This window comes from Herpailurus yagouaroundi, unplaced genomic scaffold (assembly GCF_014898765.1).
Source record: "Herpailurus yagouaroundi ecotype Mexico unplaced genomic scaffold, PumYag 206, whole genome shotgun sequence".
Classification (NCBI taxonomy): Eukaryota; Metazoa; Chordata; class Mammalia; order Carnivora; family Felidae; genus Herpailurus; species Herpailurus yagouaroundi.
This window is the reverse complement of record NW_024412437.1, coordinates 7,472,132-7,610,189: the sequence shown is the minus strand read 5'-3', so window position 1 is coordinate 7,610,189 and position 138,058 is coordinate 7,472,132. Positions and strand designations below refer to the sequence as shown.

The window sequence follows — 138,058 nt, the reverse complement described above, 5'->3', positions numbered from 1 at the left end:
TCTGTCTCTCAAAAATAAATAAACATGAAAAGAATTTTTTTTTTAAATTGCAATTTACACCAAAGAATAGAGAGCCACTAAAGACAAGGAACTTTATTAGATGTTTATTTTCAGAAAGGTAACTTGATAATTTGGAAGACGGAGGTGTTAGAGGAAAGTAGAACACTGGCAAGGATTTTCTGAGAATTCAAGTGAGAGATAATGAAACGGTCATGGAATTGCAGAAGAGGAAATTGATGTGATAGAGACTTCAGAATTTTCATGATCAACCTGAAAAACTGTTGACCTCTAATATGGGGACAGTTTTCAAGTCATTTCTCAATTTTGTTTTTGAGTCTGCTATCATTTTCTGGTTTTTTGTCCCAGGTTCCCTGAAGGCTATAGTATCCAATACTGGATAATGGGTGGCCCAAAAGCCTCTTTTGGGTGGCTAATGCTTTCACAGGCCTTTTTCTAAAAGATACAGCTGTATATACTGGCAGTAAGGGACAATAATGCGCACACTGGGTAAGTGCCAGCTCTGGGAAGACTCTCTTCCAGATGTCCTGGGGAGCCCAGTGGTCTCTAATCCCAGCATGCAGGGAATATACTCCCACAAACAGATGCCTTCAGCCACAGGATGGGGACTCCTGTAATTGGTTACATTTGGCATGCAAGGTCTCACCACAAGTTGGCAGAGGCTGGTCACACACAGAGAAAGACGTGTCTGTGGGCATGACCTTCTCCAAAGCCATGGTTTCAAAGCGGGCGGTGGCGACTCAGGGTGGAGGAACTGTTCGAGAGCTCCGAAGGCACCGGAGGGAGCCTTGGAAAGGGGCTGAGGTTTGGCTTGTATTAACACCCCTGGCTTTGGCTACTCTGGCTACTTTGCTAAACCTCAGAAAAGTGAATTATAAGGCTGGAAATGTCATAAGAAAAGACCTCCTGGGGACACAGCTTCCTGTTCACCCAGACGCATGGACCCTGATCTTTATGTTTGGAATATCCTTTCCACAGTCACAATTTCTGGTCTACATTGTGCTAGAAGAAGAAGGAAAACATAAAAATAAAGCTATTCTTTGTTGATGCATGGAGAACCGGCTAAATTTCTTACAATTTCTTAATAAAGTTAAAGAGAAAAAAAATTATAAAAGCAAGGTCAGTGATTGGTGTTGTGTGTTTTGGTTTTTTTTTTATCTTAACAACCTCATTCCCCTCCAGCTGTCATCCTTCGCAGGGAGAGTGGGCAGCTCTTACAAGAAACGCAGATACAGATGAATGAGTCTGTGTGACGTCTCTACAGGGACATGTTGGCTGTGTACACGGGTTTATGTCAGCATATAACCCCCACCCCAGGGATGATCCAGGGCTGAGCTGAAAGCAGGAATATGCCGCTTGCACGGCGTAATCCCCCTCACTTAGAATTCGCTTTTCCACTGCTTGCTTGATCCTCTGCAGTCAGACACGCTAAGACTCCACCTACTTACCTTTTCCTTTTTTCCTGCTTACTACTTCTACTTTTTACCCTCCTGTCTCTTGCTTTCTGTGACTTTCTTTTTTTCCCCCTTATCTCAGACTGACTGGAGACACTGAAAGAGTAAGGATTAATTGACAAATTAATTTGATTGCCCATGTTTACCAGTGTATGAATTTTAAAGAGAATATGTAAGTAAAAGAGAACAGTGAGAGAGAGAGAGAGAGAGAGAGAGAACAAGAGATAAACAGAACATAAGAGTGTGAATACATGTGAGAGTGACTTTAGGTGACAAATTACAGTGTAAGAAGTAAAACAAAACACAAAGGGACCTGACTGTTGACAGTTCTGCCGTCCAGGGAGCTCATATAATTCATACTGGGAGATGGCATTTCATATTACTCTTCTTTACTTGCAAAGACTGGAGGTGGGAGCTTGGTATGCCTAAGAATTTGATCCTGAGATAGGGGTGCCTGGGTGGCTCAGTCGATTAAGTGTCTGACTTCAGCTCAAGTCATGATCTCACCTCTTGAGTTTGAGCCCCATGTCGGGCTCTGTGCTGACAGCTCAGAGCCTGGAGGCTGCTTCAGATGCTGTGTTTCCCTTTCATTCTGCCCCTTCCCTGCTCTCTCTCTCTCTTTTTCTCTCTCTCTCTCTCTCAAAAATAAATAAACATTAAAAAAAAGAGAGAGAGAGAATTTGATCCTGAGACAAAGTAAAGCCATTTTTGTCTCTAGAACAACCTGAGTTTCGAGACAGGCAACAGTGGTCCGGAAACCTTTGAGGTAGTGGGTGGAGGGAGGGTTGCATTATTTTGAAGAAACACTTAACCAACTGAGCCACCCAGGCGCCCTTGTTTTGAAGAAGAAACAAATCAGCATGGGGAGGAGGGAATTGGAAGCTGGCCATGGGAGAAAGAAGGAAATGTACAATAGGGCAGTGGCCTGAGACATAAGGCAAAGAGACAGCCAGTGAGAAATTTCGTGATATGGGATCTGCCAATGGAATTTTCACAGGAAGACCTGCTCAGTTGGTTATTGTGAGATCTTGCAATGGAACTACTTTGTTTCATTGTTTAACTTCAAACTTCCTTATGTGTTCATTATACAGAACTGGCTTAGGGTGGTGATTTTGGGGGAAGGTCAGGGCAAGGGGGATGTGTTTTCAGGGCTTATATTGTGTGTGGGGGGGGGAAGGGAGCAGTCACATGAAACATAGATAAAGGAAAGTTCAGTAAGAACAGGAACTTGGAGAAAGTAGTGACTATGATAAGTCTAAGTTCTCTAGAAAAGTCACCCATTTAGGCAGAGAGGTCCTTGTCTTCCTCATAAGAGAGAGGATAAAGGCAACTTATGTAGATATCATTGAAAAGGTGTCCTTATAACACTCAAGGACTTGGGAGATTTTGATGTGTAAGGCATAAGTTACACACACACACACACACACACACACACACACACACACACACATACACACACACACATATTCACATACACTCACCAGCCTATCTATCTGATATTGCTGTGGAGTCTTGTGAACTGTTGTCAAATAAATTAATTCCTTCCTGGTCCTCACCTGGAAATGCTGATCTACACCAAGCTGCTGATTTGAGAGGCAGGTGACAGAGGTGACACTGACTGCACCAAATGTCGTCTCTGTCCCTAGCATCTTAGTAAGACATATCTCTTCCATCTGGATTCCCAAGGCAGTCCTCCCTGCTTTGGTGTCCATGAACTTGATGAGTGCCTCAGTGCCCTCCAACTTTATTTAATCAGAATATCCCTCAAATACTCTCCAAATGGTAAAATTCATCTAACGACTTTTGGTGCTTGACAAACAGGAGAACAGAGGTCAAACTGTGTGCCTAGTTTTCCTATATAACTTTCCCCTCAAATAGAAAAAAAGAGAAGTAAATGAGAATTTCGTAAAGATAAGCCAGCATCAAGTCCCCCTGCCCCCTCCCAGGTTCCCAACCGCTCACGTCTCTGGATCTAACAGGTAGTTGACATTCGTGTTTGTGGTACTGACCTGAACTGGGGAGTAACTGCATTTATCTGTCTTCACTCTGTCCTGCTGTCGAACACACTGTTCTCTGGTCTCTTCCTAGAAAGTGCTCATATTTCTACATCCTTTGAAATGCAAAAATGGAGAGCAAATCACAACATTTTCCTGTTTATCATGACCCATTGGGCAATGGGGTGAGCTGAGCTTTTCACAAGGTCCTGAAGGGATGAAAAGGACCCAGAACATATGGAAAATATGGAGAATAGGGTATAAGTCATAAAAATAAAAATAAAATAAATAAAATAAATTGGGAATGCCAGTTTCTGGTAATGATTTGTTTTCACAGTAACTGAGAACTCCCTTAAACCTGCGATTAATCACACATTTATGGTGAGGCTAAGCGGGGAGAATTAGGGGCTTGGATTATTAGTGCAGCTGCTTTTCATTGATGAGATCTGAGTTCAAATCTTAACCAATGTTACAAATGAAAATGTCATTTTGAAAGTTAATTAGCTCCATGCAATAAATGCTGGCTGCTTGATTGATGTACCTAAAAAATCACTACCTAGGAGAAAAAATTATATATATGGCCCGTTAGGGGAGTCAAGCCAGTCAAAAAGTCAGACATTATTTAAACAATTTGCTTTTTTTTTAGTAGTCCAACCACCTGCAAGTAAATAGAATTTATTAAAAGAAGGTGGGGTTTCTAGTAGTCAGAACACGTGTAAGAATGTCTGAATGTATTAAGAACTGCAGAATTTTAGAAGTAGAAAAAAAACTCTTTATAAGCCATCTAATCTAATCCTTGCTTTTTTTCAATAGAAGAGGGAATAGAAACTCAGGAGGATAAGGGACTTGATTAAGTCACACAGTTAACTAGTGGGGGAGACAGGGCTGGGTTCCAGATGTTGTCTGGATTACTCCTGTGGATCCCTAGCTCGGCTCTCCCCTCACTACTCTGAGACTTACTTTCTTCCACAGGGCCTTGTCTTTGGTGTGTTCTGTGCCTCAGAAGGTTCTGTCTTCTTCTACCGAAAGGTCTCAAAACTTATGCTCTCCATACTTATCAGTGAAGCTACCCAGCTCACACAGGTAGAGGAGAATCAGCATGTGATCCCTTCGCCTTAGATGTCCTAAAAATGGAATTCAGAGTGAATTTGACCCAAATGAGAGAAGTGTGAGGTACTATATTTAGCAAGAGAGCAGACCACTATTCTGCCTAAATCAGTATTTTGTTAAGAGCCCTGTCTGGGCTAGTGAGACACAAAGAAGTCAGGGAAAAGTTCCAGGTGCCTTTACACATTTACAATTTAAGCTGCTCCTGATATTGAAACAATGCCTTTGATGTGGCATTTCATTTGGTAGCAAGGTGACTTTACTAGGACCATTAAAGGTGATTCTGCTTGGGGCTCAGGAGCAAAGAGGAGCCCTATGGGGGAAGCCGCTATTGTGCCAGAGAATACATACATCATCATGACCCAATGCTGGTAGAAATGTGATTGCTAAGGGACATTCTGGTGAGGTCTGCAATGGAAACGAGGAACATGTTATTGAAAACTGGAAGAGAGGAGATCCTCGTTACAAAGAGGCAAAGACCTTGGCAGACTTGTGTTCCAGTGTTCTGTGGAAGGTAGAACTTGCAGGCCATGATGTTGGGTGTTTAGCTGAAGACATTTCTAAGAAAGATATTGAAGGTATGGCTTGGTTTCTCCAGTGAGAGGAGAAATGTGAGAGGAGAGAAAAAAATGAAGGGCATTGTTAGGCAAATAGGAATCAGAATTTGAGGATTTGAAGAATGTTCACATTGCAAAAATTGAGAAAGCACGTTTTGAAGTGAACACTACGTCTCCCCTCTGGAGACGTTAGGGTAGATTTTGTTTCCATGCTCATTCTGGTTGTTGGGAGAATATAGTTCCTTGAGGTTGTAAGACTGAGGTCCCCATCTTCTTACTGGTTGTTGTCTTCTGGAGGCCACCCTCATTCAACTTTCCGCTGCCCTCCCCATCTTCAGCTCCTGCAATGGTGGATAGAGTCTCTCTCAGGCTTGGAATCTCTCTTGACTTTTCTTCTAACGTTTCATCTCTGTGACTTTTCTACTTCCTTCTCCCACTTTTAAGTAATGTAACAGAGGTCTCAGATATGAGAGTGAGAACACTTCTGGGTGCTACTATTCCACCTACCACAAAGATGAATATCCATTACAATTTTACTTTTTATGCTTACTAATTATTTCTAAAATATTTAATACTGTATGTAGCTCTGCTCACTTATATACTAGTGATAAATACAAACATAACTCACTCCAGAACAAGATGTATGGTCAGAGGAAATAAAATAAGTTTTAAAATTTCAAATTAAATTTTGTTGTAGATAAAAAATGATCAAATCAGAACATGATTAATGAAGTTGTAGATGTATAAAATATATTACATTAGGATAAAGATAGATGAAAGAAGGGGAATAAAAATATAAATTCAAAGAGAAATAAAACTAAGTATAGTTTCCAAATCTTAAAGAAGAGTCTATTTAAAAAAAAAAAAATGACAGTGGATGTCAAACAATTCTTAGATTTAGATTGCATTGAGAAAATGTAAAAGAGTGATACAGTTTTAGTTTTGGACAGCAATATTTACAATATTGCAAATCTTTAAAGTTTAGAATAAATATTAATTTAAAATATGGAAGTGTTTTTTATTTTTGAGAACTATTTTATTGGTAAATGAGCAAAGAATGCCTAATTACTGCCTTAGAATACATATTTATTTTTATCTTCACTAAAACTTAATGAACTTCCCTTAAAACTTCCAAATGTTAAGATATTTTGCTGGTCTAATGGGCAAATAATATGTAATGTTGATTTAATTTATATTTCTTCTTTGGTTAATTATCTGATCATATACTCTACATACTTTGGTTTGCCTCTTCCTTGTTTATTATAGATGCTCTTTATGTATTTCTTCCCATGTTTGGCCTTTAGCTTTAACAGTTAAAAAAATTCAATGCATTCAAATACATCTATATTTTCTTCTATGGCTTTTGCTTTTGTTTTTGGTTTACAAAGAATTTTCATATCTTAAGGTAATATTTTAACACTTCCTTTTTTAGGTTAAAGCACTTAATCCATTTATACTTATAAGTTCAGATTATAAGAAAGATTTGACTTTATTTTCGATCTCTAACGACTAACCAGTTGCCACAACCATTTATTCAATAATCAATCTTTTTCCCACTGTTTAAAATGTTTCAGATACTGCGTGCGTGTACATGTTGATTCTCAAATGCACACCTGGTTCAAGTTTCTTTCCAGAAGTCCAGGCCTTTATAGCCAAATATCTCTTAAATATCTCCTCCTGGATGTTTCTAGACACTTTGGAATAAATGTGTCTAGACACCACAATGGATCATCAAGCTGAAGCTAAAGAACACCTACTATGTGTTGGTCATGTTAGCAAACACTCTGCTAAACATTAAAGGGGTAATTGTAGATAATCCTCTCAAGGTGGATTCTATTACTACCATCTCTATTTTATAAATGAAATAAATAATTACAATTACGAAAGTTAAATGATTTATCCAAAGGGGTCAAGATGGGTTTGAACCTGGGCAGTCAGAGCCAAGGTGCATTCTCCCATCAACAGTGCTTTCCTCCAGGGTCCACCCACCCCCGTGTTCATTATCTCAGACAATGGCACCACTACCCAATCACCCTGAACAATTGCTAGCCTTGCTAGCAAATATCTCTCAATCTCTTCATTTCTCTCAATCTCTTCTATTTGGAACCCTGGGTTGCTTCTCATTGTCCTCTTGATACAATTCTAATCCCTACAGGACTTTATTCTGCTCTGTGGATCTAGCCTTTTTCTTTCCCTTTTAGGCCACATTCTTGCTCACTTTCTTTCTTTCTTTTTTAATGTTGTATTATTTATTTTTGAGAGGGAGAGAGACAGAGTGCGAACAGGGGAGGGGCAGAGAGAGAGGGAGACACAGAATTTGAGGCAGGCTCCAGGCTCTGAGCTGTCAGTACAGAGCTGGACGCAGGGCTTAACCTCACCGACTGCAAGATCATGACCTGAGCAGAAGTCAGATGCTTAACTGACTGAGCCACCCAGGCACCCCTCACTTTCTAAACTCTAACCCTTTTTCTTTCATCTGCAATGGTCTTACCCCTTTAAGGATTTAAATAATCACTATGTATCCTTTGGATTAATTGACCCTAACCTACCAGATTAGTTTTGTCCTCTCTCACATGTGGCCATACCACCCTGTACTTCTGCTATGATGGCAGGGACTTGCCATGGTTTCTCCAGTGCTGATCATGGTACCTCAACAATAGTTACACCCAGCAGTGTTTGATATAAATTAATGACTACATTAAATAAATGAATGCCTTTCAAAATCAACAGAATATGTCTTTGGCATGTTGACTCAGAAAAGAGAAAATGAGGTGAATGGAATAGATTGCCAATGATATTACTTTTCTCCCTCAATTATTTTTGTCAAATTACATAGAACAATTGTTAACTCTCTATATTTACTTAAAACTCTATTTCCACCCATTTTTTATTGTTTCAATTTTTAATTGTGAGTCACTTTTATATAGATAGTGAGGCCATCTACAAATAATAATGCTTTTGTTTCCTTCTTTTAAGTGTTGGTATCTTTTATTTGGTTTTCTAGAATTTCCAGGAGGATGTTAAATTATAGTGGCACAATATTCGATCCCTAACTTTCACGGACAATTCCTTTAGCCATTCTGGGTAGTGTTAGTTATTGGTTTGGGATAGATCTCATTCTTCAGGTTAAGTAATTCTCCATCCATTTCTAAATTACAAGAAAGAAAGAAAGAAAGAAAGAAAGAAAGAAAGAAAGAAAGGGAAAAGAAGGAAGGAAATAAAGAGAGAAAGAAGGAAAGAAAGAAAGGGAAAAAGAAAGAGAAAGAAAGAAAGAGAAGAGAGAAAGAAAGAAAGAAAAGAAGGAAGGAAGGAAAAAGAGAAAGAAGGATGGAAAGAAAGGGAAAAAGAAAGACAAAGAAAGAAAAGGAAAGGAAAGGAAAGGAAAGGAAAGGAAAGGAGGAAGGAAAGAAAGGAAGGAGGGAAAGAAAGAAAGAAAGAAAGGGAAAAAGAAAGAGAGAAAGGAAGGAAGGAATGAAGGAAGGAAGGAAGGAAGGGGAAGGAAGGGAGAAAGAAAATATACTCTTGAATTTTATCAAATGTCTTTCAGGTATTTTTCAAAACTATTTTAGCTGTTTTTTTGTGTGTTTTTTCTGTGGATTTGAACACATTAGCAACCTAATCTTAAACCAGCTTTATGTTTTTAGGATAAACCCTTACTGCTACATACACATTTTACAACAGTGTCACTCTTGGGGCACCTGGGTGGCTCCGTCGGTTGAGCATCAGACTCTTGATTTCGGCTCAGGTCATGATCCCAGGGTCCTAGAATTGAGCCCTGCATCAGGCTCTGTGCTGAGCAGTGGAGCCTGCTTAGAATTCTCTTTCTTTTGGGGTGCCTGGGTGGCTCAGTCGGTTGAGTGTCCGACCTCGCCTTGGGTCATGATCTCACAGTTGACATATTAGAGCCCTGTGTCGGGCTCTGTGCTGACAGCTCAGAGCCTGGAGCCCACTTCTGATTCTGTGTCTCCCTCTCTCTCTGCCTCTCTCTGTCACTCTCTGTCTCAAAAATAAAGATAAAAATTAAAAAAAAAATTTTTTTAAGAATTCTCTTTCTTTCTCCCTCTCTCTCTTCCCCTCTCCTGCTCACACATTTGCGTGCTTTCTCTCTAAAATAAAAAGAAGAAGAAGAAGAAGAAGAAGAAGAAAATTTGCTCTCAGCTGTACATAGTTTTAAAGGCTAAATTTTCATTTAGGTAGTAATTCTACGCCCCTGTTGAAAGTCTTGGAAGGAAAGCGTGAACTTTCCATAAGGCCAAACCTTTACTATTGTCTCTTTTAAATTCAGTCCCCATTTACAAAAACACATTCTCATCCCACCTCTTTCACCCCAATTTATTTCTCTATAAGCCATATTCTATTTTATATAAATTTCTCAAATATTGCATTTGAATTCAAGTCAGTTCTTTCAATGATAATTCTTAAAATTCTCTTCTTAAAAAGTGGCTTCAGATCCCACAAAGACTTACTGAGAACTAATTACTTTCCAGGTTGTGTACTAAACAGTGTCATGTACAATATCTGATCCAATTTATTGGACTTTAAACTCCTGTGTAAAGTGTTTGCTTTAACTCGGAAGATGTTTTCCCTTTCAAAGGAAAAGAAAAAAAAAATTGCCTGCCCCAGTTTCTGCATGCTGAAAACTAGACCTGACAGTGAGATGTGTTTTTATAGCTTGAGGTGCTGGTAACTACAGTACTCTGAAAAAACGCACAAAGCAACCTCAAGTGCAGTTATGATAATCAGACGATTTCTGAAGTTTGTACCTTGCAAGAAATAAGGCTGTGCTTAAAAGAAATGAGGCTGATGATTCAAGTGGAAATTCAAAGTAAATGCATAGCACTTGAAACTGTATATTTCTACACTATAAATGCTCTCTAATATCAGGCAAATTGCCGAGATCACTTGTCTCCCTTATTCAAATTCCTGATCAAGACACATTTCCTGAGTAATTTCTTTCTACTCAGTTTACTCCCATAGCGTTAAGTATCATTAGGTCCACTAGCTTAGAAATTAATCTGTCCAATCTTAAGTACATCTCAAATCTATCCGGCGCTCTCCATCCCCAGTGCCACTGCATTAGTTCAGGCCTGCATCATTTTTCCCTTGGATTATTGTAATTGCCTCTATTCTGCCTTAACTGCCTCAAGTCTTGTCCCTTTCCCTGTACCCCTTACAATTTATTTTCTGCATTACCTCAGTAATCTTTCTTAAATGCATGCCTGAGCATGTCATTCCCTGCTTAAAATCCTTCAATTACACTCAATTGCATTCATCATACAATCCAAGCTCTATGACAACAGCCACTTTAAATCCTCTCTGGAATACGGTGGGGGTGTAAATACAAACAGGGGTGCATGCTCACATGAATTCCTTAGCAGGGCACATAAGAACGACCTGACGACGTATCCTGGTGTCTGCCTCTCTGGCCTTTATCCTTCCACCTCTCACTCATTATACACCCTGGATGCCCCTATCCGCCTCAATGCCTGCGAATGCACTATACGGCCACTCCCTTTGCATAGAATTTACCCTCCTCAAGATCTGCATAAGCCCTCATCTTTTAAGCCTCACTCACATGTAAGGAGGTGGGCAGTGAGGAGCCCTCCTTCGAAGTGGGTTTGGGGCCCTCTTCTAGGTTCACCCAGCATTTAAGCACTTCTCCCACATTGTTCTTGTTGGTTTACTTGTTGATCGATTGCCAGACTATGAATTTATTGAGAGTAGGAACTAGGATAGCATTTGGCACTTGGTAGGTACACTATAATGATTAGTAAGAGCTGCGTATCTGGTCATTCAGATGACCAAAATGTATTTCTCTGGTATTTTTGGTCTTCATCCACAGTTGCTAAAAATGTTTCAGAACCATAAAGGTGAAATGGGTGTATTATTATTAATGAAGGTGACTTCTGGATCCCATGCAAGGGCAGGGGACTTCCAGGAGGACCAACCATGCGATTAGAGGGTTGGGACTTTCAGTCTCACATTCTTGACCTGCAGGAAGGGGAAAGGGACTGGAGGTTGAATCAGCCAATGGCCAATGACTCAGTCAATAATGAAGCCTCCATAAAAGGACAAGAGGAGAGTTTTTTGGTCCTTTTTCGGAGAGGTTCTGTGCTTGGGGAATCAGAATGCTTCCACATGTCACCAAGCTGGGCCCCAAGCTCCATGAAGACAGGAGCTCCTTTGGGACCTCTCCCTATGTATCTTTCTCTCTGGCTGTTGATTCGCATACTCTATCATATCTTTTAATAAACCAGTGAACCTGAGTGTTTCCCCGAGTTCTGTGAGCCACTCTAGAAAATGAACTGAACCTAAGGAGGTCATTGGAACCTCCAATCTGTAGCCAGTTGGTTAGAAGCACAGGTAACAGCCTGGGGCTTGTGACTGGAGTCTGCAGTGGGAGTTGGGGGACAGTTTTGTAGGACTGAACCTTTAACCTGTGGAGTCTGATGCTATCTCCAGATAGATAGAGTCAGAATTGAGTTGAGTTCGTGGACACTGGTTCCAAGAATTGCTCAGTGTTGTGTGTGGGGGGGACCCCAACCCCCAGGTTGGGAGCCCTGAGAGATTAGGCATTCCAAGTCAGATGTACAGTTTTAGTTTGCTTTGAAATGCCTTATTGTTTTCTACTCTGACTCTCTTCTTCTACAATAAAACATACGTTATACGTGAAACCAGGGAGACCCAACTGGCCCAACCCAGACTTCCAATATAAGAACACTTTCTCTAACACATGAGCTGATGGTCATCCAGCACCTGCCTGACACCATGGTGTAAAGCTACTGCACTTTACCATTCCCAAAGGACCACAATTTTTTTTTTCATTGATTTTGCTCAGTCATTTCTTGAGAGTAGTTTGGAGAAGGGTCATCTTGGGCTTTTGTTCCTCCAAGAATACTAACCATGGACCTGTCCCTTGTCAGATAATTTATAAAATTGTGACATAGGTAAAATAGGTCTTGGGCAATTGCTTATTTTCCCTTTTAGTTTTCTTGATGTGCTTCTCTTCTCAAGATCCTCAGTACCCTGATCTGCCCCAACTTCCTTCCTCCCACCTGGCTCCACTCCATTTGGTTGGTGCCCAAGGTTCATATTTTCACCTTCTCATGTACAAATCTTGAGGACTTCTGTCCCCTAGGAAACATTTAGAATAGGAAAATTCATAGTGGTTGATGACTAATAATAATTTAATTATCTGCCCACATGTTCTTTACATGTTAGTTGATGTTTCTACTTTAACCCAAAGAAGTAAACTTGTGGTGATGAAATTTCAGACATCACGAGTGGACTTGTGGGGATTTTATAGATGTTGGGGTTATGGTTATTCTGAGCATCCTTACTAAACATACTGTCTGGGTTTCCACCTATTCTATGTAAGCATTGATTTGTTACATGGCATTAATTTGTTATGCAGTAGAAACAATTCAAACTAGAGCAAGAGCTTCGAAGAGAACAAGCTCAGGCCTGATTCAGACTTTGTGGTCACATGCATGGGATCGAACAGAAAAGAGTTTATGGAGTAAGGACACTCACGCAGTTGCTTCCTGGTGGATGGTAGATGCTTTCTGGTTGTCAGAGGATCCTCCCAGAATCCACCTCTAGAACGTACCTGTGGTAGTCACTTACGGAGGGGAAAGGAACCACATAAAATCAAGAGGCTAGTAAAGATCTCTGAGGAGTTTCTGAGTTTTATACGTTTGTTGATTCAGTCAGTAAAACTCATCCTCAGGGCACGTTTAAAATTTTGCTTTTATCAGATGTTTTACAGTCTGCTCCTTCCATTCTGGAGTTTTTCTTCAGTGTAGCTAGTCGTGATGTGATTTTCCACACTGATATGAGCTCTGGCAAAGCTTCCTCTCCACTTCTTTGGCTGCCAAGCCCCTGAGGGCTCAGCTACATCCTATTGTCTTTCTTCCCTGGAATGACTGAGGGAGAGGCTTCATAGAATCCTCTGGCTAGGTTGGGACAGCAAGACTCATTCCTGGGCCTTTGTTTCAGCTTGAAATACACCACAAATTAATTGGGCTGATGCAGGTAATTAAGATAGTCACTTGGATTGTGTGCCTTTCCTCTGAAAAATTTCTGTAAGTTGCCAGATCTAAGCTTGGTCTATTGAAATGTTAATGATCCATGGCCTTAAAAAAAAATGTTTCTTTTGAATGGAAATTCATAGCTAAAGAAAGTGTTTCTAGTGATGAACATTCATGCTGTAGTCTAATATACTGCTCTCAATAATAAATAGCTCATCATTTAGCATACTCACAAGTAATTCAATGCCAAACTTTCAGTAGACTCCTACTGTTGTAGTAACAATGATTTTTGATCTCTACTCTAAAATGGCCTTGTAGCAAAGAAAGAAATATTCTGGGATATTTTCTGGATCTGCAATCAGGGAACACCAAACTTTGAGTAGAAACCAATAGTTTGAGCAAACAGGATAACTTGCAATCAGAGGCTGTTAGAAAGGGAGATACCAGTAAATACAGTAGTATAACCAGGGTCGCTTGGCATTTTCTGCTGGTGGTTACGATTCTTTAGCATTACCATGTTTGTGCTTATAAGTCTAATAAATCATGATATTGTATGTTCTGCTAAGAGGAACCATTGGTATTTCTTACCTTGGCCCTTCATCAGGCATAGATCTCCTGTATTTCCTACATTAATTCCTTTTTGAGGCACATGCTTCATTTCTGATCCTAATTTTGATACTTCTGATCATGACCTGGTTGCCTGATCCTTATTCCACACTGATCCCTCAGATTTAGAAGTCAATTTGGGAGTATATCCTACTTGACTTTGCTAATTCCCACCAGCTCAGGAGAGGACCCTAGTCTTCTTCCTCCGACAGGTTAAGTGTCCTTTAATTGTGCCCCAAAGCTTTTTCTGTGTTTCTCTTAGAATTCAAATTATTCATGGTTGGAGAAGGGTATTAATGTACATATTTAAAATAACCATCCTTGAGTTTTATATAAATTCAATAAAGTACACCTATGTTTTTCCACTAAAGTTTTAAGTTTGTTTTTAAGTGGATCAGTAGGTGGAAATGTTTGCAATTAGAAATTTAAAAAATAAGTTGAGCTAAGCAGAGCAACTCAGTGTTCCCTGAAGGTAACACTAATGTTTGATGAATTTTGGTAAATTCCCATATTCATGTAAACATCACCCAAATCAATGCATATATAGAACTCTGTCCAATCTTTCTCCAAGTAAGTATCGATCTGATTTCTATACTATAGATTAATTTTGCTTATTCTAGAATTTTCTGTACATAGACTCATATAGTATATATTCTTTTGTGTCCTATTTCTTTCACTTAGCATAAAGATTTTGAGACCCATCCTTGCTGTTGTTTGTGACAGTAGTTTGTTCATTTTAAATTGCTTAGTTTATTTCATTTATGAATATGTAACTATTTACCCACTGATGTACGTTTGTGTTGTTTCCATTTCGGTGCTCTTATGAAGAAAGCTGCTATAAACATTCATGCATGACTCTTTGTGGACTTCTGTTTTCACTTTTCTTGGATACATATCTAGAAGTGCAATTCTTGGATCACAGATTAGGTATATGTTTAAACTTATAAGATGCTCTCTGTTTTGCAAAGTGACTGTACATTCCCACCGGCCATGTGTGACTGTTTGAGTTGCTCCAAATCTTTGCAATACCTCTTATTGTCAGTCTTTAAATTTTGGTCATTTTTAGTGGGTATGTGATGATGGATAACTGTAAAATACTCCTTTATGGCTTCAATTTGCATTTTCATGATTTCTAATGAGCACTTTTATATACACTTATCAGCCATTCATGCTTCTTTTGTGAAGTGGCTCCTCAAATAATTTGCCCATTTTCAATTGTTTTGTGTGTCTTATTATTGAGTTATAAGTGCTTTTTATATATTTTGGATAAAACTCTTTTCTCAGGTATATGTACTGCAATTATTTTTCTCCAGAGAGCTTCCGGTAAGTTGTCTTATCTCTGTTCATTGTTCCTTGGTTGGCCTTGTGGAGTCCAAAGACATGAGCAGACCCTTATGGAGACTTCTGGGACTCTTTGTGTGTCGATCGGATCTCTCCTTTCTGGTACTCTACAGCACAAACTCCAGCCACCTCAGCCTCTCCCAACTCTGATCTTTGCCTTTTCAGCTCAAGGAGACCCCTGTGTTCTGCTTTTCCCCTCTTCTTACAGGATGATTCAAAAATTGCCTCCAGGCAGAAGGCCAGGGTGATCACAAGGCTCACCTACTTGTTTCCCTTCCTGTGGGGATTACAGTCATATAATACCTATTGCCCAGGGTCTAAAGGCTGTTGTTTCACATATTTTGTCTAGTTTCTTACTTGTTTACTGTAGGAGGGACAGTCTGGTACCAGAATCCTCTTCTGGATTCTGTATTTTCGTAGCCGGAGGCAGAAACTTTAAGAAGTTACTTAGAAACACAAGAAAATAAAGTAGGAAAGTGACAGATAAAGGGATTTCAGAAATATGATTGAATGCAGCATTAGTACACTAAAGATACTTGACCAAGAAATTATAAGGAATGTATTCAGCCTACTCTACTGAAAGAGTTACTAGTTTTTCATTGTACTACAACATATTTTTGGTTTCATAGCTGCTTACAAAGTTAAAAAAAAATCCAAAAATCAAACAAATGTAAGCCCTACAACTGAGCTAATAAAATTATCGTCACTTCCTCTGGAATGCCCTTATTCCCTGGTTGAGCCTAGGGCATCCTATCCCTTCATGTACCTTTCTATCTTTCCTACTTTCCTGAAGACCTACCTGTACTATATTCAGAAGTTGGAGAATCAATAAGGACCAGATGTTCAATCATGAAAAATAACTTTTTCTACAATGATGATAAGACTATAACTATGCTAAGTGATTTATCTCATTGAATACTTATAACAACTCGGAGACAGAAAGATGATTTTGTGACCTTAAGCAACTTATTTAATCCATCTCACACCTGAGCTTTCTTATTGGTAAAGTGAAATAGTAAAGAGATAGGCAAGAGGGGAGCCCATTTAACCAAATTTCAGTGTGGGCAGCTTGCTTCCAGTTTAGGAAGAATGCTCTTGAACTTCTGGTTAAATATTATGTGAACGTGCATTTGAATACGTGTAATATAACACGCATGTGTCTCTTTTAAAGCCCTGTTCACATGGCAGTAAAATAATTTCAAAGGAAGTTCAAGGAAAAAAAAAAAAGGTAAGAAAGGCAAACACAATGAACTATAAATTTCTTCAAAAGTTAGGCAGTAGAAAGTAGATAACTGGTTTGGTAAATGATATAACAGGGAATCGTGAGCTGAAAACCATATGCCTGTAAATGAAGATATTAATAAAAATGAGCTGATTTGTGCTACAAAAGCACAGTAAATTTCAGGTGCTTGGAACGAAGCAAGGTATTCAGCAAGGCAGGAGTGAAGGATAAGTTGTAAAAAACTAAAATCTGGCTCCCAACCTCCTATTACCACATTCCTACCCCTATCCCAACAGGAGGCAGGGGGCTTACTCTCTGGAGAGTACCAAAGAGAACTGGGAGTCAAGAGTAATGGTTAAGCTGTATATGAAAAACATGGCCCAAGGGAAGTTTCTGGACCTCTGTTGTAGTGACAAGTTCTATGCAAATACATCCTGGCAGCAGATTCATTCTCAGAAAGCTGCTTGATCATCCAAAGAGATGTTGAGGAGATGAAATGATCAGAGAGCTAATACAAGAAAATGTTCTAGGACACAGTCATTTGGAACAGCTGGGTCCTTTCAGGTCATGCTTTTGAGTTTTGTTAGGCAAGAACAAAGCAGCTCATACTTCCAGTAGTGATCCTTCCCTACTTACTCTACCTGAGGACTTGTGAACGGTGAGGTTTTCCTTCTGGCTGGTGGGAACAGGAATTATTCCTGGCCCCAGGTGAGCTCTATGAAATTGTTCCTTTTAACCCTTGTAGGTGTTTCTTTTCTCAGCCTCAGGTACTTTTCTCCAACGTATACACTGATCACTGAAAGACTTTTAATCCCTGGAGCTCTCTGCTCTGTACATCACTATCCTCTTAAGGGCCCTACCCTGCAAGCTCCAGCTGCCTTGACCTTTCTAGACCTTGACCTTCCTAGACAACCATTTCTGACTCCTTAACTCAAGGAGAATGCTAAGTTCCACCTGGGTACCCCTCCCTGTACCGCCTCTGCTCAGTAAGAGGAGTAAATCACAGAACTCACCTTGTCACTTCCCTTCTCTTGGGGTTCACTGTCCTTCATTGACTGGTGTCCGATATCTTCAAAACCACTGTCTCAGGCATTTCCGTCCCACTTTTAAGATGTTGTTTCAGGTGGGAGGGTAAATATGGACCCTCTTACTCCATCTTGGCCCAAAGTGGAACTCACACAGGTAAAACTCTAGTAAAATTAAAATTACATTAAAAATCATTGTCTCAGTCATTGGTAACAAATCCCAGCCTTCCCAACCAGGTGATGCTATGATGACAAAGCCTCCATGGTTTTCATGGAAGAACAACAACTTGGGCCTCTCCCAATAATTTTAGCCAGAGAATGGTCTCCTCTTTCTTTGTCACACGTTGCTATTTTTAAAGGAATGACCATTCTCCTCTAAGTTCATCATATGGTGTTGAGGAGAAAGGAGACAGGGTTCCTCAATGGAACCTTTCAAGCATCTACCTGGATGATTTTCAGGTAAGGCAACTAACCTCCCTGATCCTTGGTTTCTTCCCCTGTTGAGTGAAGTGGATCCTATCTACTTTGCAGTCATTACGAGGATTAACTAAGATATTTGTAAGAAAACTAGCACAGAGCCTGGTTCATAATAATTTTCACAAAATATTCGCTAATTTATTCTTAAGAATGTCAATAAAGGCCTTTTGGCACTAGGTCTCTTCTTCTGTGCGTGGTCTTATTGTCAAAACCTCCCCGCTGTGTATGCGGTTGACATGTCTTCAAGTTTTCCTTGTGGATATAGCTGGTTCCTGAAGCATATTATGTTTCAGTAATCCATTTGTCACTAGCAACCAAGGCACATAACTTGGCACACAAAGAGGGCAGACCAGCAACGAACAGATTAGTCTGCCCCAGTGATGCCTGCGGTGATTTGCCTGACAGTCTCAGAGCCAAACTGGGGGCAAGGAAGTGCATTGCTTCCTGTGTCTCACAAGCCGAGGGCCAGCAGTTGGAGACACCCATTCATGGCAGAAGATTAGCTGCTTTAGCAGCTAATTAATGAGAGAGGCTATGCATGACGTTTGGAAAGTTCCTGAGTGAGCACCGCTGTAGTGAGAAGCTGAATAACATCCTTATGCTATCTGTCACATCGTTCATGTTCACTTCTCTTGGCCTGGCCTTAGCACACTGCATAAATCTACAGCTGCAGAAACCGAAATCTCATATAAAATTGAAGGATTTATTTTGAGGTATTGAAAGGTTTATAGCTAAAAAAGTTAAAATTTGCCGAATCGGCATTTGGAGGACTCTCCTGTATGCCTCACCCCTTTTGGCTCTCCCATTGTGTTCTCTGAATTCCTGTCTCCACAGGGAGACAAGAGAGCCAGAGGAAAACAGTGACGTGGATGGAATTGTCCAGACTTTACCCATTCTTGGCCTTCGTGGCTTCATATTTCAACCTAAGTAGCCCTTGAAAGCTGTCATTATGATGCTAAGACCCATACACAAGAAATATAAAACAATAATTCCATTCTGCTCTGGTGCCTGATTGCATTTTGGACTCCAGAAACTTCCGTCAGTTTTCACGACGTTATTTTAGAGCGTAGTGTTCAGTTTTCAATGCTCACTTTCCTGCATCTTTACTATTTGGTAGGAACCAGTCGGAGGCTGGCCTAGGTCTTTAGTTCTTTCATAGAATAAAAATCTGAATTATTACTCTTGTATTTAATCCAGGATTCAGCATTTTCTCCTCTGGATTCTGTAGGTCCTCCCTAATGACCTCCTAGATCTCTGGCTTATGGTCTGGTTCATTTCTTGAGCCAAGAGAGATAGGTCTTCAAATCTTAAAATGCATGCAAATGGACTGGGCATCTAAATATTAAAATAATAATAACTATACGTATATGCAAAATGCCACAGAGAAGGTCAGAAGGAGTATGACACATTGGTGAGACTTATCTGGTACTGGTCCACCCACTTTTCCTACTAAGATGGGGGGAAAATTACTTGCCTTAATCATTTCATCTGTAATGGGCGAAATATCCAATCTGTAAATTAATAATGACACGTAGGGGCGCCTGGGTGGCGCAGTCGGTTAAGCGTCCGACTTTAGCCAGGTCACGATCTTTAGCCAGGTCACGATCTCGCGGTTCGTGAGTTTGAGTCCCGCGTCGGGCTCTGGGCTGATGGCTCAGAGCCTGGAGCCTGTTTCCGATTCTGTGTCTCCCTCTCTCTCTGCCCCTCCCCCGTTCATGCTCTATCTCTCTCTGTCCCAAAAATAAATAAACGTTGAAAAAAAAAAATTTAAAAAAAAAAGTTATAAAAAAAAATAATAATGACACGTGCCCCCCCCTGTTTTTAGCGATTTTGTAGAAAATCAGTGAAGTAACACATACAGTCTTGAAAGGTGTAAGGACTTTAAAAATCTCAGATGTGGAGCGCCTGGGTGGCTCCGCTGGTTGAGCGCCTGACCCTTGATTTCAGCTCAGGTCATGACCTCATGCAGTGAGCATGGAGCCTGCTTAAGATTCTCTCTCTGTCCTTCTCCCCAACTCATGCGTGCTTTCTCTCTCAAAAAACAAACAAACAAACAAAAACAAAGGAAAACAAAAACCAGACATAATGGCTAACCGGCACGTCATTTCAATTGCTTGGCTCTTCACTGTTCTCACCTTCTACCTGCCTCCCCCGCAAATCAAAGAGGGAAGGAACCCTCTTCCTTTTCTCCAGACTTCTCCAATCCATGACATGAGAAAGCATCGTTACATAAAGGCTATTGGAGTTCCATTAGTGAGGACTATCTGTCTTATATGTTTCTGTTGCCATTACAGCACTTCTCAGGGTCCCATGTTCACAGAAATAATTCCAGAGGTGTGTTTGTGTTGGATCAGTGCTGACCCCAGAGTGCAATAGTAGCAGGACGTGACAAGTGGAAAAGGCCTTTAATCTGCAAATGAAAAGTCTAAAACTGGCCCCTGGCTGCCCCCTACTCTGGTGGTCTCTTCTGGGAATGGGCTCACTTTTTAGTTGAACTACGGCTATTTGGGCTTCTCTACAGAGTAAGCAGCAATTGAGCTGTGCAGTTGCTAAGAAGTTGAGGACTCAGACTGTTTTGCAGACACGCGCATCTGAACTCTGCAAGGGCTCAGTGTTTTCTGAAGTCTCCCTTATTCTGTAAGAAGAGAAATCTTTTTTACCTCGCTGTACCCAATGCCAGTTCCAACAGCTGTAACTATTTCATTTTTAATTTGCTCCTTGCAGCCTTGTCTCTGCTTAATCCATTAAGACAACTTTGAATGTTCCCGGCTCATATATTTATAAAGGGGGAAAAAAATGAAGGGAAAAGACTTTGAAAAATGGTATCTAAATTGTAGCCAAATGTACTCAGAACTCTCCTAGGTTAAATTGCAAATAATTTTCTTTCAAACATCACAAACACTCTCTCTAACTTAACTCAACAAATTGGACCGAGGGGTTTCATTGCTCTCGGAAACATGATTCATTCTCTCTTTCTGTCTGTTTCTCCTTTCTCTCTCTCTCTCTCCTCCCTCTCACTTTGCTTCTACAAATGTTCTTCTGGTTGTGTTTGAACCACATTGTATTATCTCTAAGGTTTCCTTCCTGGAGCTTCCATGAATAATTTGCCTGTCTGTTGAGAGAGCCATTTTGGAGACCGGCCCCCTAGTCAACTGTGCTGGGAGAGGGGAGGGGTGGGGAAGAAGGGCCGGCTGCTTTAAATCAATCAGTTGACACTAATCTAATGTCTAATTAGCTCTGGGTGGGCGTGTGCTTTGATTATAGGAAGTGCCTCAGGCAGTGGCTGGCGTTTGAAGGGCTGCTCCACACATATCAATCATCCTTTGACAAGGAGAACTGGAAGGAGAAAAAAAAAATCAACAACAACAACAACAACAACAACAAAACGGAGGGGGGGCATGTTTCTCTCTGTCATCTGTTGATTATCTGTTTCCAATGGTCCAAACCAATGCTTTGAAACTCATCCATTTGCTCCTTAGTGATGAGCGCCTGACCACAGAGAGAGGCAGACTTTCTAAAATCAGCAAATATTGCCAGTCGTGTCAAATAATTACTTCCTGTGTCACAAAATGCCTAATCATGTCTAGTAACAGTTATGTGTGCTTTTTTTTAATCCTTTAAGTAAATGCAGAAGCCCTACATTTCAATATTCAGCTGGATCCTAAAAATGGAACAATTCCTGTTTGTAGTTTACATGGAACGATTCGCGATTGAAAAGGGACAAGATCTTTCATTAAAATTAAAAAAAAAATCGCTTTTATTGAAAATGGCATGCCTGTAATTATTTTCTGATTGTTCTATTTTCTTTATTTCTGTACTTAAATTCATTCTTTTTGAAGGATAGGCAGTTTAGAAACGTTCCTAGAAGTGGCTATGGCATATTGAAATGCTGCTGCTTCTGCTATTATTTCTAGTAGAAAAGGAGGAGGCCAGTCTCTTTCCCGTTTGTTCTTCCACATGATCCGGCATTACAGAACGACAGTGCAGTCGAATTAGTAAGGCAGTTAGGGTGCCTTTCAGTTTTTAAATAAAGAAAAACAAATCTAACTGAGGAGTTAATTTTACTCTCATCCTTATTGATGAGACTGAAAGAGGTATTTTAAAATAGTTTTTATTTCAGATCTATTTGATTTGCTTTTCTGTGTGCCTTTATTTTTCTAATGATTCCAAGCTGTTGAACTTGTTGGGCACAAGAAAGTGGAGTGACATAAAAGTGATACTTCAAGAGATTCATGTGCAAAGCCTGGTATAGAATATGGTCTGAGGCTCTATAGATGAACTGTCAGATTTAAATCCTGGCCATGCTACTTACCAGCTGTGTGACCTTGGGCAAGATACTTAACCTTGGTGAACCTCACCTGCAAAATGGAAATCATGATAGTGTCTACTTCACAGGGTGATTATGAAAATCAAATAATATGATGCATGTGGAGTGTTTAGCACATGGTAAGCACTCAATAAAATGTTAACTGTTACTGTCGGTGTACAGAAGTGAGTATTTTCCCAACAACACGGGCTGAGTTTAGAAATCCACAAAAAGTATGTGTGTCTTTGGAGGCAGGGACTTGAAAAGGAAGGTCTCCTAAAATTTTATGTGAGGTATAAGCGTGATATTTATACCACTGCCTCGTATACAGGCATTGTGGGCTTACAGGAGCACTGCATTCTTGGATGTAAAGTAAAAGACTTGTTAAGATTATTGACCCACTTTGTGTTAAGGTATGCATTTCTTAAGAATTTTCGTAAGGTTAAACTTTCTTATGATATGTGAAGAAATTCTGGTGTGACGACTTTATTAGAAAATTCGTATTGGAATATTCATTGGAATACTTCTTGCTAACTTTAAGAAAATGTCCTCTCTCCCTTTCTCTCTCTTTCTCTTTCTTTAACACAAGACAGAGTAAGGGAAAGACAATGATATATGCCTTATAAAAGGCACCAGCTCACTCTTTTGCACTCTACAATTTAATGCTTCCAAATTTTCTCAAAAATTTGAAATAAATACGAAACATAAATGACTATATTGTATTTTTTTCTTTTGTAATATTTCACTTGATCAATAGGATACATTTTCAAAATTTTTCTGTTAATATGAAAACTAATATATTTTAGTATAATTTTTGCAAACTTTGTTTTTTCAAAAATAAGAAAATAAAATATCATGAAGATAATCAGTTTTGATTTCTTTCCTCAAAGTATTTTGTCGGTAACCCATATACTCAACAGATGATTAAAAGTCAAATAAGGAAGTTGTCAGAAGCATAAACTCAGGTTATATATTTCCAGGTTTCTTACTGAAAGATGGTTGAGGCTTCATTATTCTGAACTTTGAAACGAGCAATTAAAAGTAACAAAAAAAACCCAACTTCAATTTGTGTAAAAGTGTAGAGACAGCATATGCTATTTCATGACCTTCCATTACTTACAGTAATTTAAATTAAAAGTATGATAAGATATTACCAATAAAGTTCCTGTCCAAGCACATCTATTTTAAGAGAAAAATAAGTAATAATGATGCATAACTAGCATATCATATAGTGAATATTTAATATGTTAAGGTTTTAGATTCCAGATTCTACACACATAATTGACTTAGTAAATCCATAACTTTTCAATATAATGAAAATGTAATATGAAATGGAGATTGAAGTGTATTTACGTCACATGTATCAAAATCTTAACTGTTTCAGTAAGGAGAATGCTATTTTATGTTTATAACTAATCAAAATCCAAAACAGAGCAAAAAAAAAATAAAAATAAAAAAGGAACAGAACAAGCCTTGGCTTCCAAAAGCCCATTATCATATCATGTCTTGTTTTGGTAAACTTTGATATGAAAACCCTATCAAGACTAACGCAGAGGAAGCACTACTAACCTGCCCTCTTCTCCTGAGGTGAACACGACACACATAGCTCTCTGCGACTGTGGGAAGATGTTTTCATACCGTGGAGGGAGAGATTTCGTCTAGACTGGAGAAAACACTCTCTACATGAGGGTTATGTGTCATGGGAAAGCACATTACAACAGGGGCTATAGAACTTCCTGCTCTGGGAATTTTATAATAAGAGCCAGGCTGGTGTCATTTCACACAAGACCTGCCCGGAGGTAGGGGAATGGATAAAATGACCTTTCCTGCCTCCTCCAAGGGCTATGACTGGTCCTTAATGAAAACCTGGTACCAAGGAATAGTTCAGTATGGAACAATGCTTTTAAGGCCAAAGTTTAATTTCATAACAGCAATCGGATACTGTAGATAGCTGGATTGCACTCTTTGGAGATGGATAAAATGACATGGTCTTTGGAGCTCATCCCAAGGGGCACTTTAAGGAACATTCTCTGCGAACTGCATCCTGTGCTGGCAAAGGCATTACTAGATGATTTAATGGGTCTTTTCCATTTCCAGGTCTTATGATGTATTATTACCACCATTGAGCAGTTACAGTCTCCACGTAGTAACAGACACCAACTAGGCAGTTCGGCCATCCAGCTTCAAAATTTCGTCTTGTTTCATCGCGGCACAGTTGTTCAAGATGGTAGCTGCTAAGCTCCTTTCCCCTCTCCTTTGAATCTGAGTGTGTTCTACACTGTTGTCATGAAGATCTGTCTATAGAGTTACTTGATTTTAATCTGCATTCCAAGGAGGTTGCTGCGAAAGTTTATTGGTATTGCAGCCTATTCTCTTGGAAGTTAAAAGTCCTTGGGGCCTTGAATCTCAAATCTATTTAACTAGCACAGAAGTAATAGATATGGTCTACTTGGGAGATACCAAATATGGATGGTTTTGAATTAGGGGTGTGTGTGTGTGTGTGTGTGTGTGTGTGTGTGTGTGTGAAGCTAATTCATACCAGTAATGCTCAATGGACCATCAAAATAAAAGCTTATGTTGTTGTCTTTTACTGGTTCTTACATGCTGTAGCTCTCCAAAGAGATAGGATTGCTACACTTACTATTGAAATAGGCCACTGGGCAGGCTCTGGGAGGGAAAGAGGTACAAGGAAGCTTTCTGGCCTCCTTTTTGTATGTGTTCATGTTGAGTGCCGGCTACTCTGACTTCTTTTCTGCTGCTACTGAAACAGAATAAGGTGGCACACAATGGGCACAGCAGGGAGGGAGGGGCAATGGGCAGCTCCCTGCAACAGGTGCAAGCGGCATGGCCACCACTTTCCCACACGTATCAGTGGGTCTCAAGTGGCCTTGTGTGCTCTGAAAATGAAATAAATGGCTGTGTGGATCAAGTGTCTGCCAATTAGAAGTTGGAAGCAAAAGAGCAACAAGGAGGTGGATGCAGAGGGTGAGGAGGGGAGGAGTGCAGTGAGGGGGGTTGTTCGTGTCCTTGCATCTTTGTTATTCCCATTTCCAAAGCCTGGATGTGAAATCCTATCTGTGTTATTTTGCTCCCAACAATCATGCTCCACTGAGGCTCTGAGATGGTATCTGGGTGATGAACACAGAGAAGTTCCATTGTTCCCCCCCCCCCCCCCCCGCTTTCATCTGCGCTGAGGAAGTGCCGATAAGAGTCTTCAGGTGGAACTGGAAGGTTCCTAGGGAGGCAGACGCTGTACAAAACCTGGAGTGGGGCTCCCACCGGCAGTCTTTCCTTCTGTGCCAACACCTCCGCCCTCTACCTCATATATCATTCATATTTAATGGACTGATAGTGCCTGTCATATCCTTAAACCTGACCTGAAATTGTGATACTCACTTGGAACAATTTGAGATCAGACAAGTAGAAGACATGTTTGTGGTTAAGGAATTATTTTCAGGGGCCTGTCAAAGTGTTTCCATATGAGGCTAATGCCATTTTCCTAAGGAACAAATGCAAGAGACACAATAAATATTATTTCGTTTCCTTTTGGTCCATTAAAAAAAAAGAAGGAAAGAAGGCATTCACAGGGAGATTTTTCCAAGAGCAAGTAAAAAGTACTATCATCTAAGCAATTATTTGGGGGGAGGGGTACTTTGCTTTGATCATGTTTTTTAGATGAGGCTCGTGTGTGCACCTCTAAATTATCTATGTTTTAATTCATTTTTATTTTCTGCAGAATGTGGTGGGGGGTATATTCTCATAATTCCCTCTCCAAACTTGTTTGATCCCTACAATACATCTCTTGCTTCAATCACGTCTAACTACATTCTCATTACATATCAAGAGCTTTCATAACCCCGTGGTACCTGCTACTTTGTATGTGGAGTTCTTTTTTTCCTTTTTCTCTATTTGGTGGCTTCTTCTCATTTTCCAAGACTGGGACCCCATGTCCCTTCCGGTGTCAAGCCTTCTCCAACCCCTCAGGCATAATGTAAGTATCCTCTTTGTTGGCCTGCTGCTTTCCAAGAGCAAATGCAATGCATTAATGCACGGTAATTATTTGTGAATATGGCTGTCTCCTCCCTGGGTGATGAGTCTGTCTGGAGCAGGGGACATTTCTCCTTCTTTAATTCCATCACTGTCTGATGTGGTGCTCCATAAATGCTGATTGATGAGTCCAGGGATGAATGGGGCTTTCAGAGGTTAGGATGAGCCTGAAAAATGGGATTCTCAATCCTCTTTAATGATTTGCCACGGATGAGCATTAGAGCCCAGAGTTATGAAGGCAGTTCACCATATTAGGAATTCTTCAATTAGGAATTCTGCAAGAATTCCTTTCTTAGTAATAAGCATCTTATGTGATATGTAAGGTTGATGTCAGATTTATAATTGGACTTTTTTTGTATTTGGTTGCGTATAACTGATGATGGTGTTGATGATGATGGTGATATGATATAATAACAATGTCAATAGCTGACATTTATTATTTAATGTGTGCTGGGCACTATGGCAAGCAGCTTTATACATATATCTTACTTCCTGCTAACAACACTATGAGTTACAAAATATTATCCTCACATTATTTGTGAGCAAATGGAGCCAGTTTAAGTGACTGGATCCCACAATTAGTGAATAGTATAGTCTAGATGTGATCCTAGGGAGCCTGCTTCCAGAACATTACACAGGTATATTAGCATAAAACAAGCACCATGAGAAACAATCAAGAATCCTGTAACTGTCTTGGGCAGTTGTAGGGATTCAGCCTGTGATTTCTTGCTCTACTAAAATTGGAAAGGCATTGAGGGTTTTCTATTTCCATATTACCTGTAAATGTCCTCCAATCCTCTAAGAGTTCAGAAAGATGTTGATTGCATATCCTGGACCAGTCTGGATCTCAAGACTGAGTGAATCCATTCAGCTGGGATTCTGGTTGTGTATCTAGACTTAGAAGAAATTTTTAGGATTAAGTGGCTTTCTGGAAAATGTTGGCCAAAAACCACATTCACCCCAAATTGCGGTATGAATGAAACACATGGGTTTTCTTTGTGTTTTTTGAATAATTCCAGTGGTGGCTTCAAGCTTCTGTTTCCCTGTATTTGTGTGGAGTCCACCAAAATAGCTTTGTACAAACAACAAAAAGTATGAAAAAGCATATGCACCTTGCCACTGCTTTGCCAATTGGAAAAACTCTTAGGATACATGTACAACAAAAAACAGTGGTTTTGGTATTGACCAGCATTTAAAATGCTAAAGACATTGCTTATTCCAGAGTTCTTCTGTCTTATACTTACTTATTTTTAGTTTTGCATTTGCTCATTAGCTAGTATTTCAAGCATTGCATTTTTTCCCTCAAATAGAAAGTAATTAAATTATATTCTTTAAAGATATTTTAAATTGATGGTCAAATCTGCCACATTCTAATAAGGAGGGGAATAATGTTGGCTTTAAATTGGTAATACGGTATTTTTGTGGTTAACTATTAGAAAATTTCTAATGTATTTATTCACCTTGTATTTTTAAATTATTTCAAGTTTGTGAAAGGCTTAAGGAAATGTTGAACGTGAAGGTAAATCTCTTTTCTATAAGCATCACCAGAACACATTCAAAAATGGTAATCAATGGTCAATAGAATCAATGTCAATTCTATTTTTCTGGGGCATATGAGCTATACCAAACATTTTATCTTTTTTTTTTTCCAATTACTAGCCTTTTTTCAGATGACACCGAAAATGAGACAAGATTTACTATGTTGCAGTACCATGTTTGATCTCAAATATTTTTCTCCTTTTAGTCATAGTAATCTACTTGGATTTAGACAGACTATTGATAAAAAGGAAAGATTTGAACATGACTAGTGGAGAGTAACGGCAGAATTATTAGAAAACATTTGTACGGAAAGGCATTCTCAGTCTTTTCACAAGTACATTGTAAAAAAGTATTGATAACAATTTTAAGGAATGAATCTAATCTTTATCTGATGTAGCTAAAGATCTATCCCTGACTAAACTCTGTCAGAGCCACTTGCTGACGTCAATCTATGCTGAATAACTTGGGCATTTTTACTTATTTAGACATTAAGAATACTTAAAAGATTTAAAAGCATGTATATTCTAAGACTTCAATAAGTTACAGGGGTCTAACGTGACTCAGGAATGTTGGCATACTGAGTCCACTTAAAATGACCAATCCATAGAAGTTAACATCAGAAGACACTTTAGATAAGTAAACTTTTATTTTGTTTTTTGTAGGAAAGCAAATTGAGACTCAAAAGGTTAAATGATCTACAAAGCATAGTAGCAAGTAGTAGATATCATATCAAAATTTCCATGTCTCCAGAACTCAATTGTAACTCTAATATTTTAGAATCCAGGCTATGTAAGGATCATATCTATCTTTTTCTGTGTAATAGCTATATTAGGACCAAGTTTCGAATAAGACTGATATAATTTTAACTGATGAAGGCTTCCATACCATTAATCCAAGAGTAAATAGATAGTAAATGCTACAATAATCAAGTTGGGGTTAATTAGTCCCCAAATATGGTTTGGACAAATCTGATACTGAATGAGGGTAAGTAGAGTGGCTTACATAGGGGAAAAAAACTTAGTGGAAGACATTGCCTATAGGAAATTACAGAGGGGTACCTGGGTGGCTCAGTAGGTTAAGCATCTGACTTCAGCTCAGGTCATGATCTCGTGGTTCATGGGTTCGAGCCCTGCATTGGGCTCTGTGTAGACAGCTTGGAGCCTACAGCCTGCTTCAGATTTGTGTCTCCCTCTGCCCCTCCCCTGCTCATTCTCTCTCTCTCTCTCAAAGATAAATAAACATTAAAAAATTCATTTAAAAAAAGGAAATTACAGAACACTACAAAATAAGTAGAGAAACACACTTGTTACCACTAGAAAATACAAATCATACCTTTAGCCATAGCAGTGTCTAAGTATAGTGTGGCAGATTGTAAAAATGTTCTAATTCTCCATACCTCCCCATATCCACACAGTTTACAATGTGACTTTACAATTTCTTTCATCAAGAGAGGGTCTCCTTTTCCCCATCCCTCGAATCTGGACTCATCTTGCAACTTGTTTTCACCAGTAGGATGTGGCCAAATTGACAATGTGCCATTCTGAACACAGGCTTCAGTGGGCCTTCTCTGTGTCTCTTCTCTCTTAGGACCCTTTCCATCTGCCATGAGAATGAGTTTGTGCTATTCTCTCAAATGATGAGAGACTTTTGGCTGAGCGTCACTTGGCCACCAGATAATGCTTCATAAGACATGTTAAGTGAAACCATCCTAGACCAGCCATCTCCCATTTGGCCCACAAGCGGACTGCAGATGCATAAGCAATCCTGTTGAGAGCAGTCAAACCTGGCCCAGATCAGAACTTCCGAGCTGGTCTGTAGACCTTTAAGCAATAATAGATGCTTACTATTTTAAGTCACTGAGTTTTGGAGTGATTAGACAGTGCGTGGTAATAGATAACTGATATGAAGAGTTAAACATTAAAGGCAAGACAAAAGTCTGAGAAAGACTCAGAAATTCTACACACCACGTATAATATTCAACTTGACTCAGATATGGACAAGGCGATTCTTATTTTCAGTTGTTACTTGGTTTGCTCTATTGACTTGGGATAAACAGGTAATTATCCTTTTCTAAAATTCTTATAAAATATCAGTTAAAATGGGGCTTAGAAGTCACTTAGTCCAACTATTAACTTTATAGGAAAGAAATAAAGGCCGGTTGGGTTTAAAGGAGGAGTCTGCATTTGCTTCTCCTGTTACCGATAGAGCTGGAGCTTAACATTTTTGCTTCTTACATTGGATGCCTTGATTCTGCTCTGAATGAGACATTCATAAAGAAGACAGATATCATGTAAATACTATATTTTATGGAGCTCACAGCTATAGTTCATGGCTGCTTTATCTTTCTGAGAAAGAATTCGATGTCTGATAATCACATTCACCTATTACTGACAGCCAAGTGTCTTCAGTCTTTGTGTGAGGACATCTACTGCATTATGTCTACCTGTATACATTTCTCAAGCTGAGTGTAGGATCGAACAGTGGTTATTGGATAGATGTAGCTTAATAATTTTGGTAGAGAAGGAAAACCTCTTCCATTTAGATCAAGGCCTTATTCACCTTGCCCCCTACATGTTTTACCTTGCGACATCCTCTCTCAGTAAGCAATTTCTTGCAGCATTCAGTGACTGCACATGTGTCTTGAAGTCTCCACACCATGCCTGTGAAACATGGCTCTGAGCAGTTTCCTACTGGGAGTAAACTGTCATTTTTCACCACATTAAATTTTATGTTTCAAGCGAATGGAAAATGGATTTTATTATTTTCTCTCTCTCTTTCTCTCTCTCTCTCTCTCTCTCTCTCTCTCTCTCTTTTGCCACGAATGTTTTATGGCTGCAAAAACAGAATTTGTGGTTTCAACTGTTCAAGTTTGATGCAGAAAGCTATGGAACCTCTTATGTAACCTGATGGCCTGAATAATTAACAAAATATTTTGCTTTCCACCCTTTCTAAGCTTTAGCAGCAGCAAAAAAAATAGTGTATGCAACCTTTTGACCACAAAATAATAATAATGAGAAAGCCCCTTTTTACAAGGCCTGCTCCTACACCTACACTAAAGATGCTATAATTGGGGGAGGCTAGTACTCATGCAGGTGTGCTTGTGCCCCAGCTCTAATCAGGGACTACCTTTTGCAAGGAAGGAAACAGAGTCTATGAGAAGAAAAGCCAGGGCTAAGAGAAAAGAAAAAAACAAATGTGATGGAGACCACTTAGTAGAGATCCAGAGCCATATGGCCTCTTATCCTTTCTGAATCCAGAATTCGTGTCCTGTGGATCCGAAAAAAATATGGAGTACAAAAAGTGTGTGGGTGTGTGTTTCTTTTGGCTTACCCAAAACATTATTTCTCAGTATCTACTGAGAACTGAATGTCCTCCTAGCTTATTCAACATAGTGTCACCCAGATGTATTTTAAATACAGGTGAGCCTCACTTTATGAAATCTGGGCTCTAGAACATTATACTAGTAAATTGAATTCTTACAATGAATTCTGTAATTGTGTACATATGTTCATGTGTATAATACATATAAATTACAGTATGTGTAAGTACAAATGTATGATTATATTTTTTTAACTTCAGAATTTGTTTAAACTCTGTTTGTTTAAAATTGGTTTTATTTTTATTTGTTTAAAGTTTATTTATTTATTTTGAGAGAGAGAGAGGAGTGTGTGTGTGTGTGTGTGTGTGTGTGTGTGTCTGTGTGAGCACACGGTTGTGCACAAGCGGGGGAGGGGCAGAGAGAGAGGGATACAGACAGAATCCCTAGTAGGCTCCCTACCATCAGCGCAGAACCTGATGTGGGGGCTCAAACTCACGAACTATGAGATGACCAGAGCTGAGACCAAGAGTCGGACACCCAACCAACTGCACCATCCAGGCACCCCTAAAACTGGTTTGAATGAGTAGTACTTGTCAATCTGTATTTTTGATGTTTCTTTGCAGTAACTTTTCTTCATGAAGTTAAAGATCCACGTACACCAACATATATATGAACTCTAAAGGGTCCTGCTGTAATGTAAATATCGCTCTCCCATTTTACACTTTCCAAAAGGAAAGAAAAACACTTTTTTTTCATTTCAATTTGGATGATTTTCCCCTTGGTTACATTCATAAATGCCTTTATTAGCACTGTATACTCTTTAGGGGAAGAAAAGCTTATTTTACTTCTAACCAGAAAACACTACTCATTTGCCATTAATTTCCCCACCGTGTTACATAATGTTTCGGGTGTGTGCTAAGTGTAAAATCCATTTGCAAATGTGTTTGCCACATTTATCAGTAGAGCATGAAGTCTATGAGAGCAGGGACACTGTCCTATTCTGAGACTTCAGTCAGTGTTGCTACCATGCTACTGTGCTGAGATGCTGTAGAAATTCAAGAACTGCTGAATGACTGAATTAACCTACCAAGCTCTACTTCTAATAAATGTCATGCAATTAGCAGACACAAGTTCACTTTTCTGACTCAGAGACTGAAGGGCAATAGTGAAGCACTTGCCTTTAAACCTGTCAGATATTGGGGGATACTCAGTTTCAGTAGTAGTAATAACACCAAATTTTAATCCCGAAGATCTCATTACAAGTTATTCAAACTCTCAAAGTCTGTTTCCTGATGAAGTAGGTACTTCGTGGGGTGACGGTCTGTAAAGATGCTATAAGGGAAACAGCTATATAGGATTTGGAATACAACATATACAATGTTATTATAGGAATCATATAAAGCCACTAAATTTGACCTAAACACATTCCTAAAGAGGATTAACGGAAGAACATAAATGATACTACAATTGATAATCACTACCAATGATTTTATTATCATCCAAGACTGTACAAAAGCGGCTCTTTGCAAAGTCTCTGTAGGGTTTTAGTGGCTGTGCTAAGGCTTTTGAGTCTGACAGACATGGTGTGGAATAGCAGCTTCATTAATTCATGAGACACTTAAAACTGAACGAGTTAATACCCCATACCTCCATTTTCCCACCTACAAAGGGATGGGAGTACTCTTTTTTGGAATTCACTAACATATGGAGTGACAGTGTTCATTTTAAACTGTAGTTTTTAGGGGCACCTGGGTGGCTCAGTCGGTTAAGCGTCCGACTTCGGCTCAGGTCATGATCTCGCGGTCTGTGGGTTCGAGCCCCGCATCAGGCTCTGTGCTGACAGCTCAGAGCCTGGAGCCTGTTTCCGATTCTGTGTCTCCCTCTTTCTCTGACCCTCCCTGTTCATGCTCTCTCTCTGTCTCAAAAATAAATAAATGTTAAAAAAAATTAAAAAAAAAAATAAATTGTAGTTTTTAAATTGTGTGATTTTAAATTGTAGGCTCTGGAATCGGATCACCTGGGCTCATACTCTGGCTCTATTATTTACCAGTCAGGTAAACATGAGCAAGTTACCCAACTTGTCAGTGCCTCAGTTTACTTAGGGCAGTTTTGAGGGGACTGCATTAATACAAAAATATTTAGCATTTCCTCAGACATAGTACAGACTAAATAAATTTGAGTCACTCGATATTATTATTGCTATAATTATCACTGATTAAATGGAACTTTTTTATAATACTTTTACTAAGCCATTCAGAGGGGGCAATCCACTTGGAGAAGATGAATACTGGTTATTTGTTTTTAAAGAGATGCTTTGTCATATGTAGAAAAGTATTCGAATGAGGGGAATGGCTTATTTTCATGGCAGTTTCCAGAGGAGAAGACTCTTTCAGTGCTGGGTCGTGCTGTAGCAGACAGGGGAGCTCCAAGAAGGTGGTAGTACTATGCAAGAAGACTCCATTTCTTCTTATTGGATTAGCTCCATGTCCATCAAATGTAAATTCTACTGACTAGCCATCCATGCTGCTTAGTTAATAACAGTCCTTCCATTCAGCATGTATTGGGTTTGGAGGCTGATGGAGTTTCCTTTTCAAATCAACTCTTTTGGAAATCCTTCCTAATGGAACTTTGTTCATATGGCCAGAGAACAATGCAACCAAATAAGCCACCAGCTGGAGTGAAAGAGACGGCAAAGCTAAAAGGCATATCTCATTCTGGGGAAAATTAACCTCCCAATTTTGCTCAGTAATTGATTCCATCTGACTGAGGAGTTTCAGTCTCGATTGTGACTGTCATTTGGATAGCTGGGAAGCAAAAGCCTGTAATTACAGTCAAGCAACCCTGTTATCAGAACCCAGGGAGGGCTTTGTCTCTTCCTACCCTGGGTGATCACAGGTGAGGCTGGCCAGGGGAGGGAGGAAGCAGAGAGGGGAAAGTAGGCCGGTGGATCTTTCTCCATGAGAAAGAGCCCCCCAAGGCAACCTCAGCCATGGAGAAAAGGTCAGAGGTCTTTGAGAGCTCTCAAGTTTTCATGATATGAACATGAAGAAGCGAGAGCTTCCTGCTTGCTGCAAATTCTTCTCTCTGGGGAGATGCTTTGCTTGGAGATAGCTAATAAAGCTCTAGGACTGTTATGATTAACAGGTAGTTGGAGAATCATAACAGTGCTGCCTATAATATGCCATTAGCAGCTGTGTAAATAACTATTATGTCCAGATAGGGTCTGTGAACTGACAATGTAAACGCTGAACTTTTACAGAACACATTAAATAAGAAAAATTAAAAACTGGATTTGTCTTTACCTTCCATATACATGTTAAGTGGATGTTGTTGAAACTTCTAAGCATTGTTGGACTATCATGATTAGACTAAGTGTGATATTTACTGCTTTTTGTCAGTATAGGTATAAGCGCTTATCTTATTAAAGACAGAGATGAGGCTAGGAAAAGCAGAATTAACTGAAAACTGTGTCTAATGGGATGAAGAGGTATGGCTTTGGGTATTTTGTACTAGATCCAGTATCCTTTTAGTAATGGAACTAGGGTCTTGGACTGATAGTTTCAATGTCAAGATTCAAGTACCAGAAAAAAACTGACACACTTTCTTATTTATTCACTTCTTTGGAGTATACTCCAAAGATGTTAGAAAGATTATTGGCACTATTTTTTATACACCTACAAGTAATTCTAGAGAAATTAAAATGATGGCTTCCATAACTTCATACAACTATCATGCCATAAGAAAGAGGTGTCATTGAAGCTACATTTACTACTGTGAAGAGATGGGCTGTGTTGGCAGATGAAATCCTAGCGGCTGGATGATATGTCATTTCCATTTTTAATAATGCTTATACCTAATATTTGTATGCTATTATGGAGTTCACAGAACACATATGTCACTGGCATCATTTAAAGATACTGGATTGAAATTGAAGGATATGGTCAGGTTGATTCCATTAAAATTAACTTATTAATTACCTACCACATGACAAGTATGTCTTTGGTGATCCAAAATATTCACAAATAGCAAAACTTTGCAAGAATATATAAGATTATAGTTTGAGTGTACTCAGAACACTATGATGAAGATAAATGTTTATGGTCATGGAGAGAAGAGAACTTGAGTCCTATCTTGAGGCAATCCCAATTCTGGTCTTCTGAATGTAAATTATATAAGCTATTATCTTTCACTTAAATACAGTTCCAAAATTTTTTTTTAACTTATGATCATTAGTGTACGATGAATAAACTTATGGGAAGGATATAGTGAAATATTTTAATTAATTTTTCCCAGGTAGAAACTTAGGAAAAAATAAGATACTTAGATTCCTTCATACCACCTCTTTAGGAAAATACAAAACTCATGTCAAGGTTTAAAAAAATGAAATAATATTGGGGCACCTGCCTGGCTCTCAGTCAGTTAAGCATCTGATTTCAACTCGAATCATGATCTCATGGTTTGTGAGTTTGAGCCCCGTGTTAGGCTCTGTGCTGAGAGCTCAGAGCCTGGAGCCTGCTTCAGATTCAGTGTGTGTGTCTCTCTCTCAAAAATAAATAAACATTAAAAAAAGTTTTTATAAATGAAATAATAAAATACAGGCCTTTACATTCTTTCTTAGAGAAACAAGAAAATTGCTATTAATCTTAAATTTGGAAGAGTAAACACAATATATGTCTTGTATCAAAACTGAATGTAAAGGTAATGTGCGTGTTAGCTACTATGAACCAACACAAATACCTCTGGTACTAACCTGATTTCTTTTCAGGCTTAATATACTCATATGTTTGGGGGGTGGTAAGAAAGAGCAAGATAATGGCATTTACAACTTGCAGCATTGCTGTACATGTTAAATGAGAATACATACAGTTTGACCTAAAGACCTATGAAATCCAATCATTTCCTTATTTCTTTTTTAGCCACATTGCTACATGTTACAAGAATAGACTATATATTTAACCAATCCAGGACTGCTATTAGGTTGAAACCAACTTTTGCTATTACAAACCATGTTGAATATATTAACCTTCCCCCCTTTCCTGTACTTCCTCATGAGTGCTGTTTTATCTTCTGAAGATAAATGCTGTTGGCCATTGAAGAGGGCCCAGGTAAACAGCCTATATGGCTATTTTCCATTTTACTAAAGGGACTTGGAAGGGAAAGTAAGGCAGAAAGCCCACAGAGTGGACACTAGGGCAATCTAATTACTGAGGTCAGGCAGCACACTGTTGGGACCCCTGGAAGGCTGAGTGGCTGCAGTATGGAAAAATCCCAATTAGATGATTAATTTAGGTTCTGGGTGTGCTTTTTGCCTATGGCCATGGAGTCAGGAAAAGAAACAATTACCTCTCAAATTGCCATGCTGGACCGATTAATTTTTAATTGAGTCTTGTTAAAGGCATGGAAAATTGTGACATATATAACCTGCAGAAATAATCCTGAGCCAGTGGGAGCCACTCTTCTCCCCGCAGGAATCCACAGATTTAACCAGAAAGGAAAGTGATTCAGATAGAGCCTGGAGGCAGGGGTTGGCAGTGATGTGGAGAGGCTTTGGCTACCTTGGAGAGAAATCTGCTCTTCAAAGTAGTGTCAAAGGGACAACTGGTTTTCCTGTTTTCCTCTACCTCCAGGTCACCCCATTGGGCCTTGCCATGCATTGAACCCTTTTTCCTATTACTCGTTGTCTAAAATGATGACGATTCCTTAAATCTCATCATTGTGGGGGATATTTAGATTAGACCGAACCCTGATCCTTCATTTTTCTTTAGCTCTGCATTGTATGAGGAGAAAGAGAGAGAGTGTCTTATCCTCAACAAATACTCAAGTTGGAAATTTTGGTTTAGGTTGAGAAACAAATTGGAGTATTGGAGGAATAGAGTGGGAGCATGAGGTGACTTTAAGAGAATACAGATTTATACCAGGACGAAGAACCTTCACGTGGCATCCTGGAGTATGTGACTTTTGAGACATTGTGGAGGTCGAACTGTTAGTTAACAGGATCTCATCTTCAATCAACATCAATATGCTAAAGATATTTCACTATACCTTTTATAGATGTCAAGCATTCCCGATTCCTTGGGAATCTCAGGAGCTATTCACAGTGTCTGTGAACAGACTCAATAACAAGCCCAAATAAGCTCGAATTATTTACATTGATCTACCGTATACAATTTCATCTAAACCAGTTAGGATTATTTCCTTATTAGGCAATTCCCTCTTAAATCTGATTGGTCTCTTTAACTTGGTATCAAGGAGATACTAGTAAGTGACAAGAGGTATTTTTTTTCTTACTTATATTTCACCCTTCTGAGCCAGAATCGAGCCAATCGTCCAGCAGAAGTTACAGAAGCATTTCAAACAGCCAGAGTTTCAAAGATTAGCCCGTACAGAATGACTGAAATGTTAACAGTGATAAAGCGCTGGTTGTGGTAAATTCGATTACTGTTTGACAGTACTCCCTTCTCTCACTTCCATGGGGGTAATGCACTTTCAAGGAAATTAATTGGAGACGTGGCCATTAGACTTTTCAGCTTCATGATAGGGAGACAGTGTACCTCCCCATCCTTCCATCGGAGCGTACAGTCATTGTCCTGTACGCGTTAATAGAAATCCATGCTACGTAAGGATTAATAGAAATGACAGGGTTCACTTACGTGGTTGGGGTTTGTTCTCTTGTCCCTCATGTTGTTGCCATGAGATGATCATGCCCTGGCTAGACACCTGGTCCACGTAGACACAGGGAGAGGATCCAGAGTTAAGCTTCATCTTGGGCTGTTGAGTTGAGCTTAGCCTTGAGCCCGGCCGGGATATTCAACTCCCAACCTACCTGCAGATGCATTATCAAGTATAAATATTTACCAACATACACCATTAAGCTTTTGTGGTAGTTTGCAGGAATAGACAACCGATACACTAATGAAAATAGTGTGGGTTGTATGACCATTGAGCAACCCACGTTAGCATTCATCGCAGGTTTTATAGGCAAATAATACAAGTTTTAGTCATTTAAAGAGAATATCCGCATTTGTGTTTTCTTCGAGATGGTCTGCTTGAAGCCAGGGCTTGCCTTGTGTCCTTGGACAAGTCACTTGGGCCTTTTTATGTCTGTTTCTCCATTGGAGGAAAAAAGATATTACTTGCCACCTACCTTTCCCCAGGGGTCATAAATTAACAGTTGAAAAACTCTTTGAGATCTCCCATGAAAGGTGCAATTTGAGCAGAAGCATGCCTATTATTTATTTTTATTATCCATTTTAAAATTGAATACTTAGAGCAAATAGATTTTCCAGCCACCAAAAAGGAAGTCTCTTCTATGCCACAACATATTATGTATTGGGCACTCTCCAACTATAGACTATATTTCCCATTTATAGCACTAATTTAGATGTTTATGGGTCTGTAAATGTATTCCATTTCTCCTGGGGCTTCTGAATACCTATAAGAGTCTAATATTTTGGAACACTAAATGATTCTTTGGGCAAAGTATAAAATAGGGGAACAAGAAAGGCAGGGAAAGGATTACATAAAAAGGGAGACACTTTTTACAAAATAAAATAATTTTAAACTCCCAGAATTACTCTGCAGCATAGTCCAATTTGTGATTACTGTCTCTCCCTCATGTTACAAATTATCACTTTTATATTGAGCTTCTACTGAGTGTTCAACACAAAACTATTTGCAGAAGAGAATATAACCGTGTTAATAGCGCACATCTGTACCAGACTTCACTCTGGGCCAGGCGCTGTGCTGGGTGCCTTTTAATAAGTATCCCATGTATTACTCCCCACAATGTAAGGAAAGATGCACTGTTATAATCCTCACTGTAGACAGTACAAGTGGTACAAGTGAATCACTTGCCCAAGATCACACAGAGGTGGAATCATGGACTGAATCTAGGCTCTCCTTTTATGAAGTGAGTCCAAGCTCTTCACCATCATGTGGTTCTTATTCACAACTTTTAGGGGTAATGAGACCAATGTAAAAAGAGCTTAAGATATTTTAGCATCCATAATGGAAATCTCTGTGATGCCCTCAATGTGACTGCAGTGAAAGAGCTGGTATGTAAGGATATGGAAACCAAAGCCTGGTGTGACATTTCCAGTTTGTCTGCAGCTCGTGTTTATTTTTGCAATCCCTGTTCCAAAACTGATGTAGATAATCAAGTTTTCAGTCAAAACACTAATTAAAATAGCCCTTTCCTGATGGGCTATATGGAACTTTCTATGCAATAGAATGGTTACTTAACTATTGTTCTCACTCATAAAGACTTGACTTTTGTAATTTCAAAGATAGCATTATGAAGACTAGTAGGATGAACAAACATACATGAAGGCAAAGTTTGGAATCAGAGGAGAAACCACGGATGAGGGACTCTTTCTAACTTGGGATTCCTGTATGGGGCCCCGGTCTATGTCAAGCTGTAGAAGCCAGTCTCTTTTTAGGAACCGGAAAATTCAAATGGCATTTCCAAAAACACCTCCATGTTGCTGAAACCCCCACGTGGAGGAGTAATGTTTTCGTCACTCTCATCTACCTTATAAAATTTTAGACTTGTCAGGGAGAAGAGGTTGCTTCTAGTCACTGAGGTTCCAACATAGTCATGAATAATTCTGAACTTGGCTCCCTTAACAATATGCCCTGGGGGCTCATGCCATTGTTAACTACTCTTCTAGTTTTCAGGGACTGGGCTGAAGCCAAGAGGCTCCGGCTTCCTAGTGGGGTGTGAAATTCCAGCTTTGTCAGTAGTTAGATTGGTATGTACCACGTCACCTTGAAAAAGGGAAAATCATTTTGAGGAGACATTTTAAACTCTCCAATCAATCAGCCATGTATTAGTTACCGTCTCTACACAACGATATGGAAAGAAATAGGGGCCTCTACCTCTCCCTCAGGTTGATCTTAACATTCAAGGCAGTCAAAGCAGGATAAGCTGTGCCCGGACTTGGGTTTGCAGAGCAGTCTGAGAGGGGGATGGGAGCTGGTACTGACTCTGTTCTTGATCTTAATCCTGTTTCGGCCACTCTCTGGCTATGTGATTTTGGGCAAGTTATTCAACTTCTCAGAGATTCAGTTTCCTCAGCTATATAACCTGAGAATAATACCTAAGTCTGCTTTTTGTGGTGGATATAATAAAGTCATTGACCACACAGGAAGTAGACAATATATACTACCTACCTACCTACCTACCTATCTATCTACCTACCTACCTACCTATTTACCTACCTATCTACCTACCTACCTACCTACCTACCTACCTACCTACCTACTTACTTACCTACTTAGCCATCCATCCATCTGCATGCTGTGCTCATCAACCTTGTATCAAAAGAAGTGCTTGAAGAGGGTTGTAGTTAAACTGGGAGAGAGAAATATACTACTTGATGAAGTTGCTCAACCCATCACAGAGAACCTCCATGTTTATCAATTCTTTCAAACATTAAGGAAAACATGATTTTAACATAACTCTGTATAAGGCAGAATATCTTTTGAGAGTCTAGAGGGGTGTGTGTGTGTGTGTGTGTGTGTGTGTGTGTGTGTGTGTTTAATGGCTTTGATTCTCTCAACTCCTTTTGCTAGCTGAATCTTAACCGGAGAAAGAAAATTTTAAATCATTCAATGACCCATTCAGTGCAAGAATTCTCCCTGCATTGCCCCTGGCAGGTTGTGATCCAGCCTTCACTGAACCCAATGGGGAATTTAATATCTATCATGCATGAGAACCTTATGGCCAGCTTCAAGCATTATAAATTCTTCCCTGTGCTAAGCCCACATCTCCTATAGTCTCTGCCTTTTAGCTGTCTCCATTTTGTGCTCTATGGCCACAAAGAACCAGTTACTTCCCTAAAGAAAATCCAACATCTTGTAACTAAGGGCTAATGTGGCTCTTAAGAAAGAGGACTTATTTATGTTTCTGTAGAAAATAATAATGGTACTTATCCAGATTTCTTTACCAGACACCTTAGTAAATTGTGCCTTCCAAGGGCAGACAGCTAAATCTTTTGGTGGGTGCCAGGTTGCGCTGGTGCCACATTGAAAACCACATGCTTCACTAAAGGGGTGATCTAATGAGTTTATTTCTCTGCCCGGGTTCCAGCGACAGGGCTATTTGAGTGACTTCATTGCAATCAGTATTGCTGACTAATGCCTGTATCAACACCTACCGCCGCCACCGCGGGCACTTCAGTGATTTTACGTTTAGTTTGATTTCTCCAGACAGAACTTTTCCACATCATTGGAACTAATTGAGGTAATGGAGAAATTATTCTGGTGCCAGAACACTCTTACTTTCTTTCGCCCACTTCCCCCCTTGGTATTGAAAGACAACAATGTGCACAGTCTCTCAGTGTTTCTTTACAGCAAGAGGGGGAAGCTTGATCATGTCACCGTTACGCTGAGCCCACGCTTGGACAATTAAGGCTGGAAAACATATTCTAACCTCCGTCTTTCTCTGCTTCCCAAGGCTGTGGCTGCACGGTCCAGCACTGTCTTCGTGCCATGCTCCTGAGCTGCTTCTCAGTGAGGATTCAGGAATCCTTGCTGTTGTTCTCCAGACTGACCACAAGACATCTTCTAATAGTCACTAAAACAATTAGCAGACAGAAACAAACATTTATGAGAATGTATTCCACCTTAATTACATGCATTGTCTGCCAGTGTTTATAGCGTCTCAGAGGGAGTTTGGAGGGAAGACGGAGCTGGCTGAATATGGTTTTGATTACAGGGATTTGTATCGAAGGTGGAATGGTGCCTTTTACTGACTCCCCCCCCCCCCGCCCCTCCCCAAGTGGCTTTGCATCCCTCACTCAAGAAGGTTGAATGAATCATTCCCTAGACAGCATGGCATACTGCAGAGTCCCTGGTATTGCCTTGTGTCAATAGTTAGGGGCTTAGTAAGCATTGGAGGTTGAATTTTGGTAGACTACAGCGAGCTTCTCCACTGCCTGGTTTGGGTTTAAGGGGCCATGCCACAGTGTGAGAGGGTAGGATAGCCTCTCAACAGATCAGAGGCCTCTGCTTGGCACAAGAAATGTTGGTTCATCAGCAGGGAGGAAGCGCAATTAAAGATGAGTGGGAACACTTACAAGTCTATTTGAGGTTGGAGGGAAGAATCTAATACATTCTCAATAATAATTACTTTAATAATAATAGTTAGTTTGCATATTATACCACGTTCCGTTTCTGCGTTTTCCTTCTCTCTCCGGTTGCTAATCTTGCAACCTCTCCTTTATTGATCTGTTCACCCAGACTGGGTAGCAGAAATGATGAGATTTGAGCAACTGGTTGCAAATTTATCTGTGTTACTACCAGTTAGCAACTCTGGTCAGCATTTGGTTAGAAGTGGCTACTTGAGCTCAGAGCTGAAATGGGTGTTTTACATTACTTGCGGATTTTATTTCTCCACATCACCTCTGACCCCTTTTGCAAAGTTAATTGAGGGTTGGCCTTTTTCAAATTGACTGCAGGAAATTGACCTTTGTGTTCACGCTATGTTAGGAAAGGCCTGGATGAAGAGCAAATCAAGAGGGAAACTGGCAGTGATCTGGCCCTTACAGTCATGCTCCGGCACTCTGTGAAATAATCACAAATTCCTTGGTGCAATCACGTAGGCCATGGTACCTACAAGATTGTTTCCCTGCAGAATCAAACCATAAATCAGAAATTCCCATTTTAATTTACAGCATACTCTGATGGCTCAAAAATTTAACAGTCTAAAAGTCTCTTTTAAATTAATGTCTACTATGTTTATTCTTCTTTAGCTGAAGCCTGTTTGCTCATTTTTTAATTATATTTTTTATTTTTTAAATTTTACATCCAAATTAGTTAGCATATAGTGCAACAATGATTTCAGGAGTAGATTCCTTAATGCCCCTTACTAATGTAGCCCATCCCCCTCCCACAACCCCTCCAGTAACCCACAGTTTGTTCTCCGTATTTATGAGTCTCCCTGTTTTGTCCTCCTCCCTGTTTTTATATTATTTTTGTTTCCCTTCCCTTATGTTCATCTGTTCTGTGTCTTAAAGTCCTCATATGAGTGAAGTCATGATATTTGTCTTTCTCTAATTTCACTTAGCACAATACCCTACAGTTCCATCCACGTAGTTGTAAATGGCAAGATTTCATTCTTTTTGATTGCCGAGTAGTACTCCATTTCATATATATATATATATATATATATATATATATCACATCTTCTTTATCCATTCATCCCTCGATGGACATTTGGGCTCTTTCCATACTTTGGCTATTGTTGATAGTGGTGCTATAAACATTGGGGTGCATATGTCCCTTCGAAACAGCACACCTGTATCCCTTGGATAAATACCTAGTAGTGCAATTGCTGGGTTGTAGGGTAGTTCTATTTTTAATTTTTTGAGGAACCTCCATACTGTTCTCCAGAGTGGCTGTACCAGCTTGCATTGCCATTCTCATGTTTAATCACTGGTAGAGATAGCTGCTTGAGGCCACTTATATAGAAACCTAACTCTAGGGACTATCAGTCAGGCAAGTGTATCTGTTCCTTGGGGAAGAAGGAAGGGCGATGAGGAAAAAAAAATGCATGCATTTTGACCTTGACAATCCTAGGTTCAAAATGTGACTCTGCCACTCATTCTCTGACTTATTTTAAGAAAAGGATGTAAACCCCTGAATCTTAATGCTTCATCTGTAAAATGATGAAATTTGCAAGAAATAAGAGTATGTGAGGATTAAATGAGTATTTTCAGAACTCAGCACCTAGATGCTTAGTACCTGCACTCATTTTTTTCCATGTTGTGTGCCTCTTCTGTGCACTGGGGATCAAGTAACAAAGGGAATAGACAATGGCCTACCCTCATGAAGATTATGCTCTTTGAGGGATGATTATTTCCTTACACTTCTGGGGACAATGAAGAATCCCGGTTAAATCAGCAATGTGTGAAATCCAATAGGAAATGGATTGTTATTTTTAACTAGAAAACCAGCATGTTAGGGGAACCTGGGTAGCTCAGTCGGTTAAGTGTCCAACTTCAGCTCAGGTCATGATCTTACAGATCATGGGTTTGAGCCCCACATTGGGCTCTGAGCTGTCAGCTCAGAGCCTGGAGCCTGCTTCGGATTCTGTGTCTCCCTCTCTCTCTGACCCTCCCCTGCTTATGCTCTGTCTCTCTGTCTCTCAAAAAATAAATAAACGTTAAAAAGTTTAAAAAAAAAAAAGCCAGCATGTTAAATGGCCTCCTAAATCTCACAGCTGGATTAAATAATCCTGGGTCAGATTCTAGATTTCATGGTCTGGTGGTAAGGTCAGGCTGAGCTTGCAGACAGGGTGTCTGATTCGTTGCTTGATCCCAGACAAGTACTCTATATCTATGTCTTGATTTGTGTTTGTTTTATTTGTTTTACATGTAAAATTGGTGTAACGATCCTTTTTTTAACCTCATAATAATACAAATGTAAAACCAGATAAAATATGTGAAGGTCGCATACATAAAATATATTCTTAAGTTCATTCTGATTTTATTAGCCAACCAAGGTGTAGAGGCTCTCCATTCCAGCAACTTGATTATATTGACAAATTATTCAAAACAAAACAAAACAAACAAAACACACAAGGCAGTCCTGGAGGAGTCTACAAATTTAAATACAGCGACCCCAAAATAGATCCTGGACAGAGATAGCATGAGTGGTTTCACATTAAAAGCACCTGTGGAGGGGAGGCAGGGGAAGAGAATTAGGCATAAAGCCTCGGAGAGATCACTAACTCCATAATGGACACAGGGGATGCCTCAGAGACACAAGGGGAAACCTAGACCTGGGTTCAAATCTCAGCTCTTTCACTTTCTGTTGTATCAGTGGTGTGTAACAAAATGCCCCAACCTAAGTGTCTTAAAGCAACAACCATTACATACGGGTCAGCTGGGCAGTTCTGCTGATTTGGGCCAGTTCACCCGATCTTGGCTGGGTTTACTCAGGAGTCTTGTTGTCAGCTTACAGGTTAGCCAGGGTCATGCTTGTCTAGGATGGCCTTGTTCCCATGTCTGATGTTTAACAGCTGGTTGTCTGTTGGCTGGGGTGATGGGTGTGGCTGGCACACTGTTTCTCATCATCTAGCATTCTAGTCTGGCCTTATTGGCAAGGTAGAGGTAGAGAGAGGAGAGGTGTCCAACAGATCTCAAAGCCCAAGCTCTGAACTGGGACCACATCACATCTTCCGTCTTCTCTCAGCTGAAAAAGTCAGAAGGCTAGCTGAAATTCAAGAGGCAGGGGAACAGACTCAACTTCTTAGTGAGAGGAGCTTAAAAGTCACATTGCAAAGGCTGTGGGTATAGGGAAGTGTAGAGAATTGGGTTTTGTAATCTAACACACTAGTCTGTGCACTTAGACTGGTTCCTTCCTTTTTCTGAGGATAGCAAGTACCTCACAGGACTGCCATGAGGATTAGAAACACATGTAAAACCCTAGATATTATGTAAAATCTACGGGTAGATACCACAAATGGTAGCCATGATTATTTTCCTCTTTACTTTTAGTTACACAAAAGTATAATTTTTGTATCATCGTTTTTGGTAATATACATTTTTGGTAATATATATCATCACAGAACAATTTAAAACATATATGAAATAATGTTTATATGGTTTATAATATAAAGCAAAATACATATAAAAATAAAAAATAATTTTAAAATCACTGAAATCTCATTATCCAGCTCTAAGCACTATAAACATGTAGGAAACGTGGAAATTTCTCATAATCTACCATTATCCACATTGGCTTGACTGGATTGGTCTCACTTCATTTGACATTGGTAGGTTAGGCGGTCTTTCCCTATAACTTGCAGGTAACTACAACGTCTAAAACTAGACTCTTGATCTGCCTGTCTACCCCTTTCCTAAGCCATGTCTACTACCCACTCATCTACTACAAGCTTCCTCTATCCATTATTTGGCATGTTGCCTGTTAATGGACCCACCTTTACCTGTAATTCAGGTCTATCTGACCCCCCAGGTTCCAGTCGCTTTCCCTCGGATCCACTCTGTGGGCTGGTGCCAGAGTACACTTCAGTCCTGCTGTTCAAATCTTTCAGGTACTTCCAGTCACCTCTGGGGAGAGAGATCCAGATTCCGTAGCGTGAGCAGTAAGGCTCCTTGTTGTTTTCTCCACCTATTCCTTTCCAGTCTTACTTTTATCTTCTGACTCTAAGCTTTACATTCTTTTCATCCCAAAGTGTGCAGAGCTTCTGAAACACTGTGATCTTTGCACATCCTGTGTTTTCTGCTTGCCTTCAGCCTCATCTTCATAGCCAAACCCCTTCTCGTTTAGCTGGATCGTCATGTTATCTGTTATGCATAAGCCTCAATGTGTGAGCCACACAGCCTTCTCTGATATGCACCAAATCTCTGATAGCATTTCTCACATGGAATTATTGGTTTATATGTATATTTCTACTACCAGACCCTGCATTTACTAAGTGGGGGGAAAGTCACGATGATTCAGTCACTAGGCAAACATTTGCCAAGCACATGGGCATAGCATTTGAGTTTGGAAATAAAATGAATGAGTGAGTGGTTGAACAACCTGCAGATCCTCCCATTCAGGCTCTCAGGGCTTCTACTAGTGGAACAGAGGACAAGGGTTAAAATGGCTGTTTGAGGCCACAGAACAGAAGGAAGTTCGTTGTCCCACATGGACATAATGATCCCTTTTCCTCATGATACTTTTCTGCCCACGGGTTTTTAGAGAACATAAATTGGGAGCTCAGCTAATTCATTCCTTGTCTCAGCAAGGAATCACCAAATACAAAATCAGATCTGAGGAATGGAAAATATTCCCAGGGAGCCATGTACTCAGTCAGTGTCACATAGAATCCACTGTGATTAAGTCTGATGACTTACCCTAGATGCACATTGTGAATGAAAATAGGGAAAAATTCTGGTAAAGAAACGCTGATTAAAATATTCACCTCCTTTGAAAATAAACAGATTTGAAAGAATAGGTAACATTCAATGCTGGCAAGGCCGCTGTCAGGACTATTATTTTATAAACTATTTGGAAGTGTAAACAGTGCACTTTGGCAATATGTATTAGTATTTTTAAGTGTTTTATAATTCAACAATCAATATCTGAGATCCTTTAATAAAGAATCTGTCTACAAAGATGTGGACAGCAATGTATGCTCAAATTGCTCACCTATGTGAAATTATACAATGGATTTTAGTTGTCATCAAAATAGGAAAAGATTCATGACGTTTTAAGTAAAACTAGTACACAAAAATATATATGCATATGTATGATGTATGTATATCTGTATATCTAGACCTATGTAGATATCTATATTGCTATCTATTGAGAGAAAAAATGAAACAGAAAGAAAAATTAATTTCTTAGCAGTACTTATACGACTTGAGTAATCATATATATCTTTTGTATTTTCTAAATGTCTTGCATAGAGAATGTATTATTTGAATGTTAGAAAATAGCCAGTAATTCGTGTAAAAGGCAATTGAAGAAAACCCCATCATTATGTGCAAACTAATACGTTCTGTTTTCCCCCTGAGACGTAGGGACTATAGGACTACACTTATACATTTATTAACGTGGCTACATTTATGCACAAGAAGTTGCTAAATGGCCTTTTGGATACTTTTTATTTAGGAAAAACAACATTGCTACTGCCGCCTTGCACGGAGAAACTCCAGACAAGAATTAAAAAAAAAAAAAAAAAAGCAAGTATTAGAAACAAACAATATAGTTTTCTTTTAGAAACAAAACCTGTGTTTAGAATCCAAAAGTAATGTAATCGCTCTGGAAACTATTATCGTAAGTAATTCCATGTCGATTAGTTCATGCTCCCATGTCTCCAAGACATGTAAAGTCTAGAAGAAACAAAGGTTTGGACAGGAGTGAAATTAATCTTAGATTCTCAGCCCCATCCATGTCTCTGGGTAAGTCATGAGTGAGCAGTGACAGAAAATTTCTGATAGCCTCAAACTTTTCTTAAATGTAGACTTTTTTCACGACTTCTGGGTTCTCCCACCCTTATTTTGACTTCCCAATTGTTCCTATTTTGGAACATACTACATTTGGAGGAGTTGCCTCTTGGTCAGAATCCACTCTGTTTTCCATTTTCTTAATAATGTGCCTTCCTCCTAAGGCTCATTTGAAACCCTCAGGCTCCATTGTGTCTCAGGAAGGAACTGGGTGCCTGTGAGGTGAATCAAGGGAGAGAAAGCAAAGTTCAAGTTGTCTGCATGCCAGCTCCTCCCTGTGGGGCCTCCCGGCCTTGGTGGCCATCCAGATGGAGCGTCCCTTGGGCACTCTTTCATTTCTCTGAGCAGAGATACAGAACAATGGGATACGTGACCAGTATACTACTGCAGCCTCTTGCTCTCCTGGTGGGGTGTTCCTTCATGGCCCTACAACATATACAAAATAATGATAGTTGGGGTTCCTGGGTGGTTTAGGTCATGATCTCGCAGTTCATGGATTCGAGCCCCACATCAGGCTCTGTGCTGACAGCTCAGAGCCTGGAGCCTGCTTTGGATTCTGTGTCTCCCTCGCTCTCTGCCCCTCCCCCGCGCTTGCTCTCTCTCTCTCTCTCTCTCTCTCTCTCTCAAAAATAAACGTTAAAAAATAATAAAAAAATAAATGATAGCCTTCATTGTATTGCCTGGGACATATGTTGTTCCCAAGTCTGGTTCTTACACAATTAGTTGTCACTTTTTACTTTGGTTGAGCTGGAACCAACGTGACCGCTGAAGACAATATGGAGTTTGGATCCAAGCAGACCTGGGTGGGAGATGTTAACCCTGCCTCTTCATAGCCAGGGGATTCTGGGCATTCTATAAAGTAGGAATAAAAATACCCGTCTGCTGTGGTGTTCCTGGTTATTCAAGCTAAGGTAGTTTATCTACGCACAAAGTTCCAGGAGCAGGACTCCAGTGAGGCTGAAATGCTGGAAGGTACACTGAGTTTCCATAAACCTTTCTCTCCTAAGTGGACGGAGACCTCAGGATACATGTCACTTTTTGATCTCCTCTTGGTTTCTTATCAAAAACTTGGTGGCAGTTTTTGGAGACTTTACAGGCATCATCTTAGTGGGGTAGAACAGTAGGGGGCTTGTCAGAAAGTTGGTGAGAACACTCTTTTACATGGTACGTCACAGAGCTACTAAAATATAAGCGAGTTTCCCTAACTTGTGCTTCAGGCAACATGTCCTTCTTCTATTCTTTTTATATGGGGCAGATAGGTGGCTCATGATGAATGTCCGAGGTTTGAATTCTTTCTCCTTTTGCTATAGACGTTTGGATTTCTGTTTCCATAAGGATGTCTGGACACACCTGCTGCTCTGATGGGGCTCCTGCCTCCTGTCATCCCTTGAAGAGGAACCCTCCACCCAGTCGCCAGCTCCCTTTCCTCATCTGCCAACCCAATCTGACCTGGCAAAATGATGGGGATGGAGTAGAATGAATTCACTCATCAACTTTACATATATTTTATTTAAAAGTTTTTTTTTTATTGTTTATTTATTTTTGAGAGAGAGAGAGAGAGAGAGAGAGAGAGAGAGAGAGAGAGAGAGAGAATGAGTGGGGGAGGGGCAGAGAGAGAGGGACACACAGAATCTGAAGCAGGCTCTAGGCTCTGAGCCGTCCGTCAGCATAGAGCCCGACGCAGGGGCTCAAACCTGCAAACCCTGAGATCATGACCTGAGCCAAAGTCGGACGCTTAACTGACTGAGCCACCCAGGCGCTCCAACTTTAACAATATTTTAAAGGTTCCATGAGAAAAAATACATAAAGAACTTATGTAACAAAAATACATAAAGGGATATGATATGAGCCTACTCAGTGCTCTTTCTCTTTAACTTTCATACCCTGTATCCTTAGTTCAGGTGGCAAAGAATCACACTTAGGAGGGGAACACACAATAATAAAACAATGACTAACATTAAAAAACTTTTCCTCGAGTCCCCTAAGTTTTCACAGTAACTTTTGCTGGTATGTAGAAGGCATCAGAAGTAGGTCTGACCTGTGGGAAGACTGCTGTCTTTGGCCTCCCCCCCACCCATTGTAACTTCCTAGTCACATGCTTTTATCAGCCAGGAGGAGGATACAAGAAGACATGGCTCTTGGCAAATATATTTGCCTATTTGGAGAAATTCTTCAAAGTGGTATCGAGAGCGGATCAGCAGTGTCTTCTTTTACTTGAGGGTCTTTTTCTCTTGTGATCAGGGCTGGAGAACAGACGAATCTATTAGCAGCTTCTGTTTCTAATCCTGTGTGTGTGTTTCTTTTCCTCTAATTAATTCTGTGGCCTCAGGCAAGTTGTCATGTCTCTGATTCTATTTGATGACATTCTCCACCCTGTGACCAGAGTTTACATTTTAACACAGATCTCATCTGATCAGGCCTTCCTCCTGCTCGAAACCCTCTTGGGTCTCTCCTCTGGTCCAGATCTCTTGTTATTGAAGACCCTTCATACTTTGCCTCACTCTTCCTCTAATTTTAGGTCACATGTATTTCACTCCAGAAAGGTGGAACTGTGTGAGGTTACCTCAGATCACTGGGCTATTATCACTGCTGAAGATACCAAGGTCAGTTTTTACTTATTCTCCACACATACTTCAAACATCTTCTGCTGGGACCTACTTCAGATCTTACTCTCTATTCCCAAATCCCTGTACTCCCTCCTGAGTAGGATATTCTACTTGTTTATATCCCTAATTTGAATACATTTCATATTATTCTAGGGCCTATCAATCATGAGCTCTTCCCCCAAGGTCTTCGATTCCTTGGTCAAGATGCAAATTCTGAAAGTCTCAGGCCAGTTAAAAATTCGTCATTCATATTACATTCTCCATATTCCCTATTTGTTATGGTATCAGATATCATCCAAACTTTTCAAGATTGCTCCATCTTGAGGCAAGTGTCCCTAATCACCTGGATGATCTCAAGTCCACTGGCCGATGCACAAGGACCTCACTTGGGGATGGAGGTGGGAAGAGGCACAGCAGCACCTGAGATCTCGTAGGTATGATTTTAGGAAGCAAAAGGTGCTAAATGAAGGTTCACTGTCCTTTATTCTTTCACTTCAGGTAGAAATCAGAGGCCCATGCTGACATCTAATCACAATATTTTTCCACCTTATTCAGGTCACCAATTGGCAAGTTATGATTTCTTGTATTTTTTCCCCCTCTAGAACAGCAATTGATGAACTATGGCCTGCAGGCCAAACGTGTCTATTGCCTGGATTGGTACATTTGTGAGTCAGTTTTTAATGTTGAAATAGTGGGGGGGAGAAATGAAAAGAAGAGTGGTATTTTTGACATGTAAAAGCACACTGGATTGTCACTAGATATGGACTTTTTTTTTCTTACATGTAGTAGCTTTAAGTTTAAGTTCTGATCTCCATGAGCATGGCATTGGAAAGAAAGAGTCATAAAAATATGCTTCCACCTCTCTGATCATGTATCTTTTTCCTAGTTGCTATTTGTTTGTTTTTTGTGTTTTTTTTTTTTTTTGATGCCAGTATGTTTACTCTTTGTTTGATAAGCAAAGTAAATAAGCCAAGATAAATCAGTTTTAATCTACTAGCAAATGAGAGAAGCTAAGTTATTCAAGATGGTAGGGAATGGGGTGGGAGGGAGGAATAGAAGGATGGAGTAGCGGATATTTTTAGGATCTGTCACTGTTTTAATAGCTCTGCTGTTATCACTTCAGAACAGCCCACATTTGGGACCATTTACGGCTAATGGACATGTGTTGAGAGGTGTATGTAGGATGATACGTCATGCAAAAGTGAAAGCTAAATGTTTGATTTTGCCTGACCAGAATGTGGATGAGAGGGAGGATCTGTGGCAGTTATTTTAAGTGCCTCCACTCATAGCTAACAGGTGTCCTGAGCTCGTTTGGGGTGTTTCTATATATACTGAAATTTTTCCTTTGAAAAGAAGTTTTGCCAAGAATATGAGGTCAAGATAATGCTTTAAATCATGCAGTTTCTACAGGGACCCGGGCTTGGCCTCAAAGAAAGCCACCAACCTTTCAGCTTTGACAATTAGACGGTCTTCCTCCAAATCCCCAGTCTCATGATTTGAATTCATCTAACTCTCACAAATAAATTCTCGTGTCTCTACCAAGTGTTGGAAATCTTAAGAATTCTTCATTCTAGTTTCTGCTTTCCAGTGAAATTATTTATCTGGACATGTTTGTGATTTGACTATGTTTTTAAAAACATTAATTTTTTTTCTTTATTTTAGAGAGACAGAGCATAAGTGGGGGAGAGGGGCAGAGGGAGAGGGAAGGGGGTGGGGAGAGAGAGAGAGAGAGAGAGAGTGAGAGAATCCCAAGCAGGGATCCTTGACAAAAGTAGCCCACTGACTACTTTTGATGGAAAAAAAATTCTTACATCCTTAGCTCAGACCACCACCTAGAGAGTTATACGAATTTCTCCAACTTCCTTCCTCTCATACACCGCATTGATAATAAATAATGTTGGCTTACCATTTTTGTGCATATTTTGGGCACCATTCTAAGACCTTTTCATGTACTAACCCATTTACTTCTCTGAATAATTCATTACATAGGTGCAGAAACTGAAGCAGAGGTAACTTGTCTAATTGTTCTTCTGACAGCCATTTTTTTTTTAAAGTTTATTTCTTTATTTTGAGAGAGAGAGAGAAAGAGTGAGAGACAGCAAAAGCACATTGTGCCCACAGGGGAGAGGCAGAAAGAGAGGGAGAGGGAGAATCCCAAGCAGGCCAACTCTGTCAGGTGCAGAGCCTGACATGGGACTCAATCTCATGAACCATGAGATCATGACCTGAGCTGAAATCACAAGTTGGATGCTTAACTGACTGAGCCACCCAGGCAGTCCTCCTCTAACAGCCTTTCTTATTGCACACCTGTGTTCCACCAGGTACTGTTCTAGGCACTTGGATGTCTTCATAAACTAAATATGTACAACCCCTTGACCTCAGGGAATGTATATTCTCCTATCTAATGCCATGGAGCAGAGACCGGTTTAAGACCACTACAAGGTGGTGCCACTCAAAGTAAATTTACATCTTCTCTGTATGACACCATGCCTGACTCCAGCACAGCTCCGTGTTTCGGCTCCCTCCCAAGTGCTATGAGGTCCTGGTTCAATGTCAACTAATTGATTATGACTCTTGTAAGCCTCAGTTGCAAAAACTGTTTTTCTATCAATGGATCTATCTCCTTTCTGTCTTCACAACCAGCATGTCCTTTCTTGGCTAATTACCATCAGTCATCAGAGGCAGAGAATGAAAGCAAACTACTAAAAATGAATGCAGGTAAGGATAGGGCTGGAGAGGGAAACCACAGGCGTGAACTCATCCTCCAACTCCTTGATGTTGGTCTCACCCTTATGCATCTACACCAGTCCGAGGCACATGTGGGACACATGTGGCCTATACAATGATGGCCCAGGTCCTGTCCTGCTACCCCATATGGCTCCCTGCAATTCTCCAGTGTGGGAGTCTGCCCTTATTGTCAAGGAGCTAATATTGTCAAGGACCTAAGTAATACCGCAAAAACTGTGGATTCAGAATTGGAGTGACAGAGTGATAAAAGTCCCAACTTGCCTGTTTTACTGTGGTTCCAGCATAATTATAAATAACATCCTTCCTCCCCCACCCCCCGCACAAGTATCCCATTTTGATAAGATCAAATGATATCATAACCCTAGGTAGTACCATCAAGATCCTCAGAATAATACAGCCCACACCCTGATCCAGGAAGCTGCAACTCGTCTGGAAAGGCATCTGGAAGAATGCCCCTTGATCATTCTGGTTCACCATTTTCCACCCAAATAAATAGTAGAACTAAAGCACATTTTCTCTTCCTTTCCTTCATACCTATGCTGATATAATGAAGCTTGTGGATTTACAAGAGCTTTTCATTTGTATTCTTCCTCTATTTCTTTGCTGAAAATGCCACCATTTGTTGGCATCTCTGTTAAAAGTCAAAGAATGAGAGCAAGGGAACATAAACTCTATGCACAGTCACTTAGAAGTTTTTGTAAAAGTTTGAAGGTAAAAGCTGTTGGAATTGTTATGTAAAATGAGTCTTTTGTTGGGATGCTTGGGTGGCTCAGTTGGTTAAGCATCTGATTTTGGCTCAGGTCATGATCTCATGGTTCCTGGGTTCAAGCCCCCGCGTCAGGCTCTGTGCTGAGAGCTCAGAGCCTGGAGCCTGCTTTGGATTCTGTGTCTCCCTCTCTCTCTGACCCCCCCTTCCCCCATTCATGCTCTCTCTCTCTCTCTCTCTCTCTCAAAAATAAACATTGAAAAACATTAAAAACAAATGCATCTTTTGTTTTAGCTGGAGATTTCATTTGTGTATGTGAAACCAACTATTGATAGGTGCTCATAATTTTCAGGGAAAGGACTTGAAGATCATTAAATACAAAGAAAAAGTGAATACAGGGGTGCCTGCGTGGCTCAGTTCATGATCTTGCAGTTCGTGGGTTCAAGGCCCGCATTGAGCTCTGTGCTGACACCTCAGAGCCTGAAGCCTGCCTCAGATTCTGTCTGTCTGTCTGTCTCTCTCTCCCCCTTCCCCTCTTGTACTCTGGCTCTCTCTCTCTCTCAAAAAATAAACATTTAAAAAACTCTTTAAAAAAAAGTGAATGCAAATTTATATTCCAACAAGAAATTACTTTTAGGGATTTGTTGGGTCTTATCTGCATCCAAGGAGATGCCTTTCAGACCCTCCTTAGGGTAGCCTGGCCTGTCTCTGCTTAGCCTCTAAGTAGCAGTGCAGCTATAAACAAGACACTTAAAAAATTCTCTGAGCTTGAATCCTCACACATTATCTGGTCATTCAGCACACACTGAGACACAACAATGAGAGATCTGTAACATACTCTAAAATATTTCAGCAGAGGTTTTGATATTGTGTACCATGATCATTTTTTTTTTATGTGAGAGAGAGTGAGTGCACAAGCAGGCAGGGGAGGGGCAGAGGGGGAGAGAGAGGGAGAATCTTAAGCAGGCTCCATGCTCAGCGTGGAGTCTGATGCAGGGCTTGATCCCACAACCCTGGGATCATGACCTGAGCTGAAATCAAGAGTTGGATGCTCAACCAACTGAGCCACCCAGGCGCCCCCATACCACCATCATTTTAATCAGAGATCCACACTTCAGGTGTGGTTGCTTGAAATACATCAGAAAAACAAACTCCAGATGTGGATATTATAAGCATGTTTGTCACAAAACCTCTGCTTAATGCCAGACTTCAGCTAATTATCAGTCTGTGTGTAAATTGGTAGCTTATTAACCAGCATAAGGGACATTGATTTACAGCATTTGAGGGATGTGACTTGGCTTAAATATTTTAAAGACCTCTGTGCCTTTGTGGTTAGAGGGCATAAAAGTCCAGCAAAGGCAGCAGATTTAACATCGGGGTCGACAACCAAAGATTCATAGCTAAAAGGTCTTATGTCTAGCCATTGGCTTTGAGCAAGGGTTCCCAACCTCAGCACTACTCATATTTTGGGCCATGTGATTCTTGGTTGTGACAGCTGTCCTGTGCGTTGTAAGATGTCTAGTGACATTCTTGGGTTTCTTCTCACTAGATGCCAATAGAGACCCTTCCTCCCCTTCTGTTTTGTCAACCTTAAAATGTTTCTAGACATTGACAAAGGTCCCTGGGGGTGGGGGGTAAAACCACCTCAGTTGATAAAGACTAGTTTAAGAGGACATAAGGACATGGGTCTAACCTTAAGGATAACTGAGTTCTAACAGTGAACCATTGTCCACTTGAGTAAACCTTTTCTTAGAAGGTGGATCCAGACTGTCCTAAAGGATAGAGCACTGAGGTGTCCTTGGACTCAAAGAATGGATCCTCTGAGCTTTTTTGTGCTGCTTGCTAACAATTGTGTACTTTAATATCTGTATGTGTATGTGGGGGGACAGATTTGCTTTGATAGCTGGTTTGATTATAACTGGTTAGTGAGTTTATGGGGAAAATAAGCCTCTTCCACCTTGAACTTCTTGGTGCCTACCTATCTACCTACCTATCTATCTATCTATCTATCTATCTACCTATCTATCACAAAGAATCTACGCACCATGACCAAATTGCCTTTGGTCAGTTCCCAGCAGGGGTGGACAGTGTCAAATAACTGATTTGGTTGTTATGCAGAGCTGGTCAAACTCTTCAACATAAAGTTCTAGGCTCCTAGTTGTAAGGAATCAGGACAAGGGTGGGCACAAGTGGAAGCCTCCCTCTCTCACCCTCTTACCCCCCAACACACCCCTAACTTGGCTGCAATTTCATCATTTCGTTTCCTAGAGATGCTCTGAACCACCTTGGTGATAGTTCTTTCTGTATAAGCCACTTGGTGACTGTCTGAGATTCTGAGAGGTAATAGTAGTATATAAACACAATTTTTTTTTTTTTTTGAGTTAAAAAGTGATGATCTCACTGCTGGTCTCCAGAAGACATAGGGCTGAGACTCTGCTGACCACCCCCTCCCTGCCCAGGTCTCTTTGGTGGGAGATCTGGAATTCATTCACAGCTTCCTATCTAATGGAACCAAACGCATGCTCATCATAAAAATAAAATGTCCATCTCTGGTTTTGAAGCACCTCAGGGAACTTATGCAGGCCCCTAAACTAAATTCGAATCGCTCAGTACTTCCTTAGCTCCCCTCCCTGGAAACCTCCGTGGGAGCTGCTTTTGTAGTCAAATAATGCGGCAGGGCAGTAGGGTCCTGACTTTCAGAGCAGAGAGGCCCCCAGCACCGAACCTCTCTGCAAGCCGTTCTCCTGCCCATCAGCTCCACCAGGTGGCTCTGTGCCCAGAGGAGCACCACTGTCCCCCAGTCCCTGGGGGCTCTGCTGCTCTCCCGAAGGGAAAGTTAATGATTTAATTGTGTCTGTGTGGGATACATAATAAATGAGCCTGAATAATTCAAGACAGGATGTCAGTGTAGAGGACACAGCCAACACCTGGGCTGGACAAAGATTTCTTTGGCTGCTTGAGAGGGTGGGGGGGGGAGGGGATATGCAGTCTTCATTTTACCATATTATGTATGCTCCCAGCTGCAAAAAGTCTAAACTACAGGGACAGGCTCTTTCCCTTTTGAGAAGACAACTATGGCTGTCTGGATGTATGCATGTGTAAGTGTACGTGTGCTTGTATGTGTGTGCGTGTGTGTGTGCTTGTGTGTGTGCGTGTGTGTGTGTGTTTCCTTGCCAAGACAAATTCTGATGATAAATCTGGCACCTTTAGAAAGATACTGGTCTTGTATCCCTTTACTCAACTTCAGATGTGGGCCTGAGAAAAATATCAAGCAAGCCACATTCTTCTCTAAAGTTTTATAATAATGATAATAAAATGGACCCCTACCAAGTTCAAAGGGGCTTTCAACTGGATACTTTTAGACCAGGATCTTGGTTGAGGGCGCATGGGGATGCTCTGGAATTTTGCTGCTTTGGGAGAAGATGGGAATAGTAAAGTCAAACTCCTGGCTCACCTGAAATAACCCCGTAACTGAAATTGTTTAGTGACAGTGCCCGGGCTTTTTTTTTTTTTTTTTTTTCTTTTTTCTTTTTTTCCCAACCTGGGTATTACATTTTATTTAAGGGGCTGTAAATTTTATAGGTTCTGGGGGTTTATTATTGTTTTTCTTTTGTTAAATCTTAGAAAGTAATAAGATGAAGAACTGACATCAGTTCTGCAGAATACTTGCAGGAATTTTATAGGATTATCTCACATGATAGGAGGAATGTCACAGTATTTACTTTAATAGCCCAAAGAGATAATCATTCAGATGGACCTGGGGTCTCTCTACCATCACTATCAATCCCACTCCCTCAAATATCAATCTCCAGATGGTTTACCTTAAGACAATGATTGTTATCATCTTTGTTAGTCGAACAAAGTCCTGGGCACACTCACTCGCCAGTAACACGCACACCCAGACATATTTGAAGGCAGATGACAGACTCTTTGAAGAACCACCCACCAGTCCTCCAGTCCTCCAGACCCCTTGATGACTACGGTCTCAATAAAAATGAAATCTGTCCGGGGGATGGTTGGGGTGGGGGGGGGGGAATGTCGCCATATTTCAAATGCTCATCAACTCACATAATTTGACAAGCACATGAGCAGGAGGAAGTGGGAGCAATAGGTTGTTGAGTCCAGTAATAAATCCAGACCGCGAGACCACTTTGAAAAAATTATTTGAGGGGCACCTGGGTGGCCCTGTCGGTTAAGTGTCCGACTTCGGCCCAGGTCATGATCTTGCGGTTCGTGGGTTCAAGCCCCTCGTCAGGCTCTGTGCTGCAAGCTCGGAGCCTGGCACCTGCTTCGGATTCTGTGTCTCCCTCTCTCTCTGCCCCTCCCCCGCTTGCACTCTGTCTGTCTCTCTCAAAAATAAATAAAACGTTAAAGAAAATTTTTTTTAAAGAAAAAATTATTTGACTTTGGGAAATGCTTAAAAGGCACTTTCAGATTTCTCCGGTGACCCTACAAATGCCGGATAAGGGGAACAATGAGACAGAATAGAAAATGGAGGCTGTATGCTCTGGAAAGTAAAGAACATTCTCCTGAAGCGATGGTGTTCTCATTTCTGTTTATCAGCTGCCAGACTCTCACGTGAGTCAGATTCAGTGCATGCTTTCTTTTGCGGTCCACTTCACTTGGAAATATGGTGCAGAATGATCGAGAGCATTGATTTAAAAGCTCCAGGTAGAATATGGCCATCTTGTTCTCCTAGAGAATTAACACATTGCAAATCTCCTGGCACATGAGAGCTTATGTCCCTTGTCAGTGAAGAAGATATGACAACTGTCATTAAGTGCCTCGCTCAAGAGGGACCTTAGACAACATTGAGTTCCTCTCCCCTAGATGAGTGTATTGAGACAGTCAGGAGAGGACAGCGCCTTGCCTAGGCCACTTCTGAGTTGGTGGCAAAGCCAAACGATATCCATCGTCAGACTCAATCGGCACTTCCTCGTGTGTGTCTCCATTTTGACCATTACCCTGTCAACTTCAATGAGTCAAATGCTCCAGCTTTAAATAGGTTCCCGTGATTTAAAAAGAAAAGAAAAGAAAAAAAAATACAAAATCAGGCTAACTTTCCATGACTCACTTTTCCAAAATGTTTTGTATCAATGCATCATGTATAGGGCAAACGTATGAGTTGCAGCAGGACCACAGCCAAGATTCTCCAAGGCGGAGAGTGCGTTAGGGAAACCCTGATACAGGAGAATTGGTTGCAGGGTCTCTTAGTAAATCATTGTTTATAAGTTCCACGTTCAAGAGAAAGAAAAACTAAGGCTTCACACAAACCACAGAACAAAAGTGGAGATTTCCAGCGAGGCGAGAACGCAGGGAGTGGGGGAGGTGGGAGGAAGGAAGGGGATTCTTAATGGTATATTGTTTTCTGAGCTCTACCAATTAGCAAACATCTCTTATAAAAGGAAGAAAGAAAAAGGGAAGGAATTTCATGCACTGAAATAGCCCCAGTCAGCTGCAAACGCTCCAGGCTTCTGCTACAAGGCTTTCAACCCCCCTCCCCGAACCCTGGCCATTACATCAGTCCAAGTGCATCCTGGGGGCTATTGTCATGCTGATGAGACTGGATTCTCCCACTGCCCGGGGAGACATTCCCACCACAAACTGGCTCTGGGGCGCATTCACGCTGTGCTGAATTGCCCTGGAGAATAAAAGATGCAGCCTTAATTAACTACTGCGCTCAGCTCCCAGTCACAGCTTGATTGTTGTGCGGGCTGCACTCTGCGCGAAAGAGGAAATGCCAGGGCTCCTTAAGCAGACCCAGTGCTGGGAATTAGGGCTCTCCTTAGGGAGCTGCCCTTGGGTTCTGTCTTGTTCTGAAAATAAAATATCATAGGGTCTCATATCTCTGGATCGCTCGTGTCCCGTTTTCCGCAAAGAAACAAACTTCGGTGTCTGTTGTTACTTCTCTGCTCCTGCTCGAATATCCCAGTGAGGGTCTTTCCATGCATTTTATAACTCTGGCAGAGAACTCAACTTTATTCTTAGCACTGTCTTTGTTTCATTTGAATAGTTTCTGGTGCTGTTGATACTCGGAACCATGAAAGATCCTGAGTTTTTTTGTTTCTGTTTTTGTTTGTTTGTTTTGTTTTCTGTTTTTTAGCCCATTAGATTTGGAAGTAGATCTGTTTCACCAAGAGGTTGGGTGGGAAGTCAATAGTAGTCACACCTTTTCATCCTGAGGCATCTCACCTTTAATCCTTCCTAAAATCATAGTCTTTGGAGATTGGCTTGATTTTTTTTATCATTTTTTTTCTTTAATACTGTAGGGAAAAAAAGGGTGTTCTTAATGGTGTATCAGACAAAATTGAGCTCAGAAGTTTCAAAAATGCTGCAGTTGGTGGACTTGATAATCTCTAAATTCTGTGGCAGGTTGTGATTGAAGAAGCAACAGGGCCAGGAGAGGGATTCCCATTTTCTCTGGGGCCCATGAAGTGTGTTGGATTAGGCAGGACAGTGACTGTGGGAATGATGTAGAAAATGCTGGGATTCAGAGCCAATGGCCAAGAAAGAATTCTTGAGACCTCTTTGATGCAAAAAGGCCGTTTCATTAAAGCATGGGGACAGGACTTGTGGGCAGAAAGAGCGGCACTGGGGTTGTGAGGGGTGACTGATTATGTACTTTCAGGTTGGGAGGGGGTTAGGGACAGCATAAGTGTCTAAGGAATTTTGAAGCAAGGTTTCCAGGACCTTGAGGGGGCTAGCTGTTGTTAGGAAGAGATAATTTATTACTGTTAAGTAAAAACTCAGTCCTGAGACCCTTCAGATGTATATCGGTGGAGTTTGGAGGATGACTGCCAACATATATTGTGGGGGAGGTAGAGATAAAGGAAGTTTCCAAAGGCATTTTTGTATGTTAAAGTAGACTTACAGGAAGGATCCTGGGGGTTTGGGCTAAGACTGCCTTTTGCCCTTAGCAAAGTGTCATCATGGAGGCAGCTGAGCTCCTAGAGCAATGTTGCCCTGCCTGTCTCAAGGACTTGTCTGTCAATGGGCTGTAAGTTGTAAGGAAATTTAATTTTTTTTCCTTCTGCCTTTGTTTCCCACACCAGGAAGAGTCAGCAGGGTTTTAAGGGCCTGATTTGGGTCTCTTACTTCCGTTCCTTCCTGGTAGCCTCCCAAATGCAGTCTCTTCAAACCTTCCCTCCATTATTTCTCACTCTTAAGTAAAATCACAGAGAGCCTTGGAAGTCTGGGAATGGATCATTTTCTTGGGAATGTTTTCTTTATAACAAATTTCAGTGATCAGGTGAATTTTTTAGGAGATCAAAGATCATAATGTATTTTTGCTACTTACTATCCTTCTAGAGCAATTGACTTGCCAGGTCTGTGTCAAGGGGCCACTTGTTCCCTTTTAGAGTATTGAGGCCACTACAGGACATGGTTCTTATCCAGCATGTGTCCCACCTTGTCATTTAGCCGGCAAGACTTTCCATGGTTATGGTTGAATAAGAGAAATCCTACGTTCCTAGCTCAGGGCTTTTTTTTTTTTTTTAATTGTTTTATTTATTTATTTTTGAGAGAGAGTGGGGGAGGAGGGGAAGAGAGAGAGGGAGACAGAGGGGACAGCTCTGGAGTCCAATGTGGGGCTCGAATTCATGAACTGTGAGATCATGACCTCAGTTGAAGTCAGATGCTTAACTGACTGAACCACCCAGGCACCCCATTCAGGGTTTATTTTTTAATTTTTTAATGTTTATTTATTTTGAGAGAGAGAGAGAGAGAGAGTGTGCGTGCGCGCGCTCAAGTGGGGGAGGGGCACAGAGAGAGGGAGACACGGAATCCGAGGCAGGCTCCAGGCTCTGAGCTGTCAGCACAGAACCTGACACGGAGCTCGAACTCAGGAAAGGCGAGATCATGACCTGAGCTGAAGGTGGACGCTTAGCTTACTTAACTGACTGAGCCACTCAGGTGCCTCAGGCCTTATTTAAAAAAAATTTTTTTAAATGTGTATTTATTTTTGAGACAACGCGAGAAACAGAGAGCAAGCAGCAGAGGTGTAGACAGAGGGAGACACAGAATCTGAAGCGGGCTCCAGGCTCTGAGCTGTTAGCCCAGAGCCCGACACTAGGCTTGAACTCATGAACCCTGAGATCATGACCTGAACCGAAGTCGGATGCTCAACCGACTGAGCCACTTAGGCGTCCCTCAGGCCTTAAATTTTTTAAAGAAAATAACAAAATATTTAACAAACTACCCAGCATTAAATACTTGCCAGTATAATGGACCACTGAGTATTTAAAAATAGTATATGATTAGACCAACACTTTAAGAAGTCCTGGGTATAATGGAGCTCAGGCTGCCACCCCAGTTTACCTTAACATTTTCTTTCTTAAATTAGTTTTGTTTCTATGCAGTTGAGTATTCCTCTGCAGCCATTAAACATAAAGAACCAGACAGAAAATGTATTAGAGTGAAAAAAGTCAAGTCCAGCAGAGATAAAGTTAGACCCAGACACACCAACGTAAATAGAATTTAACATACTTAAAATAGCACCCCAAAGTGATGTCAACACCAGAAAGAATGGAGTGAAAGGGTAGCTCTATTGCAGGAAGCAGGTAAGTTGACATGGACGAACACGTGGCTAGGTCCATGGTTTTGAATTTGTGTTTTTTGGTCAGCAGAATTTTAAAAAGTGAAATGTTAGGTAGAACCCCAGTGTTAGGAAGCCGATACTTTTCTAACAGGAGCAGAGGTCAACAAAGACTCAATTTCTCTACTGTCTCATCATGCTGTGCTCATTTCCCAACTCCAATGACATGCCTCCAAAAGAATATTCAACTTGATGTAAAAGAGTTGGAAAGACATTGCAATGACATGAAACTATGAGCCAGAAAATGAACGGGGGGGGGGGGGGCTGCTCCCCTCCCTGCCCACTAGGACGTCTGTGAGCATCTTGAAGTAAGGCTGTGATCAATATAGCCTTATTAAGAATGAATCATTCAGAGACTAAGCCCCTTATGCAATTAATGATACTTAATGTTGATAGATGAGGTGGGTAGGGTAAATCAAAAATTCAGTAAAACATCAGCAACATGTCCTTAAAAGATGTCGAAACTGGGGCACCTGGGTGGCTCAGTCAGTTAAGGGTCTGACTTCTGATTTCAGTTCAGGTCATGATCTCATGGTTCATGAGACTGAGCTCCCTATCTGGCTCTAAACTGACAACTGGGAGCCTGCTTGGGATTCTCTCTCTCCCTTTTTCTGCCCCGCCCCCACATGTGCACATGCTCTTATAAAAATAAATGTTTTTTTATTTATATAAAAAAAGATGTTGAAACAGATGTGCAAAGGTATTTCTTAGATGGATTTACAATGTCCAACTGCTCAATGGGATCACACTTTCTGTTGGTTGTCAGATAGACCACAGGAAGCAAGGAATCAGTCATATTTTAACATACTACTTAAACCCACCAAAGTGAGACCACAGTAGGAAAGGAAAGAGAGGCATTCTCCCAAGTTAGGGGAAGATAGTTTAAGTCAACAAATAAATTCTATGTAATCGGTGAGTGACTCCCGCTATAACATGGTTTCCTTGAGAGCTGACTTCACATGGTAGTTATCTGGGTATGCCTAGGGCCTCGCTCAGTTTAAGCTTAAACATTTAGCATCTAGCTAGATCTATCATCCAGTTCCATCTCAGCTGTTGTGGATATAATCCTGTTGTTTGCAGCGGACACACTTCCCTCCAGAGGGGAGCAAAATGTGTGCCTGATGGTGGCTGGGTGACTGTTCACTCTGCCTTAAGTTCAATTCCAACTTTTGACCTTTTCACTTTTTAAACTTAATTAAATTATTTTTAAAAATTAATGTATTATTTATTTGCCTTCATTCTTTTTGATCCTTCAAGATTAGTTCAATTGGTTCCTCCACTTCTGTGAATGCCCAGCTTGGATCAAATACGTCTTCTCCCTTCTCCCTCTCTCTACACACACTTCATCTTTGTGTTTACCGTGTCATATTTTTGTGTGTTTTGATCCCTGCATGCAAGTGTTTAGTTCGAGAGGCAATGACTGCCCCATCCATGCACCATTAGCGCAATGCCTAGAATGCAGTGGGCATTCAAAAATGTCTTTTTGGAATTGTTCAATTTATTGGGAAGGGCCCAATTCATGCATTAGGCAAGTTTTCTGATATCTTCTTTTTTAGATATTTCTTTGCCTGCCAGTGCATGAACACAGGATGATTTGGCTAGCAGGTTAAATGCAAGACAGTGATTTCTTACAACCATAAAACAAACTCATTTAGAGCAATAGACCCTTCTCCTATGGAAAATTGGTTGCTCTCTCATTGACTTCCCACGATATTTTGACTGTGGCTCTCTTAATGCTAGGATGACTACATAATGTACTATCCAAATGGGTATATTGGCATTATTAGTAATTACACCACAACGGCAGATATGTCTAGAATATCTGGTCACATACTTAATGCACTGAGCTTGTACTACATGAGTGGTATTAAGATGCCTATTTCTACCCAAGCTATGTTTTCCTCGGGAGCCAGAGTGGCACTTTATTCACACTCATAGCATGCCTTTCCTTTCCTAGAATTTTGTTTCATGTGTGTTAAAGGAATGAACTTCCTAAAGCTAATACCATAAGGTCATTTTCTTCACTCAAGTACACACGGAGGGTGCCTGGCTCTGCATTCTCCACCATTCGGCTATGAGGTTAACAGATGGAAATGACAGAACCTGAGGGACAAGAACAGTTGTTTATGAGTACTTGTCAACCCTCCCCTTCTCCAGAGATTCTCAAAAGTAAAAGAGAAACTTAAAAAAGGAAACTCTCAAGTCTATAGGACAGAGCATCAGGATCATAGCTGTGATGGTGACTCCTGCTGAACCCAGGGGTAAATGTGGTTACGCTGAGTTCCTTCTCCGATGTGTTTGTTCAATCTCCTATCGAGACAGTAGAGCGTGGAGGTTATGATTGTGTGCCCTGAAGCCTAACTCAAGCATTAGAATTTGGGCCCTGCTAATTGTAAACGTTGTGTGCTTGGGTATGCTCCTTTACCTCCCCATGCCTCGGTTTTGTCAATGGGGATAACACTGTAAAATGGGGATAACACTACCTCCCTTCTTCTCCTGCTTCCTTTGCCCCCCTCTTTATCATAATTATGATCATAGAATATTTAGATTGTCCTCAAGGGCCTAGGTCTTGTTCATCTTTGTATCGTGAACATGTGGAGTAGCGAATAAATTTACTAGGCACTCAATGAATACTTGATGAATACGTGGATAAATGAATTAGTGTTATCCTCCATGCACCAAGTACTGGTTTTATTGTGTTCTGTTCTGATTAGATATGCTGTAAGTAGAGCCTTGGTTGTTCAGTCTTTTTAGGTGTCTTTTAGGGGCATACGGAGGGGGCCATTAAGGAAGGAATGAGGAGCAGGGGTGAGGATTCTCAGGGTGACAAGTGGAGGATGATATTGCCTTTGTAATGTCCTCCATTGATTGTCCAGAATTGAATGAAGTCCTTCAAAATTTTCAGAGAACAAAACAGTTTCCAACATCTCACCAAATCAATCAATGCAGTTTTAATGCTCTTTTAAAAACAATGATTCTAGGGGCGCCTGGGTGGCGCAGTCGGTTAAGCGTCCAACTTCAGCCAGGTCACGATCTCACGGTCCGTGAGTTCTAGCCCGCGTCGGGCTCTGGGCTGATGGCTCAGAGCCTGGAGCCTGTTTCCGATTCTGTGTCTCCCTCTCTCTCTGCCCCTCGCCCGTTCATGCTCTGTCTCTCTCTGTCCCAAAAATAAATAAAAAACATTGAAAAAAAAAATTAAAAACAATGATTCTAGCAGTGTTGGGTTTATAGTGACTCATTTTTTAACCCGTGAAATAAAAGAAGCAAATAAATCCACTAGGGGAGATAGTTTAGTGGTCTAAATGTCAGGTAGGAAACGGGAGCTCCCTAGAATTGCAAAGTTCAAATGACAGCCACATTGACTTACCCCTTCATCTTGTTTGCAATAAATTGCGCTTGGTATATAGTGACAAAGACTTTTGGATAAGTCTCTAAACACCCAAGGTTTGTTTGCTTTGTTTGGGACATTATAGAACTCCTGAGGCTGGTTTCTTTCTTTCTTTCTTTCTTTCTTTCTTTCTTTCTTTCTTCCTTTCTTCCTTTCTTCCTTTCTTTTCTTCCTTTCTTTTTTTCTATTAGAAAAAGATTTGCTGTAATTTGGCCCCAAATTCTGGTACTTGGCTGAAATGTTGGGAAAACAGAGAACTGGCTTTCTCCTATAGTCTATTAGACACTTAATAAAATACGTACGATTAAGAGACCTCTTTCTGCTTCCCAGAGGAGTACTTGAGACTGGGTAAGAAATAGAAGTAAAGGAATGGGGTGACAAATTTCAAGATGATGTTGTAAAAGTGGGCCTTAGTAGTATGGCTAGCAAAATAGCTCTTAGGACTTTTAAACTGACATTGAGAAGCATACAAATATTATGTTCAGTATATTTTCAGATAAAAATGTAATAACACCAGCACTTTTGCATATGGGCAAAATGAGTATAGAAGTGATTATTGGATTATTGGAGATGTAAAAAGAACTATTTCCTGCTTTAAAAAGGAGATCCAAATCTATACATAATGACTCTTGCATTTCCAAATAAGGTTAATCCAAAAAACACATTAAAAAGAGCAGGGCTTACACATCAATATACACTGATGAAATGTTTGCATTTCAAGGATTTAAAAAAAAATTCTGTACATATTCAAGCAGAAAACTTAGGTTATGTACAAAGGAACCAAAGTAAGCTCTTTCTCCTTAGTAATACTTGACTTAAGAGATAATTATGGAATTCCTACGGAGTTTGGAGTGATAAAAGGCAAGATTCAAAGATTCCAATAATATGCCATGTTGTCATTCATGAGCAAAAGCAACACAAAGATTTTCTCAGATGTGAAAATAAAGAAAATATGAACTATTTGTGAACACTTTGGATAAAATTACTTAGATTTACTCTAGAGATATTAGAAGTAAATGAGGGGCACCTGGGTGGCTCAGTCGGTTAAGCGTCCGACTTCAGCTCAGGTCACGATCTCACGGTCCGTGAGTTCGAGCCCCGCGTCGGGCTCTGGGCTGATAGCTCAGAGCCTAGAGCCTGCTTCCGGTTCTGTGTCTCCCTCTCTCTCTGCCCCTCCCCCGTTCATGCTCTGTCTCTCTCTGTCTCAAAAATAAATAAACGTTAAAAAAGAAGTAAATGAAACCGGTGGAAAAAACACATAGATAGGGGCAACTGGGTGGCTCAGCTGGTTAAGCATCTGACTTCCGCTGAGGTCATGATCTCACAGTTCATGGTTTCGAGCTCCGGGTCAGGCTCTGTGGCGACAGCTCAGTGCCTAGAGCCTGCTTCAGATTCTATGTGTCCCTCTCTCTCTCTCTGCCCTACCCCCACTTGTGCATGCATGCTCTCTATTTCAAAAATAAAATAAAAATAAACATTAACTTTTTTAGTGTTTTTAAAAACACATAAAGATGAGAATAGGAATTCAGTGAATCTTATTGAATGAATTTTATGTATATACGTATGTGTGTGTATGAGTGTGTGTGTGTCTCTTTCTCTATATATATTGACACACACACACACACACACACGCTGATACAAAAGCCAAATTGAGTACTTCTCAAATGTTGAGTAAATAAATTTTGTCAAACAAAATTGGGGAAGTGTCACATGCCTATGTACACGCCTTTGGGATCTATCATAGCATTCACGGGAAGCTCAGCCAATGACTGAGCACAGCAGGGGGCTATATTTGGGTCATTTCTGCCCAATTCTCTTGGCCCTGTGATGCTCCATGGGCTGGCGGAGAAGTTTCAGACCTGTATTGTAGCCTGAGGCTCTATTTCTAGGTGTCAGATCTGTAGGACAATACTTTTCCCTGCTTCATTTCTCTCCTTTGTCTTTCATTCAATAAACCCCTTGCACTTCTAGTTGTACCTTGGTGTCTCCTACCTGGAAGAGTGGAATTGACAATGTGTGTATGCTTGCTTGTGGTGAACTGGTAGGTGGATAATGGGCTCAGAGGTTAGAGAAACTAATAACAATTTTTTTTTAAAAAGGGGGGGCTAAGATAGGAGGCATGAAACAAAATGACAGAGGTAAGATCCAACATATTGTAAAAGTAAGACCCACCCATCTAGCTACATTATCCTCAGTTTGCTTCTTTGTAGCAGGCAGAAGATGGAAATGAAAACATTCCTATGTTCTAAATTTAGACCTCGATATCTTTGTACTATTTTGGTAAATCCTTCCACCAAGGCTTCAGAATTTTATTTTATCACACTCCCTCACCTCCATACTCACCTCCCCCCTGCCCTGGTACATAGTTTCATTCTATCTTAGAGAAGGAGGACTAAAGAAAATCCCTATTGGGCTCTGAATATCAGCTTCCAGTTTGGCCAACTTCTGACCATAGAGGAACGACAAAACAAAGCAAAGCAAAACAAAACAAAACAAAACAAACCATTCTTTTGAATATTTTGTCAGGTTTCTGCCAGGACAAACAGTAAATATTTCTGGCACTATTAAACAACCCCACGGACACAAGAGGCATCCCCAAAGAGGGTTCAAAGGATACTACCCTCCCAAGATCCAAAGATAACCAAAAGAAAGGAAGACAATTGTCTTGAGAGTTGGCAATAGTTCATACGACTCTAGCTGCAAATGAAGTACAACCTGCATTTATGTCTGACCATATTCTGGGGACCCCTAACCTGATAGATGCCAAACCAAGTTCTCGGGACACAAAAATGGGACAAACAGGAAGGTGTTTCTCCCAGCTGCCCCTGTGAGAAAAAGAATCGACCACCAATAGGTTCTGTAAAAAGCAAATTCACAAGTCACATTCAAAGATCTAATTCTTATAAATGTTTTTTTTCCCCAGCCAATCGGAATTTAGGAAAGAAGAGATAAGGTGAAATTTTACCTCTCTCCACCAGGCACCATAGAGATCTGGGAGCGCTGACTTTGGCAACAATTTCACCCTCTGCCAGCTTCTGTGCTTTCCCAGGATCCCAGGCTGCAGGCTCTGGACTCGATGGACTGTTCCAGAAGATTTCATCCTGTCGCCAGAAACTGCAGAGACAGAAAACCAATCCCCTTTTACCCTTTCTAGTTAGTACTTGGCTGAGACCCCCTTTTCTCTGGGGCACTTCTTAAATGGATAAGCTTATCTAAGAGCTTCAGAATTCTCCCAGTAATTCAAGATTAAGTTTGTTAAGGTTAAACTTACTTGTGCAGCCTTAAAACACAATTTTATTCACCTGAGGCCTCTCACTGGCTCCATTCTGACCCTGGATCCTACTCCCACTTAAATTCGGTCCGGTTTCTATGTTGGACACAGTGTGACCCCTATGGTTTCTACTTGGGACCCCATGTGAAGTCGGACCTGTCTGATGTGGGACCCAGGGGGGTATGGAACCCAGTCTGAGGCTGGATCTAGTCTGAGGCGGGACCCAGCGTGAGGTGGGAACCAGCGCGAGGTGGGTCCCGTCTGAGGCAGGACCCAGTGTGAGGTGGGACCCAAGCGTGAGGTGAGACCCAGTGTGATGTAGGACCCAGTTGGCGGTGGGACCTCGTTGGAGGTAGGACCCGGTCTGAGGTGGGAATCAGTCTGAGGTGGGACCCAGTCGGAGGTAGGACCGGGGCTGAAGAGGGACCGGCTCTGAGCTGGGGGCCCGTCTGACGTAGGACCCAGGGTGAGGTGGGACCCAGTTGGAGGTGGGACCCGGTCTGACGTGGACCCCGGTTTGACGTCGAACGCAGTCTGACGTCGGACCCACCTGACGTCGGCTCGCTCTGACGTCGGCGCTGTCTGACTCCAGCCTGAGGCCGTCCTGGTTTTGAAGTCAGCCCGGACGCCGGCCGACGGTTTCCACACCCAGCCTGGAAACCGAAACGCTCACGTGAAGCCTGAAAGCCCATGAAGGGAACGACTGCGACGCTGGGATCCCGAGACGGGGCCTCCCCGCCTGGAGAGGCAGCCAGCGAGCGGCAGGTTCGGCGGCTGGGCAGGTACGAGGGCCTTGCGGCTCGCTCCTCCAGGGGGCGTGTGTTTGTGTCTTTTCCAGTCCCCTCTTCTGACCCCAGAGCCGATACGAGGTAAACGGAGGCCTAGTAACCAACCCAAGTGTTGATTCGCTCAGAACTCGCCGCGGGCCGGGCCGTGCGAACTGGCGGACGGAAAGGGCCTGCGAGGAACTGGAGGAAGTGAAAGGGTCTTAGAGGAAGCGGGGGAGTCCTCCTCCGGGAAACGGCGGGTTGGCCATCGCGGGGTCGGGGGGGGGACCGTGGGGGCCGGCAGGGCTCTGTGGGGGCAGGCAGCCCCCCGGGAGCTGATCCCCGCGGCTCCCGATCCACCGGAGTGGGGTTCCAGTTCCGGGCGAGCAGACGCCGATCAGGCCTCGGTGGGGGCTTCGCAGAACCACGCCCTTTGGGGCCTGTTGTCTTGCTTTCAACAGACCCCGGCTCTCATATAGTAGAACGGCTATATTTTCCCCTTAATTCCTTTCTTTTTTTTTTTTTTTTAATTTGAGAGAGAGAGAGAGAGAGAGAGAGAGCACGAGCGAGCAGGGGAGGGGCAGAGAGGGAGGGAGGGAGAGAATTCCAAGCAGGCTCCACGTTCAGCACGAAACCCGATCCCAGGCTCGATCCCACCTCCCTGGGATCCTGACCTGAGAGTAGTCAAGAGTCGAGAGTGGGACAGTTAACCAGTTGAGCCGCCCAGGCGCCCCTATAGTGGAAGGGCCATTGAAAAGCCATGCATACTCATTTATCTCAGGTGCTTGAAGAGTGGGGAGAAGACATGTACAGAGAGGTGGCCGCATCATTTGTCAGAAGTGTGATCGCTGCGTTTCCTACAGATGCGGTGAGCTACTTGGCAGTTGTGTGTTGGCCTGTCCGCTGGTCTCCTTCCTTGCCCTCAAAGAGGAGTGTTTGGGATTGATGAAGATCCAGGGATTGTGGAACAGGCTGTTGGTAGATAAAATACTAAAGCCAGTGAGGCTGAGAGGTCAGAACCCCTAGACCCTCAGGTGTCATTCAGATGTCTGTTACTGTTTTCAAGTCTGTTCAGCATCATCTCCCATCCCCCCTGTCTCTGTCTCTATCTCTTTGTCTCTATCTCCTTGTCTCTGTCTCCATCGTCAGTGCAGCTAGAAGCAAAGGGCTCCAAAGGTGGCAGGACCATAGGACAGAAGGAATCCAGACCCATGAGCCAATTGGGGGAGGGGTGCCCAGGGCCATCAGCAGTGGACACTGCATGCGTGAGAGAGAAATCTTTGTTGGGCTAAGCCACTGATGTGCAGAGGGTTGTTTATATCAGAAGCTAGTAGTAACTATTGTAACGCAAGTCTCAAATCTGTGGCTCTTTACGTTGATGCAAATAAAGGAATACACGTTTTAAACATTATTCATTTTCACCATTTCAATTTTACTCTTTCTCTGTAGGAATAGGATGAGCTCCCATCCACCCACCCTCTCCTTAAGAGAGATTATTTGGGTTCTTTGGATGGATCAGATCCCATTTGATGCCAGTTTTGTTACAAACAATTCTCCCTGCAGAATGCCATCACGGGAGCAGAGAATTGGGATTTGAAAAATTAAGTCTGTTTTATAACAAAAGGTCAGCAGTGAGGATCAGATGAGTTTGAATTCTTTTTCCCTGAGTACAGGTTTTATGTGAATATGTTTTAATGTGTAGTCTTAGACCATCCATCGCCAAATATCCAAAGAAAATAGAGAAATTTAGTTGGTGGCATAGTGAGATTTTTCCAGGTTGTTCAATTCTGTATAAAGAAAACTATTTGAACATTTACTGAATCAGTTTTCTGTCAACATTTTGGAATAATATAGACAATGCTTTCATTGGTCTCTCAGGTAAGGGCTGAAAAAAATATTAGGCCACAGAAGTAATTTAGTTTTCACTTTCTCCTTTCTCCAGGAAAAAAAAAATAGTGCATAAAATGTACAAAGTCAGCATTTGTTGTTATTTGCCAGAAATTATCATTCTTCTCTCTAGGAAAATTGTCCCAGAACTTAACCCCTACAGAGTGGTCAAAACTAAGAATTGACATGCTGAAGAATTTAGGACGCTATATAAATCATGACATTCAGTCTCTTCTCGTTGATATGAACCTGCTGAATCACAAACCCAGGTCTCCTATGGAATTGTATCTCACGTGGCTGCTTCTGTAGGTCGTCTCTTTATCCTTTGGGTTTTACATAGAAGTGCTCTTAGCTGTTAAGTTCTCTCTCAGTCCTGGTGCACAGAGTTGGATTAATGCCTCTGCACGTGTTGGTAGAGATTCAGCACACTTGCTTATCTCTGCATATTATTCCATACCAGACTGGGCTTTGGAAGATGCTTTGGTAGAACTTGGTAAGGAATATATATTCTTTTTTTTTTTTTTAATTTTTTTTTTTTCCCAACGTTTATTTATTTTTGGGACAGAGAGAGAACAGAGCATGAATGGGGGAGGGGCAGAGAGAGAGGGAGACACAGAATCGGAAACAGGCTCCAGGCTCCGAGCCGTCCGCCCAGAGCCCGACGCGGGGCTCGAACTCACGGACCGCGAGATCGTGACCTGGCTGAAGTCGGACGCTTAACCGACTGCGCCACCCAGGCGCCCCAGGAATATATATTCTTTTAATGAACGAAGGAATAAATTACTATCGTACCACGTTCGGGCTTGCTGAGGTCTGTTTAATTGTGAGGGCAAATGAAAGAGCTGTAGAATACCCGAATTATTGGCGACCAGATGTCAAGTGCTGCCATGTAGGGCCTGCTGATTGCATAACAGCCACTAACGAAATGTAAAGGTCATCTCCCCTTTTGCCATAACATTATGATCAAAAACACGAACCCATGCTTTTAAAAATAACTCCTTTGGCACTGAGGGGGACAGAAGAAAGAATAAGAAAGCAGAGTCAAAGTTTCACTGCTCTTCCTGCCAATATATACAAACCCACATCCAAAACACATCTCATTTACATGCCTGTTTATTTTGTTTTCATGGCTGTCTGGAAGCTGGGACCTTTCCTTTTCTATAAACTGAGACAAAGAGTTATAAAGATAAACTCTGACCCTGCCTAGCTCCCCATAATGTCTGGCCCTACCATCTTCACCTGGGCAAATATTCTTATCACTAAGGGCCTTGGTGTATGTGTAGGTGTATTACCAAAAATTTAGAAAGCATAGCACGAGTTTTTTTGTTTACAAATTTTGAATTGGTAGTTTTTGCTCTAAGCATTACACATTCTTCTTGGTTTTAGGAAGATTTGAAGGAGGTGGAAGAAACATAGCTGGAGTCGAAATAATTTCATAGAAACATAAACTTTAGATTTACAGAAATTTTAGAGTAGTAATTATTGGTAGGTTTTTGCTATTACTGTTGTCATTATAAAGCACTTATTCTGGGACACCTGGGTGGCTCAGTCGGTTAAGTGTCCAACTTCGGCTCAGGTCATGGTCTCGTGGTTTGTGCGTTTGAGCCCTGCATCAGGCTCTGTGCTGATGGCTTGGACCCTGGGGCCTGCTTCCGATTCTGTCTCCCTCTCCCCCTCCCTCCTCTCCCTCTCTCTTTCTCTCAAACATAAATAAACATGAAAAAAATGGGGAAAAAAAAACCAATTATTCTGTGTCAGGGATTACTCTATGTACTTTATACATATTTCATCCTAATAACAATCCTCCAAGGTAGGTACTGTTATTTCCCCCTTGTACATATGAAGAACCTGAGGCTCAGAGAGCTTAAGATACTTGTCCAAGGCCACAAGGCATGTAAGTGGAAGAGCCTGGTTTGAGTTCACCACCTGCTCATTCCCCAGATTCCTTTTGTCATGAAATCCTCTCTTTGTAAACTGGGTGCCACATCCTTTTGAATATATAATGTTTGATCACAATCTTTCTTTAATGAGGTTTATTTCCCAGTGTTGAGCTACTGTCATCGCTGAAGGCACCTACCCATTCCTCAGACCCTACTGCGCATTAGGCTGGGTCTTAGCAGTAGGGGATTTTGAGAAATTGAATCCTCCTAAAATCAGTTCCCTATTTGATGGCACACCGTTTTGTCCCCTTGAGTTACTGCTTTCTCTCTCACATTCTGCTGGTTTGAAAGGGATGCATTCACTTCCCATCCCATTTTAGATCATGTCGGGGGCTTATTTTTCTTTTCTCAACTACTCCCTTCCTTTCTTAAGTAAAAATGCTAGAGATTTGAGTGGAAGTTGAAAAGGTCTTACGGAGAATAACAACAAGGAGGCCCAGCACTGCCTCACTGAGTGAGAAAAATACTCTGGTGAAAGATTTTATATTTTTCAAGAAGAATAAGAAATCTCCACATAAATCTCTGCAAACTTAGCCTTGAACACAAAGTAGAAAAGAGCTTTGAAAATGGGCTTCAAACCGGGCATAACCAACAACCTGTGCGTGCAATGATTCATTCTGGAATTGTTCTGCTGAAATGTAAACTCAGCGGTGAAATGGATGCTGCATGCTTTGGGGTTCTTAGCCAGATCCCGTCTACCGTCTGGAAGAAGGAGGCCACAAACAAAGTGATACTACTTTGTTGTAAAATAAACAGTCCCCCAAGGGCTTCCAAATGAAACAGGCTCTTTATTTTCTATGCCTGCAGTTTCCCACATCCATGGCAGAGCTTCCCATTCAAGTAAACAGAACACCTTCTTCCTTTGTGTTGCTTTTAGAATAGACTGGTCCAAACCGTCTGAACTCATAAGAGCTGATAACTACCGATCTATCTGGTGCCATCCTTTACAATTTTCTCCTTGGAACTGCATAATCCCTCTGTTTTTCAATTTTTCTCCTATTCTTCATAGACCCTTGTGCTTTTATCTTTGCACTCACTGCTCTATCCTCCTTCTTCTTTTAAGTTTATTTATTTTGAGAGAAAGAGAGAGAGAGAGAGCAGGGGAGGGGCAGAGAGAGAGGGAGAGGGAGAGAGAATATCCTTCTGAAATTGGTGGTTCCTGCCATGCTTCTGTTTTATTCTTCACATGGCTACTTCCCCTCATCAGCCTAGATCTTGTCTAACCCTAGCAAGCTTTTATCCTGGCTCGGGTGCCCTTGAGGACGTTTTCCTTTTCTCAGGTTTATCTTACCACATGTGGCCATTAGTATGTGAGCATTTAATTGATCAAGTCAGGACACTCTTCCCAAAGAGGGAGCTATTAATAAGTATGCTGAGACAACACACATAAATCAGGACTGTCCAGGGGAAACTGGCCTGTCTTGTCAACTATTTTGGAATTTTTTTGTTGAGTTGAATACTCCCTGCCCAACCTCCCGATTATAACTTACAGAAGAGGAAGAACCTCATTTTTGAATCTTGTTTTCTGCTTATTTCCTAAATTGTGCTATCTCATTGCTTAATGCATAATTGGAGATAAATATAATAACAATTGCATGTCACAGCAAATATATGTATAAATACATAAAAGTATGTACATACGAAATAGAAAAATAATATATTTATAAACAAGTTTGTGATGGTAGAATACAAAATTATGTGTGTCTGTGCCAACTGTCTGTCAGGCAGTGAGATAGCTACCATAAACTGAAATACTGATTTTTATAATTCTCATCTTACAGTGAGGCATAAAGAAGTCAAGTGAAGAGCTAAGATTCAGTTTCCAGTCAGATGGTAAACCATGCATTTCAGTTGTGCTCTTTCCAAGAGTCATGTTAACACATTCCCTTTGTTTTGTCCTCTTAACTCCACTGGGCCCAGTAGCCAATACAGGTCATTATTTATGTGACTTATAATTATGCCAAATAGCAAGAAGAGGAGAGAACAAAATGAAAATAAAATATTTCTTTTTGGTAAGGTTAGGGGAGGTGTTGAGGAAAAAAGAAAAAAAAAATAGACTAGATGTGTTTGAAGGAAAGTGTGTTTCTGGCCAGGAATTGGTGATTAGGATCAAGCCATTTGAAATTCTTCACGGAGTTTGGACAAACACACATGCATCATCTAACACTAACACCATCGATATGACTTTTATTTCTGTTTCCAGCTGAGAGAGTCATTACTGTGATCTGTGGGACATTCTATACATGAGCTGATACTTCTCTTCCTTCTCCTCAGTCTCTAAGGTAAGATAAGTTCACACAGAACTTTAAGAAATCTAAACAGTGGCATTTGTGTCAAATAACTTTTACCTTCATAGCTTCTGACTCTGGCTGCTTTCAACATATCAGGATTCTGTTCTGCTTTGTCTTTCTAGTTTGTGTTGAGTGGTGTTTGTGCTCTGCTCTTAAGACAAAATACATGCCTGAAGCCTGTCTTGCTTCCTTTATTACTGTTAAGTTATATGTCGTCCATGCGTTAGAACTTTTTTCCTTTTTTTTTGGTTTTCCGCTTTATTAAATGTGTTATGACTTCCCATTATAGCACACCATAACCTGATTGGTAGAAACTGTGGTTGTCTGGTGCCAAGAATAACCAAATATGGCTCCGAATATCAATCTGGTATAATCCCAGGGCAAGCCACACTGGAAACTGAATACGCTCGAAGTCATCGCTCTTTTAGTCCCAGGGAACAGGAGAGGGTTATGGGGAGTGGCGGTGGGTGGACTGACTCCCCGCAGGGTCTCATAAGTAAGAATTTGCCTATAGAGGTAATATTTAGGGGGCAGTCTCGGTCATTCAGCATTAGTGTTTCACAGCTTCTAGGCCACTTGCTAAGTGTTGTATTTCTGCTGCAAACTGGAGTAGAACATATTAAAGAATAATTTACACAGTTGAGAAATCCATGATATCTCCCAAGGATGGGGTATACTTTAGAGTTCAGATTACTTTTTAAAGAATTCCATTTTAATTACAGTTGGAGACTTCATTGCCATTTTGGGATAAAAGACTCAATTTTAAGTCACTAGAGGTTTGTATACTGGAGTTATTATCTACTTTCCAAAACAGCAAGTTTTTATTTTGCTACAGTTTAATTTTAATCTCTTTGACATTAAAACTTTGGCATTTTTTTATTCTTAATTTTTTTTTTTTTTTTTCTTTTTTTTTTTTTTTTTTTTTTTTTGCTTGTTTGTTTTGCTTTTTGTCAAAGGTAGAACATTCTGGGCTTTTTATTTTTTATATTTTTTTAAATATTTATTTTTGAGAGAGAAAGAGTGTGGGAGTGCATGTGTACGAGTCAGGGAGGGGTGAGAGGGGGCTAGGGAGAGGATCTGAAGCAGGCTCTGTGCTGACAGCAGAGAGCCCAATGCGGGGTTTGAACCCACCTGACGTGAGCTGAAGTCAGACACCCAGGCACCTCTAGATCATTCTAAACTCTTTAAAGATTAGCAAATTATGCTACCTTAAAACATAAAGGAGAAGCCTTTGGCTATTCTATTTAGTGCTTTGATTTTGTGAACTTTCTCTCAGTTTCTTTGCACAAAGTTACCCAATCCTCCAGGCAAAGTTTTTCAATTATTATTATTAGTAGTAGTACCTGTAGTTCCTAGAAGTCCAAGATATCCACAGTAGTTCAGACATATTTAGATGTTGGTCAAAAGCAAATAGTTATACTCTATGTAAGTCATTATTATTCCCTAAAGCCACTAACATGAAAATTATCATCTGCAAACAAACAGAATAAAAGCAGGAACAAAAAGATGGGGCAGGTGTCAAGGCTTACCATGTGTTGGAAACTCTTTGGAGAACTCTGGATACGAGGATGAATAAAATATAATTCCTAAGCTTGAAAAATTCACAGCCTGGTGGAGAGGCAAAGATAAACAAAGAACTATAATTCAATGCAATGTGCTCTACAAATGAGACATATGCAAAACTCTATTAGCATATAGGTGAAGGAGAAACTGATTTTTTCTGAGGATGTTCGGGACAGTTGTGGAAAAAAAAATTGAGCTAGACATTGGAGGATGAGTTTATTTTCCAGGTAGACAGGTGAGGCAAGTCATTCCTGAGAGTGGAAAAAAGTCCCCTGGACATGTATATGGCACCCTTATACCAAAGGACTTACATAGGATGCAGAGGAGTTTAAATTTTGAATGACCAGATCAGATATCCTAGGACAGTGAAGAGACACCTGACCAGAGAATCAGGCTACATGGGTGCAAGTCTTGATTCTGCCATTAGCAGGACAGTATCACTTGAGGAAAGTGCTTTACCTTTCTTGCCTCCAAAATGAGGTGATTTTTGCGGCACAAAAATTCTAATTCATAGGTTAAGGCTAATGTTTCATCCAGAGAGACACTGAGTTAGAAAATGAGTTTTGTTTGCCTCCAAAACCAGAAATGTATTTAATTCCTATTCTAGTAGTAGTGCTTCGGCTTATAAATAGGACTGAATTTATATGGTGTAATCAAGCAGGGGACTTGATATATAGGCTGACAATCTATAAATACCCTGAGCAAAATATTATAAATGAAGAATGGGAAATTGCATCCTCCAAAATTGGTAAGAGTAGAAATAATGGCCTGAGACAAAGGATAGGACTATTTTTTTAGACTAGACTTAAAAGTATTTCTAATCTTTGAGAGCATCTGGGCTGTGTTGCAGACTCCCTGGAGGGTGTGGGAAGGGCTTCCCTGAGACGCTCAAGGGCAGGCAGGCGAGCCAGTGAAATGTGGAAGAAGAAGGAGGAGTCGAAGTAATAATAAGCAGGCCATGGCAGTAATTTGCAACCTGGAGTGGGGGAACAATGGGCCTCGAGAAGCTCAGAGCTGACGCTGTCTTGCTGGTTTCCAGCCACCCACTGCACTCTGCACTGGACTAACACTCCCAGGGGCATAGGCCTCAGGGCTCCTCACTGTTTTTTAGGAAAGTGCCATTTACTTAGCATCCACTGTATATTTGCCACCATTGTACTCACCCGACACATTCAGGAAAGCTTTGAGAAAGAGGAGGGGAACTAACCCATGTTGACGAGTATTGGACACTTACTACTTACCGCAGGCTGTGGCCTGTGCTGTAACAAACAAGATCTCATTTAAATCTCAGCAGCCTTCTGAAGTGTTATGTAATTATTACATCCCTCCTCTTCATGTGATATGAGGAACCTGAAGCACAGAAAGGGTAAATAAAGCTGCCCAAGGGGGGCAGTCAACATTTGAAACTAGAACTCTCCACTCGAAAGGCCACTCCTTGCTGCAACATCCTAGGATGGTATTGTCAACCAGTTCCCTACAAGTTTGGTTTCTCACTGGGTCATTGCTTGTGATCGGGAGGAAGATTTTCCTTAATAAAAATGCTCCATCTGAATCTGTTCCTGCAGGTGGTAGAGACACAGCCTGTAGTGGCTGACACATGACCAGTGGAAGGCTGTCCATTATTCTTTCTTTCTTCAGTTAAGGCTCTGAATTGGATCCAGCTGTTCTTTGTTGCAAAGGCCAAAAGACCTCAATATCCTGCTCTTTGTTTTCCTGGAAGTTATTGGCTATTGTTAGCCATGAAGGCCAGGTTGGAACCCCTTAAAGAACTAAAATGTTGGGAGACAGGTACTAGGGAGCAAGGTCTTAGAATAGCAGAGATGATGGTATTTCAAGACCAAGCCTCAGTTTCTGGTCTGGCAAAAGCCATGTGTTGACCCCACGGGAAAAAAAATCTGTAAATAGACCTGAGGAAAGAAGCCAACTGGATTCTTCTCACCCTTCACTTAGAACAAATAATAATGTAGTAATTTTAATACTTCTTATCATGTATTCATTGTTGCATGCTAAATACTGTGCTAAAAGCTGTTTGTGAGCACCATCATCATTTTTAGCTCTAACATTTACTGAGCACTTCTTAGGCACCATGCTCTTGTGCTAAGTATTTAAAGCTTTGCCGTTCTGTAAGGCAAACACTGATATAGTCCTCATTTTTGAGGCATAGATACTGAACCTTAGGTTTACTTTTCCAATGCACCGTAATTAGCTAATGACAGAAATAGGGAACTAGAGTATGTATGTTTACTGAGATTCTCAAAGGACTAGAAATCGGTTACAATAAGATTAAAAAGAAAGCGACAGGGAAAGAGCGGAATTACTGCAAGGACTGAGAAATCTGTCACCTTCTTATACCACGCCAGCATTATCCCACTGCCTCTTGTAGCAACTGTTTTCTCTTTTTATCTTCTGGCTTTACGGCCAGAGGGGGCTGACCATTTGGATGGGCACAATCGTAAGCATGTCTAGAAATGAATTCCCAAATTTCCTACTAAATAGCAACTCCAGTGTGATGACCAAACACAAGCTTGGTCAGGCAGTACCTTTATGGATCAGCTTGGTCAGAATAAGAAACTCACTCACAACTAAACTTGGAACTCAAAAGAGATTTTCATCCTCCAAATGTCAGATGTGATAGAGGGCTGTTGGTGAGTCACTCCCTTTTTCAAGAATAGAGGCATAATTCCCAGTGGAATAATGAGCTTCAGCCCACTGGCGCCCAAGGAGCTAACACAGTGGGCAGATGTCCGAACTCTACTGGCCATGTCCCAGATGCAAACAATAGAACACTGGCCAACTTCTACTAAAGAGGATTTCTGAAGCCATGGTATTGCCTTGGCCCGCCAAAAATGCATTACAAGACCACGGTTGCCCACAATAGTCTCACTTCATAAAGAAGGAAAGGCTTGGGGAGGGGAAGTAACGTGAGCTTATATTCTCTGATGGAGTTTGAGGAAAAGTGCTCAGAAATTTTGCCTCTTTGCCCTTTTAGATGATGGATTGCTTCAGTTTTATGAAATGCTGGGGCTAAATCCCTTCAAGGTTGGGTCTACATGAATATTAATTGGTCCTGAGTAAGAAGAGTGAGGCCTTGCTCATTGCCAGTTTGGGGCAGTCCTCATCAGTGGTCTTTTCCAGACTCTTTCTTTTAAAGGAGATCTTTTTGGTGGGGGGAAGGAAACTCCGAGAGTTCCATTTGGGAAGGAGATTTTTTTAAAGCTTTCCATAGTTGTCAGTAATTCTGTTCCTTAAAAACTGCATCATGTTAAAGGACTATAATGACATTGGGTTGTCTAAGCAGATCGCATTTCATATTCTCTAAAATGGATGCAGATTACAAAATTCAGGGTAAGCACTTTTTTACAGTTCCCAGAATTGTGTCTATTTGCATGTTTACATTATGTAATACTTTCATATATATCATCTTCCCTCAAGGTAAATACAGCAGATATTGTTTTTCCCCCTTTACAAGCAAGATCAGCAATTAAATAACTTGTGAATGGGAGATCAGAATGATTGAGTAGCTGAACTGGGACTTTAATCTGGGTCCCCTGATTCCCAGCCCTCTCCGTTTTCTATACAGGTCCTGTCCAGTCCATAGGGGCCACTCCTTGCTTTCTACCATTCATTCATTCCATTAATCGGTTCAGCTCTCACTATGACAGCTTCTCCATAAACAGGAAGAGAGTGGGGCCCAGACAAAATGATATTTGTATAATTCCCCTGGAGCCAAGGAACAACTTTTGCTTTCTTGGATGTATTAATTTTGGGCACAAACCATTTGTCCTGGAGGAGTGATTTACCTTTAACTTTAGTGGGGCAGGGGGGCGGGGGAGAAGAAATTGTCTCCTAAGGCTTGTACAGAGGTGAGTTTTCTTCAATGATAGAACCCAGTCAATCACATGAAGACAGTGAAAAATAAGAAATGCAGATGCATTTGCCTGTGTAGGATCAAAAACATAAAAACATTAAAAATCACAGTCACTTAAGGGAGTTTTTCTCAGAGCCACTGAATATCTATACACAGTTCCCTTGGGACATAATTCTGAAAGCTTGCTAAATTAGAGGAAAATAAAACAACTCCCCCTCAACTTCCAGAAGATTCCAGCCAAGGCTGAGCTCTAAACCTCTTAGATTTGGATTTGGTTCTAAACTTGGCAAAGAAACTCTAGCCCATCCCTACTGGAAAGCTCTCAAGAGAGTCAGTTCCAGCTTTCCAAAAACTTGCAGCCCAAATATGTTTGGCTTCACATCTGAACCTTTGTAATATTTGACATCTATTAGAAATTACCAAGTCAACTTTAGAAACCTAAAATCAAGCTGAACTCCAATGGGTATATGCAATCAAACTGATAAGATTGCCATATAACTTAAGCAAACATTGAACCTGATTTGAAAACCCATGTGAAGGCTCAGTCACATTTTTGGCAAGGGCTCCAAGATCTTTGGAGATATTAATGAGGAGGAAGAGGAGGGAGATCTCATTTTTCTCTTCTAATCCATCGTTTCCACCTCTTGTAGCTACTGTATTTCACGACCTCAGAGAGCAGAACTCCTGAAACTAGCATAACAATGGCCCCTATGAAATCAGAGTTCTTGAAAAACAAGGTGATAATTTTTCCTAATCTGAGTTAACCCAGTGGAGCTAGTAACAGAATAAGAAAGTTACTGCTTTGACTTCACCAAGAGATTGGCAGCCTTCAAGCTGGGAAAACCTGGATAAGTTTGCTCACAAAGATGAAAAAGCACTTACAGATCAGATAAGATATTAATCCAATTTGAGCTCTCAGGAGAAGAGAGAGGAAGTGGCCAATTAGAGGAGTTCTGATCTGGCCTAAAAGCTGAGAAGACCTTCAAAGTGTCCAATAGACTTTTTGGTTTGTTTGGTTGCTCGTAACCTCTCTAGAGGATGCTATAACGTAGGAGAAGTGGTCCATATATTTTGTCTCTTGTAAGCTTCCGAGGGGGTTGGCAACAAATACAGATTTGTTTGTGAATGTCTAAGGCTCGTGGACATGTTGTCTAAGAAGTAACATCTGCTATATCCATTTGAGGCAGCAGGAGGTTGCAGGAAAATCCATGGGCCTGGTCCAAACATTCTGCCACTTAAACAGCAGTGTGACCTTGAGATAAATCACTTACTTCTCTGGGCTTCTGTTTCTTCAACAGTAAATAGTTATTATAATATCTTTTTCAGAGTGTCATTGTGAAAACTGAATTTAGGATTGTATATGCAATCACTCAGCATTGTATCTGCCATAGAATATAGTCTAGAAAAGTTAAAGTTGTTTGTAAGGAAATGCAAAATCCATCTCTCCTCATTCATGTCTTCCACCTTCTTATATTATCTGTAGGATAGGAAAACCTGAGCTGCTTTCTGGAATGTTATTTCATAATATTGTGATAAGTACTGGACTCCTAGCATATCTTTACCTTCCACCTCAAAATCATAAAGACGAGAAGGAGATAAGGCAAAATATATATTAGTTATCATTCCCTCCTTTCTCTTCTCTGTTTCATTAGCCACCCTGACTGCTTTCCTTAAATTTCTTGTGATTATTTTTTTCCTCATTGTATTTTTCTTGTTATTTTTTAAAAGTTTATTTATTTATTTATTTTGAGAGAGAGAAAGAGAATCCCAAATGAGCTCCACTGTGTCAGTGTAGAGAACCTGGAGATCATGACCTGAGTTGAAATCAAGGGTCGGATGCTTAATCAACTGAGCCACCAGGTGTCCCATTTTTTCTTCATTTTAAGGCACAATAACCAGTATACTTTATCGGGTGAAATCCTTTTCAATAAGCTGATCCTCTGGTCATGAATAACTGTCCCTCCCTCTCACTTTTCTTCCCACCCTGTCTACCTTCCTCCATCTTTTTCTTCCTTAGTCCCATTCATTTATATATTCAACTGTATGTTTGAGTGCTAATTGTATACCAGTCATTTGTTGAGACTTTATATGTAGGAACAGTAAACTCTATGCTGTCTCTACTCTCACACAGCTGACATTCTGGTGGCATTGGCGGGGAGGGACAGGAAGTAATGACATATAGAACCAAATAAACCTATAGTGGCAATAAGAGCTATGGTGAAGCATGACACTGGATAATGGAATAGAGGCTGATGGGGTGGGGGGTCTGACTAGGGAAGATATTTCTGATAAAGGAACATTTGAGCAGGGGCCTGGGATTAGGTGAGGGAGAAAGACATATGATCTTCTAGGGGAAGAGCATTACGCAAAGGGAATAGCCAGCCAAAGGCATGCTGGAGGCACAGTGAGGAAGCCAAGGACTTTGGGGTTTACTCTAAATTGGATGTGAAGCCAGCAGGATTTTGGGCAGATGAGGGACATGATAAAATGTAACTTTTAGAATGCTCTTCTGGGAGCCCCTTTGGGAAATGGTAGTAAACTCTGAGTCTGAAAAGAACAATCATGGGGAAGGTTAGCACTCAGAAAATAAAGCATATTCTCATAATGGAAACTCCTGTTTTTTTGTTGAATAGTAGTGTTTTGTTTCAAAACACAAACAGTGAAGTGCTACTATTTGTATCTAGAGCAGCACCTTCTAGCTTTTCCCTTATTCTTTCTTTTGCCTTCCCTTCTCTGTTCTCATTCCTTTGCCTGGAAAGAAAGAACAACAATTTGAGAAGGGGGTTATTCTCCTTGAGCAGGAAGTAGGTAGAATCTAGAACAGTCTTACCTCTGATCAATTTATAGATGACCATCCTCATACTCAGTGCTAGTATTTGCTGAAGACTTAGTATGTGCTGCCAAGCATATTGCTAAGTGCACAGCAGGCAATACATTGATTCCTTAAAGCAAAACCACTCTATTTGACCATTGAAGAGGTTGAGTAATTTTCTCAACGTCATATACTAAGGAATTTCTGAAGGCAGGACTCCAGTCCATTTGATTCAAAGTTTGTTTTCTCTAAAGATACACAATATTGCTTTCTAGTCACTCACTCACTGACGCAGTTATTAAATGGGAAATTATTAACTGTACCCGGTATTGTGTTAGGGTAGGATGTGGCATGGATGTAATTGTATAAATCAAATCTAATGTAAATGGTTTTCAAAATGTCGAGCTTAATCTTATGTCCACCAGAAATTTGAACTAGGAAATGAAGACTTTACTTACAGTGGTAAATTGTGCCCCTTTTTATAATCATTTGAGAGTTGGAATGCAATTTAAAAAGAGGGTCTGTCCTCCCAAAATATCTTAGGTCCCATTTTTCTCTGAATGGAGACAGCTCCACATTCAATTATTTTATGCTAAGCACCTGTGTTTTACTTACTGTCAGAATATGTTTATGAATGACCTTCCCATTGCTTTAATCAAAGGGACTAGTTTTTAGAAGGAATAAGAAAGATTTCAATGGTTAAAGCCAGCAAACAGCTCTACATTGTTAATGTTGGAGAGGTAAGTCTCCTATTTTCAGTCAAAACTGAAAGATTGGTAGGTTCTGCTGGATGAAACCATAAGACTAATTTTCTTAGTGATGAGTGTATGTATGATGTATACTTCTGGGATCTCCTTGCAATTTATCTTTTTTTGTTCTTTTTTTTTTTTTAATCATTTCATTAGCACTGGGAGGCATTTGATCATTTTTTTTTTCCCCATGAAAGAGGAGAAAAGGAGCCTGAGAGAGTTCACTGAATCACCTAAGATCCTGCAGTTATTTGACTAGAACCTGACTGTACTAGCCAGGGTTCTCCCGAGAAACACGAAGCAGTATGTGTATATGCTAGAATTGATTAGAATTAGCTCATGAGATTATAGGGGCTTCTGAGTCCCGAGATAGGTATCCAGTGAACTGGATCTGAACTGGAGGTCCAGAAGAGCCAGCCATGCTCCATTCTGAACACTTGCAGGCTAGAAATCCCAGATGAACCAATATGTCAGCTGAGTCTAAAGGCAGGAGTGAAATGATAGGTAAGCTAGTCAGGCAGGAGAAGTTCCCCCTTACTCATGGAGGGGCTAGCTTTCTTTTATTTAGGCCTTCCTCTGACTAGATGAGGCCCACGAGTAGAATAATCTGCGTTGCACAGTCTATCAATTTCAGTGTTGCTCTCGGTCAGGAACAACGTCACAGACACACCCAGAATAATGTTTGCCCAAATGTCTGGGTGCCCCGTGGCCCACTCAAGTTGACATATAAAGTTGACCATCACATTGAGTTTCTAGCTCTGTGCCTTGTACCATATATATATATATATATATATATATATATATATATTTGTGCTTCCCCCTTTTTTTTCTTTCAATTTTTATTTTGAGAGAGAGAGAGAAAGTGAGAGTATGTACATGTGTGAGAGCAGGGTAGGGGCAGAGAGAGAGGGAGAGAGAATCCCAAGCCAAGCAGGCTCCATGCCGTCAGCACAGAGCCTGACTTGGGGCTACAACCCATAAACTGCGAGATCATGACTTGAACCGAAATCAGGAGGTGGATGCTTAACTGACTGAGCCACGCAGGCACCCCTGACTGTGCTTCCTTTTAATGTTCACACATACTCTCTTTCTCACACACACAATACGCAGTATCATAGTAGCAGCAAACCAGAAACAAATGTACGAGAGAAGAAATTTTTTTCTGGAAGAATATTCTTCTTCTTTTTTTTTTTTTTGGAAGAATATTCTTCTAAATGAGAAAGGAGCTTGCTAGTAGGGCTGAACCTAAGCATAAGACTTTATCAAGATTATTTGTCAAAGGGTAACATTCATCTGAATTCATCTGATCTCACATAAGTTACACACACAGGCATATTAAAAAATTGGAAATGAAAACCACAACAGAGATTGCTTGTACATTTTAATGTGTCCCGAACGTGAATCAATAGCTTTGTGAGTTCCTGATTCATTGCATACCACGAAGTGACCCAGGAGCCTTTCAGCACTCCCAGTGCCATCCAGCTTGCTTGCCTTGGCCTGGCTAAGAAAACCGCAGCTCACTGCCTTGCTCAGTGCACTCAGCAAGAAGACGGCGAGAGCACACACTCCAGGCAGCACTGACTCCATTTGGAAAGCCTCGGGATAACGAAGGGGTAATGTGTCTTGACTTCTGACACTGTTAAATACTCTGCTACTACTTTTCCTTCCATTTCTCACCTTCCTGAAGTAGGGGTGAAGTGAGGGGGAAAAGGGAAGTTTGGCAGAAACTCCACTTTGGAGAAAGAAAATCTTATTTGAATAAAGGTCCTACATTGAGAAGCCCCCATTGCTTTGAAAACCGGTTAACTCTTGATTAACTTGCCCACAAAAACTTGCAAATGTTGGGTTGGAGGAGGGACTAGGGGAAACTGAAATGAAATAAACATCAGTACACACATAGGAAGGGGGGAGCAGCAAAGAGTCCAGTCCTCATGACTGGGAGTAGTGGTTCTGAACAGCTCCTTATAATAGCATACTGAGCCTGAGTCCAGTGAGGCCTCTCTGCTGTTCTCTACTGAGTTTCGTTCAGTCCTAAAATGCTTTGGGTTTGCACTAGACTTGGGAAGCCTTTATCTTCTCTTGTTCTCCTCCTGATTAAGAACATGGGGATACAGAGATACTTGAAGCCTAGTTGAAAATAGAAGTCTTGATTTCTGGTTGTAAGAAGAGACTTTGTTTGTTTGTTTTAAAGAAGAATACCTTGATTTGACTAAGGAGGGGAAATTACATTAGAGAATGGGAGGTAACTCTGAACTGGACTCCTGTTTGGAAATTGGGTCTCTTCACAGATAACTGCCTGGGGCTGAGAGCATGCCTTTCCTAATAATATGCTGATAAGTACCAGCTGAAGTGAATTGAATCTTTATTGGCCCAGTGAGACTGGGAAACCTATTACAAAACGAGCTGAATAGTTTTGGGGATCTTTCCAGGCAGCAGAAAAATCCCGAGAGCCATGAGTACCCAACCTGTAATAAATACATTGTTCTGTCCAATTGCAAAGCCTTCTCTTCTAATACTATTCCCTACATAGATTTTTCTTATTAGGAAATTCATTATATGGCCCAAGATTTACTTATAAGACATTGCCACAAAATAAACTTTGCCCATAGGAAGAGTCTCTTATCCTCTTCCTTTTGGGGAAACTGAGGATTTTTTAAGTACTGGGATGATACTTTTCTATAAAGGTCAAACTGTGAGTTCTTCTGGATCCCCCGAAGGAACAGTAGTTTACCAGAATAAACTTGTATAAGTGTGTGTGCATGTGTGTGTGTTACATAGGAAAATCTACTTGGGATTAAAGTTACTAAGAAAGCAAACAGAAGCAGTTCTAGTTAGGGTTTGCAGGAGAAGAGAAGAACCAACTTTTGTAGTTTGAGTTATTTAAAAAGAAGTCAATTCAGAAAACCATCTGTACAAACTTGAGCAATGAGAAGGCAGACAGGCAGCAAGCACATGGGGGGTGTGTGTGTGTGGTGGGGTTACTTTTATTCTCCATTCCTGGGAGGAAGGCTGGGGCACTGACAGTACTCTGCATACATGTCTGTTGGGTGTGTTGAGAAAAACAAGACTTTAGCCACATTGAAAAAGAAAAACCCCAGTGCATTTTTCCAAGACCTGGTATTGTCAGTTTTAGAATACCTGGGACTAGAGTAAAGCTGTGTGTCTTCCCTGGTTTTTAGCCCCTGATACATCTGTGATTCATTCCTTTAACTAATGCAAAGTGGGGGTCTAGATGGCACATCTTTTTGTTGTTTATTGCTGGTGTATTGGTCTCTAACCCTGCCAGCAATATTATTTTAAATTTGTGCTTGGTCTCCTTCCAATGGAGTTAGTTGCTTCTTCTAAATGGCATAATAATGATGATGATGGTGGTAATACCATCATAAACAACAGTAACATCTGCCATTTGATTTTTAAAATCATTTATTTATTTTGAGAGAGAAAGCGCAAATGCATGAGCTGGGGAGGGACAGAGAGAGGGGGACAGTGAATCCCAAGCAGGTTCACGCTGTCAGCGCCGAGCCCAATGTGGGGCTCGATCTCACAAACTGTGAGAGCACGATATGAACTGCAATCAAGTGTTGATGCTTAGGTGATTGAGCCACCAGTCACCTCTGCCATTTACTGAGCATTAATTAGGTGCTAGGCGTAGCATGAGGGAATTTAGAATATGCTAGCCAGCAACTCAGGCTCTGTCTTTAGACTGTTGGATTCACATCCTCACTCCACAGTTTACTACTTATGGACCCATGGGCACTTTAGCTAGACCTTAGTGTCTTTGTCTGTAAAACGGGTTTTCCAGTGTTAATGAGGATGGAATGAACTGATGCAGGGAAACAGCTTTACACTGTGCCTTGTGCGTGGTGAGCGCTGTATACATGTTAGCTATTATTACTGTTTTTCATTATTTTTAGTGTTTTATTTAACCCTCATGTCAACACCGAAGAACAGGTATTATTGTGTCAGTTTTATAAATTATGAAGCAGAGACCTAGAGATACTGAGAATTTACCCAAGTTTATGCATCTTGTGAATAATGGAATTGGAATTTAAATTTGGATCCATTACTTTTTGCCACTAGGCTAGACTACCCTATAGCCTGTTCTCCTGTGATCTGACTTTAGAAGGCAGCACACGTCTCTTGGAAAATCAGCACTATGGCAAGAAGAATGTTACTTCATTACTCATATTAATTAGTTACTAAAAACCCAGGTGCTTTTCATAGATTATTTGTAATTATTTCACAAAGTTCTATGAAGTTGCTATTGTTATCTCATTTGGGACTACATGAAGAAATAAAACTCTGAATATTATGAGATACTCTATAAATGATTGGTTCCTTGAGAATGCTCCTGCCTCAGGGTCTTTGCACTTACTTCCTGCCTAAAATGTTTTCTGTCCAGATACATGGCTCATGCCCTCAACTCCTTAAAATTAATGAAGTCTTGACTGTCCTATTTAAATTATGAGCACCGTCCCTATCCTTGAAAGTTCCTAAGACCCTTAGGTGATTTACTGTATTTTTTATACCACTTATTCCCAAATGACATTCTGTATAATGTAGTTATTTGTGCATGGATGGCCTGTCTCTCCCCACTAGAAAGGTAGCTCCACAAATAAGAACTTTTGTCTCTTTTGTTTACTGCTGTGATCACATTTCACAGCGGAGAGCCAGGTGAATAGAAGGCATATGAAATCTATTTAATTAATGAATAAATGTGCGTTGCCTCACATTTTATAGTAGCTGTATATTGTAAGACCCGAGTTTTCTACCTGCTATGCCAGCAGTTTTCAATCATATGACCCTTGGGATTTTAAATTATTTGCTATTGGAGTCTTCATGCAGTCTACTTTGTAATCATCCGCACAGTGAATTTTTTTCCTCACAAAAGGGTGTCATTGGGGGGAAGGGGGACGCACATGATAAGGAAAGTGACATTTGAAGCAGACCATTAAATATCTGTAATCCACACAAATCTGTGTGCCTCCTGTTCTGTTTCCACACAGTGCCCCATTCAAATAAACACCAGTCCAAAACTGACGTTCATTGGAAAGACATTTTTGACTTTACTGATATCTATAAAAAATAGGTATATTTTTATTCCACTTACTGCACACACCAGGATTTTCTAAAATGTTCCATTCTTACCTCACAGATACTCTCTGCCCACCAATTCCTTCTCACATTTCCAAAAAAAAAAAAAAAAAAAAAAAAATCTCGCTAAAGCTCTTTTTCTCTTCTGCGTTCCTGTGACCTTCCAGATGGAGTCTGTTCTTTTTGACTAGTGATTCTTTTCTCTTCCCACTGTGAATTAAGTGGCAGGTCTGGGCTCCTCTAAATGATCTCCTTATCCATTACCCTGATTCTCTACAACAAAGGGTTAAGACATCTGGGAGACCCAGAATTTATAAGAGTGTTCAAAGGAGTAACAGTGATAGTTATTTGAATTCACTTATTTTTTCTTCCTGTACATGGAAGCCAATTAGGTTTTCCTGAGCATGTCCTCTCCCTTTATTTAAGAGAATGCAATAATTTGTTAGCTCTCACCCTGACTTGTGCCCATCAGCTTGGTGATAACCCTTGTGATGACTGAAGTGTGCTGTGGACATACGCCCCCAACAGACGGGAGGGCAGGTGGGAAGAAGATTTGAAAGTAGGAAGATGGAGGAAGATTATATATTTGTTTTCTAACATTCTCCCGTCCTAGAAAGTTTATATGAGCTCAGACTAACCTAAACATTTTAACCTGTCAGTCATACCATGTTTATTGACCTAAGATGGACAGATAGCAAGATAATTATTATAGGGGAAAGTTCTACTCCCATCTCTGTTATCTTGGCATTAATTTCAGAGTTTTGTTTTCCAACGTGGCTGAATAACACTGAAAAAAGTGCATGTACTCTTCTCATTGTAGCTCTTTAAAAGGGATGTATGTGTTTAATGTTCTTTGATTTATTTATGGCAGGGCATCATGAGTCCTTCTGTTTATCTCCTTAAACAGCCTCTTTCCCTATCCCATCTCACTGTTTGGCTTTTATGTCTACGTATTCTATTTAGCAGTTCCCGTCTCTGAACTTGTCTTTGTGTGGCTATTACTTTGTTGAATAAAAGGAGGGGACAGCAGTTAGTGAAGAAAGTCAAAGGCACAACCTCCGAATATGTCTTGATTCCTGGGCTCTGCAATGGCCCAAAGTCCCCGTCTTGTGAAGTTCCCTGATTATATGTGTCAGGCCACGGACACCATGTTGATGTTCCTGAGGAGGATTCCAGAAGCTGCTCTTCTGGTTTACCCAAAGGAGGAGTATGGCCGCCCATTTCTCTCTTTACAGGCAGAGGTGTGGGGGCCTCCTGCATCCTATTCCTGGAAATGTCCTCTCTGTATCAGTCTTGTTCAGTCTAATGGTTGGGGCACTTGTGTCCTTACCCTCCGAGACTGTGGGTTTTAAACTAGAAAGCCAAAAGAGAGTCACTTCAGGGAAGAAGGGAAAGGCATCTTGAGGGAGGATGCTCTTTTTGAGGTGGTGTGGTGCTCTGCCTTGTCTGTTCTTAAGCTGAACTGTGACCGAGGCATCATACATGGAGGGGTTGCCAATCCTCAGTGAAGGATGTGAGTGAAGGGTGACAAGCAGTCAGCTTGCAAATTAGAACTGATGGGTCCTAATTCCAGATCTGCTTCCCTGTGACCATGTGATCTCTAATGAATCATGTTTCTGCACATCGATGCATTTGGATACAAGAGCCAATTATGTGATTTATGCCTCACTCTACGAGATGTGAATTTTAGACCTTTTTCCTTCTTCCACTACAGAGGGGATCCTTTGCTGGGGGAATAGTGTGCATTCGTGGGCAGAAAGTTGAATGTAATAATGGTTTTGGGTTTCATCTAACAGATTTTCTCTTAATGAAGTCTTAAGAATGTGACCTAATGCAGTACTGTCCTGTATGGGGCTCTCCAGGGAACCACTTCAGCCTGGAAGTTCAGAGAAGGCATCTGGACTCAGTCTTGAATCTTTCACTATCAACCATGTGATGAAGAGTCAGCACTGTGTAGTCTTTGTATCTATTTTCTCAGCCACGTATCTCATATAAACGTTTTAGAGATTCAGCTAGTAATACAAAGAATTTACAACAGAGCCAGGTTTATAATAAGCACTCAATATTGTTTTCTGATTTCTGAATAAAGACTAACAGAAGGCCAAAATAAGGAGCAAGGGAGGAATGGGCATACATTTTTGATTCATCTGATATATAATGAGTACTTTTGGTGTGTCACATGACTTCTGTGTACTGTCAGAGATGCAGAAAAGAGTCCGGCATGGCTTCCAGCTTTAAGGAGCCATGAAGGAAGAGAGAGAAACAGGTCAAGAGCTATAGTAACAAACTGATAAAGGTGATGGCAGAGATACGCCTATTGTGCCAGAGTGTAAATGGTATATGATTAGACACATCACCCACTAAACCCAAACTCAACACCAACCGGAGGCACAGTGCACAGGTAGGATATTTTATTTTTTTTAAAGAACCGTTAAAAAAAAAAAATGTTTATAGAGAGGGAGAGAGAGAATCCCAAGCAGGCTCCGTGCTGTCAGCAGAGTGCCTGACGTGGGGCTCAATCCCATGAACTGTGAGATCATGACCTGAGCTGAAATCAAGAATTGGATGCTTAACTGACTGAGCCACCCAGGTTTCCCAGATAGGACATTTTAAATGTCTGATCAGTTATATGTAATGTTGGTATTATCAGGAATTTTCTGTGGGGCTTGGGGAAAACATGTAATGTAGCAACCTCATATGAACTATTAAGATCACAACATGTATTCACTTTTAGTTATTCCTCTAAGGCCGGGGTTCTTAATAAAGAGTGCACACTGAGACAACCTATTGTAGTCTTCGAAAAATAACAACAGTAACAACACAGGCTTTATTGTCATCCCTGTTGATTCTCATTGATTAGGTCTTAGGGGGTCAGGCCCAGACATCTATACTTTTGAAAAAGCTCCGCTGGTAATTGTGTGTTCCCTGGGTGAGGATCAGTCTTTTAAGGGGAAAGCTTTCAGAAATATGAGAACTTTTGCTGGACATGTGACTTTTGTTTACTGTGACTGGTATCTATATCTGCTTTGAAAAGAGACCTAGACAGACCATGTTTTATTGTACTCTACCTTGTATTCTTGGCAGAGCTAAATGATCCAGAGTTGAGAGCACCTGTGGCCAATATAATCTCAGTTTATAAATTTCCTAATTCATGATGTAATGGATTTGTAATGTGTCAGCTTGGCTAGGTTGAACTACACTTCCCAGAATTCCCTTTCTTTTAGGGTAGCCAGGTTAAGCAAATAAGAATACAAGGCACTCACTTATATTTGAATTTTATATAAACAACGAATATATATATGTATGTATATATTTAATATGTACATATATACATATATATGTTCAATATGAACATGTCACACACATGCAATATTTGAGATATTCTTCTACCAGAAGAGTCTGTTGTTTATCTGAGGTTTGAATTTAACTGTGTATCTATTTTTACCTGGCAGCCCTGCTTTCTTGTATGTCTCCAGTTGGGGTGGACCACAAGGGAGATTCTTAGAACATTTGGAGGGTGGAAAAGGAAGCAGCAGCATTTTGTAGTTCACATATGTTGTTGCTGACTTGCTGACTTACTGGTGTGAAGCAACAGAGAGACCTGAAACTACTGGACCTTCTCCTGGATCCTCCTTCAGCTTCTCCAACTCCTAGACCAGGATTATGTGTTTAGCTCTGTAACGAATGGCTCTGTAACGAATGAGGGACAACCTCAGCACCGAGGTCAGATGCAGTAAGAACTGACCTGGGTTGCAGTCTGTCCCCATGAGGTCCCAGTTCCTGCTTATGGTTTCTTATCTGACCTTGATCTTTACTGATTTACACCCATTGTCCTGTCCCAATTGCCCATGCAGTTTCAAGCTCACACCAGACTGAAAGGCAGCAGTCGTACACAAACTGCTTAACCAGCTCTGACAGTTGGGTGAAGGAGATCAACAATGCCTATCTGGATTTCAGAAACAAGTCCAGGTCAAGCGTTTTGCTAAGTATCCTTGGCCATTGCCTGCTTCTATTCCACATAACCAGCCTCAGTGTCCGTGAATGATTATTTTCAATTAGCAACTACACTAAAATGCAAGATGAGGACTGTTATCCTGAGGTATCATGTATTTCTGATGGTGTGGAAATTTCCATTAGGGAAAAGGGAACAACAGCATACTGAGCACATCAGACCTCTGCCTTCTGTCGTGGACTCATGTGCATTTGCAAGTCAACGCTCTCAAGTCTGTCTTTCCTTGTAACTTTCTTCAGATGAATGAGTAGGTCATTTTCTTATTTACCATGTTTATTGTAAAGGAACCACAAAGATAGAAAATAAGACACTGGGAGACAAAAACACAGGCTTCCATTTACTTTGGTCACTCACAGAGCTTGATAGTTAGTTCTCAAGATGATTTCTTTATTTAACACAGCAACACATGGGCCCTGTATCATATCAGACCATCTCATCCATGTGGGGCACTGAATCCTGGGTGTTTTGTATATGTTTTATGACATATGTTCAGGCACAAAGTATGCACATAGTGTTGGGAGAAATGGGTATTTTAACACTGGAAGCATCCAACATATTAAAAGGAGACTCAGCTTTTAAACGTGTATTCTGGCCATTTAGCTCTCTACAGGGTAGCCACTGAGATGCTGCTGTTGATGCACAGATCTCCAATCCTTTCCTTCCCCTTAAAAATCAGTGGTTTGCATTAGCCATCAACCCTCCATTCTTCTCCAGTTGAGGAGTTGTATTTGCAATAGTCCTGTCACATCAGATGTTAACTGTCTCCTAACGTCTGGGCCAAGGGCACACAGTAACTTCAGAAAAAAGAGAAGATATTCAAAGGGAGGAAAATGAAACCCATAAAGCTACCTTAAATTCCAGAGGAATCAGAAACTACTCCTTTTCTGTTTGAAAAACTGCAAACCTCAGGAGCTTCAGTTACCCTGCAGATCTGTATGTCATTTGTTGGACCACAGTATTTGTCTTTTCTACTGAGCCTTCTTCCTTAAAGGCAGAGTTTTCTGTTGATGAGGACATGAGGTATTCATTCAAAATTTTTTTCTGAAAAATGCTTTCTTTTCAGGAATTAGGGAAAATCCTAGGTGATTTCACCATAACATACTACATTTTCTTTTCTTCTCTTTTCTTTTCTGTATGTGTGTAGGTCTTTCTCCCTCATGTAATCAAGACAGTGTCAACTTACATTTAACTTGACTGAAATTGGGAAATCATGCAAGCCTTAATAGGGGCAGATGATGGAAAGAAAGACAACCCAAGAAGTGACTCTGCAAGTTTTCAGCTTTCCTTGTTCAGATATGTAATTGCTAGTTTGGCCTCACTTTTAGCGTTCTTTTTATTTCTGTTCCTATAACCTCAGTCATGGGTTTGGAGAGAATCTTTAGTTTAAATTCCCAGAGTCAAATGGCACAGATACATCTTCTTGGCAAGATCAGGTCTCTCAGCCTTGATTGTATACAATTTACATGCTTTAATTAATAAAAGGCTTAAAAAAATCCAGTGTGGGCAGTTAAAAGCATCATACTCCCTTTAATTTATTTATGCAAGGAGGAAATGTGTGAACCCTATTGTTTTAATTAGACAGAACATTGTACAGTATTAAGTTGCATTTCCATCTGATTGGCAGTCAGCAGAACAAAAAGAAGCAAAAAAAAAAAAAAAAATCACATCCTGAAACTGATAGCAATAAATTATGAATAAAGAAAATGTAATAAACTAGAAACAATTTTTGAGGACTGACAAAGAGATAATTACAAGTTTCAGCTGAATTGGTTTGCCAGGGGTTAACATTCCTACATATTTGTAGTTTCCTTTGACATTTGGCAGTGTCCGTGGTCATAGCCTTCATGCAATAAGGAATGGAGAGAATAAAGGTGAGAAGAGGTCCTGATAAGCCAGAAGTTGGTGTTAGCCTTTGTGGAAAAGAAGCAAAAGAAAGCAAAGAGTGGGAGTAAAGGTTGAGAGGGAACTGGGAGAAAGATCAGACTCCCTGTCAGCCCTCTACTTCGTGTCTGTTGGCCACCAGTTGGAGGACATCCTCCGCTCCCCACAGGCATGCTTACCCCTTTCTCTTCTCACCGGTGTGGGTAATGCTGACTGCCTGTGTGGAAGTGCCTGGTCCCCAATATCGCCCAAATTACTGTTGACAAAGACTGTGAGCAAGTTTAGTCTTGAATCTGGCTTGCTTTGTCTACCAAAGTCAAGCTGCATGAACTCTGACTCCAGGGGGAGCTCTCTGGCCCAAGAACTGATCCCATAAAGAGGGGTGTATGACGGTATGCCAAATGGAGCTTCTTGGCCTCCTTTCTGTGAAAATGATGTGATTTCTTATAAAAAGAATCTAATGTATTCGAAGTTTGCATTCATGGTACCACATTCACCATGACATAATTGTGTTGTATTTTGTCTTGTTTGTTTTAGTAAATACGCCAATATAGTCTTAACCTAGTGTTTAAAAAATGGTCACTCACCCTTGCCATGTGTTAGGGGTTAAACAGAAACTCTGGGGTTCTTAACAATGGTATTAGCGTGGCATTTTGGTAAGGGTCTTAGGTATACCAGAATTCCATCCTAAACCGCAGCCACAAGTTTTCTAATATATGGGTGTACGTGAAGGACAACAGCGACTGGAAAAACACTACTTCCCCTGTGGCTCGGCTCATGTCTGAATTCTGGCTCATGATATTCTACTGAACTGGATTGTGGAACGTGATTTAAGGGATATCTTTGATCTTTCTAAGCTCAAACTCGCATCCCTTCACTGCAGAAAGCATGGGGGGACAGAAATAGAACATAGGCTGGATGGGCCAGTCTCAAGTGAGCGGTAAGGAGGTTCCGGCAGCTCTTCTACATCATTTGTGCCAGAGGAAGAGGGAGAATTACAACAGTGACTAGAGAGCTAGAAGTCCAGGCCCAAGTAATCCTTCAGAATCTAAGTTGTAGCAAATTCTCTTCCCTGAGAGGAAATAGAGAGTAAAATCTCAAGAGTTTCCTCTCCTGAATGTCTACACAACATGGTTTCTCAGAGAATTTGCTGGGTAGAAACTTTGACCGTTTTTTGGTCTAAATATTTAGTCAGTATATACTTATTCATCATATACCACATGACTGGCCCTGTGGAAAATCTTTAAAAATGTAAACAATGATACCTACACATAGGGTGCTGGTAGCTTTATCACAAGAGACAGAACATGAAAGGTGAGAAAAAGTTAAATAAAATTTCTTCAATTTCTCACAAGCTGTACTTTGTGTTTTCTTTTTTTTTAATTAAAAAAGAATTTAATCTCTACCCCCAATGTGGGGCTCGAACTCACAGCCCCAAGATCAAGAGTTGCATGCTTCACCCACTGAGCCAGCCAGGTACCCCATCACAAGCTGTACTTTGATTCTGCAAAGTCTGTCTTAAGTTTTCCCTTTCTTTCCAACTCCCTAGTAACCATCCTGTATCTTTTAAGAGTTTTCATATTAGAATTTAGCCAAAAAGTTCTCAATAGAGAGCAGTTTTGCTCCCCAGGGACATCTGTAGATATCTGTGACATTTTTTTGGTTGTCACAACTGTATGCTTAGGGGTGGGGGTGGTTACTGCTGGCATTTAGTGGGTTAAAGCCTGGAATGCTGCTTAATATCCTACAATGCACAGGACAGTCTCTACAGCAAAAAATTATTTGGCTCAAAATGTCAATAGAACTGAAGTTAAAACTCCTGAATTTTAGCCTGTTAAATAATTTCTCCACTGTATGCCGTCTTTCAACCAGTATCCCTCCTATATCTCTGGATATTCTCTTTATTCGCAATTCCATATATTTGCTTGGGCATAATGTAAATAAATATATATGGGTATGTAAATATACATGGATATGTAAATATGTGTGGGTATATGTATGTATGTATATTTGACTTTGATTTATATAGGTCAGTGCTGGGAGATGGATTTATTTTTCTTTCCAGAAGAGTACAACAAATTTAAACTTGGGGAAAGGGGAGTGGAGACAAATCCGTTATTTCAAGAACAAACTTGAACATTAACTAGACAGTGACAACCTTCTTTCTCTAGTCAGATGACACATCTTCTCCAGATCATCTTGTAGCGATTATGAAACCCTATTTTTGTTATTGTTTTAATTAGTACTCCGAGATATTCTGTCCGTATACGTGAAAGTTAACATTATTCATTCTCTGGCAGATTAAACTTAATGTTTGTCCTCTCACCCTCACCCTCCAGTGGAAGGTTAACAGAGACAGACATGCCCATAGCCATAAAATAAGTCCTGACAGGCCCGGATTTCCATTTCCACTTTTAAGAATTAAATCAGCTGTCCTATGAACTAGAAATAGGTATGGAATCTCCAGTTTTAATGTGACATTTTTATTTGCCTGACTGCTTTTAATTTTATTAAGCTTTATTTAAACAATTTATTCCTATGAGTAATTATTTCATTATTTTAAAAATTGTGAGTCATATTTATGACACAATTCCAAACAAAACAAGGAGTCAAAACAGACAAAAATCGATTTTCCCAAATCCAGTATTAACTGTTTCACGTATGCTCTTGACGACACTCTCTACTTACACACAGATAGTTGGACAGATAATATATAGATACAGAGAAAGCAGTAATTTTACTATGTAGGAGGCATCCACGAATTACCTTTAATTTTCCTGGAATTTAATCGTAGAGACATTGAAGTAAAGCTAAATGAATTTCCAGGCTACAGATAAATGTTTCATAAACACCAGTGAGATGAGTTCTCAGAGCACTCCTCTAAGGCAGAAGTTTTCAACCTTGACTACATACTGGGATCAGCTGAGAAGGCTTTCAAACTCTATATCTAAGAGCAATTATATCAATCTCAAGGGATGGGACTCAAGCATTAGTGTTTCTTAAAGCTCTCAGGTGATTCTAATAGGCAGCCAAAATTGTGAACCACTGCTATAAGAAAAAAATGATCATAAAAACATTCCAGAGTTAAAATCTGTACATCTTTAAAATTTTTTTGAACTTAATCAATCCATGTAGTGCTATGTAATATGAGATTAACGTCCTTACACTTTCTCCCACTGTTTTGCTGCCTCCCTGTTTTTGTGGTCTGTGGTATTTTTATTTTGTCGGGGTTTATAAGATTTATCCTTAATGCTACCAAAATTCCCTCAGTTAGGGGGGATAACCAGAGAGATGACGAGAATGGAGAAAGATATTCCAGAACAAGAAAACAGGTACTTAGGCATCAAAGAATATATCTGGGGAGACTGAAGTATGGCAGTGGGCTGGCTATGTCCTCAAGGAAAAATATCAACCCAACTCTGTATGGCTTCTTACTTTATTATTAATGAATTAATTATGTTTACTTTGGGAAATTGGAAAATTGATCATCAACTACATCTTAGGTGTCTTTATTCAACTTTTTTTTTTTTTTTTTTTTTTTTTTTTTTTTAGTGATTGTCACCTATGCTCCAAAAAGGGACAGGTTATTTTTAACTATTTTTAGACCGGTGGGCCCCTTTAACTTTCTGATGAGGGCTATAGGAGTTCTAACTGAGAGGCGGAGTGGGGGAGTACCAATTCACAGAGCCCTGAGCCAATTTTAAATGGTTTACAGACCTCAGGGTAAGAATCTTTGTTTTAAACATTTAGTCTTGCCTGTTCTCTTCTTTGTTTATTCACTGAGTAAATTGCATTAGGGTGAATGGGACCTTCCCAATGTAGGAATAGGTTTCTGACTGAGGAGAAAAATGTAGGAATATGTTACTATGTATGCTATTTGAGAGTTCTTTTTCTTTCTTTCTTTCTTTCTTTCTTTCTTCTTTCGTTTTGTTTTTTGCTGCTAACTTGTTAAAAAAAAATTAAAACATTCAGAAAACATGACCAGGTAGTTCAGGCAATTAGGGCTGCAACAAGATGGGTAAAAAGGCCTTCTCTAGAAATAGACATGAGAATACAGTTTAGTATCCTAAGTAGTTTTGTCTAGGAAAGCAAAGATGAGTCCCTGGAGGGGAGCCAGTTAGTGTAGTGAATTTTCGAAGCAGTGCAGGCCTTTCCTGGGCATGGAGATTAACTCACTGCTCTTGCTGAGTCGCCCATGACCCATCTAGGTCATGGTCTGTATAGAGTAGGGACATAGATCTTTGGTATACATCAGAATGCTGAAAAGCTTCCAAGACTACTAATGCTTCTATCTCTTCCTTTACTGTCCCATCCCATCCTCTTACACCTTGAATTCCTTGGGCAGGAGTAGGGATTTGTGGATGTAGGCTCCAAGGCAACTTCCAGACAGTTGTCCTCTCTCTCTCTCTCTCTCTCTCTCTCTCTTTTTTGAGGATTCCGACACTGTTAATACTGCATCCTTCCAACCTTGAAGACTGTATCTTTCTTACCTTCCTTTGTAACTTCAGGCCCGTCTTCCTCTTATTCATAATCATTAAAATCATCCTTGTTGCCTTAATACCATTCTGAGCTAACTGTTCTTTTATGTCTATAGGTCCAGTGATCTCTTTTTTTTCACTCCATGAACTATCCCCAAGTGTGGCCACATCTTAGATCTTATCATGATCAGAACTGCCCCATTTAAAAGATCTCAGAATGTGTAAATCCCCTCTTTGAGCATGACCCCCTTTCCATTCATTTTTTCTGTCCCGTCACTCATGCTGGGAATTCTATTTATCCTCAGAGTAATTAAATCTCAGTGGCATAACACAACAGAAGCTCATTTCTCATTCACACAAATCCAGTATGGGTCATCAGGGCCTCCATCTGGGGTCTAGGCTCCTTCTACCTTGTGCCATTGTCATCTTGCTCAATACATGGCTTTCAAGGTCTAATACTGGTAGAATAGGGTGGAGGAGACACTTTGATTTTTTTCCACTGACTTGTCCTGTGCGAGATGCACTTCATTTCTGCTTAAAGTCCATTGAATTGAGCTTGTCACCTGGTCCCAGATAGGCCGCGGTGGAGGCTGAGAGATGCACAGAGCCCTGGGGTATTTGGTGGCTACTGACTGTCTCTGCTGCTTCCAGTACACTTTCCAGTCTCTTGAGGTCTTCATGAATGTCTCCTTCCTTCTAGTTCTATGGACCTCCTTTATAAGTTGGAATCACGAGGCCTATCATGTCATAAAAGTACTTCTTTTAGTGTCCATAAGATCTTTCTTCACATATTCCCCTGCTATTGCCTTATTGATCCCATAACCCATATCTACAGGCAGCCTCTACAGTGTACCCTCTCCTCCTCCTCCTCTTGTGGTTTGCCAGGGATAATGTAATGAAATCACATTAATTTGATACAAGGAAGATAAATCCTATGGAGTTTCAGGTAGGTCGTAAATTGATCATTTTTCATCCCTAGTTGACAACTTATTCTGTGATGATTTAAAACCTTTTTCATATCTTTAAGTTGCTATCTAATCCATACCTCTTCAATTTCAGCGTATGGATTCAAATTCAATGTTAACAAGAGGCAAGAGGTTTGTGGCCAGTTTGACGGAATATTCTTCAGCTCTTCTATTCTCAACATTTTCTGTATCTTTTTTTGTCTTCTCTTCCTTTGTGTCTACCTTAAAATAAATATTCTTCTTTTGTTCTTTCGATCAAGTTCTATGCTTTTACTGATCATATGGTGCCTTGCCTTGTTCCATTACATTCAAACTCTTTTCACTATTTAAACCTTTTCTTTCCTAAGAATTCTCTAGCTGTACATCTGCTAAAAGTTTGTTTAGTCCTGATTTTTTTTCTAAAATTTTTACTCCAGTATTCACTTAAGCTACTGCACTGTCTCTCACCTGTCAGCATCAAACTTCATAATGGAGAAGTCTACAGCTAGCACTTTTGCAAAATACCTTCAAGTGCTGACACTTCCCTTGTGAAAACTACACATTTAGATGGCTATTAATGGCCAATGGAGTTTCATCATAATTGGTATAATTCAAACTTCAGCTAAGTTTAGTAGTATTTTTTATTCTGTAATTTCCTCTTTCCCTAGCTTTTATTATACAGTGTGTACATACATATCTCTCCTACTTTAATGATGAATTTTACTTATAGATTTTTGGATGATCTAATTGCCTCCTTCCTTTCTCCTACTAAAACAATGCAAATGACTGAACTCTGTTTCTCTCAGATAGAAGGGAACTTCACAGAGTCATTATCCAGACTGGGCTGTATTTCAAATTATAGCTCTCTTATAGAGGCTAGTACATATAGTATCCAGTGCTTCACTGCCTGAAGCTAAATAGAAATTCCTGCCCTTCCTGGTTTTTATTTCACTTAAACATGTGGTTTCCAGCTAATTCGCAACAGTCTGAGGAAAATCCCACCATTGCATCCTGGATCTTGTGACCTATGACCCACAAGGGAAACTTTGGATCCATGATGTTTTGATGTATGAAAACCAAATCCAAATAAAATAAAACTGAAATGAAGAGCTATTATCTGGAGGTCAGCCATCAGCTAATCTAACTGGTTATCAGCTCAGAATTGTTGGCGAGAGATTTGTCATGGACCCAATGTCAAGTCTATATCGTTGAAAGGAAATAGAGAATTGGCTGTTGTGCTGAAATGTGATAACTAATCTGTATAATCCAAAAAGAACAAGTGGAAATGTGGTCCTTTGTGACAGTTGACAACTCCTAGTAAGAACGGGTTGGCGATATGCATCTTCTTGAGGATTTTTATTTCTTTTCAGGCATCTTATCGAGGTTTTGGTTACTATCAACATGATCTTTTGTGAAATTACGTTTTTCTTCGTAATTCAAAATTTTGTTGGAATTTATCCATCTGTGGATTTATTTTCACTAATATTATTCAAAACAGATTGAATCTGTTTAATCTCTATTTTAAGGTGTTTAGCTTTGAATTCCAGAAAATTTTCCTTCATTATGGATTTGATTACTGCTTTTCTTGCTAGTGTTAAAATTGTGCATTTTTTCCACCCTTGAAAATAACTGTGATTTTTATCTTCTGTATTTATTTATCTTCTGTCTTCTCACCAGTTTTGGTCCTTTGTCCTTTACTTTCTTATCGTGGAAGAGCTTATCAAGTCTGTTTTGAAGTTAGTGAAACATTTTGCATGCCATTGCTGTTTTCAAAAATCTGTGAAGATTTTAATCTTGCTATTGTAATTTTAATTGTCATGCAGTCCTTCCCTGTATCTCCTGACTTTTATGCATGTGTTTATTTTATTTTGGTTCAGCTCTGCCTTTGTAGCTAATTATTTTTTGTTTTTCAGTTTTATCCCATCCTTTAATATTAGCCTGTTTGCTACTTAAGGATTTTAACCTTTGCTTGATATAAGGCAATTTGCGTACTCTGGAGAGTTATCTTCTGTCTCCTGAACTGTACTTTTGTCAGAAGTATATTTTTCTCCCAGATTTTCATGAGTTTTTGTTTTCTCTTATTCTAAAATCTTCCTAGCCTTAGGTCCCATTTAGCTATTGTCCTTTTTATTCTTTCCCATCTTTAAATGGAGAGAATCCATTTCCATTTAGTGTTTGCAAACACACAAGGTGTGTGTAATGCTCTTGGTTCTGTTCTCCCTGACAATGAAGAGAAAACTTCCAGCCCAAGATCCATGAAATAAATTAGGGTTTCTACTATGAGAGTGGCTTTTTGGAATAATCAGAATTTTGGTTGGCCAGACTCTAGAGGTCATCGAATCCATCTCCTATGTTCCTGGAACAACTCTATCTAAATTGCCTTATGTACATCTTTATAAAAACAAGGACTCTGACTTGACTGGCTTCCTCCCTGGCAGCTCCTCCACCTCCCACCTCCCAGTCTTTCCCAGGACTTGGTTTTAGGTCTGCAACCCGAGGTCAGATGGAGATAAGGCCTGTGGTTCCTGGAGTGGCCCCCACGGAACCTGAGGCAAGGAGGCCTTTCCCCACCAAGTCTGGGGATAGCTGAAGGCTCCAAGCTTCCCACTTTACCCACCACAGACCACCGCCTGTGCCAATTTCCTAGTCATTCAGTGGCCTCAGCAGCCTGTAATGAAGGCTCAGCTTTTGTGCAGGGTGCTCCTGGGAAAAGCCCCAATCAATGCCTTTAGGAATCATGGGGGATTTACCCACAGGATTACAGGCCTCATCATCCCAGCCTAACCAAGGGCTGACCTAGGCCCTAGAATAATATCCAAGTACAAAGATTTCATTTACTCTAACAGAGCTTCTAGTACTATAACAAATATGACTTTTCATCCCTCCCCGCCCCCCCCCCCCCCAGACTTTAGAGCAAGATTGCAGTGACCTATGAAAAGATAGTCTACATTAGTAACTGGAGCAGATAATTTTATACATCCCTGTCTATATCTGTGTTGTGCATGTGTCTGTATGTTTTGCCTTTCCTAACTAAAGATTCCTTAAAGTCCATTTAAGCCAATCTGCTTGCCCAGCTTTTTTAGAGGGAGGAAAGAGTTAGGCTGGATTAGTACCATAAAACCTGATTTTCTTGTGTTTATGTGAACTTCTTAGAGTTGTAGGAAATAATTGTGATAGTGGTGATATTGGTAATGGTTGATAAAAGCCTTTCTGCAGGCTAGCCAAACGGGGATTAATCACCAAGAGCAGATGTAGAGCACTAAGTATCAACTTTTTTAGGAGGAATTTGAGGAGTCACTGACATTCTTTGTGTAAGGTTGAGGTAAGGTGAGAGATGGCCTTCAGAGATTCATCACTGGGATGGGAAAACTCAGCACCTTGAAATCAACAGGGAGGCAGCTCACTTGCAGATGAGAGGAGCTCATGTGAAGCCCATGAAATTGGCCCGATTATGTTCAGGGATGTGCTTCTTGGAAAAAGGAGGGCATCTCTCAGAATCCTTGCCAGGACTGCAAGGGCTTCCAGCATCCTGCAGATGGGCCTGCTGGAGAAAGTGGTCTTCGGCGCATTCTTCTGTGACTATGAACAATTGGGACTGGGTGCTGAATGAGCTTGGCTGTGAGTCAGTCTGGCTGTATAGTGGCTATAAATCTTCCCTTTTTGTTTTTATAAGTTAGTCCCTTACTTTCTCTGTTTGCCAGCCTTCAATGCCCATGATTTTGAGGGCAGCTCCTAGTGCCCTCTCATGTCCTGAATTGATGTGATGAAGATTGGTAAAAAAAAAAAAAAACAAAACAAAAACAAAACAACAACAACAACAACAACAACCATAATGGAGAGATACAATAATGCACCTGGATATCAAGATACTTTCTGTGTTCCTGGGTCTTTCAAAGATCTAGGTTAAAAGTCTCAAGAAATCTTATAAAAAATGGCCCAAATACAAAACAAAACAAAGCAAAGCAAAAGAAAACACTAAAAACAAATGGGTTGCCTGGGTGGCTTAGTCAGTTAAGCATCCGAAAAATCAAATGGGTTGCCTGGGTGGCTTAGTCAGTTAAGCATCTGACTTTGGCTCAGATCAAGACCTTGCAGTTTGTGGGTTTGGGCCCCACGTTGGGCTCTGTGCTGACAGCTCAGAGCCTAGAACCTGCTTCAGGTTCTGTGTCTCCCTCTCTCTGCCCCTCCTCTGCTTATGCACTCTCTCAAAAATAAATAAACATTAAAAAAAATTAAAAACCGGACACTCAGAAACAGGCAAATAAACACAACACAGTAAACACCAGAAACCAACTTTGCTGCCATTTGTATCCAATGGAAAATACTTTTTTTTTTTAAAGCTTTAAGTCACTCTAATAGTTATACTAGTTAAATATTTAGCATGTTTTATTTGTGCTTTTAAAATATTATCTTTGGGATACCTGAGTGGCTCAGTCGGTTAAGTATCTGACTCTTGCTTTTGCCTCAGATCATGATCTCATGGTTTGTGAGTTGGAGCCCCGCACTGGGCTCTGCTCTGATGGCGTGGAGCCTGCTTGGCATTCGCTCTTTCCCCTCTCTCTCTGCCCCTGACTCTCTTGTGCTGTTTCTCTCTCAAAATAAATAAAAAGTTAAAAAATTAAAATATCCTTAATAGACAAATGCACATATGTAAATTGTGTGTGTGTAGAAATAGAGCTAGAGATAGACCAACTGTATTCTTTTAAAAAAAAATTTTTTTTTTACATTTATTTATTTTATTTTATTTTATTTTTTTTTTAATTTTTTTTTTTAACGTTTATTTATTTTTTGGGGACAGAGAGAGACAGAGCATGAACGGGGGAGGGGCAGAGAGAGAGGGAGACACAGAATCAGAAACAGGCTCCAGGCTCTGAGCCATCAGCCCAGAGCCCGACGCGGGGCTCGAACTCCCGGACCGCGAGATCGTGACCTGGCTGAAGTCGGACGCTTAACCGACTGCGCCACCCAGGCGCCCCTACATTTGTTTATTTTTGAGAGACAGCATGAGACAAAGTGAGAGTGGGGGAAAGGCAGAGAGAGAGGGAGACACAACCTGAAGCAGGCTCTGAGCTGTCAGCACAGAGCCCAATGCAGGGCTCAAACCCACAGACCGTGAGATCATGACCTGAGCCGAAGTCAGACGCTCAACTGACTGAGCCACCCAGGCGCCCCTAGACCAACTGTATTCTTAATCTCTCTCTTTCCTGTATCACCATTTAAGTTTTAAGTTCAAGGCCTGAATCTTATTCTAATTAACCCCCCTCCTTTGTTTCATAGTTATTCATATAAACAATAGGCCAGCTATATAAAAAATTGAAAGAGTATAGCAGATATTATTGATTAAATACAACCAGCATTTCCACTTCCCCCTTACTCCTTAAGCAAAATTAATTCCATTTTTGTTAGGAAAGGGCTTCTGGTATAATTGTGGCCAGTATGAAATGAGAAGAAGTGTAGTAAGGAGCTTAAAGGAAAGGTATTGTGTCTAACTGAGAGAAGACATAAGCAAGAGAGGCCTCATCTTCCACTTCTGGTCATTGCCGTGTCTGCTTGTGATGGCTGTTATCTTAGCAGCCATCCTGGAACGCTAAGTGATACAAATGGAGAGCAAAGCCAGCATGCTGAAGATGGCAGGACAGCAAGAAGGGAGGTGACTGATCTCTGATGTCGTCTTTGATCCACTGAATGGTTCAGTCCTGGATCTGCCTTAGTTGAGGACTTTTTGACACGTAAAATAAGGAAGTTTACTGGCTTCTTGTTTTACTAGTTCAGAGTTTTGTTTTATGGAATTTGAAAGCATTCTAACTGATGGGAAGAACAAAACTTGTTAAGCTGTATGTGTGTTTCCTGGATGATACAAGAAGATCTTGTGGTTATTTTGGTCACAAAAACTGGGTTATTCAGAAATGAAAATATTAAAAAAAGAAAGAAAGAAAGAAATGGAGTCCTATGTAGTGGTCACAGTCTCTCCTCCCCAGAGAGTTTTGTAGTTAAGAAAAATAATGATGCTTTTTATGTAGAATACAGCTGGGATTTATAACCAGTAGGAACCTAGGAACGAGACTAGAAAGAGAAGTAGTTCTTCTCCTTTTTAACCTCTCTACAGAAAACGAAGTTTCTACTGCTGTCCAAGAAGACTAGGAAGCCCCAAGCTACATCCTGCATCCACTTGCATAGTGCATATGGAAAAGTGTTAGTATGTTTACCTCTGTTTGACTTTGTGGGGAGTTTTGCAGAGTATTGATCCTGTGTTTTATTTTTAAAAAAAATTTTTTTTAACGTTTATTTTTTATTTTTGAGACAGAGACAGAGCATGAATGGGGGAGGGTCAGAGAGAGGGAGACACAGAATCTGAAACAGGCTCCAGGCTCTGAGCTGTCAGCACAGAGCCCGATGCGGGGCTCAAACTCACGGACCGCGAGATCACGACCTGAGCTGAAGTCGGACGCTTAACCGACTGAGCCACCCCGGCGCCCCTTGATCCTGTGTTTTAAGATGAAGTACCATGTGAATGAATTTTGCGACATATTGTCACTTTGAATTCACAGTGGTGGTTCACCAAGCTCCTAATGGAACTCAAGGATTTGTACCTAGTTTCTACATTTAGAGTAGAGACAGTGAGAGTCACCCCCCAGAGCTAATGACTTGCTATCCGGAGTTCCTCTGAGATTCCAGCTCATCTGTGGGCAAGATGCTCCTCAGTGATGCTGAAGTGACTAAAAACTGAGAACCATTTTAGTATCTTAGAGAAGACCTAAACCCTTGCTTTACATTGCCCTTGAAATGCACTCACACCTGTACACTTTACCTAGGAGGTTTAGGCAACCTTGAAAGGTTGCCAGTGTGTGACTCATTAAATTTCTGTTAAGTGTCACAAACTCCAGTGTCTTACCATAGCCCTTTTCAAAGGGAAGTAGTCAAGTTGGGTCACGTAACCTTGAAAGCGATCATGTGAAATGCAGCCTTTCTGGTGATTAGATGGAATTGGGGCTCATGGGGAGGTGACCTTTATCAAAAGACACTTGACTCCACTAGATGTACACATAGAGAAACCATAACTCACTTACAATCTCTAATAATCATTAATCTATGTTCTTTCTTTCTTTGTATATTTTGGACAAATGAATTTTTAGAGGGACAGAAGGGGCTGTTAACCATACTAATAACATGCAAAATCAGTGATATTAACTGCTTAATAAGGGAAATTATAACCACAGGTGAATGTAATAATGACTAAGCATAACTCAAACCCTAAAGAGAGTTACAATGATGAATGTTTCTAGCCTCTGTCCAACTGTCGCCATCTTTCTCAAAGTTACAAAGTGCTGGAAACATTACAGTATTATTGAAGGCACAGACACCTTAAAGATACCAAGGTGTAAAGCAGATTATCTCTTTTACAGACAGGTTCTTTTTGCATGTTCTCAGTTCATTTTACCTAGCGATATTTAAGATCATAGAGTTGTGTCACAGTTTGTCTACCCTGGAAGATTGTGAGCATTTGTTGCAGAGACCATTGTTTCTTCATCTATATGAGAACTAAGCGAGACATTAAATAAATGGATACAAGATAAAATGATGTGAGGATTAATCAATGAAGAGCTGTGTATCATTGTAGGAACTGCAAATATTAGCTTGAAAAGAAATTTCTATTTTTCCTTAAGGCTACTTGGAGAGTTTTTGATAATTGCATTAAAAGAAGAGTCTAGGATAGTTCTACCTAAGCAATATAGAACATCAGGAAGATATGTAAAATATATTATGTAAATGAGTTACTTCAATTTTTATTTAATTTGTATGCTTAATTTTCTGGGTTGTTAAATATTTTGTGTATTGGTGTTTCTAATTTGTTTTCCTTTTAAAAACTTTGCATGCTTCTAATGGAAAGGATCAAATTAAATAACACTGAACACTCATAATTACTTGAAAGGAATTTTGATTTTGATAATGACATGTACCATGTGTATTTTCCAACACCACTAAGCTATTCTTCAGTTGTCAGAGGGTACTAACTAGGTGTCTTACAATTTAACTCACTTCTGCCACTACAGGTAAGGGCTCAGTTCCATAAGACTGCCCCAACTTAGTTACCAATTTCAAGTTCAAGTTGTATATAACCTTTGCTTCTGACCAGCCTTGGCTGTAAATAGGAGTTTCCCATAATCCCCTCTTAATGTTTGATTAGTTTGCTAGAGCAGGTCACAACAGTCAGAGACACATTTGTCAGTTTATTATAAAGAATATTGTAACTGATAAATATGAACAGTCAGATGAACAGGTACATTAGGTGTGGTCCAGCAGGATCCCTAGAGCATAGGAGTTTCTCCACAGAACTGGAGTTCACCACCCTCTTAGCCTATGGATGTGTTCACTAACTCCAAGTTCTCAGCTTCCTCCTCGTTGGTTTTTTTTTTTTTTTTTAAATTTTTTTTTTCAACATTTTATTTATTTTTGGGATAGAGAGAGACAGAGCATGAACGGGGGAGGGGCAGAGAGAGAGGGAGACACAGAATGGGAAACAGGCTCCAGGCTCTGAGCCATCAGCCCAGAGCCTGACGTGGGGCTCGAACTCACGGACCGCGAGATGGTGACCTGGCTGAAGTCGGCCGCTTAACCGACTGCGCCACCCAGGCGCCCCCTTTCCTCGTTGGTTTTTATGGAGGCCTTATTACATAGGCATGCTCTATTAAATCATTTGACTACTGGTTATTGATTCAACCTCCAGCCCCTCTCCCCTTCCTGGAGGTCAAGATGTGGGACTAAAAGTCCCAGCCCTCTATTTGTGGTTGGCATCTCCTCATCCTTAGGAGCCTTCCAAAAGTCACCTTGTTACCACGAACTCAGGTGTGGTTGAAAGGGGCTTGCTATGAATAACGTGGTATGTTCCCCACTCTAATCACTTAGGAAATCCCAAGAGTCATAGGAGCTTTATGCTGGAAACGGGGACAAAGACCAAATATATATTTCTCATAAATCACAGTATCACAACATGGTAGTGATAAGAAATGAGAATCTTATTGCCATGAAAGTGAGTATCAATAGAAATGAGTGTGGTTTAGTTTTTAGCCAAGCTCTTTCTACTTGAGTGAAGATTTTGTTGAGCTATGCCTCACTTGAAGAAAACTTCACTTAAAATCTGTATTTCTAAGAGATGATGGAGGTTGAAATTTGAAATTATTATAGTAACTAACATTTGAAATGAGCTTTACAGTTCCGAAAGTCTTTCAGATCCATTTCTTCTTGTCAACCTTAGAATAGCCATGTGACAGATATGATTATGACATTCTCCCCAGACAAGCAGTAAACATAAAGAGTAGAAGTTAAACTTAACATTTTGGCTAAATATGCAAATTGAAAAATATGTCTACTTTCCCCTTAGAAGTGGTTATGTTCCTTGCAAAAGCTATTTTTTTAAAAAGACAAATATAGGGGCACCTGGGTGGCTCAGTCGGTTAAGGGTCTGACTCTTGGTTTTGGCTCAGGCCATGATCTCATGGTTTGTGGGGTTGAGCCCCATGTCAGGCTCTACTCTGACAGCAGGGAGCCTGCTTAGAACTCTGTCCTTCTCTCTCTGCCCTTCTCCTGCTCACGTGCATTCTCCCTCTCCCTCTCTCTCAAAATAAGTAAATAAACTTAAAAAAAAAGTAGCAGCTAAGGATTACGATATCTTAGTTTGAAATTTGGCTTCACAGCTTAGTTTGTTTGAACCCCAGCAAGTTTCCTAAACTTCTCAGCCTCAGCTTACTGAATTGATAAATGGGGACAATAATAGTACCTAAGGAAGAAATGAGATAATGCTTGTAAAATGCTTGGCACAATAAATAATAGCTGTTGCTATTACTATTGTTATTAGTAATATTATTCAGGTACTTGGGTTTCAAATATGACACATTACATTTCCTTAACGGGAGATCAACATAGATATGGGAAGTAATTAGTCCTCCTTCTATCATTTCTCCTACACTTTTTACTTCCGTTTCACTCTAAACAAGAAACTGCTGTCTTCCCTTTTAGTTCAGTGTAAATGTAATACAAATTAAGGATCCCATGATAAGTTTTAGAGCAATCAGTAAAATTTTACCAGGTAGTGAAACCACAGCCTAGTTTCATTTGTGGGCATCATTTGTCTAATAATTGGCCTTCAGAACCATTTGTAACTTAATCTTGAATTCCACCAGATGTTCTATGTGATGATATAACGTTTTTTTCTTCAAAATTAGGTATCACCCATGTACTTGGGACACACCGGTTTCCCTCCGCCTTCCCTAATCACAACAAGCCTATGGGATATGAAATCATAGTCTGATCAGGGTTGCCCAGATGTTCTGAAATCTGTTACTCAGCACTTACTGTGCCAAAAAAAAACAAAAAAAACCAAAAAACAAAAAAAAGAAACCCCAAAAAAACCTTGACTTTCAAAAAATGCAAACTGCTTTCCAAAAGCTAAGCAAAATGAAGAGTAAGCCATTTACTAGTTAAAGGAGAGAAGAGCAGAACGTGGCTCACCAAACTTAGGAAATGCAGTAGTAAGAAATGCTGAAGCACAAGGATAGGTCTTCTTTTCAGACTTTGAGAGTTTCCCTTTGAGGAAATTTCTGCAGATTGCCTTGAAAGCTATGCTTTGACTGAAGTTATACTTGCTCAAAACCCTTTTTGTTTTGCATTGCTTTTGGTGCATCTGCCATATATAACAGTCATGAATTTGAGGATATTTTTGCCACTACTAAGTCATGCGCAGTCTGTCTTCAGCACAGCAGGCAGCCCATCCTGTTAAAACACCAGTGATGCTATGCCCCTTGCTCTCTCTGAAGGCTGTCCATCTCCTTCAGTGTAAAAGCCCAGTGTCCCATAATATCCTTGTGATCTGAGCTCTCAGTACCTTATCACCCACTTTTCAACCTCTCTTCCACTTGACTCCAGCCGCACTTTCCTTACTGCTCCTTGAGCCCACCAGGCATGCTCTTGGCTTTTACCTTTGCTTCCCCATCTCCTTGGCATACTCTTCTCCAAGATCCTTCCTTTGCTTTATCATTTACAACTTTCTCTTGTCAGTGAGGAATACTCCGAAAACCCTGTATAAAAACGTGACCCAGCTCTCCCCAGCCTTATTCTTATCATTTTTTAACATATCACTTGTCACCGTTTAACATACTATGTATTTACATCACCCTCTGAAATGTAGGTGCCAAGACAGCTGGGATCTTTATCTCTTTTGTTTCCCACTGCCTCTTTACCACCTAGCATGGCTCATGTTAGGCATTCAATAAATATTTGCAGATTTGATTGATTAAGTAATCACTTGCTCAACCAAAAGCCTTCAGGGAAATGTATTTTTCTCCCAAATTGCCTATTGAACAGAGGGTGGAGTATGGGAGTGATTCTTTAGGCTTGCGGTGAGTAGAAGTAGTTGCCTATCCCCAGTGGTTCATTGTTAATGAGTCAGTATTCCCTTTCAATCTGAAATACTTTTATGTGAATGGTAGAGATTAAATAACCTTGCAGCTTTGTGACTGCTCTTTGCTGCTGAAAAAGTAAATAAAATTCACTTCAGGATACTGCATTTCCTATTAGAGTTTATTTTTTCTCTCCCTTGTTGTCCTCCCTTGATTTTGTACAGCAAGTTTATACCAATCACTCTTGGAATGAATGGCTAGCTAGAGATGCTCTTAAGTTGCATTGCAAATGGAGTTCTTTTCCCATTCCACCCTCAAGATTTACTCCTCTATTTTGAAGAGAGGGTCTGTGAGTTGATGAGATCTCTAAGGAGCCACTTGGAAGGTGGACAAGAATAATACTCCCAAGTCTCAAACCCAGTCACTGTCAGGCCCACAGTGGGAGGTGGGAGGTGTCATTCGAGGTACTGTGTCCACGGTTGGAAGATTGTCGGGAAGCTCCTGATGAATGAGATGCTAGACTTCGTCTCCTGCGTCTCATCCCCGGGCCATGCTGCAGAACCCAGCCACACCTGTGCCTGATGGGAAGCAGATGTTTAGCTTTGCAGGGAGAAAGCGTTCAGAACTATGGAATTGAGGACTCAGACGCCCTTTCTCTTTTGTTCCCTCTCAAAAAGCAAATCGAGGAGGGAAAATTACACCCAAGTAATGACCCTGCAAGAGGACTTAACTACAATGGGTTGAAACCAATCCCATGTTTTAAGGATTTGTGTAATTCAAAAAGAAAAAAAAAAAGCAGTATGTTTTAAAGCTAAGTTCAGCCAATTGGATAGTTTTGAGAATTTTTTTTTTTACATCAGTTCTATTACTGCTGTTTCCATAATACTTCGTTTCTGTCTCCTCCTGTTAATTCTTGTTGTCACTCGGATTCCCTTGACCTCTTTTCTGCATTTTTGCTATAGCTTTCAAACTTGCTTTCTCACCTTGTCTTCCCCATTGCAAACCATCCTATGCTCTGCTGCTACATTAATTCCTTAAATCTTAGTCTGATCATGTTGTTCTGTTCCTCAGAAGCTTTCAGTGGCTTCCTGATTTTCACTGGATAAAGTCCATATCCTTCAGTCTTGAATTTATGTCCTTTGTCATTTAGACCCAAGTTGTATTAGTTTAGCGGATCTCTCACTATATTCTTAATACTCTGGGGAAATAAGAATATATTTCTGTCACTGTGGTTTTTGTTTTATTTTATTTTATTTATTTATTTTTTATTTTTTAATTCCCTTGAGTTTCTTCCCTATGTGTTTTTGGTCATGATTATCACTTCATATGATAGATCCCCTCTATTAGCTTGCTAGGACTGCAGTAACAAAATACCTCAGACTGGGTGGCTTAAACAACAGAAATGTACTTTCTCACCGTTCTGGAAGCTGAAAGTCTAACTAAGATCTATATTCTGTCAGGTTTGGTTTCTGGTGAGGCCTCTCTCCTTGGCTTAAAGATGACTGCCTTCTCTCAGTGTCCTCACATGGTCTCTCCTCTGTGGACCCTCATCCCTGTGACTCTTTCTCTTCTTATAAGAACATCTGTTATGTTGGATTAGGGCCCTATCCTAAAGGCCTCATTTTAACTCAGTCACCTCCTTAAAGAACTTACATGCAGCATGGTTACATTCTGCATACTAGTGGTTGGGACCTCAACATATGAATTTTGGGGGCCACAATTCAGGCCATAACAACCTTCCCAGTATATTCACATGCAAATCATATCTGTAAAGAAAAAAATGAAATTTCCTCCATCATGTCTCATCTGTTCTTATGGCTCAGTACCTTTGTCTTCCCTTCTCTTCATCTCATTAGTACATGTTTCTCCCGTATCTTATAGCACTTTCTATATAACTTCTTTTTATTTTCAGTTTTTCCAGCTTTATTGAAGTATGATTGACAAATAAAAATGTGTATATTTAAGGTGTACAACGTGCTGTTTATAAATATATAAGTATATATACTTAGAAATGGTTAGCATAATCAGTCTAATTCACATATCCTCTACCTCACATAGTTCATTTTTTTTGCGGCTGTGGTGAAGATTCTTGAGATCAGTGCATGATAAGAATGGACTGAACTTGTTGATTTTCACCTCAGGAAATACAAATGAAATGCACCCTTAGAGCATGACTTTGTAGATGGCAAATCTAGTAAATAGTATTATTATGAATATTGATTTTGTTCACAAGCATTTTTGAACACCCTTCCTGTTTATTGGTACACCGAATAAGTGCATCCACATCACCTTACAATCCAGTAGACTGTCAGTATACGTTGATGGAATGAATGGTCCCTGCCTGTAAGGAATTTGTGATTCTTCAGAAAAGAATATATATATATAGGCCTTAAGAGCTAATGACCTGTATCAAAGGAAAACATTTAATCAAGAGAGAGTGTGTGCTGATGTGCCAGAGTAATTGAAAAAATAGTTGCATTTCCCACTCGTATTACTTCTCATTCATTGTTAGCTTACCAGTCAGGAAGAATGAAAATGGGCTTGTATATTTTTCTCTTGTTGAATTTCACTGAAATATATGTAAGAGTTGGGATTGACTGTTATCTTGAGGCAAGCAAAATTTGATTAAATCAGTCACTGACAGACAACCCATTAAACCGAAGTAAGTATGCCACTGTTCATTTGAGAGGACTAAGAATAATAAACAAAGAAGGAAAAGAGGAGGAAGAGGAAGGAGAAGAGGGGAAGAGGAGGAGGAGAAAGAGGAAGCGGAGGAAAAGGAGTGGGCAGGGAAAGAAGAGTAAGAAAAACAACAGGAGCAATAGAAGCTATCATCTCCCAAGTGCGCGATGTGTGGCAGGCACTTCATGAGGAATTTGCTAAATAATACCTATTTTAGCTTTTAATGTAACATCTCATGAGGTGAAGACTCTTTCCCATCTTACAGATGATGAAACTGAAGTACTCTAAGATAAAATCAGTCGCTGAAGTTTACACAAATAAGTAAGTGAAGTAGGATCAGAGTCTGTGCTGCCCAGATACAGATTCTGTCTTACCTTCTCACACTGCCTCACAAAATAAAATATATCAGCAATCTCAGATTAAATAAGTGAAACTTCTTGAAGCCTGTAGTATGATAATGTACACTGTGAATCTCCAACAGAAAGTTATGGTAAATTTGGCTTCCTGAAGTTATTTGACTGCTAGTATTTTGTCCCTAGGAAGGTATTTCAGGAATCATGTTATTAGGACCTGCTATCCCTGGGCATTGATATTATTTTAGAATGACAGTGTATTATTTGTATCTGCTTTTATGGTCCCCTTTCCTTCAAAACTGTTTATGGCATGAACTTGTCAAATAACTTTAAATTTCTTTCAGCATATGAGTATGTATTTAGTGAAGTCTTGCTCTCTTTTTTTTCCCCACTGGAAATTGCTGACGTGTCAAACCACAAAGTGTTTCCTTTAAGGCAGTATTCTTGGTGCTGTGTTTGGCCTTAGATATCTAAGGTGCATTGATAAGGACTTCTACAGAAATAAAGTTTTAGTATAAGCTCTTATTCTTGTTTTATAAGCATTTTTCAGTCAGATTTGTAAAATAGAGGACTTTTCACGTCTTACAATCTAAAAGAATGTTAGAGAATATATTCAAAATTTTCTACGTTTTGTATTTCAACTGAATCTAGTTACAGAGTATCTGGTGTATACAGAACATTGTAAAGTCCAAAGGATGTTAGAATAAGATAGGACCATTGTTCTCAGAACCTCACAGCCTGATATGTGTATAGAATTTCTTGTAAGAGATTTCAAATGAGAGTAGGTTAAAAATAGCAAGGAAGACCTGCAAAGAACCTCTCCTCGAAAGAACCTCTCGTCTCCCTGGTAGCTAACTATTCGACAGCCTGACTCCCCCTGATGGAGGTGGTCTACCAAACCACACAGGGAAGCAAAGGGTGTGTTTCTTTACAAAGAAGTCTCAGGGGTAATAAAATCTTGAACCAGCATCTCCAAATGAAGGAGATTTTCAAGGCAGAGTCAGATTGGCGAAGGGTATGGGCTGCCGTGGTACTGGTGTTTATATTGCATGGCAAATAGCTGTCTCAGTTCTACATGACTTAGAATCCTAAACTGTTATGGGGAAAAAGACATTTTCAACATTCTTTTTCCAAATCCCACACATTAAAAAAAAAAAAAAAAAAGCACAAATCCAAGACACATCCACCCTGCTGGGAATCCATCCCCCATGTGTGGGCGCTGACTACTCTGTCTGGAATTCGCTTGTGTGTAGGAAGCATGAAGTATATTAGTTTTTGGAAATTTGATACCAGACATGGACAGGTAAGGAAACAGCAGTCAAGTTAACTTTATAAAGAAGTTACTTTGTAATGTTTGGGAAAGTTAAGGAGATTTTGGAAAATGAATTTCAAGTACTTAAAATGAGAGTCAAATTTGTCCTGTTGGATTTCTCTTATCTTCATGTCTCAAGAAACACATAAGCATGACTATAAATTTTAGAATGAAATAAGCACAGGATTCTAACCTCTTCTGTGAATGTCAGAAAAGGAGAATTTTGTGGGGGGTGTGTGTGTGTGTGTATTTGAACTTCAGTGTTAGAAGAGCCAGTGTAAGATCAGAATATCTATCTGCATTCTAATTCTTGGTTCGCTGTGCTCTCTTGGAAAAGTTACTTATACTATGCAGACCTGTATTTCTTTATTTGTAAAATAGGAGCAAAAAAGCCCATCATGATCTGTGTTATAGAGAATACAACATAGAAGTCAAAATGACAGACTTGGGCCAACAGTATAGGAATTTAAATATGAATTTTATGAACTAATTAAAAGTACATTCATGCACAAGAAGTGGCTAGAACTACGGGAAGGGAAAACGTGAATATTTAGACTGGTAACATTTGGATTATTTTTATTTCTTTTTAAAAAGTTTATTATGGATTTTTATTCTATTTGAGAGATATAACTAATACCAGGGAATTTACTTCCAGCAAGCCTGCACAGCTCCTGCCAGACCAGTACTCTCAGAGGTAAAAATAATGAATTGTGGACAAAATACAAACTGCAGATATATGAAGGCACTAAGAGTAAGGAAAAGCCGGCAGATAGTGAACGGAAATCTCTGTAGCAACTTGGTTGAGTTTCCCATTGTTCTGAGCTTTTAGCCTGAGGGCAGGCTGCAGTCCCTTGGCAGTACTTGGAACAGCTGAAAGCTCAGATACAAAACCTCAGTCCTGTTAGCTTGGAAGGCCAGAGGAGTCCTTGGTGATCATTGTATCTGGAAAGTAGGAGAGGAAAATCCCAGAAAGGAGAAGCTTTAAATTCTTTATTTAAACTCTTGCAAATCTCTGGTTGACTCTTGAACCATACATGCTCAGAGAAGACCCCAGGTAGCCTAAGGCTAAAAAAAAATTGTATTCCAGTGTTTGAAATTCGAATTCAGTCAAATATTACCTGCTTTGCTTTTTAAAATTTATTTTTATTTTTTTTTTTTTAGTGTTTATTTATTTTTGAGAGAGAGAGAGAAACTGGGCATAAGCAGGGGAGGGGCAGAGAGAGAGGGAGACACAGAATCTGAAGCAGGCTCCAGGCTTTGAGCTGTCAGCACAGAGCCCGATGCAGAGCTCAAACCCATGGACCATGAGATCATGACCTGAGCTGAAGTTGGATGCTTAACCGACTGAGCCACCCAGGCGCCCCAGCTTGACTTACTTTTTTTTTTTTTTTTAATTTTTTTTTTTAACGTTTTAATTATTTTTGAGGCAGAGAGAGACAGAGCATGAACGGGGGAGGGTCAGAGAGAGAGGGAGACACAGAATCGGAAGCAGGCTCCAGGCTCTGAGCCATCAGCCCAGAGCCCGACGCGGGGCTCGAACTCACGGACCGCGAGATTGTGACCTGAGCTGAAGTCGGCCGCTTAACTGACTGAGCCACCCAGGCGCCCCTTGACTTACTTTTTAACCCTAGCTTGGTCTGTTCCTGGTCCCAAAAGGAGTTGAGTATGCGTTATGGTGGGGAAGGAGATGAAGGGAGAGGGAAAAAAAATCCATTTTGTCCCATAGTATTTTGCTATATAATTAATGCTTCCATTTTTAAAAGTTTATATGCTTTAGGGAAACATAACTGAGCCCAGTGTCTCTATAACATCTTTTTAATATCCAAGGCACAACCAAGGTTACTTTACATATGAAGAAACAGGGAAATATAAGCCCTTCCCAAGATGGAGTGAAAAAAAAAAAAAAAAAGGTCACTGGAGACTGATCCCAAGATGTTTGGAAGTTGGCACAATCAGACAAGAATTTTTAAGTGGCTCTTATACTTTTGATCAAGGGTAAGGAAAGCATGATCATAATGAAAAAGGAGATAGCAAATCTTAGAAGAGAAACCGTACCAAATTAAAAGCCTAGATAAAGAGAATACTAGTAATAGAAGGACAAAAACTTATAAATCACAAGTTTCTTCAACAAGTAGCTACTTGTGGAATTACAATATTTTAGTGTATATTTGGGAAGGTTTACACAAGGTGAATACTCAATAATGTGAAATGCGTATTGTCAGAATATATGTGTCAGTAGAGAAAGTGGAGAGAGAAGCCATAGAACGCAGTTAAAAGAGATAATACTACTAATAACAATGCAAACATTTATTATTACTTCCATACCCCATGCTAAGTCTTTGACTTACCCAATTGTCCATTATCTAATATCTAATATCTCTTTTTGGTACTGTTGGTTTCAGAATGCAGATTAAAGAAAAACAAAAAAAAACCTAAAAAAAAAAAAAAAAAACCCTTGAGGCTTAGAACATTTAGGTATCTTGCCCATGGTTGCTTAGCCAGGAGGAAATGGATTCTTTTAAATATCCCACTCAGATGCAGCAGTTTGGTGAGAACACAACGCAGAAGCATGAAGAGCAGGGATAGAGTTCTCTTGTTTATAGGACTGTGCTTCTAGATTGTGTCTGCAAAGGTGAGGAGGTAGTTGCTAGAGAGGAGATGATAAAGTATTGAATGGGCCCGGTTTCCACCTTAGGCTTTTGCCACAGATTTCTGTTAATTGTCATAGCCAAAGTCTATCATTTCATCATTAGAGGCAAGGGTGAAAAACAAATACTCCTGAAAGAAGAAACCATCTGACTTTAAACAATGTAAAGATATAAATTAAAATTATTCTTTTTCCTTGGATGTTACATTAATAACAATTATTTTTTGAGTACTTCTTCTATGCCATGCACACTGCTAGGTGATTTATATGTATGATGTGTTTTACTTATTGTACTCTTATGGGGTATGCACTATTATGTTAGTTTATAAAAATAAAAACAGGCTTAATGAGTTCACAACTTGCCCAGTATCATAGTTGAAAATGGCAGGAGTGAATTAAAAATCGAGTCTGCTTGACTCCCGATCTTGATTTCTCAGACTCCACCAACACCAGAGAACACTGGTGTCTAAATTTGAAGGAGGCAGAGAAGATGAAGGAGGGAGGCTAGGGCGCAGCAAAGGGAGACCAGGGACCCTGAAGAGAGACTTTTCTGTTTGATAATATTTCCTAAGGCTGTGCTGTGAGTGACATAGGTTCACACATGAAGGGCCCTGAAGAGAAAAAGGTGTGGAAAGACCTTAAAGTGGTATGATTAATGTCTGACTGGTGGGAACTTTTCTCTCAACTTCCACATCTAATCAATCATGATGTCCTTCCAATTCTTTCTTCTCAAGGTTCTCAAGTATGTCTCTTTATATTCACTTCTATCACCGTAATCCAGGCTGCCGGTATTACTCACTTTCCAATTCTTGCCTCTCTCCAAATTATTCTCTTCTTTAGCAAAGGGTTGTCTTTCTAAAATGAAAATCCAGGAAGATCACTCTCTGCTTAAACATTTCGGTGACTTCCCAAATTCCTCAAATTATTATTTTCCATAATTTATTGAGTCAATTCATCTTTTAATGTTGGACTTTTATTCTAAAATTTCATTATAACAAAGAACCCTTTGATGAACATTTCTATATATCTCTATGTACATCCCAAACTACTTTATTGTAGGGGCAAAAGTTGTACTCATTATTTTTACCTATGTCTGATTTTGAGGATTCAGTCATCATCCTGGATACTGGCCAAGGATCTAGGGCTGATCCTTGTGGTCACAGTCACAGCCACAGTTTCCTTCTGAAGACACACATTATGACATGTCAACCAACAGGAATGAAATAGTAAGGAGTCAGGAACAATGTTAATCAGTACTTTTTGGTGTAGAGGCCTATTTATTTTCATCTCTACTATCATACTGAAATGGGAAGGATATGGAGAAAGAAGTAACAAACATAGTGAAGATTTACCAACCATGCTTTGCCATCGAGGAAAGGTGTCTAGGAAGACCTCAAGGAATACGCGAGGAAAATATTTTGAAATAGAAGGGTCAGTGGAAACTAAGAGGAGTTATGGAATGTGGTAGTGTGGTAGGATGTAGAAGAAAGAAGGGACTTATCCAGTGCATCTCAGTAATGCTATCATCTATTCAGGCTAGTAAGTGGTACATTGGAAGATAGCCCCTACGAAGACTGATTCACACAGAAGGCAGAGAACAAGATACCACCTTCATTTTCTAAAAATGATCCTTCGGACAAGCATCCCTATCATTTCTATTTTCTCTTCATCAAGCATCATCTTCTGGGGCGCCTGGGTGTCTCAGTTGGTTAAGCATCTAACTCTTGGTTTCAGCTCAGATCATGATTTCACGGTTTGGGAGTTCAAGCCCTGTGTCAGGCGCTGCACTATCAGTGCAGGGCCTGCTTGGGAGTCTCTCTCTCTGCCCCTCCCCCACTCACTAGTGCTCACTATCTCCCCCAAAATAAATAAAACTTTCTTAAAAAAGCATCATCTTTCTCAAAAGGAAAACAAGATAATTTGAAATAATCAGTAGAACTGGGCATTTAGTGAACAAAAATAAATGGTTTTGAGAGCCCAGTCAGAAGTTAGATATGCTAGATGTTAGTGATACTAAGAATAAGAAAGAAAGAAATCTGGAGACATAGCCTACATGAAAATAAAAGTGGAAAGACAGAAGGAAATCTGCTGAGATTTAAAGAAACATACATATGTATTAGCAGAAAAGATTGAAGATGGATTCTTAACTCCATTTCATCTTCTTTGGACATCTTGTCCTTTCCCACCTCCATAACATAGTGTTAAACTTGTAAACTTGTATTTGGAAATTAGACAGATGATAATATTCTTCTCAATAATAAAGACGAGAGAAGAAGATAAATTTACCTAAGCTGATGTTATTGGGGAAGATTCGAAGATTGAGAAGCAAAACCAACTGACTTAAGAGGGAAGATGCATCATTACAGCCTTGAGGCATAGAAATGGTGTTGAATAGATGAGCACATTGCTGAACTTAATAAGGGACTTGCAGATCTTTAAGCTGTTGGCTAAGAAATGCATTCAAAAAGGGCATATTGGTTTGCAGATGGGGAAGGATAAGCACCCTAAGCAATATTGTACACCAAATATGGAACATTTATGGGCACATTATTTATAAAGTTGAGCAGCAGTAGGTGGCAGAATGATGCATGAGACCTGAGCAGTAATGAAAGGAAGGTGGTGCACTACTTACTTACGTTAAGAGGCATGGCGAAATAGCTGCAAGAAGGAAAATGGCCAGATCACCCAGGGAGCATGGACTAAGACCAGACCAAGTCTCCTCTAGAAGACAAGGAGGCCTGTGTGCAAGAATCAGGGAACTGTGTGGGCAGGACTCAGGAATATGTACTTTTTCCATGTTTCCAAAGAGTATAGAGAAACTATTAGGAGAATAAGCTCCAATGGCCTGAAATCATAGACTTTATCTGTGTTTCTTTGTAGAATGAGTCCAGACCCATTCTGGGACTCAGAGAACTCTTTCTGGACCGTCTCTTCCCTCTCACCGCCAGCCACCATCTCCCATCCATCAGTTTGTAAGTTCTACCCACTGTCCTTCTTTAAAATATTTTAATCCATGCAGTAGTATTATTGGTCTAGTTCAAGCTCTTATTTATTACTTCTGTTGATACAATGCTCATGTATAGTGCTGCAGCCAGACTGATCTTTTAGACAAGGGAAATCAAATTATATCTTATTGGCCCCCTGCTTAAATTTCTCCAACAATTATCCATTGTTTTCAGGATCACATTTCGCTGTGACATATAAGGTCTATTATGATGTAGCCTATACCTAGTTCCATTTCCACTGAACACCAAATCTTGCCAAACACACACACACACACACACACACACACACACACACACACACACAGGTGTTGCCACACACATATACCCACATATATACACATAGCCCCTACTCTGTTGAACTACTGAGCTCCTTGCTCTCCTCTAAATAGGCTATGATTCATTTTGTTTTAGCATATGCCACTTTGGCCAGGAAAACTGTTACCACTCTCTTCTACTCCTTGAAATCCAAGCTTCAGGGTAACCTCTTCCTAGAAGGTTCTTCACAGTGTAGCATCTGGTGATTATCTCTGTCTCGGTGCTGGTAATAATCTATTAAAAATGAGATGTTACCTCATCCATCCTCCACCATGTGGCTTGAGTCTGTGGAGAGCAGAGATCTCTCTCTACAGATCTTCAGTAACTGTTATACAAATGGGTGAATCAAAAACAGCTCAGAAAAAAAATTTTTTTTCTTATAAATTATACAGTTTTATGTATGACCTGAGTTGGTTGGATCCTATACTTGGGTAGAGGGGAGGAAAGCTGTAAAGAACATCATTAGGACTTTTGGGAACATTTTAACATAGATTGTGGATTAGATATAAGCATTGTATCAATGCTAAAATGGGTTTTGATAATTTTGTAGCTATGTAAGAGAATGTCCTTGTTCCTAAGAAATACACAAGGATATACTATATAGTAAAGTGTTTTGATGTCTCCAACTTACTCTCAGTGGTTCATAAAAAAAATATATATATATATGTATATGTATGTGTGTGTGTGTGTGTGTGTGTGTGTGTGTATATATATATATATATATATATACAGATTGATAAATTACTGCCTTCACTATTGAAACTTAATCAGACCTAGGTTCATTTAGTTGCCTGTAATGTTTTCATTTGTCTTTAGTCTTGTTGTGTACAGTTTAAAAAAAATTTTTTTTTAAGTTTATTTATTTTAAGAGACAGAGTAGGTGAGGGGCAGAGAAAGAGAATCCCAGGCAGGCTCCATGCTGTCAGCATGGAGTCCAGTGCAGGCTTGAACCCATGAACTGTGAGATTGTGACCTGAGCTGAAACCAGGAGTCGGACACTTAACTGACTGAGACACCCAGGTGCTCCAGGTCTGTGTGTACACCTTAATGGCCCTGAAGGCATGAGCCCTTTTTGTATATTCCCATAGTGTCTAGTTTGCTCTGATGGGAAGGATGTAAGATGTCCTGGTCCTGTTGAGAAACCACTGATAACACAACAAATGATGTTCAGTTGAGTGGGTGAGCCACAGTTTTGGTGTACTGGAAAAAAGAAAGGACAGAGATCCAGGACACCTGGGTCCCCGGCTCTTCTCTTCACTAAGCAGTTGTGCGACCCGCAGCAAGTTATTCCTGTCCCCTTGCTAATGTCATACTTTATGAAAAGAAGTTTATGACTTCTGATATTCCTGTTAGTCCTACAGCTATATGCCTAAACATATAATGCTTGGAAAGGAGGATAAGAGTCCAAGACTCATTCATAACACAGTATGCATGTAAACCAGAAGGAAACAAAAACACGAGTAATTGGCCAAAACGGACAGGGGCAAAAGATATTCTGTTGCTGCCTAAGATGAAAGGGATGGCCTTTCAAAGAGGAGGCACTACATCCAGTCCATAAAAGTCCTAAGTTATCATAGATGAAAGACAGAAAACAATGACGGAAAAGGTACACAATGACCATCAGAAAGAAATCAGACAAAGTGTCTCATTTTTATACACGGGGTACTATATGGTTATAATGAAAAACTCAGGGCCACATGTAACATATTGATGAGGCTCAAAAGAATGTTTTGCATAAACAACCAATGAAACAAGTTGCATAAAGATATGTACTGTATCATACTATTTAAAAAATGCTATATAATATTATGTACTGTATATATGAAGGAAATAATCATAAATACAAAATTTTGGACATTGGTGACCTCAGGAGAATAGATCATTAATAAAAGGGAGAAGTGTAATAATTTTGGAGATTGATGGATAAGAAGCATCAATTTTAGAATAATTTCTTAAAAGAAATTTGGGCCAATTCAAAAAAATGCCAATATTTGAAAAAAATGGTAAGTAAAGACAAATGATGTTTCTTAGATTATTTGTAATAACTTTCTGTGTATCTTGAATATTTCATAATGAAAGATCATATCTAAAAATAAGAGAGAGGGTAAAAGTGGAAGGTGAAGTTGTCTCAAAGTATTAGGGGTAAAAAATTTGGAGAAAGGAACTTAAAAAGTGTGATAAGATAAAACTAGACAAAATATAAGAAGTGCTTTTGCAAATTTGTTCAAATAAGCGTGGATGTAGAGCCCATTTGCATTCTGAAGGCAGAGAGCAGATACCTTGTAAGTATTAAGAAAAACATGAGCTGCATATTTGTAGCCCATGCTGTCTGAATTCAGGCATCCAGATTCTAGAGTATAAATCAACCTTTCTTTTTCTTGTGCTTTTGGCTGAAGTTTTATAAAAAGATGTAGCTTTATTTGGGGTATGTTTTTTTCCCTCTTTGGGGAACAGGAGCAAATGCGTTATGTGGCCATTGTTTCTGACAGTTCATTTGTGCAGATGAAACAATCCATTCATTTGGTGAATCCATGGACTCAATGGCTTCCACTTTGTACTTTTTGAAAAATATACAGCATTTCAGGCCCCTGGATTTACATTCCACAGACTTTCTGGTATAATGGAATAGTTTTGGGTCCCTCGAGGGCAAGCATATGGCTCTGCAAGAGTGTTGATGGCTTTCCTACGATGTGGGCATGTGCATTTCTAAATGTTCTCACTTGGAACAGTTCTTTAAAAAGCTCTTTGACATATAATGTGGGAAGAAATTCTTCTCAATGACCATTTATGAGAAAAGTTGCTTTATAGACTCAGGTTTAGGGCTACAATGTGGCTAGCTCATCTTTTCCTTTCAGGCAGGGATGCTTCTAAAATGAGAGTAAGTATCATTTTTAATAGTAATTTGAAGTAAACCTTTTTTTGTAACAAACATCTATAAAACTCTAATTTTTCCTTTGGAGTCCAATTAGGCACTTGTGGAAATGAGTATTTAACACACTGGGAATTAACAGAAAACAATTATATATGGGTAGGCAAGGGTTTATCAGTTAGCCATTGCCTCACGTTGCCCCACAAAAAATATAATTCCTTACTATGTTTAATGATGTTATACTTGGGGTCATTCTTGTATAATTCTGTCAGGGAGACAATTGCATGGTTGTCATCAGGGTCCTACCAGGTCTATACTGTCTGGTCTGGTAGCTGTGAGAAGCCTGACTACTTTGGGGACAGATGCCCTATGAATAAACAATCAGTGACAAATCTGTGGCATTTATAGGTAAAATTTCAATATTAAGTTCATGACCTTGAAAGATATATGCCTGTATAGAGAGGAAGATCTTGAACACCAGGATGGAGAGTTTATTTAAATGGTTGATTAATAAATGAGGATAGATGTTGCTTTCAGCACCAATCTGCTTACAGTTTCATGGTCAGAGATACTAGACAAACCACCAGTTGATTGAAGGAGATGCACTTCATTCCTTCTCCAGGAGCCTTAATAAGATGCTGTGTTTCCTCATCTTTGGAGATGATTGGCTTGAACAAGGCTGATGGGGAAGAAATAAAAGATCAGCAGCCTTCATTGTACGTGCAATTAAGTGACAGAGAAATGGCAGAGAGGGAGATTGTTCACTAGCCTGAACCGTGAAAGAGGAAAATGGCTGAAGAGATTCATTTTCTGTTGGAATTAATTACTCTTTGCTATGCCCTTAGGGAAAGTTATTTTATTTAATTAAAGAAATTTTGTTTTAGAGAGAGTGAGTGAGCAGGGGAGAGGGGCAGAGGGAGAGAGAGAGAGGGAGAGAGAGAGATAGAAAGAATCTTAAGCAGGTTTCATGGTTAGCACTGAGCCCAAAGTGGGGCTTGATCCCATGACTCTGAGATCATGACATGAGTCCAAATCAAGAGTTGGATGCTCAACTGACTGAACCACCCAGGCACCCCAAAACAATACAATTGCTATTATCTTTTTCTTTTTCTTTTTTTTTAATGTTTATTTTTTGTGACAGAGAGAGACTGAGCATGAGTGGGGAAGGGTCAGAGAGAGGGAGACACAGACTCTGAAGCAGGCTCCAGGCTCTGAGCCTTCAGCACCGAGCCTCACGAAGGGTTCGAACTCATCAGCTGCGAAATTGTGACCTGAGCCGAAGTCAGACGCTCAACCAACTGAGCCACCCAGGCCCCTATAGCTATTCTCTTAAAAATGCTTTTTTTTCATAGTCAATTCTCTACATGTCTGTCTGCTTCACTCTAAAGCAGGGAGCTGTAAGCCTTTGGAAAACTGCCTGCTAGGTTTAGGGACTGACTTCTGCACTGAATTATTGAAACAACTTTATAGGACTCTCAAAAGAGCACCAAACAATCTGATTACCCCAGAGCCTCAGTGGGTCAGAGCGCCCTAAAATCTCCTGATATTGTTCTAATTTACCCATGGAACCTATCTCAGACCACTGTTTCCTTTAACACTATTTTTCTGTAATATTTTTAAAGCATGGCATGGTGGTTTGAGTATGAGTTTGGAAGTCTGTATGCTTAGTTCAAATCACTGCTTCAAAATTGTATAGTTTGGGAGACATGGAAACTTACTCTATCTTTATGAGCCTCAGTTTCTTCACCTGTAGAATAGAGAAGACAGTTTTATCAAGTACAATATGTGTCAGTTGGGATGCCTTGTGCTGAAAGTTGACAGGAAACCCCAATTTATGTTGGCCTACACAGTAATGAAATTTATTATCTCACACAAGTGGAAGTCAGAGAGATAGTTTGGTTCTGGCGAAGTATGATCAGTGGCTCAGCAGTGCCCCTCAGGACTCAGATTTTTTTTTTCTTTCTCTCCCCTGGTCCATCTTATGGTGGCAGTGTGGCTTGCATTAAGTCCAGATATCACACCCAGGGATATTGATGTGATCTCAGAAGAAAGGGTGTCTCTTTCTTGCACATGCTTTTTAGGAGTAAGAAATCATTTCTAAAAGCCCCTCCCCAGTCTTCCTTTCATATTTTATTAGATAGTCTTTGGTCACATGCCCATGCCAAAATCAACACTGAAAAGAGGAATTGCATTGCAATGAGTATCTTAAGATAATCACTTAGAATTCGGAAAGCAACAACCATGACTGCCACACAAAGGATTTTGTTAAGTATTCAATGAGCTACTGCATCTAAAGTAGTTCAAACAATCCTGGGCACAAAATAAACTCTCAATAATTGTTACGTCTTATTAGCTACTGATCAGTTTACTAATTTATACTAATGTGAAATTATAGCTATTATTTGATAATGTTTTTCTAGGAGCATGTTTGTTCCAAAGAGCCATGGACTTTAAATCAGAAAAATATTTAATGATGGGTCTGCAGACTTTGATGGCTTGAATTAGGACTCCATTTTGTGGGCTGAGGGTACTTTCATGGAAAGCCATGCATTTGTGTAATGAGAGGAGTTACATCCTTAGAATTTCAGCTGCTGTTGGGACTGGGAAGTTAAGGGAACTAACAGGAGGAAGAAAAAGAAGAGCAGAACAAAAATCTCTCAACCACGATGTGGCCAAAGCCCCTTCCCTTCCTTGAATGCAGTGAATTACCTGATCTTTATGGCTATCACAACCCCTGCAATGACTTTAGAGGGTCTCTTTTCTCTTAGCAACCCTCACACTGTCTGGTGATTTTCCTGGTGTAGCTGCAGGTCCAGAACAATACCAGGTAGAGCCCATTGAGCTCCAGGCAGTGGGGGAGGTATTCCTGCAAGTAATCACTGTTGTTCTTGTGCTGTCTCCAACTCCTTCAGAATTCTAACCACAGAATGGAGAAGGAGAAGGAATAGACCCAAAGGTTTAAGGTTGCTTGGTGTAGTCTGAAGCAGGAATGGAAGTGAGCTGCCTCACAAATCATTCTTGAGGAGCTCCAAGGTGAAAAAAGGATCTGTTCATAACAAATAATGAAGTGCCATGCCATGAATTTTCCCTCCTTCTGTACATTTTATTTGTCAAGAGGATAGATTCTGAATAGGGAACATATTGTAGCTTGACCTCAGGGTTCAAGTAAGGGTCCAGTTTGACTCCAAAGTTGAAGAGACTTAATAGGCATTTTCTACATTTTCTTATATGATCAATGTATAAATTTGGCTGGGGTAAGCTTTGTACCTTTCTGCATGACTCCCTCCCCCCAACTCAGACCCATGACTAATAACAACAAGGGGAACTTCTTGAGCTTAGTGATGGCAAGTTTGGTTGAAAGGGGCAATGCAGGTGCTTCTAAAGCCCTCACCTCAAATGTGCCAAGACTCTGGCGCCTACAAGATTGGTTTGGGACTCTTACAAGACCAGCCATTCTCTGGGAAGTTTCCAAGAACTTCCTGTTACTAGTCAGGCAAAAAGAGATGAAGAAAAAGTAAAAACAACTTCATTTCTTTTGGGGAGTTCAGCATAATTTTTGTGGTTTTAGACAGATTCAGAAAATGTTAAGCTTGCAATAAAATGTCACCTTTTTGGTATATCTGTGGGTATACAGATGGTTACTGGTACTGTTGGTGGTGGTGGTGGTGTGGGGGTGGATAGAGAAAATCTTTCATCAGACTTTTTCGAAATACTCTCAATGACTGTTCCTTGACATTGGCCAACTCCTATCAATTCTAAATTTAATTAGTGGCTTCTCTCTGTGGCCTTGAGCTTAGTTGCATTATCATGTACTAATATTCTCTCAAATACTTAAATACCATATTAATAAATATATCTAACACGTACCCATGGAATTACTACTTTTAGTACTTTCTTTGGGACCTTTAAGTAAAAGAAAGATACAAAAAAGAAAGCTCTTTTTGTTATTGCAAAATCTCCTAAAAGCCTTATTTATGTGTTTATGTATTTATTTATTTATTTTAGGAAAAGAATATCGTTAAATGTCTTAGCTACTGCTGGTTGAGCTGCAGCTCAGGAAGCTCTCATCTCTCCTCTTTGACAACGTTATTCAAGAAATGTTGTCTCTCTGTAATAAATGTTTTACCTCCCCTGCTAACCAGAGTACAGTATTTCAAAACTCACAGTAGTACTTAATGTACAGGAGTCTCACTGCATTTTAATGTAAAAATAACAGAAGAGAAAACCATTCTAAAAACCTGTTGGAGACAATATTGTATAATGCATTTTAAAACAGAGTCCTCTTAGTAATTGGCTATTAGGAAGGAAGAAAACAAATACTGTTGACCCTGGTAATCATAAGTTTACCAATACCCTTCTGTCTATTTAAGCCTCCTGCCCGACTTTCCCACTCTCCAGATAATATCATACACATTTTCTAATTGTAAATGAGTGGCCAGTTTATTTGGAGGTCTGCTATAGTCAAGGCAGATGCATAGAAAATAGATCAATATAGAAAAGGGAATGATCTTCATAGGAGCATATTTGTAATAGCCTCCAGCAAGCACATTTAGTATGAGTGTGGCTAAAATCTAACAGCCCCTACATCCACATAATTAATGAATATCAGTTAGTAAACTAGAAAGCATGAATTCCAGTTTCAGTATAATTCAAAGTGTTATAAATTACTATAGTCATACCTAGTATTTATTCTTTTATTTATCCATTTACCTATACATACAGTAAATATAGGTTGAGCTTAAAATATCTGTGAGTTACTGTTTGGGAACTCGGGGTGCAAAGATGAATATACATACTCCTTGCTGTCAAGAATTTCCCAGTGTCTTTCCAGGAGGTAGGGGAGGGGAGATAGAGACTCACAATAGAATGTAGTAAATGCAGTGATAGAGATTTTAAGAGGGAACTCGCAGTGCCTAGAAGAGAATTGTTATCATAGCTTAGGAGTGATCAGGAAAGAATTTGTGCAGAAACTACTGTCTGTACGGTAAACTATGAGTAAAGAGATAGTCGTAGTAAGGAAGGTAATCCAAGGGAAGAGATATCCAAGCTTCCGGGATAGTTTATGCAAAATCATGCAGTTTAAAATAGCATGATATATGAGAGATTATAAGCAATTTAATGTTGCCAAAGGCATCTGTCAAGGAGGGGGGATATTAACAGGTAAGACTATAGGGGGAGACAGTAGATCTCTTTGAGGGCCTTCCTATGACCTTTTAACAACTTGGATTGATCTTATAAGAAATTAGGAATCACAAGACTGTTTAAACAAAGTGTGGCATGGGTTTCCAATAAATGATTCTCTGTAGAGGATACATTTAGGCAATGATATGCCAGTAAATGTTTAACAACTGCCTGTTTGAAAACAAAAATCTTGGGGTGCCTGGGTGGTTCAGTCAGTTAAGCGTCCGACTTCGGCTCAGGTCATGTACTCATGGTTCCTGGGTTCGAGTCCCGCGTTAGGCTCTGTGCTGACAGCTCAGAGCCTGGAGCTTCCTTCAGATTCTGTGTCTTCCTCTCTCTGCTCCTCCCTTGCTCATACTCTGTGTGTGTGTGTCTCTGTCTCTCAAAAATAAACATTAAAAAAAAATTAAAAAAAAAAGTCTTGATGATAGCATTTGCCAATTTCCATGATGTAAATACTCCCACCATGGTAGATTTTAAGCTGCTAATTTGAAGCCACTGAACCAGAGTTGGGAAGAGAAGAGCACAAGTCTCATGAGCCAGGACAGCCCATCCTGCCCATCAGCAGATTGGAAGGGATAGTTGAGGAGAGGTAAGACACATTAGGAGACTTGCATAATTCAGGTGAAAGGTAACCTGGGCTTGTTGAAGTAAAGGAGAGGCAGCTGATGTAGAGTGAGGGTGGCTTGGCTGTCCTGGAGATTGTTGGATATGGAGGATGAGAAATGACTAAAGATGACTCCCAGGTTTCTAGTTTGGATCGCAGGCTTAATTGCCACTAGGAGAGAGAAATCTGGTAGGAAGTGTGCTTTAAATAGAGAATGTAGTCAGGTGTGGAACACTCTGACAGTGTATCCAATCGTTGGTGGTCTGTGTGATTCTGGATTCTGGGAGTTAAGAAAGAGGTGGATATTAGGAGAAGAAGGTTACATATGGGAGTTACTGGTCTCTAGGTGATGATTAAAAATGCGAGTGAATAGGATTGACCAGAGAGATGTAGAAAAAGATGAGAACATAGCTTCCCAGTTGCTGTGACACAGTATTTGTGGTGTGCCTTGGATAGGTCTCATAGATATATATACAAACATGTTGATTCATTTAACTTTGGGGCTACTGCTGGGTGTCCTGGAATCACGGAGCAGGGCTGGGGCCATCAGAATCTCAGGCCCAGAAACCTTGAACCACAAGCATCTTTCTCATTCCCCTGTCCATATGCTGTAAAAATGTCATCATCTTTTAAGTGTTACTTGATGTGGAAAAACATGTGAAATACTAGCATATTTTGCAACCACAGAGTATGTCCTCATTTAAAGGAAAGGGAAAGGAAAATAATCTTTATAGAAAGGATACCAAAGGAAAGATCAGAAGGGGTCAAGGAGAACCTGGAAGGAGTAATATCAAGGAAACTAAATATTTAAATTTGCAGAATGAACCTTCTTGCTGGTCATCAGTTACCAATGCATGCCAGTTCATTTGCTTATCATCTGTTTCATTCATTTATTTATTCATTCAGTAATTCAGATAGTCACATGCATGTGTCAAGTTCCTACGAAGTGTCAGGTGCTTGACTTTTTGAACATTGGTCATTTGTTTGGTTCTGGCTGGTAGCATAAAGCAAGCAAACATTGTAGCCAGAGAGAAAGTAAATTAGTCTTTAATAATTCAAAGATCTAGAGATCATCTTAGCATTCCTACCATTTGAGAGAAAGTGAGCATTCCATCAGGTACTTCAGAAAATCAAGGGGATTCATTCTGGCATTTTGATAAGAACCCCCCTTTAAATTATTTTATTCCTTCAGGAATACTTTTTGAGTACATATAGCGGGTCAGACACTGGGCTGAGAATTCAATAGACAAAACAGAAAATATTCTTGCTGTTATGGAGCTCACATTCTAGAAGGAGGAGATAGATTATAAGCAAATGGATAACTACAACATATAGGTTGTCAGATGGTGATGGGTGCTAGGGAGAAAAATAAGGCAAGAGAGGGAGTAAGAGTGACTAGGAGAAACTGTAATTTTAAATAGGGTGGTCAAGGAAATTCTAACATACAAAAAATATATTGAGGACGTCATCCTGAGTCATAATAACGAAACTCAACCAGGAACCCATTTGAAAATCTGATGCATTTTATTTTCCCAAAGCAACTTATTCTCATTTAAGAACGCTCTAGGGACTGGGGCACCTTGGTGGCTCAGTTGGTTAAGCGTCCAACTTCGGCTTAGGCCATGATCTCATAGTTTGTGAGTTCAAGCCCCATCCATATTGGGCTCTGCGCTGATGGCTCAGAGCCTGGAGCCTGCTTCAGATTCTGTGTCTCCCTCTGTCTCTGCCCCTCCCCTGCTTGCATTCTGTGTCTCTCTCTCAAAAATAAATAAAAACATTAAAAAAAAAACCCTCTAGGGACTAATCTTATATGCCAATCTTGGCCCATGAGTCCATGGATTTATTTTGTATTTGTATTAGTTAATGGGTAAACTTTTCTTTGCTCAGTGTTCTAGAATGAATACTTATCATCAAGTTCCATGTGTTAAGCAAAAGGAATACTTGAAGTGTCCCTAAAACAGTCTTAGGTCTCCTCTGGCCTTGAAATGGGATATTTTGAGTATCTTAAATTTTATCCTCTATATTGTCTCACCCACCTCATATCCTTTTATTTCTGTAAAAAGGCCCACTGACAATTTTATTTCCTCTGCTGATACTTTTCCCCAGAACCTCATTGTTTTCAGAGCCGGCTGAAGCCAATTCCTGATTTGCTAACTTCACTCTGCCTGAGTATGCTGGGACCTGGGTGGAAAGCTGCTCATGGAAGTTTTTGCTGTGGGGTGTCTGGGGCAGAAGTAGCAGTGGTTATAATGAGGTCCCTCTGGTCCTTTGAAAATTAACCTCCCTTGGATGACATTCAAGATAGATTTGTATTGGACTGAGGTTGGAAAACAGGTGTACCTTATTTTACCTAATGTGTATTTCATGAAAGAGTGAATGAAATCAGGTTTGGTAAATCAAATCCTGTCTGAAGTACTCTAATGAAAATCACTGAGAAATCACATCTTATAGTGAATCCTTATGGAAAGTGAATAATTGATGTCAAATTTATCTTAGCACAGTCACAGATTCATGTATTCGGGGCACATCTGCTGGTGTTACACCTTTAATGAAAATTTGGGGAACACTGATTTATGCTCTGGTCAGTGTGATAGTCCAGGCTTTATTGCATGAGATGTTTCCAAAAAGGAGGCTGTTGGCTAGGACAGGGGTCGGCAAAATTCTTCTGTAAAAAAAGCAAATAGTAAGTATTTCAGGCTTTGCAAGCTATAAGGTCTCTCTTTCGCAAGTACTCAACTCTTCCACTAAAGTGTAAATGCAGCCATAAGATACCATGCAAATGAATAAGCATGGCTGTGTTCCAATAAAACTTTATTTATGGATACAAAAACTTGAATTTCATTTAATTTTTATGTGTTGTGAAATAGTCTTCTTTTGGTTTTTCTTTCAACCATTTAACAATATAAAAAAATATTCTTAGTTTGTGGGGCATACAAAAACAGATGGTGAACTGGATTTGGTCCATGGGCTGTAATTTGCCAACTCCTGGGCTGGAATGTTATGTTATTCAGGGTACTGCTCACACATCATTTTCTCCAGGTTTACATGAATTTTGTTTAGTGGAAGTTTGGGGCATTGTTTTCACATCTGCATGTTTAATGGCTAAAAGTTCCAACATTTCCTCTACTTTTGGACCAGTTATATAACCTTTCCAACTCAGTTTCTTCACTTGTAAAATGGGGAGGATGATACTTGCTTCCAGTAGGTGATAGGCAGATTAAATTATATGGTGTGTATAGAGCGGGCAGTAAAATATTTCATTCAGTAAAATAACATTCATTGTATAATAATAGGTGCTTAAGAAAGAGTAACATCTGCTCATATTCTCGTTGGAAAAATCTTTTGCTGTTGACAATAAACTGAAGGCAGGAATGTGGTGAACTAGTTGGAGGATGACTGGCACCATCCCTCTTAGTATATTGTGGGTTGTCTTGTGTGGATGCTTTTAGCCACGGAGAAAATTTGCCCCTCTTGAGTATTTCCAATCCTTTGTGACTTGGCCATTGGGCTGGCAGGATGAGTGGGCCTCACCTGTTGCTAGATGTGTTCATTTGACATGCCTCTTTAAGGTGCATTGCATGGGGATACCTCCTAATTTTATCAGCCAACAACATATCAATCAGTTTCCCTCTACCAGAAGACCGTCTTAGTTCCCTTTCACCAGTCACAGGTATTCTTATTGCTGTTGGTCATCATTAAATTGTGAAGGACGTAGTTTAAAGGGCTTTCCTTCCCTAACACTTTGCTTTTTCTTTTCCTTGAGTATGTACACTGTGTCACTTTGATACATTTTTAGATGGGTAGGAAAAATTCACCATAGACAACTCTGTACTGGATTGGAGGCAAAAACTGGATACTGTAAGTCAGTATCATAGGGTTGCCTGGGTAGCTCAATAAGTTAAGTGTCTGACTTTGGTTCAGGCCACAATCTCGTGGTTTGTGAGTTCAAGCCTTGTTTCAGGCCTTGTGTGCTGACAGCTTAGAGCCTAGAGCCTGCTTCGGATTCTGTCTCCCTCTCTCTCTGTGCTCCTCCCCCACTCACATTCTCTCTCTCTCTCTCTCTCTCTCTCTCTCTCTCAAAAGTAAGTAAACATTCAAAAAACAAGTCAGTATCACAGCAGGATGAGGAGAACAGTTGTGGAAAATGTGGCTCCTACAGGACCCTACAAGTAGAGCAAGAAATAGGGAAGTCTGAATTCTCAAAGATTCAGTGGCATCTGTATAAGAGGAAGCAAATTGGACTTTGCTTTTTATCATCCACTTTTGGAAGGAGGGTACTGCTACAGTAGCTGTGGTTCTCTCTATTGTATGGATAAAACATACATATAATTTGGTTTTTGTTAACAATATAAGAAAAATACAGCAAAATACCCAAAGCACATTGTTTGTTGTGTTAAATGTATGTATGTTCTATAGAGTAGACAGTAAAGCCACTACCAAGGGGTAACATGAAATATCAAGTGTGGGTTCCCCACTGTCCAGGGCCTGTGGCCATAAAGATGAGTGAGAAGGTGGTACTAGGGCCTGCTGTTTTATGGCCACCAACAAGGAACTGCTTGCCTGTAACATTCCTTCCAAGTTTGATCACTTCTTTTCACTGTAGAAATGATTTTTAGAGTAGATTCCTGCCCACTGACAGCTGGATTATGGTTAAGAATTATTTTCACCAAGTCTATAAAAGCTGAACTTCTACTTTTAGACCACGGAAGGTTGTTTCAGTGTTAGTAACCAGGAGGTTGGATTCACAAGGTTCCCTGTTTTCTGTATCTACCTTCCAGTTCTTAAAACTTGAGAAAGAAGAATCAGCTGAGATGTCCTATCTGGTTAATGTTGGGGAAAGGCTCTCAAGCACAATAAAAGATGAAGTTGCTGGGAAGCTAGCAAGCTACTGGGCAGCAGAGCAGTGGTCCAGAAAATAATAAACGTTGAGGAGGATGTGGGGAAATAGAAATTCTTGTGAATTGCTGCTGTGGGTGTAAAGTGGTGTGGCTGCTTCAGGAAACAGTATGGCAGTTTCTCAAAAAAGTAAAGCTAGAATTACCATATGATCTAGCCATTCTTCTGCTAGGTATATATCCAAAGGAGTTGATAGCAGGGACTTGAACAGATATTTGTCCACCCATGTTCGTCGTGTTATTCACAATAGCCAAAAGGTGGAAGAAACCCAAGTGTGCATCCATGGATAAATGAATAAACAAAATGTGGTTTATACGTACAATGGAATATTCTTTCTAAAAAGGGAGGAAATTCCTACGCATGCTGCAACATGGATGAACCTTGAGGACCTGATGCTAAGTGAAATAAGCAGGTAATACAAGGACAAATGCTTTATGATTCTAGTTATATGAGGTACCAAGAGAAAGTAGTCAAATTCATGGAGACAGAAAGTAGATTGGTGGGTGCCAGGGGCTAGAGGAGAAGGGAATGAGGAGTAAGTGTTTAATGGAGACTTAACTCCATTAGTCTGGGAAGTTTGGGAAGTTTGGGAAGTTGAAAGTTTGGGCAGTTTGGGAAGATGAAAAAAGTTCTGGAGAGAGATGATGGTGAAGGTTGTACAATAATGTGAATGTAGTTAATGCCACTGAAGTGTGAACTTAAAAATGAATAAAATGGTAAATTTTGTGCCATGTATTTTTTACCACAGGGGAAACAGATGAGAGAGAGAGAGAGAGAGAGGGAGGGAGAGAGAGAAATTTTCCAAATCAGCCAATATTGAGCTATAGAGACAATGGAATAGAAAAATGAGGTTCACAACTAGGCTAAAGCTAAATTCTCCATAGAAAATGCTTTGTATGTAGTGTCTGCAAGCTGGGGATTAATATCTCATCCCCACCTCCCTTCTTTGCGCAGAGAGCTGGGTTTAGGCAGGGAAAAAGAAATCACTGTGCAACAATCCATTGTTAAAAATAGGTTCTTTTGGATCAGGACATAGCATATAAAATTGCTGTATATAATATACTGAACACCATATATATGGTAGAGATGAACCAGGAAATTCTGTTGTAGAGTAACTTGGTATGCTGAATGATCAAGGATTTTCCAGTAGGAAAAGAACTCACATAATGCATGCATGTTCTCTGGTGTTACCTGTTT

General features: G+C 40.2%; 4 long non-coding RNA genes across 5 annotated transcripts; 1 reads left to right on the top strand and 3 right to left on the bottom strand.

Annotated features, from left to right (window-relative positions):
• Positions 1-547: 547 nt before the first annotated feature.
• On the bottom strand, positions 548-4,579 carry LOC121015225 (uncharacterized). The gene is made up of 3 exons (XR_005783708.1): positions 4,427-4,579; positions 3,482-3,582; positions 548-1,568 (listed from the first exon to the last, which is right to left on the bottom strand). It is a non-coding gene; the product is annotated as an uncharacterized LOC121015225 (long non-coding RNA).
• A 21,420-nt stretch (positions 4,580-25,999) lies between these two features.
• On the bottom strand, positions 26,000-45,238 carry LOC121015224 (uncharacterized). Its single transcript, XR_005783707.1, has 5 exons — positions 44,923-45,238; positions 41,475-41,618; positions 37,693-37,865; positions 26,962-27,075; positions 26,000-26,152 (listed from the first exon to the last, which is right to left on the bottom strand). It is a non-coding gene; the product is annotated as an uncharacterized LOC121015224 (long non-coding RNA).
• A 24,114-nt stretch (positions 45,239-69,352) lies between these two features.
• LOC121015356 (uncharacterized) lies at positions 69,353-130,312 on the top strand. The gene is made up of 5 exons (XR_005783787.1): positions 69,353-69,781; positions 69,908-70,097; positions 76,113-76,191; positions 122,869-122,960; positions 130,183-130,312. It is a non-coding gene; the product is annotated as an uncharacterized LOC121015356 (long non-coding RNA).
• Positions 76,069-82,330, bottom strand: LOC121015357 (uncharacterized). 2 transcript variants are annotated; one of them, XR_005783789.1, is made up of 5 exons: positions 82,148-82,330; positions 81,564-81,701; positions 79,005-79,113; positions 77,730-77,808; positions 76,069-76,186 (listed from the first exon to the last, which is right to left on the bottom strand). It is a non-coding gene; the product is annotated as an uncharacterized LOC121015357 (long non-coding RNA). The 2 variants fall into 2 exon arrangements; XR_005783788.1 differs by having other exon boundaries at positions 82,181-82,329.
• Positions 130,313-138,058: the final 7,746 nt, after the last annotated feature.